The sequence below is a fragment of the Podarcis vaucheri genome (assembly GCF_965113315.1).
Source record: "Podarcis vaucheri genome assembly, chromosome: 1".
NCBI classification, from domain to species: domain Eukaryota; kingdom Metazoa; phylum Chordata; class Lepidosauria; order Squamata; family Lacertidae; genus Podarcis; species Podarcis vaucheri.
Genome location: NC_138759.1, coordinates 80,914,952 through 81,038,522, shown reverse-complemented (window position 1 = coordinate 81,038,522; position 123,571 = coordinate 80,914,952). Strand labels below are relative to the sequence as shown.

The window sequence follows — 123,571 nt, the reverse complement described above, 5'->3', positions numbered from 1 at the left end:
AGAGGGTTGTTTCATGAACCTTTCAGTATTTCTCTTTTTAGACTTTCTTTCAAGATTGTGTGCTCCCCTTCTCCAGTGACAGAACATACATCTCCCATTATTTACTTTTGTTTTGAAAGCTATCAGCTGACTATTTCTCCCTTTCTCCACTCAAAACAAACAAAACAAACAACCACTGGTGCTAGATTGGAGGAACAAAGTCTAGCAAAGCAGGAAAAATAAAATGTTTTATTTCGTCTGTAAATCCTGTGAGGGATTAGCTGTCTAAGATGAGCATTCCATCAATATGAGTTTGAAAAAGTGATATGATTTTTTTGGTGAAAAGTTTTGTTTTTTTAACTGAGATGCACGTCACCTTGGGTGTTTTTATGAGGCAAAAAGGTGATGAATAAACTTAATAATTCTGACTTACATGAATCAATGCACCTTGCTGCTTCCAAGACCCAAAGAGCAAAAGATCTAGAAAGCCACAGCCAAAATTATTCCTTTTCATGTTCAAGAGCCATCAAAGCACCTTTCTCTTGCGGCTGATTCAGGTATCAGAAAGGGGTAATGCATTAATTTGCAGCATTGGCACAAGTGGAAGGTTGGTGTTGCGGACGAGAGACTTCAGATGACCTTCCAACGCATGTTTTCATACAAAACATGGGTCTGACAGAAATATTCTTAAGGTGCAATCTTATCCCCTCCATGGGAGCTGCCTCTGACTAGACATGTAAAAGATTGTGCAAAAATTCTAAACTGTACAATTGTAGGCTTCCCACAGCAACTATTACACTTTGCCTGCCAACCTATTTTTAAACAGAGGTTGGCTGGCCATCTGTCAGGGATGCTTCAGCTGAGATTCCTGCATCATGGATGATTGGACTAAATGACATTCAAGGTGCCTTCCAACTCTACAATTCTATGATTCTACCTCTTCAGTAGTGGTACAAACTAGGCCCTCAGGGTGTGGGGCAAACACCTTCTCTGTGTTGCAGTGTAAATAAAGCAATATAAATTACAGGGGGTGGACACAGTTTAAAAACAAGAAACCCACATTTCAAGCTCTAGCCTCAGAAGAAGAAACTTACATTAAAGACACAGGCATCAAGTTATCAACAGAACATCTCTCAGAAGTGCAATCTATAAACTTAAACAATGACATTGACAAACCAGCGTTCTCGCTCTTGCCCTGTTTTAGTTGCATTGGGTGTCCTCATAGCTCCTTTGCTTAGGCAGCTTATGGATGAAAGCCTCAATTGCTGCCTTTTGCTCTTCTCATACCCAACCTTTATCCCTTGCACAATTTCATTTTCTTTTCTCTAGGGACCTTCTTTCAGTCCTGTTAACAAATGTTGTGTAGTGGAGACATCTAGTGGAGAAATATTTCTTAGGGCTCCACTTTTCATCCCTTTTCCCTTCATCTATAATTCCTCAAGTTGTAGGAGTTCTTTTTTTGCAGAGGTTTATCTATTTGTTTACATTGTAAAATAAACTGAAGAAGTATAGCATCAAGGCAACTAACTGCTTATGTAGTGCAGTCCCATACATGTTTAAAGCTAAAGATAAAGGGGCCCCTGACCATTAGGTCCAGTTATGACCGACTCTGGGGTTGCGGCGCTCATCTCGCTTTATTGGCCGAGGGAGCCGGTGTACAGCTTCCAGGTCATGTGGCCACCATGACTAAGCCGCTTCTGGCGAACCAGAGCAGCGCACGGAAACGTCGTTTACCTTTCCGCCAGAGCGGTACCTATTTATCTACTTGCACTTTGACATGCTTTCGAACTGCTAGCTTGGCAGGAGCTGGGACCAAGCAAGGGTCCACCTAGAGCAGGAGTAGATCTATTGCCGGCGGAGGGGAGCCATCTTGGAAAGCTCTTGGGCTCCAGCTTCTATAACTCCCAGCCAGCATGGCCAGTGGTCAAGGATGATATGGGTTGTGGTCCAGTGACATGTGGAGGGCCACAGGCTTCCCATTTCTGCCATAATGGGCCCATTGCCTTTCAACAGGGGTGGCTAACCTGTGGCCCTCCAGATGTGGCTGGTTTACAACTCCCATAATCCCTTCCAACCATGCTGGCTTGGGCTATTGGAAGCCTTGAGTCCAACAACATCTAGAGGGCTACATGTTTGCCAGCTTGCCCTACAGTAACATCAGAAATTAGCACCCAGGTCACAGTGCAGTGAAAACATGGCAAGGCATTTATGAAACACAGTTACGGCCTATACACATCCAAGTCTTCCAACCAGTTAGCCCCAGAATACAGCCTAAGGACGATATCAGAGAAAAAATCACTCTGGCCTCCAAGTGGTATGCTTTAGATCTGAGCAAGATAAAATTACTCTGGCAGACCTTTGTTGAATACCCCTGCCTAGTCTATTATCATAGTTTTTCTACTGCCTCACTTCAGATTGAAATTTCCTGCCAAGGGCCGCACGCTTGCCATTGCTGCTGCAGTTTCTACTCCACTTTCCAGCCCTGGTTACGATATTAAAAATACTACATTGCAATGTGAAACTACAATGGGCACTACAGCTAAGTTCAATAGGCTATCAAGGCCATGACACATGGCTCTGCACAGCCTTACATGGAAACAAGGATTAGGGATGTCATATGTGCCCCCCCCGTCCCCCCATTCCTGCAGATGATTTCCAACTGGCCTGGCTATCGTAAACAGCAGAGAAAACACAGTGTGTCAGCTACAACGGGGCAGGGTCCAAAGTCAAAACAGACAACAACCAAGAAAATCCAGGAACTTGGGAGAGAGGAGGAAAAATAATGTGGGGGAGGTGGAATTTGACAGTGGGGTGATGTTTGGAATAGGAAGGCAAGAATCTAAGGGAAATGGGGACTTTCTGATCCTCCAAAATGCCTAGGAGCCATTAAAAATAAAATAAAAGATGGGTCTGCATTAATCCACATCACAATCCAGGCTTGATTTTGAAACGGTAGCTAAGAGAGAATTAACACTGCTGTGCTGTAACTGTTGTTTTAAAAATTCTTTATTATGTTTCAGTATAAACAAAAATACAACACAAACTCATAGCTGAGGGGGAAAGGCAGAATATAGATACATATAAATAAGCTGTAGAAAACAGAGAACAAGGATAAGGAAAGGAAGTACAAGTTATTTGCAAATGTCATACATGACAGGTAATGCTACCATAAATCAACAGAATTATTTATTTTTGTCCCTCTTGAACCCTCACTAATATACATGTTTTTACAAGAGGTAGCTAGCCCAAGACCCCACCTACAGTTTCCAATCTTATTTAAGAGATGGCAAGCATTCCAAACGCTGGCTGCCCTGCCTGGAACAGTCTGGATAATAGTAACATCACTTATGTACAAAACAAAGCTTTGCCAGACACTTGAGAAATTATCTTTGCTTAATTTGTCCCCTACCCAACCACATTTCCCCATAATTAAGAGAACACACAACTGTCTACACCAGGCCCCTTTCAGATGTTTCCAGTTTCCCACTATAAACCTTCCTGCCACTGCAGTAAGCCTGTGCTGAATTAGACCTTTGTCTTGACAGTCCTCCTGGATTGTGAATGCTTCTGGTCTCTTTTCAAAGGCTTCCAAAGCTCCACCGGGTCTCTTGACACATTTGGGGAAAGGCTTTAGCTATTCTGGTGCCAGAGTGGGAAGCTGGAAGACACCTTTGAGAATCTTGCTGAAGAGGGAATTTCAGCAAGTGCAGCTTGTCAGAACAATTCCACGGGAGCCTATTTCCTTGTGCATCAGGCTAATTTAAGTGAGGCATAGGAATATCATTGCATCCTTTTGGAGGAGAGGATGCCCAGTAAAGCTTAAGGCAGCCCAAAAATGTCTCCAGAACACAAAGACTCAGCCCACATCTGCAGACAAAATCACCAATGTTCTGGAGATCTAATACATGCATGGCAAAGCCTAGGATCCCTTCCAAAATCCATTGAGGCATCTAGGCTAGAGTACAGATTTGATACTGGACTCTGAAATCCACTGCAGAGTTTCTGATGGGTTTTGGCAGAGAGACTGCACCCACCCACCCACCCACAAGATTTGTCAAAACTATCATTCCCATCCCTATTTTTAGCCCTCCTCCCTTTTTTGTTTGATAATTTTTGGGCAATTAAACACACAGCCATTTAAAGTCAGTGAAAGTTACTTCACGTTGCTTCTTAACGAAATATCTGCTTAGAGGACTGGGTAGTTTTATAGCATGAAATTATGTGCATTGCAGCACAGCACTTCAGTTGATATGACATGATGTTTAAGCAAAAATCAAATAGCCATATTCTAAAAATAAACAGAGCTTTTACTCTTTGCAGACAAGAGCCTGAGTTTATGCCAGCCCTCTGACTTCCACCAGCATAAATGGCACTTTATCTAAATGTGCAGCTGATCACGCTAATGTGCAAAATAAGCAAACATCTTAGTTCTGCTTCCCCAGTTTTCAGAGTATTTGCCTCATTAGGCCATGCGAAGAGACTGAGTGGAATGCACAACCCTTTTAAGTATCAGATGCTTGTTTTTGATATGCTGCTGTCTCACAGTAGGGAAGATTTTGTGCAGCTGTAAACAAATATGATACTGTACTAAGCTACATTCCAGTGCAATAGCATACTGGCACAAAGATTAGAGAAAAGCAGTACCGTATGCATCTCCGGCTAGAAGGATACCCTTATTAAGACAGAACTGGTCCACAGTTGCTCTGCTCCAGGATTCCTCAGCATGAAGTATCTCGCAAGAACCAAGTTAAGGGTGCGTGCTATGATTTAGGGACTATCCCTTTATCAAATTTGATTTCAAGCACTCCGGGCTGAATATTAAAATGATGCCCATTCTTCAGGCAATGGGTCTTCAGCTCAGAGCATTGTAATTGCATATTCGCTCAGTCCCCTGGGATTTGCCAGGGCTTTCATTGCCCCACAATTCATCCTTTAACAACTAGCCATAGTTTTGTCCTGCTACTCAGCCTCTGCACTTTTGGCTGCTTGCTCCAGTGAAGATTTTAAGAGTGATTTTCTCCTCATGTGTTCAACAGGGCATTCTCCTAGGTAAGTGTGCATCGGATGCAGTGCTTGCTGTTCTTTTTCATTCTTTTGTATATTTTGTATTATAATGGAATTATTGTTTTGATGTTATGGGTGTTTTGTGTTTTGTTTTCCTATGCTGTATCCCACCCTGGGACCTTCTGGTGAAGGGTAGGCAAGAAATGAAACAATGAGGTAATGATATATATTTTTTGCATTGTAAGTCATCTCAAGATGTTTTTGAACTAATCCTCTAGCGAATGAAATAAATACTCTAAGCCTCACACTTGCTTATTCAAAGTATGTCTCCTTGATCTTAATGGAATTTATTCTCTAGTGACTGAGGTTCGGTTTGCAGTCTTAGTCAGTGAGTTACTTAGTGCCAGAGATCTCGGTCTGTACCTGCCCTGTGGAACGCCCTTCCATCAGATGTCAAGCAGATAAACAACTATGTGATTTTAAATATATATTTGAAGGCCACCCTGTACAGGGAAGTTTTTGATGTTTGATGTTTTATTGTGTTTTTAATGTGGCTGAGGCAACCTAGTCAGATGAGTGGCTTCTCATTATTAATACTACTACTAGTAGTAGTACTAGTACTACCCTGTTTTGGGAAATGCAAATTTGGTTAACTTTGCCTTTAAATGCGAACCAAATTGAATTACTCTGCCATGCCTATTAATGCAAACTTGGTTCATATAAGGCACAGCCAGGTCTGCTGGGTGACACAGTTACCTCACATGAATGGAGAGTGTAGTCAAAACACACCACCACTATCCTGCTTATACATACAGTGGTACCTCAAGCTACAGACGCTTCAGGTTACAGACTCCGCTAACCCAGAAACAGTACCTCAGGTTAAGAACTTTGCTTCAGGTTGAGAACAGAAATCATGCAGCGGCAGCATGGCAGGAGCGGGAGGCCCCATTAGCTAAAGTGGTACCTCAGATTAAGAGCAGTTTCAGGTTAAGAACGGACCTCCAGAACGAATTAAGTTCTTACCCCGAGGTACCACTGTATTGTAGACAGCAAGCTCTAAGCTTTATTTAAGATAAGCAGGTCAATCATTACTGATCTCACCGTAATGAAGCTGATGCAAACTTCCAAGGAATCCCGGAACATAGTTTGGAAACTATCCATGGGTCACCTGGTAAAAAAGCTGAACCTCAAGTTTCTTACTGAATGTTAGGATCCAAAGTTATACATTAGCATCAAAGAGTGACAAATGCTAATCCTTAAACAGATATTTCAGATCAAATGAATAATTTAGAATGATTCATCTTTTTAAATGGATTTTCTGTATCACAAAAATAATTTTAGGGTCAATTGTTCCAGCTAGTTCAAGTTTCATTGAAGCCTTCATTCCAGTCCCAGCACACGACCTGTTTTCTTGGAGATAATTTTAGTAATACTGATAGCTTAAAAAAAAAAACCAAACCCCCACACACCTCAGATCAATGCTTCCATATCATCATGTGGCTGATGTACTAGTGTTGTTTCATCATCAATTTATCATTTATTTTCTTTGGGGCAGTGCACATGCCTGTGAAGTAAAAAGTTTAAAATATAATAATGGGAACAAGTACAAAATAAAGTGAAAAAGTATCTGTCAGATCACTGAGAATAGATTGTAAAGGATACATGTCCACTTCAACTCTGATAGCTCTTTTGAAAGTGGAAGTTGGTTTTTCTCTTGATATTTAAATCACTACATTTTCTTTACAATGTATTCAGGGCCATGACGCAGGCAACAAGTGACGGATTGGCTCATTTTCTCCACTGCCATGTTTACAGTATTTAAAAAAAACATTTTGGGAAATGTGGACATTTATCCAAAGTTCATCTGATTTCATTTAAAAGAAAAAAGCTAATGTGTACAAAGTGCACTGCAGTAAATTCTTTGTGTACGCACCTATAGATAATTTGCAAAACATGTTTACAGCCAGTGGTTACAAAACTATGTATTGGTTTTTGGATCTTTATCAGCGTCATGCTTTTCAGCTTTAATGCGTCAAAACTGCTCCTTCCACAAAACTGCAGGAGTCAGACACATTACACCAGGGGCAAACTTGATGCCACCAGTTCAGTTTCCGTTTGCATAAGGACAAAGTCCATTGAACACTTCACAACAGTTCACCTACTACAAAAATATATTTGAAAGCTGGCCCCTTTGACGGAATCTGAGGTCAGATTGCATGAAGTGTAGACAAGAAGCTTAACCTTCTGCAACTGTGTTTGGAACTGTGTAGGTTCTGAAAAATATGACAGTGTTTATATATTAGTCTCCCTAAATCTTCAACAAACTGGTTAAATGCAAGCAACAGTGTTTATTCCTGCTATGAACAGTCTACAATAATGCCTCCCTCCCCCTTTAAATGCCTTCTTTTACATAAAAATATTTCATTTTAGTCATGATAAAAAAACTAAACAACCAAAAAGATATTGTTTAAACATGAAAAATAGTATAATATTACCCTGGAAAATAATGCTATAGTTTCAATTTTAGTTTGTTGTTCAATACACTGATTAATTTTTCAGGTACTTTTGACCTGCCTTTCAAAAACAGAATTTCCTTGAAGGCATTTCACAATAAATGTAAAACAACTTTAGTTCCCAGGCTGTTAAAGTTGCAGAAAAGGGCCTTTTAATTCAAAATATATTCACCAAGCAGTTTTAAAGAAGAATCACACCTGGGAAGAAGATGCACTGCTACTGCTGCTTCAGTAGCCCAATGTCCACTAAATCCTACGTTTGGCCAGAGGTGGGTGGCTATAGCACAACAAAAGCAGGACAACCCCTCCCCACCTCTCCATGAACATTTGTGGTATGAAAAGTTATGAGGTTTCAGCAGGAACTTATTTCTCTTCCCAGGGTACCTTGTGGATTGTACCTCTATGAGGACAACTAACAACTAACCTATACAGATTTTCAAATGTCTATTTCAATATACGTACAGTGGTACCTCAGGTTAAGTAGTTAATTCTTTCTGGAGGTCTGTTCTTAACCTGAAACTGTTCTTAACCTGAAGCACCACTTTAGCTAATTGGGCCTCCTGCTGCTGCCATGCCGCCGGAGCACAATTTCTGTTCTTACCCTGAAGCAAAGTTCTTAACCCAAGGTACTGTTTCTGGGTTAGTGGAGTCTGTAACCTGAAGCGTATGTAACCTGAAGCGTATGTAACCTGAGGTACCACTGTATACAGTATTCCTTCCCACTGTGAAGTATGGGTTACCATCAAGCAATTTCATTATGATTCTGTCCACTAGATGGCACTAGAAACTACCTAACAACCTGCTGATATTTTTGTCCAAAAAATGTTTCATGTAGGTAGTAATAAGAAAAAGGTTTGGGTGGGGAGGCAGGATTGGCATATTATGGACATACATACTAACTTTCAAGGAAGGTACGTGTTTCAGCAAATATGCACCTGCCATTTTATAAGTATTATTGTTACATTTTAAAGTCTCACCATGATCAACTCCTGCCCAGAAACCTATGGTATGTCCCTACTATGGAAGGACATATGGATCCAGAATTGGCCTCCACAGTCACTTATGGACTCACTTTTGAAAACAGTGTTTATGGAAGACAATCTTACTCAGCTACGAGTGACCGCCAAAGAAGATTGTTACATTTATATTCCACCTTTTCTCCAAGATGCTTAAGACGGTGTACATAGTTCTCCTTTGCCTTAGTTTATCTTCACAACAACCCTGTGAGGTATGTGCTTTATGGCTGAGTGAAATTTAACCCTGGATCTCCCCAGTCCTGAGCATTACACCAAAGGAGCACTAATTGCAACTCATTAGGCTTGTGTGGCAAAGAGCTCCCATGTCTCCATATACTCACTGGTACAGAGAACTGTTACCTCTGTTTTCCTGCCCAGGGCAGCCATTTTGTGCTGGCACCCACCAGCCTTTTATCGAGAAGTGGGAACCAGCACCTCATTTACTTATTTTGCCAGAAAAGAAAGGCACTGCCTGGAAGTGACACCGGTCTTCTGATTTGGTCGTGTAGTTCAAAGTAATTCAGTGAGAATTTCACAGCAAATAAGAAGTTAACATTAAACAACTTTTGCCAGTGCACAATCAGAGCAACAAGGTTTGAAGATTCTGAAGTTCCACAGCACTCAGCAAGAGTTTCCGTGAGGTCTTTAGAGCAAAACAAGACATTACATTATCTCCCCACTGTCATGAGGGCAACCATGGATGTGGGATTTTCAGAAGTGTTTCAAAGAATTTGTGTGAGGGTAGCATAACATTACTGATGAGGTGACAGATTTCTACTTCCCCATCCCAGCTCGACTTTGCTGCTGGAGAAGCCTGGCAGCATTTCTCTATAATTTTGATTAGAATTATCCACTTCAGAAGAGGAATATCCGCTTCAGAAGAGGAAATTTGCTAAGGAAGGAAGATGGCGAGAAAAGGGTTAAGTTACTCCCACCCCCACTGGAGCAATCTGCATTTTTTTTAAAAAGAAAAAGAAACTAAAAACCCACCTGCATGTTAGATGCAAAGATGTACTGTATTTAATAGTCACATGTAGTTCAGCCCTTAGGCAACAACAAAAAGGATTTCCTCGGGCTATTTCACATATTTCATTCTGCAGACAGGGAACAGTTAGTCCTGTGTTTCCCATGCCATGTGAAATCAATTACTTGACAATCCAGAAGTGGAAGTACAACGGGTAGAAATGGAAAAGGATAGAAAGCAAATATGATCTTTGGGGTAAAGGACTTATATACCAGGAGCTCCTCGGTGCATATTGTGGCATCTGCTGGCACGCTTACAGTTCACTCTGCCAAATGTCCTCCACCCTATGAATGATTCCCTGAGTCACCACCAGCTCCCACCCTTCTGGCAATAGAGCTTCCAAGCGCTCTTCCAACTCCAGCTCCTCCTGTCTCATAATCTCCCTAGATACGGCTGAATAAACGAAATAGCCATCCTATGCTTTTTTTTTAAAAAAAAAAACAACAACAACCCAAAACCTAACATAGGCAAGCATGAGGACTTTCATCCACCTAAACAACCCTGTGAGTCCCAGTGGTGCTTTCCCGTTGCTAGTTGCAAGAGGGGAAGCTGTGAAGGCAGATAGGGATGAGAGCCCCACATATGTACACAGTAGAAATCAGGACACCTCTAGCTTTGCAGCAGGGTGTGTGTGTGTGTCCTGATATTGCTAGTTCATGTATTGTGGGATGCACAGCTACTTGACAGTGAAGCCACGTAAAATTAAGTAGGACTTACTTCTAGCAAGCATGTGCACGTAAGGACCAGGGTGCAAGAAGACTCTTGAAAGGTTCCCATTCTTTCACCCATGCTGCCTTATTTTTACCTCTTCCAAAGATATAATTGTTTAAAGGATTTGCTTCCTAAACTACATAAAAGGCTGGCAAGAATACAGTGGCTAATGGGATTTAGCTGCAACATCAGCTGCAGCTTTCATTATTAAATTGGAGTGGCGTTTCTTTTGTCATTACCTTGATCTAGGTTTTGGCTGCATTATAGTTCAGAAACAGCCCAGGCAGCCATTGCTTCCTGGCGAAACAGGTGGGGGATTCATTCTGCTTTCTTTGGAACTGTGATGACATTTGCCACAAGTACAGGTATTGATGGCAAACCAGCAGCTGTAGAAAGTAGTTTAAAGCAGTGTTACTGGCTGGCATTGTCCTTTTCTGTTTGCAAAGAAGAAGTCAAGAGTGAATTGCAGGCATTAATTCCATCCCTATGACTTTGTCACTTTGTTAAATGCCCGAAGGTATTTTAATGCTCTTACTAACCCTTTGCATTCTGCTTATATGGGAGACTAGTAGAAGTGGAGCCCTGTGATAATTGACAATGAATAAAATGAAACAGGGGGGGACATCTCCGTACCTCACTCTCCCCCGCCCCGCATGTCTGCAAGGGCTGAGTCCTACTCTTTAAAAGGCAACTTGTTCTGCAACCAACCATGTCTTGGGCTCTCCATCTCTCTTACCACCAACAAAAACTAATAAACAAATTGATGAGGAACCTATCCACATGACAATGACACAAAACCCTGACCACAAACTATGCAAAAGCAGGAAAAATCATTACCCCCCCTTTCTCCCCCTGCCCAACCTCACATAGCCTATGACAGCAATGTCTCATACGAAGTGTAACTGATCTGAGGGCAGGACTCTATGAACTAAAAACAGGGACATTATATGTGCCTTTATTATCCATGAAAATCTTTCCATAAAAACATTTTTTAAGGCAACTTGTTCTTTAATCTGCTTGAGTGAAAGCAGGCACTTTCCTTTGGGGAGGGCAGTGGGGGCAAAGTCAGGAATCAGTTGTTTCTCTCTCTCCACGCCCCCACAGTATTTTTGACAAGCATGCAGGCTAGGCTGCCTAAGACGGGCTCCCAAGCAGCATGCATGACTTTGCAGTTGCTTTTTCGTGATGATGATGCAGATACTGCTGTGGTGTGTGCATTGGTGTGTAACTCTTCAAGTGCAACCAACTCATCACTTTAGCTGGGGTGCTGATGCATGAAGAAAGCTCTCAAAAAGACACAGCACTTAGCAGTAATAGCAGATCAACAGCTGATTATATCTTCATGTGGTCTGCCTCAATCTTGTGCTTCCCAGGGGCTGTCTTCAGGTTGTGTGGGTACTCAGTCACCATGTTCCAGGTCGTAGGAGCAAATAATCGCCATGTTTCCAAAGCTCAGCAAAGACCAATAACAGAAGGATAAATAGGCAGGGGAGCAATGAGACATGGTAACCCACAGGGCTCTGGTTCACAACCAGATTATCCTAGATAAGCATCAAACTTGGCAACAGATTAATAGGAAATATAGGGTGTGTGTAGTCACTGCACTGGAGGTTGATCAAAGCCACAAGTGGAAGAGCTCCGGCTCTCCCATGTAGAACCAGGAACACGCCTTGCCTGAAACCCTGAAGAGCGGCTGCCAATCAGTGTAGACAATAATACTGAGCTAGATAGATCAGCAGCCAGGCTCAGTAGGAGGCATGTTCCTGCATTCCTATTTAAATCAGCTCTTTATTCAGAACCTCAAGAACTAGAATATTTAGTGGAAGGGCTGTAGCTGAGCGATATAGCACACCTTTTGCATGCAGAAGGTCCCAGGCTCAGTCCCCAATGGTATCTCCAAATAGGCCTGGGAATGTCCCCCGTCTGGAACCCTGGAGTGCTGCTGCCAGTCTGTATAGACAGTGGGCCAGTACTGTATAAGGCATCATCCTTTGTTCATGTATAATGGTGAGTTGACATTACAAGGCAGACATCTGTAGGTTAAGACCTCAAACGCAACAGAGCATTGGGGATGAGGTTGTGTGTGTTTTATGTCTTTGTTTAGTTTGCAATTATTATTTTGGCATGCTTAGAACATAAATCATATTAACCTACTGACAGTGTACACATATAACACAAGAAAAGCTTCTAGCAGATGTTGATCACACAATGTAGCTGGATTTTCCACGTGGCTATTTTGTCCCAAAGTGTGCAGGGATGGGGAACCTATGCTACTCCAGATGTTGATGGACTCCTTCTCCTATTAGCCCCAGCCAGCGTAGCCAATGCTTGTGGTCGGGAAAGATGGGAGTTGTAGTCAAAAAGCTCTGGGGAGTCATAGATTCCCCACATCTGCCATCCTGGGTGCACTGCCCCATTCTGCAGCAAAACCAAGAGCATCCCAAACATCAGCTAGGCCACATTCTACTAAGGCATAGAGAGGCATTGTCAAAATGTTATGGCCAGTGGCCTATACAAATACAAGACTTTCAACCTCTCAGGCCCAGAGTATGGCCTAAGGACAATGTCAGACAAGGCTCAATGGCCTCTGAGTGGTATGCATTAGATATAAGTGTGATAAGTCACTCTTACTATATTTGCCAGTGGCCACATTTTGCAGCTAACTGCAGCTAACTCACATTTTGCAATTCAAACTTTTAACTCTTTCGTCCATTGGAGAAGCTGTAATGTTGTTCTCTAGCAGTTTGCTGTAATTTCATGAAAGGGCGTCATGCAGTATTTGCATATTGACAGATTTATAGAAAAACCTATTAACCTAAGTAGCTGAGCAAGTACTAGAACAATTCCAGTACCTTTGACCTACATTCTTGAGCAAGCGCGACAGTTCAGTTAATGCCAATCTACTTTCCAAACAGGTCATTCATTACAAGGTACGTTGCTATGGTGACATCCTAATTCTGAACTGTAAATGCCTGTTGCAAATAGGAAAATGGGTTTAATAGATAAGAAATTATTGTGATGTTTATACTAGCTAGGCAAAATAAAAACTTACTTGCTCATAAGAGCTAATAAACTTGATTTCATTCTCTGGAAACATGTAAACTGTGAAGTCACCCAAGGTGAAATGTTTATCCATGGTACATTGCATTGATTCTTGTATTGTGGGCAATTAAACTAGTTCAAGGACAGAGAAGCCTAAGAGTTGGCTCTCAGCCATGGTGTTAATATGGGGTCCACTTCAGTCAGCTTTCTCACGCCATGCCCCCCCCCCCACCTGTGTGATTCTGGTTGTGGAATGTGGTGTTCTTCAGAAAACTAAAATTCCTCAAAATATTCTCAGCCACCTCAGAGCAAAAGACAGCTCTTAGAGCAGGACCAAAGAGCCCCAACCCCTCACATCGGAAGACGTCCCAACTATCTCCTCCAAACCATCAAACCACCTCTACAATCTAGAGTGTTGGTCCAGAATATGGGAGACGATGGTTCAAATGCCCCAATGTTTTGGATTACAACTCCCATCCATCCTAGTCAAGCCAGTCCAATGCTGACTGGGGCTGATAGGATATGCACTCCCAAAGATCTAGAAGAGCATTGTAGATCTCTTATCACACAACACAGATCTACCTTTTGCAGGGGCTGTGAATGGCCCATAGCTATGGTATTAATGTGGGGTTTGCTTCAGTCTGCTACCCCATTTCACTATTTTACTCAACCCACAAATGACAGGCAAACACTGTACTTTGAAGTTACAAATCCGCATTCCATGACAATAGTTTCTACTACACTTTTCAACAGAGGAATCAGAAGCATTTGTCTTCCTTCTGAGGACAATGGTTCACCCAACCTCTAATCCAGACTGTGTCACGCCCTCATTGTATTTGACGGTCACTGGCGATCACTAAACGGAGGTCCCTAAATGTAATTTAAGGATCGCATTTCAGGGCTCTTATTATTTAAAGTACAAAGAAGTTTTCATATACGGAGAGGATCCAGGTGGGTTCTCATTTCATCCATTCCATCCATCTGGCTACAATGCTTTAATCACTGCTCTTTTGCTGCAAGCTACAAAAATCGCAATAGTACTTTCTACACTGGGGGGGGGGGTAAGATTGCTTTGTGCATGTATTTTATCCTGCCTTGCCACAATTAAGCGTGGCATGTCTGAGCAGCAGTCGGGGAAAGCAGTTCTCCTCCTCAGCACCGCGAAAGGCTTCATTTTCGAGTGCCCAGCTTGGGCGGAGGCCCAGAGCCTTTCTCCCGTGTCAAGGCCGGCAGCTCGCTGCCTTTCCCCACCGAAGCCTCCTCGCCTCCCGCCCCGCCAGGCCCAGGAGCGCCACGCTTCCATTCCCGGGGCTTTGAGTAGGGACTGCGGGACTGTGCCGCTTCCTCCGCGGGGAGAGAACAGAGGCTTGGAAAAGAGGCTCTCTTCCCTTGGACTACCAGTAGCGCAGGCGCGCTCCGGTATGAGAAAGAGGGAGCCCTCCTCTCTCCTTCCAAGCCCAGAAGAGCCCCGCTTGCTTGCTTGCTTTCTTTGGGAGGCGCGCGCGAGGGCAGAGGCCGCCTCCCTCCTCCCTCTCAGCTCCTCCGAGCTCCGCCCCGCTGCTGCCTTCGCCCTGTCCGAACGCGCCCCTGCCGCGCCTCCTCCTCCGGCTTCGCACTTTGCGCCCGCTTGCTGCTGTTGCCTCTGCCTCCTCCTTCCCCGCCCAGTCAGCCCGGAGCGGCAATTCCCGTTTCTCGGCCTCGGCCCCGCCCTTCTCCTGGCAGCTCGGCCAATCCGGACCCAGCCGGTAGCAGCAGCGGCGGCGCTCCAGGGTGCTGCACTGTGCGCGGGCTTCCCTCGCGCACTCTTGCGCGCTCTCTCTCCGTCTCCTCACAGCCGCCTGCGAGGAGGCGCCCCTTTCCCTCCTCGCCGGATAGCCCGTAAGTTGAGTCTTTCGCCCCCCCCCCCCGCGGTTGGTGTCTTTCGGTTCTCGTTTAGGGAGGGTGGCCCCGCGCACATCTAGAGGAGCACGCGAGGCTCGGAGGGGGCGACGATACTGGGGCGGGGAGTGCCCGGGGGTTCCCGTGCCCCCGCTCGCCGTCTGAGGGACTGTCTAGGAGAGAGAGACGGCGTGCGCGAGAGAGTCCCTTCCCACGTGAGCGCCTTCCTCTTCCGCGGCTCCCTGGCGCTTAGCGGGAGGAAGGACATCCCAGGGTGGGGAGCAACTTGGCTCCTGTGTGTGCAAGAGGGGCCATTGGAGAATCGCGGCTTATAATCTTCCTTCCGTTAATGCAGCAAGCTGGGACAGGAGGAGGGTCTTCTGCTGCCTAACGGAGCACAACTCTTTGCTCCCCTTGAGCTCATCGAGTCCTGTCAAAGATTAGGAAACGGAAATTTAGACTGAAGTTTTGCGTGGTGTACCTTTAACGTGGATGCAAGCCCAGCTGAACACAGCAGGACTTCTGCTTGTGCTATTAAAATACTATTTTTCCTTCCATCTTTTACTTGAACTTAGCTGGTATTTTGCATTGGAGTGAAACCTTTTGCCACTAAGTAAGAACTACTGAGCAAACAGTGCTCCGTTGTAATCTCTTAAAGTCCAGGTTGCTCACAATATGGTCTTCTCTGAGGAGTGGCTGACAACATATAATAAACAAATGCTGTCTCACCTTGACAGGAAATTATACCCTTTGATATTATCAATGGCATACAGTGATGTACAAACTTTGGGGGGTTTTTTTGGGGGGGGGACTTCATTAGAAGTCAGGCAATCAAATTGTTTCTTTTTTTAAAAAACACACACTTTAAAATCACTGGATAGTTTACAGTTCATTCTCAAAAGTAAGCCCATAGGGTTCAAGAGCCTTACTCCCAGATAAGTAAGTGTAGAATTGCAGCTGTAGTTTTCATAATAAAGAATGTTTCCCTAGTACAGTTAAACCCTGTTTCCCTAGTGTGCATTTTGCAGAGGAAGGGCAGCGCTATACAATACAAATAGTGGAAAAAATGAACTGGTTGCACCTCTTGAGAACATTGCTTTCAGCGATGAGTTGACAGCAGTGGGGGTGTATTTTGGAATTGGGTAAATAATACATAATCTTTGGACATTGTGTACAGGTAAACCTATCCCTATAAACCACTAATGCTGTAATTCTGGAGCCTGCAGCTGTGCATATTGCCAAGAATCTGAGCCTTGGAGGAACTTGTAGACCTTCATTTAATACTGAGGAAACACAAGGCATTATGCAAACTTTGGTTTTAAGGAAGCTTTTGTTTTAATATGAATTTCTCATAATAATGGCTGAGCTTATATCTTGGCTACTGCTTAGAGAAGATTATGATGGCTTCTTGGTGGGCTGTTGTGCGGAATTTCTAAACATTTTCTTTTAAAATCATTTACTGCACCAACCCCCTGACCATGGCCCTATACATTTGGGATAAATTGCCGTGAGCAATGTGGTAGTTCTAGTATAACTGGAGTATCTGGGTGAGGTAGTATAAGCAGGATCCTGTTTCTCACACCTTTAAATGGAAAGTGTTTCCAATATTAGCTGCAAGCATGTAATCGATTCTTCACATAGCTGCAGATTAGGAATAGTCTAAGTACGGACAAAATAAAAAGAAGTTATTGTGGTATTAAGCCAAGTGCTCACTGCTTACTAATGCTTGAGATTTCTGTGACCTATCCACATCACCTCTGCAACAGAGGAGCCAATGACCATCTTAGCGTGGGGTTTTGAAAGTCCTGAAACACTTCATTCTAATATAGGGCAGGTGGAAGCTTACACATTGCATCTTCCCATTCTGTGCAAAAACCAAACTTGAAAACTGTGGAATACCTTGAAATGTCAACAGTGCTGAATTCAAGGCAGGGGAGATTTGAAGACGGCAGCAGCAGGAGCGGCCCATGCATGAGGCGAAGTGAAACCATTTGCCTCAGGCGGCAGATCCAACCCCCACCCTGCCCCCACGGATGCGCCACTGCCAGTCCCACTACAGCTTCCCACACCACTGGCACAGCACCATTGTCTGCTGTGCCCTTGCCACTGCATTGTGGAGGCAGTGTGGGCAAAGTCGCAGGTGAGAGTACAGTTGCAGTGGTGAGGATGGAGTGGGGATCCGGAGGTGGGGGGGCGGGCGTTGGGGTGCTGTCAGGATGCTTGCCTACGGTAGCAAAATATCTCAGGCTGGCACTGATCAGGGGTGGGGGGTGGGGGGGGGTTAGCCTTCCACGTATTCGGCTAGACATAAAGTATTTCACCAGACAATGCACACTTGGCATAGGGAGGCTGGGGGCCATAACAATGAAGCATTTGAAAAGCGGGGGCATCTCGTGAATGCATCGTGTTTTAAGAAGGGTAGGCAGCACTTTATGCTGTTCCCAAAGTTGAGTGGTGGACGCCCGAAGTGCATGATGCTGAGAGAGAAATAATAGTAAAAATAAGCCTAGATGTTACAAGAAACCTCACAGAAAAGGTTTTCATGCTTTTCTCTTCCATCCACAATGGGAGTCTCATTGAACTTTGTAGGTCTTTGAGTGAACGTGCATAGGATTGTGCTATACGAATTTTTAATCCTATGCAAAGTTATATGGATGTATGTCCTTTTGAAAGCCCTGGGACCTAGAATAGTATTTGGGTGCAGGACAGGGACATAATCAAGAAATGAGCAGCACAAGAGAGAGAAGTGTGTCCTGTTCTCTCACTCCCTGCACCCCATATTGTATATCCATGTTATACTTTTATAAATCTGAGGGTTGAATTTGCTGCCGGGTTAGCTTGTGTTTAAGAAAGCACTGTATTTTAGTCGTTCTGTGAATTTCCTTTTGTATGTGTGAATCATTCCAAGTGCTTTATAGTTTTCTTGGGGCATTGATGGTGCTTCCCATTTCTAAGAATTGGGATGTTGAAACAGAATCAAGGCTAGAGCGTGAAAGGCAAGCGGAGCTTTTGTAGTTTGGTGGTGTGTTGTGTGCATCAGCGTAACCTTTTGCCTACTTTTCTGAGTCCGTCATGTGATCTTTCTTTGCTGTGGAGGAAGGGCGGGGTTTCAAGGAGTACGCTGCTTTGCAGAAGTGCCTTTCAGATGACATATTGCATGACTCCATAAAATTAAATCACCAGGGCCTAATAAAACGGGGGGTGGGGATGAGAGGCCGGACTGAAGAAAAGGCACAAGAAGGCACTATTTTGGGAACTCGTTGTAGGTCAAGTATGTTTTCTTGCGTTGCTAGAAACGGAAATACTGTAGTAGACGCTGTCTTCCTGCTTGCAGTATTTGCTTCTGGAAAATACTCAGTTGTACAAAAGCAAAAGTAGCAGTGCGCCCTGTTGTTGTAGATAAGTCGTCTTCACTCCCAGCTCCAAGGATCTGGGGACATATTTCATGGAAGTCAGTTATTTTCCTTTTATATAACCTTTTTATAAAATTGGGTATTCTGATATTTGACAGTAAAGTTTAGTTCTAGACATCTTTCTATCTCCTGTTAGACTTCCACATGGGTTGCCATATTACTCTGTTGTAGCCGATACAAACAAGAGTTTGTGCTCCCTTAGAGATTAACCAATTATGTCATAATACATTTGTTAGACTTGAATGTGTTTTGTGCTTGTTAGATTTGTTCGTCCAGTAAATTAATCAGTGTGCCTGCCATCCTTGGCATGATACCCATGGTTTCTCGCCCTTTTTGTTCCTTTTGGTGTAACATAGTAATTATGTTGAGTACTTGGGAAACACAGTTCAATCTTTTACAAAATGAGGCTATTTAAATACAGAGAATAACTATTGATTTTTTTCTGTTTATTGGAGAATTCTGTAAACCAATGAAAGGAACTCATAAAAAGTTAAATAATCAAAGTGGTTTGGTGCGTGTTTCTTCAAATCTGTCATTCTTTCTGCTATCTCTTTCTTTGCATATCTGAAACTTGAGAAATATTTGCAGTGGTCTCTTAAGAATTATGTGCATACACCCAAAGTTGTAAAGCCAAAGTTCACTTCCTTTATTTTCAAGTGGAATATTTATAAGTGAAGGACAAGTCTGAGGAAAACTGCTTTGAAATGCAATTGAAATTACTACTGTGTATAATGAAGTTAAAAACAAACACAACTTACTTTTCAGCATGTCCTGCAGATGATAAGCCTCGTTTCTATTACAACAAGGAAGAGGTGGTCCCATTGTCTTATTCTGAAAATTATTAACCGCTTTTATGAGTAATCTAATGTGATAGCATTTTCATACTGGATCTTGTGTGTGCATTCTGACCTATAGCCAGTTCATACCTTAATGAAATGGGTGTTGCATTTACATGGCTGCTTCCCATGTTTTCGTGGTAATGTATGTAATGGGGAAACTGTACTCCCAAGTGGTTCTGACATTGGAGGCAACAATAGACACCTTCCGTGGGGTCTCACTGTTAACATATGGGGCAGCAACCACACTGAAGCAGTAATTATTAACTAGTGTCTGTTCTTTCTAAGGAACACATAGATAATTCTTTATGACCACTACTCTTACAGTAATTTGACAATGCTCAGGATCAGGAGTACACTTCTTATCTAGATTTTATGATTCACCCCATGGAGAAATACCAGTTCTAATCAAGGCAAGAAATTTGTAACCTCGAGGAGCGTTAAGAACCTTGCTGTTACCAGCATGCCTGTGGTGGGAGAGGCCAGATGACTTAAAGTGGGGAGCCTCTCTGCTTTCTCTAGTCATGTCCTGAACCCCTTAGTCTTAGCCACCTTCTCTGGGATGGGTATTACTAATACCAGCATATCACTTGTGAGTTGCAGACAGCATTCTGTACCAGTTTGGTGCAAAGGATCTTGGGGCATGCCACATTGATTATGTTGCCCCCTAGAAGTGAATGAGAAGCTTGCAGATTTCGGAAAAGAGAACAGCATCTCTGCATACCCATATGGCTTTGCATTAAAATATACCTGTTCTTTCATTAAAAGAAACAACCGGTTGTTCTAGGTTTGAGTAAAGCCTATTAATCTATTAACCTTTTAACATTTATTGCAGGTTATGATAAAAACAGGGTGCCTTCAAAGAGTTGCTTACCTTTAGACTATTGATGGGAAAGCGCAAGTGAACTTGCACAGCTGTCAGTGTCGTTGTCCTTGGCTGACCTGCTGTTTTGTACTACTTTGTTTTCCTTGCCACGTAGGGTTTCTGTTTGTCCGTTGGCTCATGGTGTGACTTGCAGATGCTGTGTAGCTACGTTGAGAATCTGAGTTTAGTTCTCTGACATTGGCATCTAATGTGCTTCATTCCAGAAAAGCACACACAATATTTCTAGAGTTCCAAGCCATAGATTAGTTTCCAGTAACTCTCTACTCATTTTCCTTCTCTAGCTTGTGTAAGCCTTTTCAGGTTGGCATTCTTCTCTACTGTGTTTTCTTTGTAGTCATGGTAGTACCTCTTTTGGGGGAAGCGTTGTGCTTTTTCTTGGGTATTTTGTCCACCTTTCGTCCCAACCCACTCAGCTCTCACCTGTGGCTTCTATAGGCTGTTAGCATGTGACAGTGGCCACACACCAGGAATGGGTTCAACTAGCCGGCTATTTCAGGTGAGGGTAGCTGATGGGTCTTAAACCCTTGATGAGTTAGAGCAGCGGTTCTCAACCTGTGGGTCCCCAGATGTTGTTGGACTACAACTCCCATCATCCCTGAGCTCTGGCCTTGCTAGCTAGGGGTGATGGGAGTTGTAGTTCAACAACATCTGGGGTCAACAGGTTGAGAAAGGCTGAGTTAGAGACTTCCCTTGCATTTGAAGACAGGCTCCAGTGGATTGAGCAGATGAGACCAATAGTGGGGCCAGTGGAAGAAGGTGGTCTTCACATTATGTAGAGGAAAGTGAGGGGCAGATGGGGCTTGTCCACCTGGGAAGATAGCCCATTTGGAGAAGAAAACACTAATTCAGAGTGGAGTCCCTAAGACAGTTGGATGGTACACCTTCTGGAATATCCTGCAGCCAGGCTGGTGCCAAATGTGTTGCTCTTTGGACCACATCAACGAGGCTGAGGGCAGGGGTCTTGTCGTCTGGGCAGCTGAGAACCTCCATACACACTGGCCAGGCTTGTGCCCCAGAGAGGTCACTTGGGTGCTGCTAACACAGTGGTTTGACTTCATTCTCAGAGGCGCACTCCGTTGTCTCTCGAGACAGGTGGATGCCAACCACATTGCTCCTTTTCCCATTTTATTTCTTTCTAGTTGAAGGCTTCTAGTTCTTAGAATGTGCCTTAGTAAATGTGATCACCTTCTTCATACTTGTGATCAGGCTACATCCATCTTTGATCTTATCCAATTATTTTTATTTTCCTTTTAGCTAGTTCACTTCATGCCACACTTGGCTGAGGAACACAGCCTTAACAAGTGACATGAAGGTGGGAAAACTTCTGGCAAAATTTACCAGAACTTCCCACCCTAGGATATTAGGATGTTGATACTATGTTCAACTTAAACGTTTAAACTATTTCTAGACTGGCAGTTATTTAACATTGTTTTAAAACAGTGTCAAAATATACAAAACCTATATAAACATAGCCATTGCGTTGCCACTAAACGAAACATGCTATTTCCCCATGAAAATACTAAAACATTTTCTACCATCTACTCTGCTTTTTTCTAAATGGTGCTTGTATTATTTTAGGGGCACTGAATGTCAGGCCTGGGGGTTAAATGCAGTCCTCCAGGCCTCTCTGTGCATCTCTTGGCAATCTCCCTAGACCAGGGTTCTGCAACCTTTAAGACAAAAAGAGCCACTTGGACCCGTTTCCGAAGAAAAAAAACCTGGGAGCCGCAAAACCATTGTGACATTTAAAACAAATATAACACTGCATATATTTTTTCTTACCTTAATGTCCGATCTGACAGCGGGCGGGAAGGTGACGTCGGGACGGTGCGTGACTAACACACGCACCGCCCCCATGCGACGTCACAGCCAGTACAGCGCCCACCACAGTGGGGAGTGTCGGGGCGCACAATTTGCCTCCTCCCCTCGCTAGTATCTGCCCCGGAGCCGCGGCAAAGGTGTAAAAGAGCCACATGTGGCTCCGGAGCCGCGGGTTGCAGACCCCTGCCCTAGACCATACTCCTCATTGCCCTGCTCAGCAACCTCCTCAAGTGTTTTTGCCTGGTTTGATTGTGTCTTTAAACTGTGACAATGCCTCTTTTTTGTTTTGCTGATGAGAGGCAGTGTATTTGTGCAGAAACACCCAACTTTCGTATGATTCAGCTGTTGCTCTGACCGCACCCACCACAGGTTTGCAACCTCTTGAAAGTTGCCCTTGAGCAGGCTTCCTCAAACTCTGCCCTCCAGATGTTTTTGGCCTACAACTCCCATGATCCCTAGCTAGCAGAACCAGTGGTCAGGGATGATGGGAATTGTAGTCTCAAAACAGCTGGAGGGCCGAGTTTGAGGAAGCCTATCCTTGAGGAAATGTGGCTCTCCACTTCTGCATTAGTTGAATGCATTATTGGTCTTTTCCTATTGTATGAGTCCTTGTTGCCCTGAATTTTGCAAACACTGCAGGCACTTAGATCAGCAGATTGTAATAACGAATCCAAAACTGCAGGGAATCTTCTGATTTTCCTAGCCCAAGTTCAGTGACTGGATACCTAAATCCACAGGGAGAAAGCAGTTCCTTGACAGTGGAGTGAAATGGCACAGTAATGGACTTCACCCTGTTGTCTAATGGAATACAGTGGTACCTCTGTTTGCAAACGGGATCTGTTCCGGAGGCCCGTTCGCAACATGAAAAGAGCGCAACCTGCAGCGGCGTGTTTGTGCATGCGCGGGTTGCAATTTGCCGCTTCTGCGCATGACGTCATTTTGCGCGCATGCGCGAGCGGTGAAACCCGGAAGTAACCCTTTCCGCTACTTCCGGGTCGCTGTGGGAAGTAACCTGAAAGAACGTAACATGAAGTGGACGTAACATGAGGTATGACTGTAGTTCTAGCTTTCTAGCTCTGACGCTATATAAAAGCTTCATTAAGCACAAAACTTTGGCATCAGTTTGGAGGGAAACCAAAATTCTGGGGTTATAAGTTAATGAAGCTGCTATAAAATACATAGCTTTCTAATGTCTCATGTACTAAAGTCTTCAGAAGGGCTAGATGTTCAGTATGGATCAGGGGCATGTTGGGTTAAAAGATAGCCATCATTGTTGGTAGCAGAATTGTAATCAATATACATATTTACATATATTAACAGAGATTGGACATTTTGCTTCTTACAGATATGAAATCTGTTCTGTTTCATATTCCTGACTGTGTGCTTTTTTTTTGCATGTTGTGTTTTGTTACAGGTAGGTAAAAAATAACTAATACTGCTATTAGCAGGAACTACTTTAAATCATTTTTACTTGATACTGCAACACATATTGAATTGCTCCTTTGATCAGTTGAGGCCGTGGAATAGTTACATCCATTCCTTCTGAGAACACATTGTGCTATTTCCCCCTGAAGCATATTGGTATGACTACAGAGGAAATCATTCAGATGTAGCACAGATGCTGTTGGCATTGAGAACTTGGGAGAACTATGCTAAGTGGAGAGATTGTCTCAAGCCGTGTGTGTGTGTGTGTGTGTGTGTGTGTGTGTGTGTAAATCTTTACTCTTCCTTTAGCAAAGCCTGGCCAAGGGTACTTTGCCAAATGACACGCCGGCAACCCAAATAAAAGCTTCCTCATTTTTTCGTTTGCGTAATTTTGTATAGCTTTTGCTTTCCCTGCAGTAGTGATCTGCATTCCCCCCCCCTACATAAACGCACATGCTCTGTAGTGCCGTGCCCTTTCACCCACTTTTCTGAGCAAACATGTGACTGCTTTAGAAATGTGGAGGCGGGGAAAAGTGCTGTACAGCAGACTATTTTAAAAATCTCATTTAGAAAGCAGGAGAATAATCTTAAAAGAGAAATGATAGTTCAGGGTTTCTTTAATACTCAGCTGTCTGCTTATAATACTAAATCATATTTTGTTATTTAAGGGAGGGAAACTAATTTTGCCACAAACTCATGTAAGTGAAGTGTTAGTGACACTGCTAGGGCTGAAGGCTTATCCATACTTACCTTTGCCCTGTACAGTACTTTCCAGGCATAAGTCTGTGCTTTAAAGCTATGTGTCTGAGCGGGTTCTTTTTTCCACCCTGGAGCTTCCCCTGCAAGAACCCACTCTTTAAAGCTGAAGCACAACAAACAACAATTTGGGTTTTGCACAGATTGCCATTTGCTCCGATTCAGTGGTAAAGAGTGGGTTTTCTCTAGGAAAGCTACAGAGCACAGTGTGGATAAGCCCACTGCCATATCCTTTAAGTTTCATATGTTTTAGGCTTCATCAGAGTAGCATTTTGACCTCTCATATTTGTCCATGAGTGCAGAACAGTGGTTCCCAATTTGCGAAGTACTGCGGATGCCCTGTTTTTCAAAAGCCAAGCTATGGACTCCCTACTTGTGAGAATTTTGATATCTCTGTAGTAGTTTTCGTTATGTAAATGGTGCAGTGGAACCCCTGGGTGGGTTACGTAAAATCCCTGGGGGTCCGTGGACCTTCAGTTGATAATAACTGGTGCAGAGAAATAATACAGTAGTACCTCGGGTTACATACGCTTCAGGTTACAGACTCCGCTAACCCAGAAATAGTACCTCGGGTTAAGAACTTTGCTTCAGGATGAGAACAGAAATCGTGCAGCGGCGGCGCAGCAGCAGCAGGAGGCCCCGTTAGCTAAAGTGGTGCTTCAGGTTAAGAACAGTTTCAGGTTAAGAACTTACCTCCGGAAAGAATTAAGTTCTTAACCCGAGGAACCACTGTATTGAGTGAGCATTTTCTTTGGGAATTCATGTGGTGGAAAGGAAAAAGCATTCAGTTTTAAAATTTAGAGGGGCGGGGGGAGAAAGCTAGTTTTCAACATCAGTGTCTGAGACCCTAGTTTTCTCTTTACGTGAAATACAGTTAACTCTAATTTTCATGCAACTATTCATATATCTTGCCTAGAATTTATTGCTGAAGAAGTTAGAAATGAGAATCAAACCAGCCACTAAGAACACAGGAAGCTGCTTCATAGCAGATCAGAATATTTGCCCATCTAGAGCAATTTTGCCTACTCAGGAAGCAGCTCTTGAAGATTTTGGACAGACGTTTTGCAATCAACTGCTACTGGATAATTTTAACTGGAGATCCTAGTTTTGCATGCAAAGCCACAAGCTCTGCTACAAAGCTTTGGGCACTCCTCCACCGGGGAAGGAAGCAGCTCTCATTCTGCCAGTGAACAGTAATGTTGTCACAGACCTTGTTAAGGGCCTGATGTAGAAATGGAAACTTCCATTTAAACTTGTATCATGCTTGACTACTGCAAAGAATGTTGAAGTTCTGTATTCATTATAAGAGCAGGTGTTTGCTCCCCAACTATTTTTCATTTGTTTCATTTGCCCAGTGGCATATACCTGCGCTTCCAGGGTTAACACTGACAGCAAATATGATAAAGTTGTCCTCTGCACGGTCATTTCATTCTTGTGTCTTCCTTTTAAACCCAATCTTCCCTTAATCCTCTGTCACTCTTTCCTGGCTATATACTAGTCCCATCCCCAATCTGTGACTTTGTCTGTGGCTAATGTTGCATCGCTACATGAAGATCAGCTTTATCTACGGACATTTGTTTTAAAGAAAGCTGTAGGTTAGTTGTGGGAAGCCTTTAGCACATGTTGTTGGACTACAACTCCCAATGTGCCTCACCACTGGCCATACTGAGTGGGTCTGTGATAGGGAGCTGGAAGTCCAAAATCATCTAGAGGCCTACAGGTTTCCTTACCCCTGCTGCTTTAGGTCATAGTGTACCAAAGAAGAGAATGAGATATAAATCAGGTAGCCCCTCCTCAGCCATGAATGTGCTTATGGATTTTGACAAGCAGCTATCTTTTCAGCAGCTTACAATATATCATCGAAACGTTTACGCTTTATTCTCCTATGTGAGGAACCCAGTTTCTTTCCACTATGCAAGATTTACCGGTACATAGCAATTCCAATGCTGATTCAGCCATCAGTCCTGCCCGAAGGGCTGTTGGCCTCATCAAAATATATTTTAAAGCATTGTATTCAATTAAATGTTCATTTATCTCTTTTTAAAAAAAGAGTATTCATTTTTATTGTGGCAAAACTTAATCCAGTTATGGTTTGGATGGATTGGGAAATGGGGAGAGAGGAGCTGGGCTGTTGTTGGGCAGTGAACCAAATTGCCAAATTTGCTCTAAAAGAACTCTGCTTGTTAATGGAAGTGGATGGAAGTGGATGTATTCGTTACACTGGAGTAGTAGGGTGCTAAATCTGTATATGAAAAACAGTTGCTTAAAAGCTTTACTTGAAATCTTTCCTGTGGGTTTATGACCATCAATAATATCTTGGTTCTGGCAAGCAATGTCTGGCTTCACTATAGCACTTGTTCTTAATGAGAGAACATGATTACTCCAGAGCACAGACTTGTTGTCAGTTGCCTTGTTGAAGTTATTGTGGGCTCTCATGTGTGATGAGGCATATCTAGGCTAAGATATGACTGAGTCTTTTGGCCACACACATAACCGAGCTGTGAAAGGTGGAAAATTTACCATTAACTATGGCTTACTATCTTGGTCTGCTCCAAATCTGTTAAATCAAAGTTTCCAAGTTCCAACAAAACTGGAAACTTTAGTTAATGGTAGACTAGCCAACATTTTTGCTTACATGTACAAGGGCTGTGTGCATGACCAAAAGGCTCACCCATAGTTTGGCTTACTGGTGGAGGTATAAATGACTGAATGCTGCCTAATGATGTGGACTGGAGTAGCACTCAAGCAGTATTTGATACCTTCAGTAAACAAAGATGATGATTACTCGCCTTTACAAATTTGCAGTAGATATCATATTCTTGGCTTCTAATTCTCTCATGCAAATTAAGTAGCTACTAATAAACATTTGTTTGTTCTTCTGTTTGCCAGGTAAATTCTAAAAATGGCGGAAGCCCACCAGGCAGTTGCTTTTCAGTTTACTGTAACCCCAGATGGAATTGATCTGCGTATGAGCCATGAAGCTCTCAGGCAGATCTATCTATCTGGTCTCTACTCATGGAAGAAGAAATTCATCAGATTCAAGGTAACTCATATTGCAGATCTGAAACTATACTTGGGACTGAGGCATATATTATGCAGCAAACAAGGGTTTCTGAATATCCAATTTTCCATTTTAGCACTAGTTTTGGCTGATGTGTGTATGTACACCACACCTGTCCATTTCCCCCCTCCTGGCTGTAATCCCTCCTGGCTACTTTTCTTTTGGGTTATATTTAAAGACCAAAACAAAGTCTGGCCAGAGCAGCATCAGAGTAGAGGTGTGGTTAAGCAACACTCTGCTGCTTGCCAAGTCTTCCTCCTCCTGGGTTAACTAGCAACCACATGTTTCAGAAATGTGGGAACCAGATAGTGTGAATCTTACTCTGAAATGTTGAAATAGATTTAGTGAAAACCCATGAAATGTTCCCCTCACTTTCTTTACTTTCACTTCATCTGAACTGCCTACTGCCATGGAAAAGTAGACCCTTAAGAAAGTGATGCATTGTATCGGGTGTTGATCTTGGACCAGGCAGACCTGGGTTCAAATCCCCGCTTAGATATAAAGCTCATTTGACTCATCTGGTATTTCTCACTAGTGCTATATGAGCAAGAGAAGGAAATGAAAGGGCTTTCCTGTATGCCATCTGATTGCCAGATACAGTTATCTGGCAATCCAGGAACTTTTCCCCTTTGTTAGGGCCTGCCTTTCTATGCTAGGAGATAGTCCAGGTGAGGAAAACATCCATCATAAGGGCCTATCATAGTTGTGGGCATGTATCGCCCTACCCCTTCCCGGTTTGGTGGGTGCAGTTTGGAGGGCTCTGTGCTGGTTTTTAGCTTCCCAAATATTGCCATCTTTACACTATTGCCATATTTACCAGTCTCTAATACATTTTAAAAAGAAGTTCATCCGCACGTCATTCTTGCTAATTATACCTAACAGTGTTCCATAAAGAACACTGAGTTAGTCTCCCTTGAGTTCGTCTGCATTCGCATGGCTATGTTCACTAAATATGTCTGGGAAGTGTTAAATGGGTGCATTGGAATCCAGAAAATTAAAGTATAATATTCTTGTGACTCAGTAGGGCTCTTTTTATGTTCTTGCCTTTCCAGAATGGCATCATCACAGGAGTCTATCCTGCTAGTCCATCCAGCTGGCTTATTGTAGTAGTAGGAGTTATGTCAACAATGTATGCCAAAATAGATCCTTCATTGGGACTAATAGCTAAAATCAACCAGACCCTTGATACGACGTAAGTAAACTCTCCCTTTGCATTGAATAGATTTTTCTGGTTAGTGTTAATGATGGGTAGTGCGTCACTTCTCAGCTTGGCTCAAGAGTACAGTGAGATAATAATGATAGAGTAGAATCCTATCTTGTCCCCCCCCCCCTTTATATGCTTACCTTGCAGTTGCTGCTCTATTAACAGTGTTGGGGAGTGAGAAGAGTTAAGTGTCTCTATATCCTTATGTAGAGACAAGTACACGGTGCACCAAGCTATTCTGGGTCTATGGACCACAATATAGCTCTCTCTATGTGTGCGTGTGCATTAAGAAATCACAAAGAGCTCTGAGAAATTTCATTTCTTGGCATGAGGAATGAGGAAGAAATTTGATCCAGTTCACATTTAATTTGTGCTTTCTTAGAAAAAAAAAATGCAAGAACTGAAACACAGCCATCCTTTAGATCTACAGCCATGAAACAGTGTACCTGCCCTGACATGTGTACCTCTTCTGAAACAGTGGCTGCAGGTGGGGGGTGGGGTTGAAACATGCTAATAAGGCATTTACCATGGTAGTATTGGCAGCTTCCTCTTCCCCCACTCTTACAATTTTAAAAAGGCTGCCACCAGCACTAGCCAAGGGTAATTGACCACCCCGCAAATACACTAGTCTCACATTCTAAGGGCATTAGGGGGACCATGATGGCTGGGGCTCTGTTATAGCCACCACTGCTATAAATGTTGTTTTTTAAACAGTAAAAGAAAAGGGGAGGCTGCCATAATAAGTATATTCCTCCTAATCATTTGTGTCATTTTGGGGGCCTAGCCTGAAAATAATCAAACACGCCACCCCCTCAAACATGCTGCCTTGGTGAATTTGGGGATCTATTTCAGCACAGTCCTAATGTTCAGAATGATCTCTTCTTACTAACAGTGGCTTACTTTGGTATGCTTCACTCTTTTACATTTGTCCAGAATTCTTGGAGTAACAGATGCTCTCTCTCTCCTTTTATTTTTTAACAGAGGCTATATGTCCAACCAAACACAAGGTATTGTCAGTGGGATTCTTTTTGGGACGGGGCTCTGGGTGGCCCTCATTTTCTCCATGCGCTACACGCTAAAGATGCTGCTTTCCTACCATGGGTGGATGTTTGCTGAACATGGCAAACTTTCCACAGGAACCAAGATATGGATGGTAAGAGATTTTTATCTCTCTATATTTTGGAATATGTAGTGGATGTGACACTTATTTGATTATATCTGCCATTAGTAAGTTAGTTTTCAGGGGCGCAGCTTCAATATTTTTCTTCCCAGTTCCTTCTTATTACTGCCCCTTAATGTTTTAATGGAAACCAAGGAATGCCACTGAGGTGCTGCTGCTTATTCTTCAAAGATTTCCCTTTGGTTACACTTTGTGAACTGGCAGAATAGCCCTCCACTTGGGTGAAGCTTGGCTACCCTTGACTGCAATATTTGAATAGCTAAATGTTCAACACAATTAGCCTTCCCAAAGGACCACAGTGTGACTAGTTTCTCTCGGTAGTGGAACACAAGCCTTGGTAAAAGGACCTCAAGCCAAATTCCACTTCTGTCAGGAACTTGCAGCTTCCTCAGTGTTACAGGGAGGTGGGTGGCGGCTTACCATTCTTCCCTTATTTTGAAGAAAGCATGAGGAGAATGTGTCGGGTGGTGTTGGGGAAGTAGCTGGGAGGAAATACTCCCCCCCCCCTTGTGTAGCCTTGCAGCATAAATAGTCTAATGTATCCTGTTGGTAAACAGGTCTTACCAACAATGTGGTCTTGTGGTCATTACATCCTGTCCCTTTTATATATTACTTGACTGTAAAAAGGAGTTCAGGGGAAATGATAGATTGTATGTTGAATACTTTTGTGGGAAATAGAAACTGGTTGCAAATTAAATGTCTGATAGTTTTCTTCAGATAGGATCCCAAGAGCTTTCTCATTTGAATACAGGTTCTATCTGAAGGGTAAGGCTTTAGAGTATTGTGTCAAGCCTGGCTTGGTGTTTTCATTGGCTGGAATTTTTGGCATGTTCTACAAATTCAATACTTAAAAGACCAGTTTTTCTTATAATGCTAAGCTTGGGCAGTGTGAATAGTTATGACTAATCTGTTTTGCTGTCTTGATTTTTACTCCTGGACAGTGGCAGGAAGCTGTTTATTATAACTAAAATGGCAAGTGTTCTAAGAAATATAACTAATATTGCTTCTCTTCTCCCAGGACTAAAATTCTCAGATATTTGGGATATTTTAACCTAACTGGCTTACTCACTAGGTTGTAGCATTCTATTTCACTACAACACCATTGACCAGTCTAGCTTTTTCCCCAAGTTTCTTTCCTTACTGTAACTTGTTTTCACATTTTTTCTTTATTTCCCTAATTAAAGAACCTTGGGAACAATGATTGATTGTGTCATTATTAATCTGTGCTCGTTGTGTGAACTTCTGTGTTCTGCAAAAGTTTAGAAAATGAAAGTTTAATCCAGCAGCGGTTGGTGCCCACTGGGACTTCTAAGGTGGAAGGCAGGGAGACCAATAGTAGGCAGAGCCAACGCCTGGTGGGGCCAGCTAATAATAGTTTTGTCCCTGTCCTCCTCCCTGCTGAGCAGTACTAAGGCAACGCTGAATCTAAGGAGGAAGTTGATAGCCTTTACCCCCCCCCTGGATTAAGTAAGAATGCATCTGGGTGGAGGCTAGCTGAGAGCAAAGAGAGATTGGTGGAGCAGTGCCTTGTTTGTCCTAATGAACAGTGGAGGTGAAGCGAAGCAGCAGAGCAGATAATTGAAACAGGCAACATAGAATACCAAAATAAGCAAAAAACAGAAAGCCAGATGAACAAAATGGTCTTACTCTAATAAAACACTGAAATAATCTAAAACGAACATAAATACTGCTCTTGACCGACAAATACCAAGCATTAAACACACACCAGCTTCAACTAGTTTCCAAATCCCCAAGCCATCCTCAAATGTATCCTGAGTGCACACTTATAAACACACTTGGACACACACAAAGGCACAGCCTCAGGCTGCAGTTCTGGAAGATATAGGCAGTCCAGTGGAAGGCAGTGGAAAGGACAACATGCTTCAGTGTTGTCTAGATGGTCTACATCTGGTGTACATGCCTCACCCCCTTCAAAAGCTTTAGCTCCCAGGGATGTGGTTGTCCTGTCCTGCACCATGAAACACTTGAGTGTTCTCACTGTTCATGTCCTCCGTCCTTGACAATTTTGCTACCGAAAATATTCCAGTAAAGCAGCCTTCCTCAATTTGGTGGTCTCCAGATGTCTTGGACTACAATTCCCATGAGGTTGGTGGGAGTTGAAGTCCAAAACATCGGAGGCCACCAGGTGGGGAAGGCTGTGATAAAGCAAGAGATGATTAATAGTTCAGTACTGTGCTGTCAAAGTACACAAACCTTACATGAGTTAGTCAGGTCCCTGACCGGAAGGAGATTACAAGGGTAAAGATGAGTTGGGAGGAAAGAATGCAGGGAAATGTTGCTAGGGTTAGCTTGGTATAGTAGGGGATCTGAATTAAGAGGATAAACCAAAAGCCATGTAAAAAAGAACTTCTGCAAGCTTTGAAAGCAGTAGGCTAGCAAGAAATCATGTGTTTTATGGTTACCTTGTACAAAGGAAGTCCAAAGGTTTAGAGTGCACGTTTAGGAAACAAAATATAAATACTTATTTCAACTGTTGCTTTTTTCTGTTTCATTTTCAGACACTAGTGAAGCTTTTCTCGGGTCGTAAACCAATGCTGTACAGTTTCCAGACATCTTTGCCACGTCTTCCTGTTCCTGCTATTAAAGATACCGTAAATAGGGTGTGTATTTTGAACCCACCCCCAAACTTTAATCCAGATGGAATGTTGCCCTTGTTTTCCTTGTCCAGAAACATGCATCAATAAAGATGTAACATGATTTCTAATTAGTTCGGTTCTAGGTTAAGGTATGTCTGTATCCATTCACAACAAACTCAAGAATACTCAAGGGCACACCTTTACTTTATCTTATACCCCTAACGGCAAGATAGTCAGTCTTTACATTTCCATGTCTTTTATCTTCTGTCTGCATTCTGTAATCTTTAAATGGCTTGGAGTCTTGTGATTGTTTTCTTCAGTGGACTTTGTCCTAAGAATTACATTATGAAAATCACCAGTACGTGATGATGAAAGGAGACCATGATAACAATTTTAAAAGTGCAATTTTTTTCCAAACGAAATAACCCCCCCCCCCAGCATATAGCATATTATATTCTTTCAAGAGTCTATCACATTTTGCTAGAATATGAGTGCAAATTTCAGCACACAAAATTTATTACATGGTGAAATGGGCCCAGTTGGAGAAAACATACTGAAACATCTCCGATAATATCTCTGGGAATTTGGTCACAAGTTATCTTTTATATATGGACAGTGTAAGGAATTACTATAAGATCTTGTTTAAATGTTGTCATTCTGAAAATGATAAGTAATACAAACATATTCAAATTTCTGGCAATATCATGAAGAGAGAGGTTTTTGTTTGTTTTAACCGTTTGTGGGAATTGTTCAGAGGTATATTCATGGATTCCTAAACTCCAGTTTAGTACATGGAGAAGGTGTATTGGGTCAAAACACTTCCTCCTTTCCCTTCTATTGTCTTCTTTCGTCAAGACACTATTCCTGGCTAGCTTAACTATAGTTCCCCTTTACAAGAGAAATGAGAAACTGATTTAATGTCAGTTTACTACCCAAGATCTTAAACAATTGTTTTAACATGGCTGGAACAGTTTCAGATATAACAACGAATGATAGTTTAAGCCCACCAGGATCAGCATGCTGATAGAGATGATGAGCTCAACACGCACTCCAGACTTGCATTAAAGAGTTTTGCAATGCAGGAATATACATTGAAACTGGGCTAGAGAACTGATCTCTTTCATTGCTGCTGGGAGAATGGTTCACGCTAAATTTTGGAGGCAAATGGAAGTGCTGATAACTAAAGAGTAACTGTGCAAGTTGTGGTGCTGTGCTTCTATAGTAAAATGAAATTTGTATGTGTGGAAGAACTAAAAAACTGAAAACATGTTTAATAGCTAGAGACCGGCTAATTTTCCATAAGCTTTAAAATGTGATTTGATAGCTTACAAGCTAGAGCTCAGTTAATGGGTTAGTTTCTCTCATTTCCTTTCCCATATATGTAATTCCTCTTCCACTCTTCCAGCTTTTTCTCACTTCTTCTTTTTCCTCTCCTCTCCTCTGTCAGCTGTGCTGCTATTTCCTCCTCTCCAGTCTGTTCCTGCTCTGTCTTCACTTCATTCCTTCCCCTATTGCCTCATTTGTTTCTTTATCTCCCCGCATACCCTGTTCTTTTTTCCTACTTTTGTCATGCCTCCTTCCCCTTCCCCCACTAAGCTTTCTCTGCTCTAGACTCTTCCATCTTGTGTCCTTGGCCGTCCGTTCACCTCCCCCACCCCCAGTTTTCCTTTTACCAGCACACACAGCCTCATGCCTGCACAATGGCTGTTGGGGCCCGCCACACGAACCTTGTTTCCACAGTTCTTTGTATGATGAGTCAGGTGCAATTTATGATTCATGTGCAGTTGTGTTAACCTTTGTCAGAGGTGAAGGTTTTCCTCCTTTCACCATAGGGTTTTTTTTGTACTTTTGCAAGCTTCATGTCTCCACAGCACCTGCTAACACTTCCCTCTTATGTGCGTTTGTGTGGTCCTGTTTTTGCTGCACAAACATTGGCACTCTCACCTGACCATCAGAATAGAGAGAATGACACCTTCTAATAAAGAGTCAATTCTTCTAAACAACAACATGATCTGCTTCAGAGATGGCTTACCTGTGGCACTCCAAATGTTGTGGGACTCAAACTCCCATCATCCTTTATCACCTGCCACACTCTCTGGGGCTGATGTGAGCTGGTGTTCCAAACAATGCATGCAAACAATGCCACGGCTTAGCAACTCCATTTGGAAGATCTAGTCAAAACAAAACAACCTACAAAATATTTCCAGATATTTTCTACAAGGTGACGGTAGATGCAAACCCTTTTTAATCGTAGTTTGAATGGAAATATAAGCAACAGATAGTTTGACATTCTTCGAGTCTCTCTTGCTCGCTTATTTTCTTACAGAGACTTGTTTCCATCTTCTTGATGTTGCTCTTGTTAGCTTGTTTCTCAGGTTCCCAGTGATGACTTGCAACAGCATCAACAAATCCTGTAACTAGGGTTTCTCTTGATCATCCCACTGTATCCCATTGGCAGTTGCTGCTGCTCTATTGTAAATTACTGACTTGGTTTTGGTACACCCTTCTGCATTGACACCAGTTCTTCTTATCAATTCCAGTATTTGGAATCAGTTCGACCACTTATGAACGATGAGGAATTTAAAAGGATGGAAGGCCTTGGCAAAGATTTTGCACATAATCTAGGACCAAAGCTACAATGGTACTTGAAACTGAAATCCTGGTGGGCTACAAACTATGTAAGTAAATGAATCGAATGCTTTCATGAAGTCATGCAGTTAAAAGCTTCTCAAATCTTCATTCCTGAATTTTCCAAGGTTCTTTCCTTAAAATAAAAGATAGTTTTAGTTCTAGAAATTCTATTTCTTGTGTTGACTGCAGAGACTGGAGATAGTCAAGACTTCTAAAAGGTTTTTATGGAATATATTTATAGTAATCCCACCATTTTCAGTGAATGGCATAGCACTGTGGCTGGTGCTTTTTTGTGCAAGCATCATTTGTATTCCTGCTGCTAGGAAGGCTGATAACTGTATTAACAGCCTACAGGTATATTGGGTCATAATAAATTACTAGTTTAATCTCATAATGAAGCTTAATTATCTTAAGTTGTTGAACCCTTATGTTAGCCGCCTTTTCCTGCATGGTGAAAATAAACTTGTAAGCCACATGCAAATGCTGAAACTCTTAGGTTCTCCATTTGACTCTAGGCAAAACTGCCTGTTTGTTCTTGCACATGTCTCAAATGTTGTTTCTACAGCTCAGGGCTGATGTGGCAAACCAGTTTGGCATTGCACAATGCTACTGATTCACAGATGCTTCTCTGGTTAATCAGATCCTTAACTCTGCCTTAGCCAGTTGCACCAAGCATCAGGTACCTAGAAGCTACTTGATATTGGGAGTAGGCTAGTTGAACAACTCAGTTAATTCTGGTGAGAATCAGAATCAGAAGAATCTTTATTTGCATCAGCCACTAGCCATAGCAATAAAATAAAATAAAATAAAATAAAATGTACTGAAGATAGAGGTTAAAAACTTAACTAGACAAAATACATTTTGGACGTTTACATCAATAATAAAATAGTACAGTGGTACCCCGCAAAACGAACGCCTCGCGAGACGAAAAACTCGCAAAACGGAAAACTCGCAAAACGAAAGGTTTTTTCGTTTTCGAGTTGCCTCGCAAGACGAATTTCCCTATGGGCTTGCTTCACAAAACGAAGCTTGCCCCGGGGACAGCGGGTCTTCTCTTTTGAAGCAAGGGGCTGCGGGGAGAAGCGATCTTCTCCCCGCAGCCCCCGGACCTCTTTTGAAGCAAGGGGCTGCGGGGAGATCGCTTCTCCCGGTGCTCCGAAGCCGGGCGGCGGGCAGGGAACACCTTCTGAAGGCAGGCGGGGGGCGAAAGTCTTTGCTCCCCCCTGCCTGCCTGTCCCGGAGGGCTTTTGAAGGCAGGCGGGGGGGAGCAAAGACTTTCGCCCCCCGCCCGCCTTCAGAAGAGGTCCAGGACCTCTTCTGAAGGCTGGCGGGGGGCAAAAGTCTTTGTCCCCCCTGCCTGCCTTCCCAGGGGCTTTTAAATCGCCCCGGACAGCGGAGAAGTCCTCCGCTGTCCCGGGGCGATTTTAAAATGCCGCCCGCCAGCATTTTAAGATCGCCCGGACAGCGGAGAAGTCCTCCGCTGTCCCGGGGTTTTTTAAAATGCTGGGCTGGGTGGGAAGAAAAGCCCCGGACCTGGTCTGAAGGCGGTTTCCCTAGGAACGCATTAATTGATTTTCAATGCATTCCTATGGGAAACCGTGCATCGCAAGACGAAAAACTCGCAAGACGAAGAGACTTGCGGAACGAATTAATTTTGTCTTGCGAGGCACCACTGTATATCTTATTCTAATTGCCCCCACTAAAAACCTTGCAGTTTTTGCTGTCACTTAATCATCTTGAGCTGCTAAAAGAAAGGAAACAGTAGCAATGCTTGAGTGACCTGGCATGGACAATAATAGAGGGGCAATCACCTCACTCCTCAAATCTTTATAAAGAGTGCAAGCCAGAGGCACATGAGCCACTGACTCAACACTGCCATCTCCACATGGACATAACCATTTTTCCAGTGGAATGTTTTGAAATCGACCTTCAATAATTTGTACCAACATTACTATTGAGATCTTTCTAAAGAAGAACTCCATTTCGTTATTGAATATCAGAGAAATTGCCCTTCAGATGCTCTTGATAATTTTTTGTTTCGCTCTCTAGCAAAAGTAGAAAATAATACTGAGAGAGCCAGTGTGGTGTAGTGGTTGAGAGCGGTAGTCTCGTAATCTGGGGAACTGGGTTCGCGTCTCTGCTCCTCCACATGCAGCTGCTGGGTGACCTTGGGCCAGTCACACTTCTCTGAAGTCTCTCAGCCCCATTCACCCCACAGAGTGTTTGTTGTGGGGGAGGAAGGGAAAGGAGAATGTTAGCCGCTTTGAGACTCCTTAAAGGGAGTGTAAGGCGGGATATCAAATCCAAACTCCTCCTCCTCTTCTTCTTCTTCTTCTTCTTCTTCTTCTTCTTCTATTCAGTTTTTATTTTCAGAATTAAAGTGTATCCAGGTGTTTAGAGTATTGATGTCCCAGTAACTGGGGCACTTTGTTTTACTTGGTGAATGTCACTGATTAATTCACTTTTCTTATAGGTTAGTGACTGGTGGGAAGAATACATTTACCTCCGAGGCCGTGGACCAATTATGGTGAACAGTAATTATTTTGCAATGGTGAGTAAATGGTACAGTTTTGAAGGCGTCATCATTTCTCCCACAGAGCCACTTCCTTTAGGGCTGAGATGGGAAACCTGATGCCCTCCAGTTGTTGCTGGACTACAACTCCCACCATCCCTGATTATTGTCATGGTGGGGCTGATGGGAGCTGTATTCCCAACAGCAACTGGAAGGCCGTAGGTTCTTCTCTGTGGGCATGTAATTTAGCTGGCATAACATCCTAAATTGTACACCAAGTCACATGCCAGTTGCCTGAACTGAAGCAACTCACGTTTGGGGTTGCTTCATTATCCATAATCTTCCCAGCATGTGCACTAAGATAGAACTTCTGTTGCAATGTAGCATTAGATTCTGGTATGACTAAGAGGCTGTTTTGGGGAGGGTATTTTTTTCTGCATGTCTGGGGAGTCCCCCTGCACAGGTCAAAAATCGCTTCCTCGTCTATGAGATGTAAGGTCATCAAGTTTGCTGTTAGAGAAAACGGTATGAAATGGTGCAATTTAGAGTCCTCCAGTTTAAGGTGCCAGCCATGCCCCCTTTCAGAATATGCCATTCCACTCCTTGATCCCAATTTTCCATTTCCCCAACCCCAGCCCACCAGATGCTTTGTTCTGTGACTACAAAGCACACTCAGCCGACAGTGAGCTCTTTTGGGATTCCGTCTCTTAGGATTTTTTCGTTTTCAGTTTTGCTAACCAAAGCGTTTTGCAAGCCATTCCACAATGGTCAATCAGTATTCCATGTCCATCCTCATTTGGCTTGGGTGTTTGTTTGTTTGTTTGTTTGTTTGTTTGTTTGTTTTGAAAGAGAGGGTTATCCTGTTAAGTTGTGTTTTTAATTATATGTCATCTGCTGATAGCTCCTTCTTGTTCATGTATGTTTTGACTACATAAATTCAGGAACTCTCCCTGAGGACTGGAAATAGAATACTAGATATTGCCCTGTTTGCATGTCACACTAAGCCAAACTGTGGTAAGAGTGAGCCCCAGGCATGGGGATCTCGACCTCTTCCCTCCTGCCTAGTCATTTCGCTGCTGTACCACATTGAACTAAGCCTTGGTTCAGCTTAACGTGTTAGGCTTGCAGTATGGCTTTCCTGGACAAACCATGGTTACAGCTTGTGTTTAGTCTGGATAGAGCAAAGCCATGAGCCCATCTTTGGACACCTATAGCTTAACTCCATGCATCTCAGCCGCAAAATTACCAGGGTGGAGTGAAGCAACTCCCATCTCATCTCTGGGAGCACACATGCTCACACATTCACACTAAGCCATGGTTTGCCTTAGCGTGATGTGCAAACCAAGTTGGTGTCTTGATTAATGAGGTGGAAGATGTTGTCTGAAGATGACTTTCAGTGAATGTCATACTGACCTGCAGCTCTACATGCACTTTGGTGCAACAGAAGTCAAGTAATATATTCTTTATTACATTTGAATAAGACAGTGACTACTAGCAAAGGCCTAACAAAAGTAGAAGCTTGTGTGCAGCTGGTGCTGTTGTGTTGTGTGAACTATATATAAATGAAAATAAATACATGTGAAGCTTTCCTTTCAACGGTGAGCAGTAGGGTTGTGTGCATTTGTGATAACATTTGTGTTCTTCAGTACATACGGCTCTGCTAACATTCATCCCTGTCCATTCTCTTTATCCTTTAGGATTTCCTCTATTTTACTCCTACCAGTATACAGGCAGCTAGAGCTGGCAATGCTATCCATTCCATACTGCTATACAGAAGAAAACTGGACAGACAACAAATCCAGCCAGTATGTACATTAAAAAAATAATAATAGTCACACGTTTGGGTCTGATGGATATAAGAAAAGCCTCATTACTTGCTTAAAAGTAACTCAGAGGAGGAATGAAGCCTCCTACTTTCAAATGTAAGACATGATTTGTCCACCACAGTTAAATGTGCATCCCATAGCAAGCAAGTGAAACCATGAGGTTGTTGAATTGCTGGGGAACAAATTGATGCAAATGAAAATTGGTTTAAAGGGCAAGCCAGTGGGGATCCCTTGGCTAGGGTCCCACTCTTCTTCTTTGGACTCAACACAGCTTCTAATGCTGCCTAGCTGATATCAATAGAATTCCCATCTAGGCCTCATGGGGGCATGGGTACAGAACTTTGGGAGGGGTTCTAATATGTTCATTCAATACTCCTATTCATTATTACAAGCCATAGGGCACCCTCCCCCTGTTCTCACAGCAGATATGGAGAATTCTGTCCTGTGCATGGAGCAGGGCCACTTGAAAAGTGGACTACTTTCAAGTTTCCATGAACAGTCTATATAAGGAAAGCTACTCTTCCTGTTCAGTTTCTATATTTCTTTGTAGGAGGCATTTTAGTGGCACCTCTTAGTGGCACCTGGGGCCAGGAAACTGAATCTTTACTGTATTACAGGTACAGATAAAGTCTATTAAAAGAGATTTGAAAATGATCTCAGATTTTGGAAATGATGACATTTAAAGGATTACAAAAAACCTTAGTGGCAGCCCTCATTTTGATTGATATGAACACAATGCAGCATAATGTTGGAGGGTGCAGAAAAGGGATAAATTTTGGAATGTATATGGCAGCTTAAGAGCAATTGGAAGAACTTCTGCAGACTCTACCATTGGCAGACGAGAGAGAGGTCTAGGGAGAAAATAATAATAAAAGGGATTTTGGAAGCTGGCATACTGAAAATGCACAAGCATAAAGCCTCCTGCAGGGAAATTGCATGTGTGTACATGCAGTGTACTGCCAACCTAGCAGTTCGAAAGCAGGTCAAAGTGCAAGTAGATAAATAGGTACCACTCTGGTGGGAAGGTAAACGGCGTTTCCGTGCGCTGCTCTGGTTCGCCAGAAGCGGCTTAGTCATGCTGGCCACATGACCCGGAAGCTGTATACAGGCTCTCTCAGCCAGTAAAGCGAGATGAGTGCTGCTACCCCAGAGTCGTCCGTGACTGGACCTAACGGTCAGGGGTCGCTTTACCTTTACATGCCGTGGAATATACATATTAATTGATGAAGGTTGGTGAGCCACAATTTCCTCTTGTGGAAATGAGATGTGAAGTGGCCCCAAGGATCCACAAATCTTCTGGCATTCTTTCTGATTCACACGTGTTTTTTTCTTCACGTGCTTAACTCCATTTGTGAAACGCAATCATAACACTCGTTTGCGGCATAGATTCTTCTGATGGGATCCACGGTTCCACTCTGCTCAGCACAATGGGAGAGGATGTTTAATACATCCCGTATTCCTGGAGAGGAAACAGGTAAGCTGAATCAGCTGAAGAAAAGGAACATCAAAGAATTGAAATACTTCCAGAATTTCTTCTTGAGTATACCATTCTAATAACAAACATTCATATTTGCAGTGTGTGCAGCCCAAGGAGAATGGAGTGACTTGTACACTTGAAATATGTGGCAGCCGTTGATAAAATCCTGATCCACATTTCAAATACCTTGCTGGTTCACCTTGTATGATTATGTGCTGTCCCTGTTCTTTCTCTTTAAAGAAATATAAATAAAGGTGCTCCCGGGAAATGATTTGCTACCCGGTATGGGTTCTTTGACTTTCCTTTTTTCCTTTCAGCTTATGATTTACAATGCCATCCCAATGTGCTCTTCTCAGTATGAACGTTTGTTCAACACTTGCCGTTTACCAGGCACAGAGACAGGTACAGTGTTAGTCCTGTCAATCCTGTCAATGTTTTTGCCTCCCCACTTTTGCATCCTAATCTTCTATGTATGTAGCAGATAACTTAAGCCTACAACATTTGCATATCTTGTGAGGCTGTGTGATTTTTCCATCAGAGAAATCACCATAATTTGCATTATAATATGCTAATAAGATCCAGTTCTTAAAAGTTATGAACCATTTCAGTGTTGTGCAAACGCACTACTAAGTACATTGAGGCGTATTATAATGAATGATGAAAGTTGGTACAGGAATCTGTTCCCATTTGCTGTCACTTCCTAGAACTGTTTGTGTGTGTGTGTTCCTGAACAGGTGTTGAATCATTTAAATGTATTTTTTGGTTTGTATATCACATTTCTATGCCTCTTCTGTGTTGCCAAAACTAAATTCAAAGTGGTATACTGTACTTCATAAATCATGATAAAAATGATGATATAAAAATACTTCTTAAAAAGCAATAAAAACCTCACAAATGCACTTTTAAAAATCTGGTCCTAAATATATTAGCATAATATCAATTCAAGAAACCTTCAGCTGTGACTAAAAAGCCCTCTTAAAGAGTCAGGCTTTAACCAGCCACCAAACAATGAGAGAAGTGGCTAGGTGAGCTTCTAATCAAAATACATCCTAGAGTGTAGGTACTACCACAGAGAAAGCCTTGGAACTCTATGCTCCATTTTTGTGAAAGGTGGACTAACACCTCTCCCCATAGATTTTAAGAGAGCAGATTTTCATGAAGCCGATGAATACCTTTCACATGGCGTGTTAAAATTGGCTTGCAGGAATGGGGTGAAGGGTCAGTATGTGAAGTCACCCCAAACAGGGAATGCATTCTTAAAATATTTTTTCTAATGAACTTGTTTTCTACTGATAAAATTGTGTTGGTCAAGAACAAAATAGTTCTTGATGCTGAGAGATTGGTGCCATTCCCCCCCCCCCAGTGCTGCACATGCTGGGTCACAATTAGGGAATAAGGATCACAAAGCAAAGAAGAAAGAAGGATCAACAGCAGAGGATCAACAGTAGAGTAATTCTATTGGTTTGTGCAGAGTAATTCTAATGAGAATATTTCACCATTAGAATTACTCTGCTTTTGTATCTGTTGGTCCTTCTTTCTTCTTTGCTTTGCATGTGGTGAGATCTTTTAGCTGAGCCTCATTACAATGGGAAGCAAATAATCTGAGCACCTCCTCTTTCCCACCCCTTTTATAGACATGCATAGCAGGGCTCCCCTTTATTTTCTGGAAATATTATTTCAGAGCTCTTCATCTGCACAGTTTATCTCAAATAGGGCAAAGGTGGGAGGTAGCCTGTCAAACCAGAGTAAGAAAAGTAGGTAAAGGTGTATTAATTTTAATTTTCTAATGTTAATAAGAAACTGGATCTGCCTTATGATAAATGTAATGTCTTCTAATGTGAAATAATTTAGCTGAGAAAAATGCAGCTTGTGCATAGAAACAGACTCAGATGGTTCATATACTTCCTTGAACTGGACCTTGCAAAAGTGCCATGAAACACTTCATAATGCAGTTATTAATTCAACTGGTAATAAGCCCAACATTTTGCTCATTTTGCCCCGTTTTTAAATAGAATCACAGAAAATAAGCAAACTTTTTTCGAATATGCTCTCAGTTACCTAAAATCACTACTAATGTTCTTGGTAATATTTCTAATTTCATTACTCATTTATCTTAAATCATTGCTCAGCATGCTGTTCTTTTGGTAATGACAAATAGTGATCAAAATTTGACAATGAAGTGCAAATTTCTGGCTTTATTTTGAATGTATTACTTCTACAAAGTAAGCTTTTTCTGTGTGATAGTTAATTCTCCGGTTACTATACTGCATCCTGGTTGAAGGTTTGATATCTGCATCTCTTTTTTTCCATAGCTTGAATTTTCTTGCATTTACATTCCTTGACTGTAAAAAAAACATAGGCTTGCATTCAGTGTACCACTAAGGAGATAGGTTTCATCCCCCTGTGGGAGGGAAATGCCATTGACGCTAGAACAGTGAGTTAGTTGAATACAGCCCATAGAATGTTAAATTATCTTAGGATATGTAGTTTTACCTCCAGTCGTAGTTGGACATATTATCAAGCTCCATATCAAAGTTTGTTAGAGAACACTTGAAAACTTCAGACAGAAAACTATACTGGCTTTGATATGGGGAACAGTTTCCCCATGTGGTCACTTCCATTTACTTTCCATGTAAAAAAGAAAGAAAAAAGAGTGGCAAAGTCACATGAGAGGACTCTCCTTAACCAGTGATTGTTGGAATCATTACTACTATTATTGGGGAATAGCAAGCAGGAATACAGATACAGCTTTGAGTAAAAGTATGGATACGTGTGTTTCTGAATATATATGTTTTCATTGTCAGAATGTCCATAGTACAGTCTACTCAGCTGTCCAAGTGTCCTGATCGGTGCTTGACTGGAATGCGCTGCTGCACCTAACTCCATTCAGCTGCTGAGGTTCCAAAATAGTTAGTTGGATACTATGAGCTATGCAAAAGAAAGCTGCCTGTGCATATAGGAGATTGCAGAGTTTAGAATGACAACTTGGTACAGCACAGTGCTTGTTTTAATATTGGGCATCTTCTTCATGAATATCATCATTCATGAACAAATAGTGTATAGCTGTAAGTCTACGGGCTGCATCCAATGAAGTCATCCCATTCGCACAAGGGCTTATGCTTTTGCAGTGGAGCTTCTCCCTCTCCCTTCATGTTTTCCCCAAATCTGTTCTGTTCCCCAGTCCTCTGGAGCAGATTTTGGGGTGAGCACATGGGGAGCATTGGGAGGCAAAGTGCCATTGCAAAACAGAAGTCCTTCTGTGAATGAGGCTACATCATTGGATGACATCCTAACTCCGTAAATGAATTTAAGATGTGAAATAATGAAATAATGTATGCAGTTTGGAGCTGAGCACTCCATAGATGTTAAGTTTAAACATTACGGAAATCTTTGCTCATTTCCAAACTTTGGGTTGCAATTCTAGACACTATCCAGCATATAAAAGACAGCAAGCACATTGTTGTGTACCATAAGGGATGCTATTACAAAGTATGGCTGTACTATGATGGCAGACTGCTGAAACCCCGGGAGATTGAACAGCAGATGCAGTGGATTCTAGATGACAAATCAGAGCCCCAGCCAGGGGAAGAGAAGTTAGCTGCTCTTACGGCAGGAGACAGGTATGAACTTAAGAGACACCCCAAAACAATTGCCATTCATTTCTCAAAACTGGAAAACAATTTGGGGCTACTTTCAGCTTTAAGAGTCTTTCTGCTTGTTATTGTTGTTGTTGTTATTTAGTCGTGCCCGACTCTTCGTGACCCCCTGGACCAGAGCACGCCAGGCACTCCTGTCTTCCACTGCCTCCCGCAGCTTGGTCAAACACATGTTCGTCTATAGCTGCCTAAATGTTTGCTGACTATCCCTGTTATTATTCTGTATAGTCTGTTCCATATAGTCTTCAAGTGCTTTTGTATTTATACTATTGTAAGATGGACTGACTGACATCTTAGCACAGTGTATCTGGGCTTCTCAAGCTGAGGAGGGTTACAAACAATTTATTAATAGTTGCACTGTAGAATTTGCTGGGTACACCCAGTGATATTTCTTGGGAGGGCAAGTATACAGTGTGTTTAGTGGTCTGGACAATTTTGTAACGTTTTGAGGACCCAGTACTTGCCATCGGTGGATCTCGGACTTGTAATGCATGGATAGGGAGATTCCACATTGAGCATGGGATCATTGTGATCAGATAGCATTCTGTGCATCTTTAGAGGAGCAGGGCTGGAGACTCAGAAGCCTGAGACATGTGCTTGGAACTTTCTGCACACAGAAGTTCTAGGGATAAAGGTCATCTGAACCTGCCCAGAGACACTATCATATTTTAAGCCACTGAATAGTGCGTCCATATAAACTTGAGAGAGCTTCCAATGTGCACCTTCCATTTTAGACTTCACTCTCTGTGGACATTGCATTTTTCACCTTCAGAGTGTGTTGGTTCTTCTTTTTCCCCTGCACTACTTTAAATCTGATTTAAAAAAGGGTGGTTGTAAGGTTAGTTGCATTCACTGACTTGGCATAATGTCTCTGCTTATATTTTTCTGGCAGAGTACCTTGGGCTAAGGCTCGCCAGACATATTTTGCCCGCGGAAAGAACAAGCAGTCTTTGGATGCTGTTGAAAAGGCAGCTTTCTTTGTGACTTTGGATGACACTGCTCAGGGTTACAGGGAAGAGGATCCAGTGATGTCAATGGACACCTATGCAAAGGCACTTCTACATGGCAAATGCTATGACAGGTATTTTGGGGTGTGGGAAGCAGACCATGATCTTTCGCTTTTCTATATATGTGTCCTGCTTGCCTTGTTCATACATTGTGGTAGCTTTATATTTTATCCTGGAACTTTGGTACAGTAAGCCCACAGCTTACACACATTTAACTTGTGCACAGTCAGCTTTACATACCTGACTAAATGAATGAATGAATGGGGGTGGAAAGTGGGTGGGGTTCTGGGGGAAATGACATTAGCAATCCCACTCGCCATTAAACCCAATGTGTTTTGAATGTACATGGTTTTGGCTTTAGGTGCAATCGCTGGAACATAACCCTCACGTAAATTGTGGGCTTAATGTATTATCTCTTACACTGAGAATCAAAATGGCACAAACAAAACAGTTTTTTTGTTCAGTGCCATGTGTATGAAAGGCATAACTTACTTTAATATAGTTTGTTACATATTTTACTTAAGGACCATTAAAATATTTAAATCAATAATTCTTTTCTTTTCTCTCTCTCTTTTTTAAGATGAGATGTGTTTGTGATATTTTTCTTAGCTCTAGATTTTCTTTTTTAAGCATTTGATGAATGTCGCATTTCTAACCTTTAGTGAAGTGCCCCTGGATATTTATTTACAAATATGTGTTTCATACATATAACTACATAGTTTCTCTCAGTGATTGCCAGGGATTGTACCTTCTTGGTGAGGGTACTAAGAATTCCCTAGCCCCTTCCACCGCAGAATACACTTCCTGGGAAGAGGGAATGAATGTGTTGTAGATTTGCCTGTTGTAAAACTTGGATAAAACAAACTATTTTGCTATGTTAACTAATCTTAACCTGCTTTTTATTTTTTGTAATATGTGATGCAGCTGCTCATTTCAGCTGCCCAGAGCCTACATGGCTTTCATATCATGTATGTTAAGTTGCACAAGTTCTTATTTCATACTGATCAACCTTGCATTCGTTACTCATTTCACTTTGAAGTTGCTGCTATAAATGTATGGTAAATCTAACTTTTCTTTTTAGGTGAATAGCAAGTCTTTATTTGCAAAGGTATAACTTTCATTAACACAATGTTGTGGGAACTTTCTGTCTCTTATAGGTGGTTTGACAAGTCATTCACTCTTGTAGTGTTTAAGAATGCTAAAATGGGCCTGAATACGGAACATTCTTGGGCAGATGCTCCTATTGTTGGCCATCTTTGGGAGGTGAGTGTGTGAATATTCAAAGTGGAGGCAAACCAAAATTAAACGTGGTACAGTACTTAAAAAGCTTAGCTCAGTGTAACATTATTGCAAGCAGTGGGCACGGAATCTAAAAGCGCTTTTCTTCTCTCTGTGTTCCAGAGAAGAGAAAAGTTACAGCACAAAAATACATTAGAAAAGCCTTCTTCTGTACAACTAAGACGAAGCTTAGATGAAGTCAAAAGAAGAAAATACCACTTATCTCTGTTCCCTAATGTCTGTGAAACATTTTGTTGCTCAGATTCCTTTATTCCCCCCAACCCCCAAGCAAACAACTAAAATTTCGTTCTGTATTGGCAAATGATAGGCCACAGGGTAAACATAGAAACAGTTTTCCATTGTTTTAGGCATTGACTTATCAGTGTGTCCTAAGCCTTATCAGTGTGTCAGCGTCTCAAGGAGGTCACTCAGAGCTACTAATAAACCTTGTATCTTCTTCAGCCTGGGGCATGGTTTCAACTTGACTAAAGCCTTTCTAAGCCTTCTGTTCCCATGCTCCAGCACAGACTGGTACATTTCTGCCCTTAAAGCAAACCTTTTGGCCTGCTTGAATGGTGAATCGGGAGTTCTCTCAACCAGTGTTTGCTTCCATTCCACGGTTTCTGGGGTGGTCACCTTTAACGTGCACACATATTCACCCCCAAAATTATCCGAGTAACAATCAGAAGAGATTTAAGTGCACTTAAATGCAGATAAGTATCAAATGCTGAAAGGCAAGGTTGGCAATTTTAAACAACTCAAGGTACAATAAGTTTTGTAAAATAGTAGCAATAACAAGGGTGCTGATCCTCTTTTCCCCTCTATATCCTTTTTTTTTTAATCTCAGAGGTTTTCTATAGTGATTTAAGCACGTTTCATGTTCTACAACAGTGTATTTATGGTGTATGTAATGATGTGCTTTCCTTGCTTCCCTCTTCCAACCCGGAACTCATTCCCAGAATGTGATGTCCTCCGACTGTCTTGAGCTGGGCTACACCGAAGATGGCCATTGCAAAGGAGAAGCTATTTCAGGCATTCCTATGCCTACCAGACTGCAGTGGGAAATCCCTGAAGAAGTAAGTGCAAAGCCACTTCTGGATCAATACTGCAACTTTCATCCTGCTGATTGAATTGCTCATCTGTCCATTTTTCAGTAAAGATAGCTATTGTCTAGCTAGGACTCAAATTAATCAAGAGATGTATTTTCATGAGATCTGCTAGGAAGAAAACCCAATAGTGTTGCACATTATAATTCTTGTTATTTTTTAATATGTTTTCAAATGCAGATCACAGAAATTATTGAATTAATTAATTAATATCCTGCCTTTCTCCCAGTGCAGGCAACTTACAACATGAATTAAAAAAAAACACGATTTAGCTAAAAAGCACACCAATCTCACACACACACACACACACACACACACACACACAAATGAAACAAGTTGCCATATTCAAAAAGCACTGAATCAAAAGAAAACCATTTAAAAACCAGTTAAAAGCTTCATTTAAACTGTGTTTGACAACATTTGTTGGCATAACTCAGTAACATTTTTCAAAATTGTACTTTTTAAGTAGTACAATTTGTTTGTACACTCATAAAATTTTTCAGAATTCATATAAAAATATATTTGAAATGCATTTGCTATTTAATATTTGGTTATCTTTTCGTACCACAAACTAATGGAACTGTCCAGCACTGGTAAATAGAATGGGGTTAGGAGTGAGGGGCAGGTGACTAGAAACATTTCTTTTATTTTAAGTGATGCTGGTTTTATATTCAGAACAATAGAGAATTAATAAATCTTTCCATGCTAGAATTTTTACTAGATTCATGGCAAAGTTCCATTTGTGTGAATCGCAGGAAACTGTTACTTTTGAAACTAAGCTCCAAATCAAAATTAAATTGCTAAACAAAAATAATAAATTTTCATCTTCTTAAACTGTTTTAAATGCTGCGTTTTAACCTGCCCTGGGACCTCAGGGTGAAGGGTGGGTAATTAATAATAAAAATGAAAATATAAAATGCATGGAACTATTTTTGTAATGTAACACTTGCTACTGTTTAGTGCCAAGAAGTGATTGAGAGGTCCCTGGCCGTGGCAAGGCCTCTAGCAGAGGATGTGGATTTCCATTCTTTTCCTTTTGACACCTTTGGGAAAGGATTGATGAAGAAAACAAAGACTAGCCCTGATGCATTTGTGCAACTTGCCCTGCAGCTTGCTCATTACCGGGTAAGTATGCTCAGCATGGTGTTCTGTATGAGATACTTGATAAAAGAAATATCTATCTGTGTGTTTGTGTGCACTTTAAATAATGGTTTCCTTTCATTTCTCTTTCATGAAAGAATGCATTATAAATGAGAAAATAATAATGCAAGGAAACTAGTAATTAAAGTGCTGCGACTGTCTCCTTCCCCAGGAACAGAAACTTAAGGAGCAGTTCGTCGCTTATCTGCGAGCAGTATCAAAAAGCAAGAAATAAAATGGGCTGAATCTGCAAACGGCAATCTTTTTCTGAAACACATTCAGGGTGCTTCACCTGCCTACACTGGACAGGCTGGGACTGCGGTTGCATTGTACTGTATTTAAAAAGTCACAAATAAGGTCGCAGAAACATGACATCACAGAAAATACTGGGATGCAGTGCTTTGACATTAACATCACCAGACTGCTCCATTAGAAGGTAGTTAACAAAGGATGGCTAATTCTGTGTGGGAAAGCTAATATGGAAATATCAGTAAAGAGATTTATGGATCCCTAGAATAATTTTGTAACTCACATTCCTTGCAAAATTATTAATAACCTATGCCTTTGTCAAATCCATGCTTATGTTTTCTCAAAAAAGCCAAGTCTTACTCATATAGCTCTCAATGAATCATAGGTTTGAAGAAGCATGTTTACATGAGTGATCTAATCAGCATTGCATACCTTGGTTTTCAAAATGTTTTTGAGAGAGTTCCTCCTTGAAGATCCTTAACATGGAATTCAGTTCTCAAAAAGCACATGGCAGATCTGGAAAGAATGCAGAAAAACACAACTGCAGGGACAATCCAGTGCAGATTTAAGCAAGCCCTGTTGAACTCAATAGGACTTACTTCTCAGTAGACAAACATCTGAGTAGTAATGGCTTTTCCTAATGAAGAAAAGCTAAGAAGCTAGGGAACTCTAGTTTAGAGGGCTGACAGTATACTCCTTTGTAAACTAAGCCCTACTGGATATACTCGTGTCTCAATAGAAACATAATATGGTGCTGAAAGTCTTCCTACATGCACATGCATGTTCTTTCTCTGTTTATGGAAACTGGTTCCATGCAGCCATGTAGAATATCACACTGACATGAGTGATGCAAGGTATTGCTTACTGGGTGCATAGTGGCATCTCACCAATATGTGGGATATGTGCTAATACACATACATGCGCCATATATTTTTCTGCACACATCCATGAAGCTGGTGTGCATGTATGAGAGATGGACACATACACAATGCACACATACTTTTCTGCAGGTACTCATTCAGCTAATGTGTCGCTTGCCAGTCTTCTAACAGAGATCATTGAGAACACAGAACTCGTTGAGGGAAATAATATTTCCATCAGATGCTCAGAACAAAGAGCAACACTATAAATTAGTCCTTGTCATTAATTTGGTGCATAATTTTTAGGTTGTGGATTCTTTATGTTAATTCAGCATATGTCGCATGTACCCAGTGTTTCTCAGGGCTTGAACTTGCTGCTTGCATCTAAATCTCTCTCTGAATTATTTTTAGGACATGGGGAAATTCTGTTTAACATATGAAGCATCAATGACCCGCCTATTCAGAGAAGGCAGAACAGAAACAGTTCGTTCATGTACTGTCCAGTCATGCAAATTTGTGCAAGCAATGGATGATCCAACTGAAAGTGTGAGTTTAATGTAGCAATCAATTATAGCTTTGCTTTTATTTTTATGTACAATTGCATGCAGCTTCTTGGGAAACTAATATTGTTTTTTTCTTATCCATCATAGCAGTTACAATGGCGCCATCAGGCCATATGGAGCCATTGTTAGGAGAAACTGTAAGGAATACAAGAAAATAATAAGAAATTCTGCTGCAGCAAAATCCAACTTTTACCTTTATCTGAAATATGCCTCGCCTCTTTTAGACAGAGCATATTAAATATTATAAGCATGCTATCTTATGCTGCGTGTGTTTTTTCCTTTCTGAAATAAAACATCTTGAAATAGACATTTGTAAGCTACTATAAGTGTGAAATCAAGGATGGGAAAACAAACATTTCTGATTTGCACCATCTGGTGGTCAGTGATGAAATGCTCTAGCTGAGAAAACTGGAAAGAAACACATGTTTCTATATTAGGACTCAATTGGAATTCAACGTCATGCCAATATAGTTGCTCTGTCAGTGCAAGTATTTCTGCTTCCCCTCTCCCCATAAGCTGTTCTGGAGAGTTCTCCCAACCTTCCCAGAGATGATGTGGGGCATGAGGGAAGGGGAACTCCCACTAGTACAGCTATTTTGTTAAATCAGACTCATGATCCCAAGCATTGACTCCTTCAAGATGTTTTTGTTTTCAATAGTAAAATTGGTTATGGAAATCATTTTCATTTCTAAAGCAGTTAAACAGTCATGTGTTAATAATGGGTGTCAAGCAACATTAAATCAATGCGTTCTTTTTATTGGTGTCTTATTCCAAATAGTAGGTGGAGAAAAAAAGTAGTATTCATTATGCCATGGGAGTGCAAAATATAAGCTATGAATTGATTTCAAACATTTTCTGTAATACAATGTTTTAAAAATTGGCATGTGCACTAAAATTCTGCCAATCATTCCAAGGTTATGGAATGTGACTGACTTCATAGAGGCCCTATGTGAAGCCCTAAAGTTTTTAGTAATATTGAATAGTAGTTGCATTTATAGAAAGATGTATCAATGTTTTACTGTATAATGACAAATCTGTAGTCACCAGGATAAAGTTCTGATAGATTAGGGTTGCCATACAAACAGTGTCTAGGCAGAATTCACTGAAAAGAAGCTCAACAAATTTGTGTCCGGATTTTCACTTTTAAAATATGGCAACCCTATAATAGCTGAATTATTTTGCATTGGTCTGTGTCCAATATACACAAGTACCCTAATTTCACATAAGAACTGTCCATATTCTCCAAACCAATCCAAAGTTTGAGAGACTGTCTTGAAATATCACAGTCATACTGACTGATGTGGACATTTTTTCAGACTTTTACTCTGAAATATGAAAGGATCCATTTATTTATGAAGAGATCCATTAATGTATTAAGTCAACATACTATTCATTTTGCTAGTTGACTTTGCAATCCAGAGAAGTACATAGATATCTGTATATGTACAACAGTACCCTTCCATGATTCCCTACTCCATGGTCCCTACTACTACCCTTTATTAGGAATTTCAACAGGGTTACCAAAACATCCCTGGAATTAAAAAAAAGCATTTGCACTGTGATAGGATACTGTAGCAGTAGGATACTGAAGGCGGAGAAAGCTAAAAGAGAGCTCTGCATGCCTCTGTGTGCCCATAATGTTCTGCCTTTAGGCTTTCAGGTACTCTAATGCTATTTTCAAATGAACATTTTGAATTTTCCCTCCCTTAATCCTCAGATTGAAAAGAAGCGTGCTCTATTCAAGGCTGCTGCTGATAATCATCAGCACTTGTATCGTCTTGCCATGACTGGTTCCGGCATTGATCGCCACCTTTTCTGCCTTTATGTGGTGTCCAAATACCTCGCAGTTGAATCTCCTTTCCTTAAGGAGGTGAGTAGTGATATAATGTGCTACTGATCACATAAGAAGTGGGAACTGTATTTTTTGGTTGACATACAAAGAATTGCCATGTTTCTGGGTGTTTTGAAGCATAGAAGGAAACTAGTTTTGTGGGTCTTAAATAAAGGTAATTTAGGCCTAATTTAAAACAACTGATTTACGTTTCATAATTATATGATCAATAAATAAATATATTTTCATAAACATTTAAAAGAAAAGACAGCAGTGGGCCATATGGACAAATAGTTTAACTCAATATAAAACAGCTTCCTAAATGTTTTTTAAAAATTTCCAAACAAGGATTACAAATATATCCAATATTGAGAGAGCTCTGTGAGCTGTTGTACCCTAAGTCTATCTTAGTATTGCTAGTTGGGAACAGGAATTTTTGGTGGTGCAATGGTTCATACACACATGCACATCAACCTAGCTGTATTCAATATCTTCCACAAAGCACCATTTTCACGAATGCTCCTGCTCAGTGGCAGAATTACATTCATGCTGGAGCACAGCATAGTTTTAATGGGCAGCATTCTCTGTTGCTCATCATGTGAAAATCTAAAGCACGCTTCTTTGTCAAAGAGCATTGACATGTCCTATAATATACCAGTCACACTGATGTGTAATCAGAAGACATTTTGGCATGAAAGTGGCATATGAAGTAATAAAATTAATGATCTCCATTCATTCTGGTGCACATTGGAATATTGTGACAGTACAATTGCTTGCTGACATGCTTCCACTAGGAAACTGTAGACCCAGTGCTTCAAAAGAAGAAAATATTTGTAGAAGAAGGAATGGGTTGTTTGGTAGAACTACATCCCTTGCTAACTGTGCTGTTCTGCTTATTTTCTCAGGTTTTGGCAGAACCCTGGAGACTTTCAACCAGTCAGACACCCCAACAGCATATTGATCTGAATAAGAACCCTGAAATGGAATCCAGCGGTGGAGGGTTTGGACCTGTAAGTTGAATGGTCTCTGTCTTTAAGAGAGGCAAGCACCAGTGCCCTAAGTACACTTCTGCCAGTTATACCTACCTGGTATAGCAAAAACACTTTCAGTGTAACTTATTATCCTCAAACTAGCATGGCACACAGCATCCCAAGCATTCCATGAGCTGACACAGCAAGTTATAGGACCATGACGTTGTAAACCTTGAGCTCTCATCTCTATGAGGAAAAGAGCTAGTGTAATGGCAAAGCAAATGAACTGTTAGCCGCGGAGTCCACAATTTCCGTTTTAGCTTATGAACTTACTGTATGGTCTTAGGTAAATTGTCATTCTATTAAACCAAATGCCCCCACAGCCCAGTAATAGTACAGTGGCACCTCAGGTTACAGACGCTTCAGGTTACAGACTCCACTAACCCAGAAATAGTACCTCTGGTTAAGAACTTTGCTTCAGGATAACAGAAATTGTGCTCCGGTGGCGCGGCAGCAGTGGGAGGCCCCATTAGCTAAAGTGGTGCTTCAGGTTAAGAATGGTTTCAGGTTAAGAACGGACCTCCAGAACGAATTAAGTTCTTAACCCGAGGTACCACTGTATTAACAGAAATTTCTGATAATGTATGTAAAACATATATTCAGGGCTTTTCTGTGGTGGCTCCGTGCTTGTGGAATGCTCTCTCTAAGGAGGCTCACTTGGTGCCTTTGTTGCATATCTTTATGCACCAGACAAAAACATTCCTCTTCTCCTAGGCCTTTGGCTAATTAAACAATCTATGGCCTTTTAAACTGGGCAGGAATGTGATTGTGTTTGTTTGTTACTATGGTATATATTTTTGTGTTTTTATATTGTAAACTGCCCTGTGATCTTCAGATGATGGGCAATATAGGGCAAGTAAATAAATAAATAAAACACATAAGGAAATGCTAAATGTTTGATTATATAAACAGAGCCCCAGAAAACACTTAGCAAACAAACTCTTCCCTTCATGCTGCCATGTGGGTCAAGGCCTTTCTCCCTAGATGCATTAAGTATTGTGGTCATAGGAAATATACCTGGGGTGAGAAAGCAATGTTTATACCGATTTGAGATTGTTTAGAAACTTAGTTGATAATTCTTCTGAGTTTGGGCCATGAACTCTTGCATAAATAATTCATTAAAACATAGAAGCTTGACATTTGCCACTTGAATTTTGTTTTTTTTAAATGGGCATAGTGTCTTCATAATATATTTGGTGGTAATACAGAATATGTCTTGACTATGCTACCACTCAGTGGATTTGTAACTGGCTGACTGACCGAACCCCAAGGGTGCTCATCAATGGTTCCTCTTCATACTGGAGAAGAGTGACTAGTGGGGTGCCACAGATTCTGTCTTGGGCCCGGTCTTATTCAACATCTTTATCAACGACTTGGATGATGGACTCAAGGGCATCCTGATCAAATTTGCAGATGACACCAAACTGGGAGAGGTGGCTAACACCCCAGAGGACAGGATCACACTTCAAAATGACCTTGACAGATTAGAGAACTGGGCCAAAACAAACAAGATGAACTTTAACAGGGAGAAATGTAAAGTATTGCACTTGGGCAAAAAAAATGAGAGGCACAAATACAAGATGGGTGACACCTGGCTTGAGAGCAGTACATGTGAAAAGGATCTAGGAGTCTTGGTTGACCACAAACTTGACATGAGCCAGCAGTGTGACGCGGCAGCTAAAAAAGCCAATGCAATTCTGGGCTGCATCAATAGGAGTATAGCATCTAGATCAAGGGAAGTAATAGTGCCACTGTATTCTGCTCTGGTCAGACCTCACCTGGAGTACTGTGTCCAGTTCTGGGCACCACAGTTCAAGAAGGACACTGACAAACTGGAACGTGTCCAGAGGAGGGCAACCAAAATGGTCAAAGGCCTGGAAACGATGCCTTATGAGGAACGGCTAAGGGAGCTGGGCATGTTTAGCCTGTAAAAAAGGAGATTAAGGGGTGATATGATAGCCATGTTCAAATATATAAAAGGATGTCACATAGAGGAGGGAGAAAGGTTGTTTTCTGCTGCTCCAGAGAAGCGGACACGGAGCAATGGATCCAAACTACAAGAAAGAAGATTCCACCTAAACATTAGGAAGAACTTCCTGACAGTAAGAGCTGTTTGACAGTGGAATTTGCTGCCAAGGAGTGTGGTGGAGTCTCCTACTTTGGAGGTCTTTAAGCAGAGGCTTGACAACCATATGTCAGGAGTGCTCTGATGGTGTTTCCTGCTTGGCAGGGGGTAGGACTCAATGGCCCTTGTGGTCTATTCCAACTCTATGATTCTATGTGCCCAGGGTGTTCTAGAACCATCTTATCATGATGGGAAAGTACTCAGGTGAGTTTTGGGTTGGGACACTCCCCCCTCCCCTCTTTTCTGGCACAGTCAAGGAAGATCAGACGTGTTTAGCATCTCTTCTGAACCCAGACAAACTGCAACTATTCTTTCCTATGGATTACCAAATCAAGCTAAGTTCAAAGCTTGATGAAATTGGCTTATTTTAATAAACCGTGGTTCATATTAACCACTATTTATGGTGCACATAACATGCTAAACTGTGGTTAATTGGACACAGAAGGGAAAGCTTCACATCTGTTTGTGGCTGTGCCACAAGGGAGGAGGGGAGAGCATGCAAGTCTAAGGCTCAACTAGGCTCATTCCTGTAACAATAAATCATAGCTGATCATTACATCTGAACAAAGTCTATTCTACTATGGGCCATTTCTTAAGAGGATTTTAAAAGATAAATCATTAGAGGCTTTTACATGAATGTATAGTAACACACTCCAAATGCTTCTTCCACAGGTTGCTGATGATGGTTATGGTGTCTCATATATAATTGTGGGTGATAATCTTATCAATTTCCATGTATCCAGCAAATTTTCTTGCCCTGAAACAGTAAGTGTCTGAAGTCCAGAGCGTTCTGTACACTCGGTTAATAGGCCTAGTGTTCTGTTAGAGAGAATCGTGTTTGGGATATTTTTCAATATTTGTCTAGCAGAAGATTGAATCTAAAAGTTAAAAAAAATAACCCAACAGATTTTTCAAAATATAAGCTACATGTTTTCTAGACTATATCTGTTATGGATACTATGGTTTTCTGTTCCTGATAAATATGCAAATATTTTGCTTGTACCGAGCAGTCATCATTCATAGTTCAAGCAGTATTGTACAATTTGCTGTCCTTTGTGATGTTATATTATTTTGTTATATTTCCTCCGAAGCTTCAGAACTGGTCTGTCTTAGGAGACAGAATGTCTCAGGTTAGAAGATCCTGGAGTATGTCACAGGCTCACATACCATGAGACTTGTTCCATCTCTCCAAACTATTGTCCAGATTGATCCAATCAATGCTATTACAAATCTTTTTCCTTTGTTCATATATCCTCACATTATCCAAAATGTCCTTGACCTGTCTCCTTATTTGCACAGTTTCTTGCTCAACCATGTTGTTGGCTTGTCCCAGCTATCCTGGTGCAGAATGGATGCTGCTACTAACTGTAATCAGTTACATTTACTAGAACTTCTGCATAGATTATAATGCTTCATATGTTTAGTTAGAGAAGCCTTTTCTCTGACAGTTGAATTGATGTTATCTCTTTAAACCTGATGCTGTTTTTTAAAATATGCTGTGTTCCTTATGTTGCCTTGTATACAGTATCACAGGTAATTTGGATTCGCTGCTGTTGGTCAAGACACATTAATTTTCATTAGGCCTTCTTGACTTTATGGAGTTTGTGGGGACTAGAGGTCCTTTAACTTTCTGCACAAATGCAGTCCCATCCTTCCACAAATCAAACTATGCAACCTAGTCACAGTATGTTGCAAACAAAGAAAAGAATCAGATACAAGAAACATTTTAATCTTCTTTGTTCTTGACCACATATCAATGAGACTTCTGTCTAAGGAGCAACAAAAATTCTTCTAAGCTACTGTGGTGTTTCAGCTCTGAGCAGACTGATATTGTAAAACAAATACAGCAAAGAAGTAATAGCAAACAGTTAATATCTCCCCCTCCTTCTCCTCCCCAAATATGTATCAAGAGAAGTAAATCATTCACTTGAAAACCTGCACATATAAACCCCTCCTGTGTTTGTATGGTGTGAATTACTCGATATATTTACCTGTAGACTTTGTATTGTTATCGGCAGGTTCTCATTTATAAGAAAAGAATGATTCCTACTATGTATTGCATCATATCTCCATAGTCCAATATTACTGTTAAGGTGAAACCAGTTTCTGGCATTTTTTTTTCACCAGTAGGAAATTACATATTTATCTAAGAAATTGTTTTTTAAAACTCATAGATGGTGGAATCCAGTGGACGTCACTTTGCTGAAAGGATCCATCAGCAGAACAGGGAGGGAGGCAATTTTTGGCAATTCCCCAACTCCCTCCAAGTCTGTTCTGGAGGGTTGGGGAGCATCTGGAGCAGATTTTTGGAATAAACAGAAAGCTGCTGGGGGCATAGCTGCCAACCTTCCCCCTTTTTTAAGGGAAATTCACTTATTCCGAATAGGATTCCTCACAAGAAAAGGGAAAAGTTGACAGAATATAAATATGAATTATCATATTTGTTTGTATCTATGTTATGTATCTACACACTATGAACTATATAATAATGAGAGTTCCATGTAACTAAATATGGATTTCTTACTCTGTTTATTGTTTAGAATTCCCATCGTTTTGGAAAGAACATCAAACAAGCATTGTGTGACATCCTTAACTTGTTCAGTCTTGGCAAAAATTCAACCAAGTGATTCCCTAACAGCAAGTCAACTAAACATCCTGTGTTGGCAGTGAGAACTCTTCTGATCAGTGGCTGAAAACAAGGCAGCTATGCAGCAATCCATTCAGAGTTATATAAATAAGTATTATTGGGAGAAGTTCCAACATCCATTACTACAGTTGATCAGAAGAGTTTTCTTCTCCCCAAGATATGACTTTTGGTATTCTCTGTGTTATTAGAAGAGCTGCAAACTGGCCACAAGTTAAGATGTCTAGACCTGTCCTAATTTGGTGTACATTTGATCATTTCTTACTTTAAAATCTCTCTACCTGTATTCTACAAATGAAGAGATGAAAATAGTGCATTCCAATCTCATGTCAACAAAAAACCTGACTTGAAAAGTACCTGTAGCAAACCATCAATTAATGTATCTGCTGGGGGTTTTTTTAATCAGTAAGTGACAACTTCGGGCATTCATTTTAAATAAAAGCATTTCATTAAGCTGAACATAAAATAATATTCTGGCAAACCTAATGTAATGCGCTAAGTGAAAAAAATGTTTTGTTGCTTGGAACTAAGCTTATATTGCCATAGGTCACTGATGAAATATTTGCTCTACCCGCAACTGCGACAATTGAACATACCCTAGTATTTTTCTGCGTTCTCACTTACGTTGTGAATGGTCCTGCTTTACCTGTATTCCAGTACATCAAAAACAGAGGTTCTAAATGCAGGACATTATTACACTGTGGGGTGTTTTGTATTAACTTGTAAATTGTCTGCTAGATATGGAAAGTAGAGCTGCTGAACTTGGAAATAGAGTTGCTAATTCACAATAACTTATCTAGGTATATTTGGGTAAAAGTCAGCACATTTCTGAATGGTGTTGCATTTGAATAGTCCAACATGAAATTTCCTTTGGTTTTAACCTAATGAAAGCCCTTTCCTTTGAGACAAGAGTAATTTCTATGCTAGTTTTTTTAAAAAAAAGTTTCAATAGAACTTTTTTGTTTCAAATGGGAGATCACTATCAGTGAAAGCTGCCACATTTCATAACATTTCCCTATATTTCAGGAAAGTTAGCCATCAGATGCAAAATTTGTGGGACAATTCACAGTGCAAGCTAGTCTCAGCCTAGGTGGCACATTGTCATTTGCCTTAAGCAACTCCTGCCTTATGTGCAATCATGAAAAATTATAATGGAGAAACCTTCAATATACTTAGGTCATGGTTAAAATATGTGGTCCCAAACTCAATGTCTTAAAAATAGAAGGCATGGCAAATCATGAATAATATTACCAGAGAATTTGTAATGAGAATTACAAGGAAAATGCTATGGGGGCTCATGGCTGGCACAAAGTACACTAAAAAGCCTAAAAATATTAACATTACAAAAATATAACAGCAAAGTCCTCTTGGCAATCTTTAAATAAAACTAAGAGTTTAGTGCAGCAATTACATCTGCTTATATGAATTAGGCTATAAAAAAGATCATGCAACATGTTCAGAGATTTTAATATTCAATCTTGATGTTCCAGAACATTTAACATTTAAAACAAATTGAGGGTGTGAGAAGAAGGTCTCTTCTGTCCTGAGATGAAGAATATTAATAATATTCTTGGTTGTTCAACATGTCGGCTTGGGTATAAAATGAAGGTCAGATGGCAATGCTCTGTAAATAAATATTAGAGTACAGAGCCCCCCACAGGAATGGGTGGAACATGTTACGTTTGATTAACTACAGTAAATAAACAAAATTTGGGGTGGGTGGTAATGAATCCTAAAATGCAGCATGATGTCTAATCAATGTACAGCAGCAAGTTAAGAGTCAGTGTTTCGGAGCTTTGTTCATATGCTTTATATTGTCCACTGACTAATATATTAATTTTAAGGTAAATAATCTTTTTTATTAAGAGCTTACTTAGGTTTGACTCAGGTTTTAGATATTTCCAATGTAATCATAGTTAATGCATTATCAATGCAATTTTTGCATTCTTTAAGGGAATGTAATTGGCGGAGGACAACCTTTTTTTATTGCAAGTGTTTGGAGGTTAAGCTGTCGTGCATTTTTTATTTGACACCAAACAATTTCTAAAAAGACTTGGGTTGTATCCTCTCAGAATGTCAGCTGCATGTAAATAATGTTCCATTGGTTGTAAATCTTTAAACGCACAGTAAGCATAGGTTATCCTTAATAAAGAAATTAATATTCTGATGTTTGTGATTTTATTTCATAGATGTGGGAACACATTCATTTCTATCATAGTCTTATAAATTCCAAAGAACATTCATTTCAAAAGAATTGTCAAGGATTATATATGCTAGAAAAAAGAGTCTACTTAGATTGATCTTATACTGATTTTTAAAAGGGCTTTTGATAATGAAAAATGCAACAATATGCATGGATAGTAATGAGTAATTAATTATCTTTTTATTTATGTATTTATGTATAACCAGAAGCTTTAAGACACTGAACCTATTTCCATTTCTAATTGGAATGTGAAAACTGGCATTGGTTAGTATGCACATTTTTATTTAATATTTGTTCTCTCAGGCTTTCTATTCCATACTAACTGCATTCAGAAGTGGTACATTCCAGACTTTAAAAGCACAGTGAAAAGCACTTCACCCCCTCCGTTCTTTTTCCAATGCATGGATTTAGGTATATGCTATTTAATCACAAAAGTTGGAATATTTGGAACTGAACTCATTTTCTGTGGAAGTGTTTTTTATCTTATATTTTGGAAATGTAGACCTTTTTCCCCTTAAATTTTTTTTGGGCCCCCCAAGAGAGTGGGGCCCTAAACTCTAGCTTTTACTGTATAGGTAAATCCGGCACTGATATTATCTGCGCATCTTCGGCAGGGAATGTTCCTTATTCTGGAACTTCCCTCATGCCATTCTGTGCTTTATATTTTCACTGATCCTCAGGCGTTTTTAAGCGAACGTCCCCTTATTAAAAGAAGAGCGAAAACCAGCAAAGCCCCTAGATTCTCAGCCGCTGCCTCAAGAAAAACAGGCGCCGGCTGGGAAAGGGAAGAGGCGTTTTAACAACTGCAAATAAGTTGCCTCGTTTGCTGATTAAAGGCGGCTGTGTGATTCTTGCCCTAATATCGAAAGGGGTTGAGATTGGGAAAGAAGAGGCGGGAAGGCTGTGTTCTTTTCCCTTCAGCGCCCAGCGTGAATCCGCTCCGCTCAAAGATGCGAGCGGGCCGTGTGGCTTTTGCAGGCGCGCGGGGAAGCGCTGAGGGGAAACTGCCCGGAGGGAGATCCGCCCCCCTCGGCGGGGCTGCTTAGCGGGAAGCGGCTTTTCCCGCGCGCTGGCCCTCGCGGGCGCTTCTGCGCTTAAAACTCCCCGGCCAACGGCTCCTTGGCACCCCTTCGGCGAGCGCTGCTCATAATGCAGTGCTGATGATGGAGGGGAAAAGGCGGGAATCTGCGGAGGGGGAAGGTGAGGTGGCGGGGTGGCTGGCCCGCTTCAGCCACCACGGTTTAAAAGAATGCCCGCCGCCCGCTCGAGATGGCTGCGTGAGGGCTGCTTCTTCACCTTATGTTGCTGCCATCAAGTTCGTCCCAAGCCTGGGACACTGGTGTTTACAATAAGCAGACATGCCAAGGATGAACAACAAGTTGTGTACCACAGACCTGCAAAGTGTGAAGCACCCCATATTCCACCATCTCTACATGGAAGCCACCCTTGGCCAGTGTTCTCAGATGTGTCAGGGCTGCTAATAATAATAATTATTATTATTATTATTATTATTATTATTTGCCACCCATCTGACTGGGTTGCCCCAGCCACTCTGGGCAGGCAGGCTTTTCACCCACTCCTGGTGAAAAGGAGACACCATGAAGCTTGGAGCATCTTCATGCCGGGCCAATAAAGTGTGTGTGTGTGTATCAGTACAGGGGAACCTGTGGTCCTCCATTTGTTGTTGGGTAACAACTGTCACCAGCCCCAGACAGCAAAGTTTAAGAGCCGGGGATGAGGTGAATTCTAATCCAACGAGACCTGGAAGGCTCCAGGTTAGCCACCCCGATAGGCACCATACACAATATAGAGGTGCATCCAAAGCAGCAACACAGATCTATATTGCACTGTCGCTTGAGGCGAAGCAGAGGTGTGCGATTGCTTCAGATACAAGTAAATACACCCTTAATCTGTAATGTGTGAGGTAACCACCACAACACATACTTAAAAAAACCTCCTTTGTTTCAGGTAGGCAAATGGGAGATCATAGGACAGGGTTATCCAGATGCAAACATACTATTTCGAAGTGGCACAGTTGTAAAAGCTTGATCTGAAATTTTTAGAAGGTCCGTATAATAGTTTACAATAACAAAAACAAAAAAACACATTTATGCCCCTCAGCTGTACTTTTTGCTATCTCTTTATAATGTATATTAGCATCTTGCATCTAGTCTGCCAACAGTACCTATTTGGTTTGCACAATAGGGTCTGTTTCTGATTTGGAACTGTATCTCAAAACTTTATATGTTTGAGTACTGAATGTAGAAATATTAAAAGGTACATTTATTATGAGTATAGTAATAGTAATGGGAAATCATTTCCCAAACTACATATGGTGATGTTTAAAAGACAAGTTCATACTAGTGTAAAAATATGTACTTTCTCATAATACATAGAAGTTTCTGTCACAAACAATGGAAAAGTTTCAGGTATAGCTAAGGCAAATAGATAATTCATGTTCAAGTAACAGTGGTCTAATAAAAAACCATTTAAGCACTTCAAATGCATAGAAAAAGTTGCAACTCTATATTGATTGCTGTTGATAGTGTTTATATGTTTGAAGATCAGACATGCACAGCAGTAGTACTGAAAAAAATCTAATTAAGATCGATTAAGGAAATTGGCATTTGAATTTAACCAGTACCCCCCTAGAAGGTGGTTAAAAGTGAAAACACAAGTGGATGATTCTCCATTATGCCATTGAAAGTTTACATTTCAATTGGGAATTCTAATCCATGTTAGTTACTATCTTTAAAACCAAAGGTGAGTTTGTAGTGTGGATTTGCAGAGTGCAAGAGTGAGATCTTGTGTATACACCATCCAGTATGTAAGTGATCAGTGAGCATATGCTTAGGATTGGAGTCTTATGTTGGATATGATTTGTTGCTTATTTTTGTTTGTTTATTTTGAAGCTGAAACAGCTACCAAGATGAAAATTGGCCCAGGACAAATAGATGTCTCTACAGAGATCAAATACTACCAATCTGAAAGTTTAACTGTACCTATGGAAAGTCATATAACTTTTAGTAGAATTTCAAGAATAGATAATGGACTTGTGAAGACCTTTAATTCCGAAATTCTTAGTCCAAAGAATGATTTAATTAATAAACCAGTTGAAGAAGAATTCTATTCCAGTCAAGACACCCATTTAAGTTCTAAGACTGAAGCTGCACTGAATTGCGGGAAACATACTCTGAATAGAGAAAATGAACATGCAATGTTTGAAGTTAAAATGCAGCCATGTACACAAGAGTTTTGTGATGAAGTCCTTGGAAAATATCAGAAATTACCAGAAGCGACTCTTTCAGAAGTGACAACATGTGCATATTTACCACAATTGCAACTGTGCTCACAGAATATCAATTTTCCATCTTCCATAATGACAGAACATAGAGGTTCCATGCTATCTCTTGGCACCAGTACTGCTGATGGAGCAGTCAATACAAATGTAGAAATGATACCAGTAAGACTGCTTTTTTAAAAATACCTGAATCATAATATATGTGCTTTGAATTAATCATTACATTTTAGTTGCTTTAGATAAAAATTCAGCGTCATTTAATGAAAATGTAGGGCAGCTTAGAAATATTGCATTATAATACATGGGGAATATATCATGAATGCATTTTAGTCCTAATTAGGTACATTTCTAGCTCTTCATGTCCTGAGAATGGGAACAATACTGCTGTCCCACTAACAGTGATCCCACCCCAAGGAGCAAGGTCCATCCCAAGAAGGAGAACTGGACAAGACAATATTTTGGGATTTAAAATTGGCCACATACTCTGCATAGGCATTGGGTGTGTATCCCTCTCAGCCTCCTGATGGAAGACTGAGGCATGATAGGATCAATCATGGGATATAGATGATTTGTTATAGTACTATTACAGTGTATATAATTTAACATTTTAAAATATTTATTATTATTACAGCACAAATAGTTTTGTATATTAAGTTCGGACAGTATGTTTGCTTTCCTAGGTATTGAGAACAATAACTTCAACTGCAGATGCAAAGAACTGTGTTTCTTGTGACCAAATCAAAGGAATTATGAATAGTTCTACTGTGTCACAAGCCATACCAGAGTGTTCTGGTGGTGAGTGTTTTTGAAATATCCTTTCATGTTTGCATCTTTTGTTTCGTGCAGGTGGGTTTCCACTTAATATGTTTTCTGGATTGCTTATTATTATTAAAGATAAATCTTTTTTACCTTTAGCTCTTTTACTAATTTAAAGGAATCAGAAATGGAGGTCTTTTGTTTACCAATTATTACATTAAAGGAAACTGTGTAACTTTTTGCCCTATATTTGCTGTTTATTGATTACAGTTGGAAACTTCACACTTGGCATCCAAGTTGTTTCAGTTGCAACTTGTTTTCTAAAGCTTCCAGGAATGGAAGGCACTTGCAGTGAATGTAGTGCTGTTTCAGAAATGGAAATGTTCTTTGTTCTTTTAACAGCTATGTGATGGATAGAGATCCATGTTAAACCTATTCTACTATGGAAATACAATTCTGGGGAAACTTGCACCTGTTGGCATTCAGTATGTCCCCTTATTTGCATGGAGTCCCTGATTTATCTTTGCCCCCCCCCCCACTCCACCTGCAAAACAGGACACAATTTGCACAGGATACAAACCATATTCAAATATTATATGTGTGTGCCCTCATGAAAATCCTATTGGCATCCTAACCATCATTTACTGAAAAGTTAACAGCCATTCACTTTAAGCCTTCTTTTTTCAGTACATTACAAAGTATAATGGGGTACCTTCATTTTTTCCTTAGGATGTTTTTTTTGTTTCATTTTCAAATACTTCATATTTTCATTTGAATTTATATTCATTTGAAACTTACATTTCAAATATATTTTAAAATAATTGAGATTTTTTGTCATATAAAAATTTACTATAAAGAAATTACCCCAGTGAAATTCCTTTGAATGGATTTGAAATACAGTCGTACCTTGAATCCCAAATGCCTTGCAAGTCGAACGTTTTGGCTCCCAAATGCCAGAAACCTGGAAGTGAGTGTTCCATTTTGCAAACATTTTTTGGAATACAAATGTCCAATGTGGCTTCTGTAGCTTACAATTGGCTGCAGGAGCTTCTTGCAGCCAATCTGAAGCCGTGCATTGGTTTCCAAACGTTTTGGAAGTTGAACAGACTTCTGAAACACATTCCATTTTACTTCCGAGGTACCACTGTAAGGGGAAATGTGTTTGAATTGTACCTAGGAAGGTTGCCGTTTCTACTTGCTCTTCTTATTCTACACTCAATTGCTTATACTCAACTTCAAATGTTGTTGGTTTTATGAGTTATATTGTAACAGTCGTGGGATATAAACAATAATATTCTGATGAGATTGAATATTTAACATTGTCCACATAATTTTCTCTTCAACTCCATTTTGTGTTGTAGAATCATGCAACGGTATCACTGTTTCATCTCAGGATACTGCTGCTGTTTGTGATGAGATTGTAAGTATATACTATGTTTTACTACTTGTTAGGATAATGTGAGTTGGATCCACAGTGAGTTGCATAGGCAGATGTCCCCCAAATGTTTGTCTGTCCCCCCTCCCCCGCAACCTCTGCTTTGATGGTTTTGAATGGGTCAGCATAGCCAGACCCGACTTCTCTAGAAATGGATGAAGCCATTGTATGAATGAAAGTTGGGCAAAGACACTCCTCGGTGTCCAGCTACCTCCAGCTACCTCCTGAACATCCAGTTATTATGGGAAACAGGATGCCAGAGAAAAAGTACCATGGATGCATTTAGGACACAGACACAGAATTAATATCTGTATTGAATCCTTAGCATCCAATAAAATTGATTAATTGATACAACTTCTGTAATTTATTCATACTATTATTTAAATGACTCAAAGCAATGTGGAATGTAATTACCGGTATTTATTTCAGGTTATTTTCCCCCATCCTTTCTTAGTCCTTTAGATGTAAGTTGGGCTTTTAAAGATAGTGGTAATAATGACAATTTTAATTGACTATTCTATGCATCAAATTAATCATAATGTTTCCGATCAATTTAAGCAACTTCAATTATTTTTTTCAACAATAGCTTTTTAACAGTGCAACATACTGTAAGCATATCCTTTAAAATATGAAATTGATTATATTTCAGGCTGAGGTCAGAGAAGCAGTTGTTAGCATTACAGCTAATAATTCAGATGAAGCAGTTGTTCAAAATTCAAATGGTGAAGAAATCAGCCATAACCTAGCAGCTTCACAAAATGCAATGGAGGAACCTACCTGTTCACAGAGAAATTATGCCAGTCCTCAAGTGGTAACTGCTGTGTTTTTACAATATAATAACTTGCACAGGAAAACTTTGCCAATAGTTTTTTGTTGTCTATGTTTTTATTAGAATGAAACTGCAGGCAGTGGCGTAGCGTGGGGGGTGCAGGGGGGCCAGCCGCACCAGGCGCAACATCTGGGGGTTAGGGTTAGGGGGCGCAAATCCACGGGTTAGGGGGCGCAAATTACTTGCCTTGCCCCAGGTGCTGACAACCCACGCTACGCCACTGACTGCAGGGCTCTTAGTAGAGTAGCTTCCTCTTAGTGGTGCCATGTAGGCAGCAAGAAAACAATGACCATTTTATAGTTCTGTTTATAGTCTTGACTATATGTGTATGATTAGATGCTTAATCAGAGCAGCATGGACGCGGGTGGCACTGTGGGTTAAACCACAGAGCCTAGGGCTTGCTGATCAGGTCAGCGGTTCGAATCCCTGTGATGGGGTGAGGTCCCATTGCTCATTCCCAGCTCCTGCCAACCTAGCAGTTTGAAAGCATGTCAAAGTGCAAGTAGATAAATAATTACCACTCGGGCGGGAAGGTAAACAGTGTTTCCATGCGCTGTACGCCGGCTCCCTCAGCCAATAAAGTGAGATGAGCGCCACAACACCAGAGTCGGTCACGACTGGACCTAATGATCAGGGGTCCCTTTACCCATATGTGTATGATTAGTTGCTTCTTCAGAGCAGCATTATGGACTGTCATCTACTTTACCTAATCTATCCTTCCCACCCAATATATTTCCTTGGCTTTGTTCCAAGTTCTTTTTCTTATCAACTGTTTCTGCTATATTACATTTTTAATTATTTAATGCACAATCCTAAGCAAGCTTACTCAGAAGCAAGATCCTCTAAGTTCAGTAATAGTTCAACTGTCTTAGGCATTGGTTACTTAGGTCCTTTCAAATCTGGCTTCCAGGCAAGGTTTGGAATGGAGAACACTTCCCTGGATGACATGCCAGGGAATACTTCAGTACCATTGGCATTTGTATCCTTCTAAAGCAAATCACTAGGGTAGGACTTAGAGGCACAGTATGTTGTGTTTCTGCTCCATTCTGGGATAATGGATTCAGAATGCACTGCTGGGGGGGGGGGGACTTCTATTCTACCCTTTGGCTGCTGGCTTCAACTTCTATCTTGTCTGTATGATTGTTAGCATTAGTTTAAAACTACTGGGATAAGCCATCTGACGGTTTAGACTTCAGTGTAATCAGTATGCTAATGGCATTAGTATGCTGATGACACACAGCTCTACCTCTATTTTCCTTAACTTAATCGCAGGGAGGTAGTGGCAGTTATGAATGTGAAGGTTATTTTTGGGATTATGAAGGCAAAGAACCTGATGAAGTGCAGGGGTGCCAACTTGAATAAAATATTGGGCAGGTAAGCCCCACCCCGCATAATCTATCACATGACTTGATGCCATTTGAATGGCAATACCCCTCAACTTTGGGGGGCCTACCCCCTTAAATATTTTATGGGGGACGAAGCCCCCTCGGTCCCTTGGGTTGGCTTCTATTATAAAGTGGAAGTCCTGTTGGCTGAGAAATCTGCTCAGCTGGGTGCTGTGCAGCTGGTTTTGGGTGGGGGATGCACTCCCCCAAAGCAGGAGTGGATAACTTTGTTCAGCCCAAGTGTCACATTCCCTAGTGAACAACCATCAAAGGGCCAAATGCCAGTGGTGGGTGGGGCAATGGATGTTAACCTTATCTTTGTACAAACTAGAGGCTTGCCACACAAATGACAGAGCTTTATCTCCATCCAGACAAGCAAGAGGCATTGTTACAGTTCAATGACATATTCAAGGTGGGGGTGGGGACAGAAACCTGGAGGATGGAATGAAGCAAGACCTGTGAGGTGTGTGGTCTGGGGAAGAGCCATGGCCAGAGGTTCCCAAGGGCTATAAAGTGAAGTATAGGGGCCGCATTTGGCCCCCAGCCTGAGGTTCTCCAGCCTAGCCCAGCCCTGACAATTATGATATAAATGCATTTGTGGAATGCCCTCCTGCAGGAAGTATATATGGATCCTGCACTGCTGATTTTTAAGAAAAATCTTAATATTTTTAATTTCATACTTTTATGTTGTATATTGATTAAGTTTTGATGCTCATTTTAAGGAGTGTAATATGGGTTTTAATCTGATTATTTTTGTTGTTGATTATGCAATTCAGATCATCTGCCAGTTGAAGGGTGGTACTCACATACTTTGTATAAACAATACAGACACAAGAGAATTAAAAGCAGTTCATTTGGTCCCCCAGTATCAAGACCAGCCTAAGTATCCTCAGACAGGTATTGAAATTTTGGAAAATATGAACAACATATATAATTAATGAAAATAACAGAACAAAATGCATTGTATTAGGGAAATCTGATTGTGAACATTCCCTTCACTAACTTCACCAAGGGATGTGCAGAATATGCTGAATAATCTTGAAATTTTGGAAAATATGAACAACATATATAATTAATGAAAATAACAGAACAAAATGTATTGTATTAGGGAAATCTGATTGTGAACATTCCCTTCACTAACTTCACCAAGGGATGTGCAGAATATGCTGAATAATCTTGCCACCCAACCATGGAATGCTCAGGTGCCTTGTCTCATTGTTTTATTTATTGCCAATATAGATCCTGTCTATATACTTTCAGCAAGTTTCATCATAGGCAATATCCAGATGACATCTGTAAAACTCAAATATTCATAATCCATAGGGCAATTTTCTGGGGAAAGCACCACGTTTTCTAAGTTATAAAATATAATGCTCTCAACATTGGGGAAATGCAGTATTCCCATAACAGAAACATGCAGTTAGGGGAGATGTCTAGACTGGGCTCAACAGTTCAGGAACAAAATAAGGACTTGGGCTACCATGGAATCTTAAGCATAGAAAGGCTCCTAGTAAATTGTGTATGCTTGCAAGGGGGAGTTCTGTCTGCATTTACCCAAACCATCCACATGATGTCACTGTTCAATCAACTATAAAGGAATCTGATACTGTAATTTTAATAGATCAATATAGTAATGATAATATTTCAATAAGCATTATTTTCACATATTGTTATGTAGCAATCACTGTCTCTGAATGATGACAAAGATAAAATCTGAGAAGAAGGAGTCTTTCTTAGGTTTCTTCTCAAAATCTTGATTGTAAAAAATTTAATAATTGTACATATTTAAATTGCACTCAGACAATTTCTCCTCAAACCAACTGCAATTGTAGTAATACAGTACATTTTAAAAATTTGGGCCTGAGACCAACAGTGCAATCTTATGCATGTCTACTCAGAAGTAAGACCCATCGAATAGTAGTTCACTGTGCATTCAGACCAGAATTTTTTTTCCATACAAGTTGTTATTAACACACAAGGAGGAAGTGCAGTCCACATCATAAGACTTACAACCCTTTTCTATCTGTTTAAAGTACAAAGAAGCAAAAGCTTTTCTAAGACTAGACTTGCATTGCCAAATAGAAACATTTTCAGTTATTGTTGCACCCATTTTTCATTATTGGAATATTTTTTATTTTGACCTTTAAAATTTTGGCAATTACTGTTGCACCCATACACATGGACACCTTTAGCTTTTTAGAAGAAGAAGCTACCATATTTTTCGCTCTATAAGATGCATCAGACCACAAGACGCACCTAGTTTTTGGAGGAGGAAAACAAGAAAAAAAATATTCTGAATCTCAGAAGCCAGAACAGCAAGAGGGATCGCTGCGCAGTGAAAGCAGCAATCCCTCTTGCTGTTCTGGCTTCTGTGATAGCTGCACAGCCTGCATTCGCTGCATAAGACGCACACGCATTTCCCCTTACTTTTTAGGAGGGAAAAAGTGAGTCTTATAGAGCAAAAAATACAGTAAGCCCAGCCCTTTCATTATTCTCCAAACCACTATTTCAAAATAAACTCACTCTTTGCAGGACCCAAATCTTAGCATAGGGCACATATTTTTTGAGCTGGGGGAAGAGGATTAGATTTGCACAAAATTATATAAATGTATAAAACAAAGCCTGATAGTCATGAACATGGAAGTGCATGCGAAAGTGAATTGTGCAAAGATATGTGTTGGGACAGCTAGGTGGAGATGCTTTAGAAACAACCCCATAAGGTTGGCCTCCCAACTGCTGCTGTTCCTACTTAGTGAACATAAGCTGCTTTATGCCATCAAGCCACTGGTTCATATATCTCAATATATTGCAGCAGCAATCCTGCCTTTCAGGCAGTCTCTCCAATTTGTATTTGGAAACATCAGGAGTTGAACATGTATATTTTGCATGCAAAACATGGCTTTACAACTAAACTACCACCATCCTGGGCTTCTGGAGCGTCTTGTGTGTGTTTTTGCCCTCTGTAGGATCCTTTCTTTTTATAGTTGCGTGAAATACCAGTAAATGCAGTTTGGTTTGGAAGGATAAATATATGGAAAATGTCAAACTTCTTTAGCATAGTTAAAAACTTAATTATTTCCAAGTTTTATTTATGCTAAAGAAGTAACTGTTTACATCTATTAGTTCCTCTGAAATGTACATCATTTATCCAAATATGTATTTGTTTAAATCTATACATTGCACTAACCTAAATGAATTTTTTTTTATTAGATGCAAGTAATTCTGTAACATCTGTACTGGGACAGTTTTTACCAGTTGGAGGTAAACTGAATGTCTGTGCACAAGAGGTAAGTGTTACTTTTGCCCTCAGATAAGAGTTTTTAATTTGACATTCTCAAACTGCATATCATGCGTCTTTCTCTGTCTACCAAGGGATATGCAGATTGTGTATATGTTTTAGTACCCAACCATTGCCTGCTTTGATGCCTTGTCTCATGTTTCTGCTTTGTTGCTACAGGCAGGCCTTGTTAAAATGGGCCATATTCAACAAACCTGTTGTGCTTGTGGAAGCTGTTGCAAGGATTCCTGATAGCGCAGCAGGAATTCTGCCCCTCTCTTCCCTCTGTGCTCCCCAAATCTCCTCTGGAGGGTTGGGGGGGTGTTATGAGGCATGCATCTGAACCCACATGCCTTACCACCACACGCATGGCCTCAATGTACAGCTCAGGGGATTGGAACCTTTTGCATGGAAGGAGTGCATGTGTCCATTAAAAATGGGTGTATAGCTTTAACCCTTATACCTAATAAATAACTAATCATACCAGGAAGTAGAGAAAGATTGGTCTATTTCACAAAAATGAAGAGACGGAGTTAGGGTTGCCATACATCCGGAATTTCCCAGAGACACCTGGAATACTGTGGTTGAAAAAACAACAACTTTTGTGTCCAGATTTTCACTTTTTGAAATATGGCAACCCTAATATAGATGCTGCTTCAGACAGCACAGTTATACACAAGCATTTAATACATTCATAAGGTATACACAAACCTTAGATCTAAAGAATAAAAGTCTGTTACTAATCGAAAGCCTGCAGGGTATGTGTAACAATGTGCCACAGACCCACAATAAAAAGAAGGCTATATGGGAGAGAGAAAGATACCTGATCTGGAAACAAGCAGATTGCAAAATCAAGGATGGAGATCTGTGTCTCCTGTGAGAATTATTAGGAGCAACAAGGTAGCCTTTTTTCTTGTACTAGTGTTCCAAAATTTGGAGCTGGTCCCAGTCAGCAACATGAAAATAGTGTCAACACTTAAGAGTATAAGTTAAAGGCAAATATCAATCCTAAAATACCATTTTTCCTAAAGTATATTTCACTTTTCCATGACTTGTTCTAACATTGATGAAGGTGATTTATAAATATTTTATCTTGATTATTTAATCTATTTTTATAATATTTTTGTTTTTTAAATGTATATAAAAAGTTGACAACTAAATGCAAATGGAATATCTGGTTTGTATTTTGAACAGCTTGATAATGGATCCATATATACATGCCATTCAGATAAAAATCTTCAAGAGCCAACAAAACTGACCTTAGTTGGGTAAGACAGTAATAGATATATATATATTTGTTAATATCTTTAATAATAAGACATGGTATTTATACAAATCCCTACAATACTGAAAAGCTCTATACCCTAGTCAGGCTAGCTTTGTCTGTTACCTCCAGATTTCAGATCTAATTGGTAACTGTTAAATATTATTTGTCTTTGTAAAACTACTCACACTCCACTAATGGTGTTACTATTTAAAATATTCAAATCTGTTGATTGTGTGGAGTAGGTGTACTTAATTGGTGTTATCCAAATGATGAGATTTGACCCTAAATTTATAAATAAAATATAACAAGTATATAGTGATTAGTTTGATAAAGTGATAATAAATAATCTTGATTTTAATCAAATTAGTCCACAGTTGGGGATGAAGCAAGGCTATCAACATTCTCCTCTTTTGTTTGTTTTGGCCATTGAACCCTTGGCACAACATATTCAGCATAATCCTGAGGTGGTGGTGGTGGGAAATGGTCCTTCTGTTGACTTATATCCAGGTCCTACCTAGGTTGATTTCCTGCTCCTTCAGAAGCCTCCCATCCCATCCTACTTTGTTAGGAGGGGCTCCAGCCCACCAGAGCCATTGGGAGCTGCAGTGGGGGAGGAAGGATAAGTTCAGTTTATTTTAGGACCCGATGCATTATGTTTCCCTCTGTATAACAGAAGATTGAATGAGGATTTGTTCAAGAGATTCATTACCCTTACAGCAAGTGATGTGGAGGACTTGAGGTAGCAAAACAAGGTTCTGTGAATGGAGTCATAGTTAGGAGTCCCATTTTTCACGCTTTTTCACTAGTAAATGGGTGTAATCTCTAATAATCTTCCCAAGACATTCAATATATAATTTTTAATTATATAGCTAATAATGTGCTTCTTTTAAAAAAAAATTGCAACGCCTAGGTTACCTTGCAGCTCCTGGGATACAAAGTCAAAAAAGCCATGCAACTGCACTAAATCACAGTGTCTCAAATTGTAAGTAAATGAAATATTGAAGTATCTATTCTTAGTGTAAAAAAACTCCAAATGTAATTAATTTATTCCTGCCATATGTATTAAACTGAAGCCATGGCAGTAAACAGGAGTTTGATATAGAACAGAATATGTTATGTAGTGTAGTTTCACCCTGGGCCAACAGGGGGATATTGTATATAGTTTTCACTCAGGTCTGTAGATAGTTTTCACTCAGGTCCGCGGCAGTTATTTTAGGCAGGAACTCTGGGCTGTTGTGGTTACAATGTTGACAGCCGGCTGCCTATAAATACAGGCCGGCTGAGCTGTTCGCAGTTAGTTCTATTCCAGCTTACCTTAATAAAGAGCTATTTGAAGGAATCGCTGTGCCGGCTGCTATGTCAACCCACAACTTAATACTGGCGACGAAGGTGGGATAGATGGACATCAGAGCACAGCCAGATGCGGCCAGCCTCTGAACTAAGCTGAATCACAGAGCGAAATCACTGAGCGAAATCACTGAGCGAAATCACTGGGCAGAACCAATTCAGAGCTGACTATTCTGGCTAGAGCACTGTGTTCCATCCATCGCCCTTCACGCCGGCATCGGAATCATGGCTTCACTTGTGCCTCTACCGCCGTTTGCGCCAGCCTCTGAATCATGGGACTCCTACCTCGCTCGGTTCGACTGCTACCTCCAAGCCAACGAGCTGACAGCAGTATCAACGGATCGGAAGCGGGGCCTATTCCTCAGCCTCTGTGGGCCTGAGGTGTTTGAGACGGCCCGAGCATTGGTTGCGCCTGAAGCAGTCCAGGCAACACCATGGGACACGATCCAAGAGAAGCTCCGCAACCACTACGCACCGAAGCCGTCCAAGATTGCTGCCCGCCATGCGTTCTACCACCGGAACCAGGCAGAGGGGGAGTCAATCAACAACTACACCACCGCCCTGCGACAGGCTGCAATGCACTGTGAGTTCCGAGACTTAGACGATGCCCTGATGGATCGAATCGTCTGCGGGGTCCGGGACATCCATCTGCAACGGCGTCTCCTAGCCAAGCCAGACCTCACGCTACAGAAAGCCATTGAGGAGGCTGTGGCCTCAGAAGCTGCTGAACGCAGGAGATCCGCAAGTCCAGCAGCCCGCGTCTTGCTAGGGAGCCAGTTCCGGTGCATCATGAAGAGGCCAGCAGTGATGAGGCATCCTCCAGTGAAGACGATGACGTGCACCAGACAAAGCGGGAGTGCAGGAAGTTCCAACAGAAGTCCAAGGGCCAACCGGAATGTGCTGGCTGCGGAGGCAACCATTCCCGTGCCAAGTGTCGATTCAGAGACGCCATCTGTAGGAAGTGTTCCAGAAGGGGCCACATCGCTAAGGTCTGCCGATCGGCTCCGTCTGACACCCCCCCTTCATCGACTCGCAAGTTCAAGTCTTCACTCCAGTCTGCCAAGGAAAGTTGTTTCGCTCTCACCAACTGCCGCTGCCCGTCTGGAACCACGATTGGCCAAACCAACTCGCCTACGCGACGCAAGCTGAACGTCACGGTGCTCATTGTGAAGGAGCTCCATGTGACATGGAGATCGACACCGGGTCTGCCCTGTCCATCGTGTCATGGAGCACCATCAAAAGACTGGTACCCAGAGTGTCCAAAAGGCTACTCGACTCTCACCGCGTACACCTGAGAGACTACCAGGGAAACGACGTTCCCGTGGTAGGCGTTGGCCGGTTCCGGATCGCCTTCAAGGATTTTTCGGGCCTGCTCCGGTTGGTGGTGGTCGAAGGTCAGCGGCCAAGCCTCCTAGGGCTAGACTGGTTTGATGCCCTCTGCCTGGAAGTCACCGGCATCAACTGCATCTCTAACGCAGAGACTGAGGGTCTGGTCAAAGACTTTGCCGAGGTTTTTGACGGCACCTTGGGACAATATACAGGTACGCCCATCTCCTTTAGCCTTGATCCACAAGTCGCCCCCATCAAGCTAAAGCTACGCCGGGTTCCCTTTGCGCTCAAGGCTAAGGTGGACGAACAACTGGACAAACTGATCGCCCAAGGAGTTTTGGAGCCGGTTGACCACGCAAAGTGGGAAACCCCCATCGTCACGCCTGTCAAGCCAGATGGGTCGGTGAGAATCTGCGCTGACTACAAGTGCACGATCAACAAGGCACTTCCGCAGCACGCTTATCCGGTTCCTGTTGTCCAACACCTGCTGCATTCCCTGGGTGAGGGTAAGGTCTTCGCTAAGCTGGACCTTGCCCAAGCCTATCAACAACTGCCAGTCGATGATGCCACTGCTGAAGCCCAGACGATCGTCACCCACCGGGGGGCATTCCGTTGCCGCCGGTTGCAGTTCGGGGTGAGTGTGGCTCCTGGCATCTTCCAAAGCCTTATGGAGCGTCTCCTGCAAGGGCTTCCTGGCGTGGTACCATATTTTGATGACGTCTTGGTGTCTGCAGACTCACACCAGCAGCTGTTCGAGCGCCTCCATGCCGTGCTGACCAGGTTCCAGGAGGCCGGGCTCAAGGTAAAGAGGGAGAAGTGCCAGATTGCCGTTCCACAGGTAGAGTTCCTGGGCTATCTTATCGATGCCTCCGGCCTTCATCCAACCACATCCAAGATCCGCGCTATCCAGCAGGCCCCCACCCCAAAGAACAAAACGGAATTGCAGGCATTCCTGGGGCTGCTGAACTTTTATAACATGTTCCTGCCCCACAAAGCCACAGTGGCTGAGCCTCTTCACCGACTCCTTAGCACTAAGACGCCTTGGGCCTGGGGTCATCGAGAGACGGCGGCCTTCAACGCGGTCAAGGCCCTCCTTTCTTCAGACAGTGTGCTGGTACAGTACAGTGAATCCAGGCCGCTGGTCCTTGCCTGCGACGCCTCACCTTTTGGCATCGGTGCTGTCCTTAGTCACCGTTTTCCAGATGGAAGAGAAGCACCGCTCGCCTACTTTCCAGGACACTATCTCCGACGGAACGGAATTACAGCCAGCTCGACAAGGAGGCATTGGCACTTGTGGCTGGAGTGAAGAGGTTCCATGAATACCTCTATGGCAGGACCTTTGACCTCATCACTGACCACAAGCCACTCCTGGGCCTCCTCGCCGGTGATCGTCCAACTCCACCGGTCCTCTCACCACGCATGCTGCGATGGACTGTTTTCCTGGCTGCCTACCACTACCGGCTCATCCATCGCCCGGGGAAATCGATGGGCCATGCCGACGCCCTCAGCCGTTGCCCTCTTCCAGCATTTGTGGAAGACCCGGCTCCAGCTTCATCGCTCCTTCTGATTGAGGATCTTCCGGCAGCGCCTGTATCGGCTGCCACTGTGGCCTCCGCGTCTGCCCAGGATCGCACCATCAGCCGGGTGCTCAACTGGGTGTGGAGGGGGTGGCCACAAGGGCCTTTTGCATCGGAGTTCCAGCCCTTCGCAACCAGACAACATGAACTCTCAGCTCATCGCGGCTGTCTGCTGTGGGGAGACCGCGTCGTAATTCCCCAGGGACTCCGTCAGCGCGTCCTGGAGGCTCTGCACGTTGGCCACCCGGGAATTGTCAAAATGAAGGCGTTGGCTCGGTGTTACGTCTGGTGGCCTAATATGGACGATGCCATCACTGCCTGGGTGTCCGCCTGTCAAGCGTGCCAAGAGTCGAGGCCTGCACCACCGGCAGCTAAGGGACACACCTGGGAGACGCCAAAGACACCCTGGTCGAGGGTGCACATCGATCTGGCTGGCCCCTTTCACGGCCGGACCTTTATGGTAGTGGTGGACGCCTATTCCAAATGGCTGGAGGTCGCCCTGATGCTCTCCACCACTACCGAAGCTGTCATCCGGGTGCTGCGAGGCCTGTTTGCAACGCATGGGTGTCATAGAATATTAATTTACCACATCTGAAGCTGCATTTTTCTCTTCTTTTTATGCACAGTGCATAGCCTGATGCATACAAAGTAATGCCTGGAAGATACACTTCTGGAAGCATGTTGAAAAATAAGGCAGCACAAAAAAATAGATACCATGACAGAATGAGTGTATTTCTAGTAGTACTATATAAAGATAATATAGAAAATAGAGGTTCTGAGCCATTATGTTCCTTGCTTTCTTCTAACATTGTAATAGTAAAAAAAGAAATTAAAATTGCTTTTATATACCAAATGCATGTTGAAAATGTATCAGCCTTTTTTATCTTATATTCATTCATTTTCCTCTGCCACTCTTTAGTAGGTATCTTGAGTAAAGGTTCATGTAAATGTTTACATACGGAATGGGAAGATTACTTAATAACTTGCATTAAATAAGACATAAATAATACTGCTTTAGAATAAAAAGGAGACAGAAAATATCTAGAAGGGAAACTATAGAGAATGGGATCAGCAATCTCCCATTGAAAGCACTTGCATGAAATGTTGGTTGCTGGATTGGATGCAATCTTCAGAATGCCAAAAAATTGGGGACAGAGAAAAACAAAATCATAGAATGCACAGATAACCACATGACTACATGAACCATCCTTGAAAATGATGAACTATAAAATGTATTTCATCTGCTGCCTTTGTTAAACACAGATACTGTGATTGCTTTGCCAATGGTGATTTCTGCAGTAACTGCAACTGCAATAATTGTTATAACAATCCACAACATGAACTAGAGAGGATTAAGGCAATTAAGGTAATGCAAGTATTATTATCTACTTTTTATTATATCTCCTGTGTTAATTACTGTCCTGTTTCCTAACAAGAGACGAAGGAGAAATCTCCTCAGCAAGGGCTAAAAAGCTGGCAGTCCTCCTAGAGCAGGGGTCAGCAAACCTTTTCAGGAGGGGGCCAGTCCACTGTTCCTCAGACCTTGTGGGGGGGGGGCGGACTATATTTTGAAAAAAATAATGAATGAATTCCTATGACCCACAAATAACCCAGAGATGCATTTTAAATAAAAGTACACATTCTGCTCATGTAAAAACACACTGATTCCCAGACCATCCGCAGGCCAGATTTAGAAGGCGATTGGGCCAGATCCGGCCCCTGGGCCTTAGTTTGCCTACCCATGTCCTAGAGATACATGGAAGGGACCTCTTTACCATAGCCATACTTTTAGATTAGGGTTGGCTGAGCAATGCACAGAGCTGATGGGCCAAAGACTAGAAGATTGATGGAAATGTCCCCACAAGCCTCTGAGTTCATTTAAGTATCTAATGTGTACATGATGGGAAAGAGTGTGTGGTTTTGAGATTTGCTTGACATTTTTATTGGAAGGACTGTACCCTAGTAGCTCTAGCGGAATAGCCTCCACAGATGACAACATACAGTGCTGTGAGTACATCTTGTCTCATGTTAACGGGTGGACCATATAAACAAGAACTTCCTTGATTGCTACCACTTGTAAAAAATAATTAATATGCCTTCAGAAAAGCATAGTTTAGAAATAAAGTAAGCTATAAAAAGGTAAAAAAATGATTTTTTTTTTCAATTTGAATGTCTTCTATATAAATAAAAAAATATTTCTTTTAGGCTTGTCTTGACAGAAATCCAGAAGCTTTCCTGCCAAAGATTGGAAAAGGGAAACTAGGAGATATCAAGCCCAGACATAATAAAGGATGTAATTGTAAGCGGTCAGGGTGCCTAAAAAATTACTGTGAATGCTTTGAGGTTTGTTCAATGAAATTTTCTAATTCTGCTTTATAAAAATGTGTAACAGTGGTGGGATTCATCCAGTAAAATTAGAAACTTTATCTGAGAGGAAACTCCCAGAGAGTGTGCTCCACATGGAAAACTGCAGGCTCTAGCATCAGGTGCAAAGTTTAAAAGCAGCTAGACTATTCGGTGGCCACCTGCAAAAAAATACAGGGCTTTTGTATCTTTACAGCAGGTGAAACTTTTCTTCTACATCTACACAATTATTAAAGGTACAAGAGCCCTGTCTTTTGCATCTGCACTAGAAGAAAGGTAAATGGAAATATGCTGTCAAAATGAAGAAAGCATTTCCTATTCCACCATGCAAGTATGATATATTTTACAAAGCAGTATGTGAGGGTTGTACAAGAAACCAAAGATGCTTCTTTCATGGTTGAAGTGATGAGTACCAGTAAATCTTATTTATTTTTTAGTTATTCAACAAAATCTGTATCCCTCTTAACTGTAAATACAACTCAACAGTTTACAAAGAATACAAAATGCACATTCAATTTGTCAATGAAATCAACTTTAGGAGAACCCAGAAAAAGGTCCTTTCTTATGGCACCTGAAGATAAATGTGATACATATGAGTATTAAAGGTAGGAGCAGCAAATCCAAGACAGATATTAAGAGCAGGTCAAACCCAGTGCTTCAAATTGTTTCTGGAAACAAGTTTGATACTTGAATTGTGCCTATGGAAATAATTGAGCTTCTTTTTTTTTAATGCTAGCCAGTGTCAGTCACTCTGGGTCCATATTCTAAACTAACTGACATTTCTTAGTATCCTTCAAAGAGAACTCCACATACAACTAGGAGTAGTGAAATATAGTTTATCACCCTATAATATTCTTTGTAGCAATTACCAATGATCTTGGAAGCATACTTCCAGGGAATCATACACAGGTGGAATCTACACACATAAAAACCGTTCTGAAAATGTTTTTTTAAAAAATCATTTTAAAAAAACAAAACACATAGAATTTTCCATAACTCACCATTGCCATCTAGTGTCACATTGCATATTGCACTTAAAACGTTTTATTTGTTTCTGTATGGCTGAGTCCTTGTATTGTAGCACAGCCAGATCTTATATTATTTAATAGTATTGAGTGATTTATGAATTAGAACATTTTGCATCTTCTAGGCTAAAATCATGTGTTCATCTATCTGCAAGTGTGTTGGTTGCAAAAATTATGAAGAAAGCCCAGATCGAAAAACACTAATGAATATACCAAACTATATGGAAATTAAAAGTTATGAGGGAAATGACTCTGTATCATTTTCTAATTTTGAAATATTATCAAAAAGCAGAAAAGACAGGTAAATATTAAGGATTACCTATGTGATGTCCCCCTTTTATCTAAGATATGTATCTTAAAATAGCAAACTTTTTAATATGCCATAGCACTGATTTTAAACATATATGTAACAGCCTAGTTGTCTGTCCCTCTCAACCTTTGCTTTCTCCTTTCTAGATGCTCCATCTTACGTATGATTATTCTGTCAGAGCTTAGTAACTTGTTTCAGCTACACAGGTTACTGCTGAGGTGAAGGTTGTAGCACTGACTCTTTGGTACCAATATATGTTTGGTGTGTTTGTTTTTGAAGCGGGTGGCGCTGTGGGTTAAACCACAGTGCCTAGGACTTGCCGATCAGAAGGTCGGCGGTTCGAATCCCTGCAACGGGGTGAGCTCCCGTTGCTCGGTCTCTGCTCCTGCCAACCTAGCAGTTTGAAAGCACGTCAAAGTGCAAGTAGATAAATAGGTAAATAGGCGGGAAGGTAAATAGCGTTTCCGTGCACTGCTTTGGTTCGCCAGAAGCAGCTTAGTCATGCTGGCCACATGACCCGGAAGCTGTACGCCGGCTCCCTCAGCCAATAAAGCGAGATGAGTGCTGCAACCCCAGAGTTGGTCACGACTGGACCTAATGGTCAGGGGTCCCTTTACCTTTTAAGCAACATATGCTTTAATTTCAGGCAGTCAAATGTGTGTAGCTGGCAAGTTGGCAGCTTTGCTAAAATTGTGGTAGCAGGCTTGTAGACAAGCCTTCAAAAACTTCAGTGTACAGCAGATTTTTATTTACCAATGACGTGCACCAGCGAGGGAAGCACTGCAGAAGGGCTTTTTAAAAACCTATTGAAATGGACAGAGTAGTTTATTTGGGAATGAAAGTGTCATGCTTGGTATACAGTATAAGGAATATTTTTTTAACAGCTCATTTACTGTTTATGTATGTTGCCTGTCTAAAGGCTGACCTACACATTTGGCAGCAACCTAGCTCTGCTGCTGGCACCACCAGCACTGGCACCCATTGCTATGCTTCATGAGCTCTTGTGAGATTTTGGTGCGGAATCACTGGAAATTAGCGGTGCAAGTGGTGGGGTGGGTGGGGTACACGTCGTGGCACCACCTCAGGGGGTTCTGCCTGAGGCGGCTGCTTTATCCTGCAATTGGGATGGGAGAGGCCGGTAGCTTTGTGAATCTAGGTTGTTTCCAGAGAGTTGAAAAGTAGCCTGAGTAGGGCATGATTCGCAGTGAAGAAATGGGAGGTGAGGATGAGTGCTTAATCTTTCGCCTGCCTTTTGCTTCTACCCTGCACCTCAACCCTCTGGTTGCTTTTCCTTCCAGAATTCCAACCAGAGAAAAGTGGCTGGAACGAGGAAGTTGTATGGGGAAAATGAAGCACTGTTAAATAGACAATAATTGAACAGATTAAGACTTTTGTAATGAGGAAATAAAATTTTGGGGAAAACTTCACCTGCTGACATTGAGACATTATTAGTTGTAGGTAGCCCTTTATTTATTTCAGTCTCTCCACACACTTGCAAAAGAAAAAATAAGAATGCATATGTGACAAAGCATATGCAATTTTTGCTCTTTCCTATATTTGAAGGCCAAATACAAAAAAGTGTACCTGGCACAGAAAATCCTGTTTGAAGACCCTGAAAAGTTCAGCCATGAGTAAATTGGTAACTTGGCTTTTTCATTAATTTACTAATTTTAAAAGTATATATTGGTTTTTTTGTTCCAATAGGCAGTCTAGTACATGTATATCATGGGAAGTGGTTGAGGCAACATGTGCCTGTCTTCTTGCTCAAGCTGAAGAGGCAGAAAAAGAAGCTTACTCTATTTGCCTAGCAGAACAAATGATCTTAGAAGAATTTGGAAGATGCTTATCACAGATCCTGCACTCTGAATTTAAATCCAAAGGGCTGAAAGTTGAATAATCTGCTTTGGATACAAATGCACAATGAACTGCAGTAATGCTTGAAATAGCCTTTGATGTTGATAATATTGATAAAAAATAACTTACCATTCTTATTCTCATATCATTGCTATTTTTTATTTCCATATAATGCTAGTTTACACAGTAGTGGCCAGGATGGAGCTGCATTGCTTACCTGGCTTTCCAAGCCAAAGGCCATTGTAAGTAACCAAGAGGGAGAGTAGGGTGGCAGTAGGGAGGCCAACATGGTGTAGGTTAATATTCCAGATTAACAGTATAATTAAAAGCATGTAAACTAAATTATTTTGGTTTATAAATTAAAATTTCTCATCTTTCTGCTACTATAGGCTCAAATAGATTAACAAACACAGATTTAGATGTTTTCCAGATAACTGGCTTGTGGAACACACATTATATAATTTCTAAATTACTCTGAATTAAATTTGATTAGATGCAAACTCAATACGTGAAAATAATTCCTAGTTAAAATATTTTTGTTTGAGTCAAGGACACTCACTCAAAACTTCCCTCCAAGTTTAATCATTTCACAGATTTAAATGAAAATTAGCCTGATTAATGGTGCCGTAAAAATGGGAGTGCCTCAGATGTAATTTGGTTTCTATTTATCTTAGTGTTGAATTGTTTTAAAAGATTGTTTTCAATTTACTGTACTTTACTAGTTTTGTAATGATGAAAACTGATAGAAATTTTAGCTAATGCAACCCTTTATTAAGAATTTTTTCTTGTGCTAAAAGAGGAACATGCAGTAGATATGAAAGTAAAACATTGAATTCATGACATTTGAGTCACAATCCGAATGATTTGCACCTCTGCATAGCAAAACTTGCATTAAAGTTGGTGTTTAGTTAATATACACCCTTTAAAGAGTTTTTAACATTTTTGTTTTCAATGAACAATTCAGAAACTACTTAATACTGGTACAGCCGCATAAAGGACAATCCTACTGTACTATGCACCACTGGTAATAGTTCATTTCAGTTAGTTTACATGCAGTGCAATCCTATGCCTGTCTGTTCAGGCAAGTAAGGGTGTGTAATACTGCAGCTTTAACCATATGATATTGCTACAGAGCACAGCAATTTGTTCACAATAGTTATGAAATCCTTAGCTGAACTCTATTTTAATTGCTTATTCATTGCTTTTCATTTTATATGAGCCTTTTGAAAATTTCTCCCAATACCTGCTTGGATTGAATAGTGCATGGCATCACAAAGTTTATTTTATAGCCTGTAGAGGTTTAAGGAAACCCAGATAGATGAGGAAAGTAATGTCTTATTTTACAAGTGCGGATGAGACAAGATTTCTCACTTTCTAATCATTTCCTTAGGCTTCTGTGCTTCTTACTATTTATATTAATAGTACTTTTTAAGCTTGTGCTAAATGAATGAACACCTTCACATCCCAGAAACTATCACAGAGGCAAGTAAGTAATTTAACTGTGAGTTTGCAGTTAATTGGTGTAATCAGTTCTCCAACTGATTGCAAACAGCACTTACTGCTGAGGATTGCAATATTGAAGATCAGCATGGAATATAAATATATGTAGTTTGTGAACAATTTTTCATGCTTGAATATCTAAACTACTCTAGCCTTGTAAACTATTCAAGTAAATAACATATAACTATCACTCATACTTGTTACTCCATTATAACATATTTCATCACCATCCATGTGCTCTGTGTTGTCAGCATCATTTACATTTTGCATGATACAGTGTAAAAACGGCCACAATTAACCCTGTCCAGCAATTAACCCTGCCCAGTACAAAGTACAAACACGTATTCAACCTACTAAATCCTGCCTCAGTGTCTCATGAGTCAATGGAGGTGATGTTGAATTTATGTAAGATAAGAAACAAAACAATTTTTCTCGGAAGTCATTATCCTCCCTTTGTTTCTCTTAGTTACCAACTTCCTCTTTATAAGTATGTGGTTCAACTTACCTCATTTCCTGATGTCATTATCTTGTCCAGTATTGGCCTGCTGGTGCCTGGTGAATGATGGGGAAATGTTCCAAACCTGTTCCATGGGAGTCATTCAGTTTTGAACTTTGCTGTGGTGCGAGCCAAGCAAGCAAGGTCTCACTGGGGGACCAGGGCATAGATTCCAACCAGACAGATACCGACAGCTTTTTCCCATGAGCCCATCACACAGAGAAGATACTGGGCAAAACCTTGCCCAATATTTTGCTGCAATCTATGGGCACCGCCGGGCAAAGGCACCCCATGCTTATTGGACACGGAAAGGGGCATCTGAGAGTGACACTTATAACGCTGTTCGAAAGATGTTGGTCTTTGTGACTCTATTGGCCTTACTCTTTTTTTACTGAAGTTTTGCTGTCTGTAAAATGGACATATTTGGTTGCTTAAATTTCATAAAGATGATTGATTGTACAATGCTATCATATGAGACCTTGATTTTAAGAGACCCCACTGTAATGCAAACAAAACACTATTCTTTTAGGGTGATAAAAGACATGTGGATTAGTCCTGAAAAGCCAAACACTACCCTGAGAGCACATATCAAAATAATGCTTTTCATGAATCTTAATTACGGGATAGCAAAAATCTACATTATATTATCCACTTCAGAGACAAATGTGACTCACTATTCAATTACTACAATCAGTACTCATTTAGGAGCAACTCTAACACACTGTCTCTTTGTGAACCATTTTTGTCAGAGTAATTACATTAGTAATAGCTGATTACACAGCAGTCTTATGTTCCTATGAAATTAACGTAATTACAGCAGCTACAAACACATCTGTCTATATTACACTCTAATAAGAAAACTAGTCAGAAGGCGTGCTATGTTTTCAATGTATTTAAAACTAAAGATCACTGTGGTAAAATTATATTGTTAAGGGAAAGTTTTGGAGAGCTAGGAAGCCCTTGCATTGGGTGATATATGTATTCCACAGAACAAATGGATTTTAAACAAAAAACTCTTATCTCTCACTGAATGGGGCCAAAAAAAAAAGTGTATTAACTTTTTTAAAAATTACAAAATGCTTCCCATGTACTTTTATTACCAATATTTTTGATAATGGTATTCTGCAGTATATAAATTACTAGAATATGTAGACTGTCCAGGGGATCCTGTGTGGGTCAAAGACTTTTGCAGGAAGTCCAGAAGTTGTCTGGTTCCCTGTTAACATGAATGAAATGTCAATTACACTGTTGAAGTGGGTAGAACGGTCAGGAGACGCCACCGACTGTCAGAAGACAGTGTCAGCAGGAGCTTCTGCAGCACTACCCAGATTTTCTGAGACCCCAAATGCCAGGACACTGAGTGGGGAAGATGATTAGTGGGAGATGGATATTCCAAAATCAGACTGGCATTCATAGGCTTTGTATGCACCATATGTTTAAAGTACATCATGTTCCCCAAAGGATCCGGATAACGGTAGTTTATGAAATGTGGTGTGAATTGTAGTTCTGTGAATTGTAGCTCCTTGGGCTTTGTTAGAGGTGGAAAGGAGCAGCTTTGAAGACTGGTGCTGGGAGGGAGAAGCGGTTTCCGTTGACTAGTAACCACTTCTGCCTTCTTGAGCAAGGTGTGTGGAGTGTGACTTGCTCCAGGAAAGGAACAATTTGGAGCCAAGGTTAAGCTCTTGACTGTTCCTTTGAAGACACACCTTAATCAACACTGCCCCTGATGTCACACATTGCATTAGTTGTAGCGTGGGTGGATAAGGCTTCCCTAAAATGTCCTTGTGTGCCAAAAGGGGATGTCATGTCAGGTTTGACCCATGGGGTGGAGTTTACCCACCCTTGGCTTAAGGGGCTAATCTCCTGCTCTGCAGGCCATTGAGATTGGAACTGCTCATTATTAACAACTGATTGCCTATCATAGGTTTACATTTTGTTGTTTTAGTTCAAACATGGTTGCTTTGTGAGACGGCAGGCTGTTCTGATAGAGGGTCAAAAATTCAGCCCAGGGATTTGATACTTAAGGAGGAAATGAAACCAAAAGATCTAAAGAAGAAGAAACTTAACATATTATAATAAAGAGAAATTGAAGTAGAGTTGTGCTGCCCTTCTGATTGGCTATGATATTGCAAGTTGGAGTTGAAATATTATATATAAATCAAATGGGCAAATAAACTTAAGTTACAGTTTGAGCACTTTTGGAGAAAGAAGGAGCTGAAATCGAAAGACAAGCCAAGATGGAAGGGGCTGCAGTGGACCAGAACTCCAGAATTTGAAAGGAAAGGGCTGGAAATGGCTTTAACTGCTAAGTTTTAACATCTGTAATATAGATTCTATAAGAAGCTGTTGAGAGCAAGGGATTTGGAGTACAGTGTCACTGTTGTACTCAGCACTATTTCTAATGCCACCCAGCACTATTTCTCTGTTACAAATGAGTCAGGTGTGGTTATGCAGGTCCAGTGCCTGAATGTAGTGGTGGACTAGATGATAGGTGAATATGTCGATTTTGGTTTTTCTCAGCTTCTCATTTTTCCAGTGTGAAGTTCAGTTTTTCCACAGTTTTTCACATTTCTTTCTGGTGTTATTTTTTAGTCCTCATGAAACTTCATCAACATTTCACTGCTAATTTATATACATTTTAAATGGCTTTTCTTTAATATATCGGTATACATTTTTGCAAAGCAATTTTTATAATATAATATAATTTTAACTAAGATGCGAAAATAATTTTTATGCACACTTTACCTTAGTACGTACATTTTTGTAAACATTTCTTGGCTTGAGAACAGCATTGCAGAATTCAGAGAAGCCTGAATTTTGAAGTGTGACTGCTTGGATTCTTATATTGTTTTGGAAACTGAATTAGGTAAGTTCACCTTTAAATATGAAATGAACTGAATCTCTTCCCTTGGGGATGAGAGCCTATTAGCTAAAGCTGAATCCTAATTTGGAGGTATTGTAGATGGGTGGCTCCCAGGTCCCGGAATTAGGCAGACTGCCTGTTCTTAACGGGGTTGCACTCTGACTAAAGGAACAAAATGATCCATTATTGCCACTGGAAGCTCAAGTGATCACAGTGGTGAGGAGTGTTTTCTATCAACTTAGGCCTTTTTTGACCCAATGTACATCATTTACTTGCTTACGTTGAACCACATGTTGTTGGTTATGGTTGGTTTTGGTTGAGTAAAGAAGAATTCACTGAGTCCCTAGATCCAAACATGGGTCAGAATACTCTCTGGTAAGAGAGAGCCACAGCAGAGGTTTTAAAACATGAAACATGCAGCAAAGTAAAGTGTAGGAATATGAGCTGTTACATCTTTTTAATGTCTCATTTTAAGTAGCTTACAGTGCCTCCTTTCTACTCCCTTGGCATAGAATGCACCACACAATTTGGCAAATTAAAATTGGCTTACTTACAAACTCATGTGCTTTCCCATACAGCAGCCAAAAAACACAGGTAGAAATCTTGGGTTACAAAATACAGTGGTACCTCGGGTTAAGTACTTAATTCGTTCCGGAGGTCCGTTCTTAACCTGAAACTGTTCTTAACCTGAAGCACCACGTTAGCTAATGGGGCCTCCTGCTGCTGCCGCACCGCCGGAGCATGATTTCTGTTCTTATCCTGGAGCAAAGTTCTTAACCTGAAGCACTATTCCTGGGTTAGTGGAGTCTGTAATCTGAAGCGTATGTAACCCGAGGTACCACTGTATAGTAACAAGTTTCTGAACACGTGATCTGAGCTTGGAACGATTGAGCTTAGACATCCTATCTGGTCGGGTTCACATGTTGGAAGAGAATGAACAATAGAAATTGACTTTCTTCCTTATTTTCTAAAAACTTAAAAGCCATACAATGAAAAATATTGCTATGCTTCAGAACACATGCAGTTTTTGCCTTAATAAACACATCATCTATTAGTCACAGTGTATGTGTCACATTCACATCTATAAAATGGAGAAATACCTTTCCTCCTCCACAGAATGTGACATTTATTAATGGCTCTGGGTCATTCAGTACTACAGTGATGTGATTCACATAAATATTGCTTATATATGTCAAGAGTTGAATGTTGACTGTATATTGTCTGAGTCAAAATACCTTCTACAGCTAACATTCAGGGCAACTAATGTTGCTATTAGTGGATGTGTACTTGGGTTTACTTAATCTGTCAAACAATGTATCATTATTATCATAATGTATCATTATTTTCATAATGAAAATTAATGGCACCTAGTCCTCCATAATAAACAAATGCTCAGCTCACTCCTGACGAAGTCAAAACAACCCAAATAGATGTACTTTGGATTATTTGTATTATTATTATTTATAAAGGCAGCTTTATAAAAATGCTGATAATAGTAATGTTGGATTAAACACCTTTGCTAAGGAATGGCATTACAGTGATTAGAAGATCACACTATCATTTATAGGAGAAAGGTATCCCCATTTTTATGTAAAAATCTAGAGACCTGTCAAAATGCGTAGACTACTTTAGCCAAAGCATATTTTACAACATTAGGATTTCAGTCTCATCCACATCAATGAGCTCTTAATTACACATTCATTTCCCTTTACAGTTTATGTGGAAGCATATTAGAAGTGTGAAAATAAAAGCAGTAGCAAGTGGTTGTCATCCAAGAATGCAAATTCACTGAATAGGAAAGGAGAAAATGAAGATGGGGTGTGAGTTTCAAGTAATTTGAAAGCTTTCAATGATCTTTCAGAAATAATTGTTATATGAGTAGTTTAAAATCATGGTCTTTTTTAAAAAAAAGATTGCAAGGAATACAAAATAGCCTCTGTGAGCTAAAAATATGACATTCTTTTCAGAGTTCTGGATAAAGTTTAAGAAGTGCTTGTGAGGAAAATGAAAATAATAAGTTCATAAAAATAAGGGGAAATGGAACGTGATCAATTAAACCTCTAAATTGCGAACCTGTATACATTTAAGTTCTGACTAAAGGATGCACTGGGAGTTTAACTTACTGAAAGGGGGAAGTAGGAGACACCTATTAACATTTGGAGGAAGGTGTCCCATGGTCAAAATGACATGTATCTTTTCCGCAGAGCAGTAGGTATGTTGGCCTTCAAATGCAAACTGAATTGAATTCCTCCCACCCCATCCTTAATCACTACATCTTTTGGTGGCAAATTCCATAGTTAACTATGTGCTGTACAAATAAATGGTTCCATTTAGAGGTCCTGAACCTTCCATTTTCAGCATCATTGGAAGACTGGGTTGTAGTGTTATATGTACCCACTTCTTCTACACTGCACATTTTGTGGGCCTTGGGATGCTGGGCTGTAGGCTGTAAAGAGAAGAAATAAGGCAACTGGCAACAAACACTTGTGGGAACTTTTTCTTTTGTATTGCTTTTGTGTGATCTGTTACTACCAGGAATTCTTATTACATGCAAAAGTTTCAAATGTAAGCTGAATAGGTTGAAACAATGCTCATTAAAAGAATGGCAAAATAATCACATCTAATAGAGTTTTTCACGCAGTGTAAAGATTATTCATAAATATATTAATGGAACACTTTAAAAATTGTTTACAGTGTTTCGAATTCAAAGGGCAAGTAAGTGGTCAATGTACATATTTTGAGATGTTCATTTTCTTCTGATGTTCAGGAATTTCTGTGGTGCTGAATGTTTGTAACCTATAAAAAAAGGGAGACATATTCAAAATGTTACATTTCTCACTGTGAATTTGCACCATTCTCACTTCAAAATTGTACTGGCTCCCTGGCATTTCCCTGCATATGCCTCAAAATCCCAATCTGAACATTCACATGTCCCTACTTTTCCTATATACTGGGGCAGGAGAGGGGACTGCTCTTGTGAAGTTAAGAGTTTATTGATACAAGCTACTTTCATTCATTTATTTTACATAAAGACTACCTTTGCAAATTGAAATTCAAATGCCAGCCTCCATGGGGTAAAATGGGAAAAGAGGGCGAGAAAGAGAATGGGAAGAGGGGTAAATTTTTATAAATGTGACAGTCTCGATTTGGCATCCAGAGCTTGAAACGTCCAACCCTCACAGCCTTTCATAGTTTGGTAAAGTCCCTCTTCTTTAGATTGGTTTTCCGTTTAGATTAACCCATGCTCCTCCTGATTCACTCTCCCAACCTCCTTACAAAGGTCTTTACAGAGACTGTATGCTAGAGAAGCAAGTCTGCCCTCTTCATTTATTTCCCCAGAACACTGAAAGGTCCTGACTCAGGATGGGTTCAGTCCTTGAGACAGAAAGAAGGGACAAATGCCTTTGCAGACAGCTGTTCTCCTGATCTGCTTATCAGTAGAGAGGGTGCCTTTGAACAAAAGTAGCCAAATCCATACAACTGCCTGAGTGCCAGACTTGATGACCCATGGGATCCTTTCCAAATCTATAATCGTATAATTCTTACAGGCAGACTTCATTCAAAATTCACAGCAAATGAAAATGACTAATGGTTTTGATTTTGCAAAGTACTGAGCACCTTTTCCCTTTAAGGACACCATTTCTAAAATAGCCTTAATCCAATGCATGTGAGTAGTGCAGCTGATTTCAAAGAAAAAGTGCTTTCATGTACTAAAATGATTCAATCTGCGTAAGAAATGCTTAGCAGGTTGTTGAACTTAGAAGTATGGGTGTACATTTCACATGACAGCTTTAACATGCAAGCATGCAGTTTACTATGAAGGTCAGTAACAGGCTATATAGATACTGTGCTCTGAAACATGTTACCCATTCATTTCATGCGAAAGGGCTTGGAAATGAGTTCTTGCCTCTCTATATAATATAAAGCTGAGAAGATGGAGCACATGCAGAAGGTACCAGTTTAAATCCCTGGCATATCCAGGTATGTCTGGAGCCTTTTCTGAAACCCTGGAGAGGCACTGCCACTCAGTATAGACAGTACTGAGCAGCACGCCACAGACCAACTCAGTCTAACACAGCTTCCTCTGCTCCTCATGTTCCTAAAGTTAACTCCAGATTTAGAGTTCTCTAGTTTATTTTATACTGAAGTAGCTGAACCGTTATACCTCCTACATAAATTATGTACCATTTCTTTAAAAAACGAACAACAAAAAGTTTGGGTTTGCAAAGAGGATTCATAAAAAGATGCACAAAGGATGAATGTAATTACAAATAAATACTTTTCATAACTGCAGTCAAATCATCCAAGTCAAGCTTGTAATACTGTTCTTCACTATCAGACGAAGCATATCTTCTACCATCTGTAAAAGAAAAAAGCAAGCCAAATTACCTTGAGTTCTATATATGGCTGCTTATGATCTTTGAGGTTGAATGCACATGTTCACATCTGACCAGCCATCTGATAAATAGGTTTTCACACAGATAATATAGCTTACAAATCTCAATACTTGGGCTTGAGTGGATGATGGAAATGACCAAAAAGAGATGAATTGGAAAGTCCCGTATTTTTCGCTCTATAACACGCACCCGACCATAACACGGACGTAGTTTTTAGAGGAGGAAAATCCGTAAGCATGCCACTCGTAGGCATTCCCTCCATAACACGCACAGACATTTCCCCTTACTTTTTAGGAGGAAAAAAGTGAGTGTTATGGTGCAAAAAATACTGTATTTTCCAGCCTGCTCAAATGTTTTAATAACCTTGAATGTAAAAGCCCTTCTACAAATACAAACGGAGCAATTAAAGTTGAATGAGGGAAAGTGAGATGAAAACAGCTGGAATTCTTGCCAATTCATTCACCATAAAAGACTTAAGGAGTCTCAGAAATCCATACAAGCATTGATCTATATAACTGCTCAGCCTGCATTTCTTGTGGGGATCTGAAGAGTTTACAACAGTCTGCAATATTAGTATATTCACTGGAGATTTCCTCAATAACTTTGGTACAGAATTCATTAAACATTGAACTAATTTTGAAGGCTTCAGGTACACACACAGTTCTGACTCTAGTTTTTTTTGCTTAGCTTTTATGGTGATCATCCAGCCGCTCTGAACAAAATAAAATGGGGCAAAAGAAAGCCATAGGATTTCAGACAGCTCCAGGTTTCCTTGATCCTGGACATGGGCATAGCCAGGATTTAAATGGGGGGGCCTTTATGTTAGGGGGGCAGAACTGAGTTATTTGTGACGTAATCAGTAAGTATTTTTATTTATTTTTGAAATCAAACCTTTATTAGGCATTATGCAAATAAAAACCATAAGAAGGAAAATAACATGTAAAAGCCTTGAAATATATATAAAAAGGCAGCAGTTGGCTACAGTCATATATATATATATATATACATATAAAATCAGTGGTTTTCCTTGTTAACCTGCTCCTTGGAGGACTGCAGCCAAAAACTCGGCTACCCCCGCCGTCACCCTTCGGTCAACGTCGGATAGGCAGAATCCCGCACATTCACCTTGCTGGGGTTCCAGACCACCCAAAAGAGGGGACAGCACGCGTTGACGGAGCGTACTGTACAATGGGCAATGAAAGAGAATATGCTCTACAGTGTCCGGGACATTCATAGAGCATCTGCAGAATCTCTTGTTTCTAGGGATGTTTTGATATCTTCCCCAGACAAATGCTGAGGGAAAGACATTCAACCGGGCCAGCATAAAAGCCCTACGTTGGGCTGGGATTATTAATTTAGTGACGTAATTGACTCTGCTATCTAAGATATTTAAATCATAGAATATGGGGGAGCAAATTTTGTTTACAGCTGCCATAATATTTTGTCTCTCCACCTCCTTTAGTCTAGCTAGGATATTATGGAAAATATATTGCTCATTAGAATTATACAGGGGCTCCAGCTCGATGCCTAAAGATTCAATCTTTTTTTCGAGGTACTGATACCATCTTGATTTATAGGAGTCTTTGAGCAGATCAGCGAGCAGGCTTGATGGAGAGCAGCGAAAATGGCAGCGTAACCAGTACTTTATTGAGGTGGACCAGGCCCAGTATTCCATTGTGTGTATGCCTATTTCTGCACACATTGTTTCATATTTGATCGCAGCTGGGAGTCCTAGAATACGTCTCAGAAAGCTGGAGTGAATCTTATTTAAATCACTGTTATATGCTTGAATCCATAGCGGGATTCCATAGAATATCTGGGCTTGCACTTTTGTTTGAAAAATCTGATTGACCGCAGGAATAAATTGATTACCTTTCTGATAATAAAAACGGGCAACTGCTGATGAGGTGCACTTTGCCTGTTTTATGGCATTTGTGCGATGACTTGCCCACCCTGGATTGCTCTGGAATAAGATTCCCAGATACCTATAGATTTTTACTTGTTGGATTTCTTGCCCTCTTATTTTCCATTTCTCTAGTTTCCAACCATTTGAGAAGACCAAAATTTTTGTCTTCTCGTAATTTATAGAGAGTTTATTACATTCGCAGTAAAGGGTCAGAGAAGATATAAGACGTTTCAGACCCAAGCTCGTTAATGATAGTAGGACTGCATCGTCTGCGTATAATAAGAGAGGAACTGGTTTCTGATTAAGTTTAGGGGCATGTGATTCTATTTTTTGAAGGTGATCTGGCAAGTCTGATAAGAATAAGTTAAATAGAAAGGGGGCAAGAATACATCCTTGTTTTACCCCTTTCGAGATTGGGATGTCTGATGAAAGATGACCTATGGTGTTAAGTTTGACTTGACAGACATTGGAAGAGTATAGATTTTGTATTAGAATCAATAAGCGCTGATCAATTTTTAGTTCTGCGAGTTTCCTCCACAGCTTTGGGCGGTCAATTGAGTCGAATGCACCACGAAAATCTACAAAAGCAGCATATATCTTAGATTGCCTTTGGGATCTATATTTTTCAACCAAATGCATAAGTATAAGGCAGTGGTCTAATGTAGAGCAACCTTTATTTATTTACTTTATGGGGGGCAGTGCCCCCCTGCAACCCTCTGGCTATTCCCATGATCCTGGACCAGTTTGTGCTGAGTTTCTCTCTTCCACTTCAGCCAAAGAGGTGCTGCTCTGTATCATTATAGTAGATACTTGATGCTGAGGTGGATCCAATCAAGGTCTATGCTGCTGACCATTATTTTCCTACCTGCAGTGAAACTTGATACCTCTGGTCACTTGCAAGCAGGACAGAGAAGGTAACAGCCTTCTCCTGTTTAATTTTCCTGGTATTGATCCTCTTTGCTAACTTGTGATTTACATGACACATTATTATTATTATTATTATTATTATTATTATTATTATTATTATTATTTATACCCCGCTGATCTGGCAAGGTTTCCCCAGCCACTCTAGGCAGCTTACAGCACATATAAAAACAGTAAAATGTCAGCATAAAAAACTTCCCGATACATACAGGGCTGCCTTCAGATGTCTTCTCATGCCACAGCCTGTTCTAATACTGCCTCTTCCACCCCTTTATTCTGAGATTTCTCAGATTATTTTTACAAGCCCGCTCACACGCATTGGTGGGTGGTGTTGGGGCCACGCCCCGGACCCACAAGTGATCTGTCAAATATTCTTCCTTATTGTGTTCTTCCCCTGTGGATATCAAAGTGAACCAGCACCTGCTATTATTACTTTTTCCAGTGGTCGTTACTTTGATTCTGCATATTTATTTTTAACCTCCACATTTGTCCTCAATTTGAAAGCCCTTTAACCAAACCCAAACCAGGTCCTCACTAAGCAAAAAGGCAAAAACAGCTGGTGGGAAGGACATTTGGGGTATTGCTGTGGGTGGGGGGGGGGGAGAGATTCTCCACATTAATCTTTTGGTGGGGCACCATTACTTTTTTTCCCTTTCCCATGCAGGTTAAAGGGAGAATGAGCTGGAATACCCTGGACCCTCAAAAATGGGGGAAGGTGAAGACCCATTTTAAGTTTTGATTAGTTTTACTACGGGCAATATATAGTGGAATGCCTCTGTGAAACAGCTGAAGAAAAACAACACACAAGCAAATCATGCTACTCAGAGAATTCTTCAGAAAGGATAGCTCTGAGAAAAATGGCCGGAGTAAAATAATCACATTACATTTAGCCACATCTTTCTCTCTGAGCCACATTGCTTTCACAGTACTCCACAGAAAGTCCTCAAAGTATAAAGTATCATGTTATGCACAGATCCTGCAAATACATATTAAGGAGATTGTGGAAATGTAGTTCCTACTTCAGTGTAACATCTTCATCTCGAAAAGCTCATACCTCCTCTATGACATCCTTCTATTAGCAAGTTTAGTTTTCAGATTGTTTGCAACGTCCTTGTTACATAACTATAGTTAAACAATTTTACAAAATTAGTTTTCAGGTTGCTTGTATGTCTCCATATTAATTCATTACATTTAAGCAAGTGCTAATTTTACATAGCCCCACTGGGAACCAGGTTATTGTTGCTTTAAAAAAAAACAATCAGGAAGCTACTTAGAGCCTTTTAACTGGAATAAATCATTAATTTTGTGGTGGTTGTGGTAGGCAATTTTCCTCCTAAGTATTTCAAACTAATGCCCAACTAAACTTTTTTTTATTTGAGAATTCACCCTGTAACAAACATTTTGAAATTCAATGTAGTATTAAAAACAGCCATTACGTGGTTTTTTAACTGAACCAAGCATTTTTATTTTCATTTTTTTGAAAATGAGACACCAAACTTACATCTTCCTTTGAGATACAGCATTGATTGTGGACCCCAGTTTCTTGCTATTGGATAACCCTGAAAAGAGAAAGTAGCCACAATTCACTGGAAACTTGCCATGTACTGCTGCAGAGTTTGGAGGATATTTTAGCTAAAACCTTTACCTTTGGGGTGTGGGATGATTCAACTACGAAAAAGACCATCATGATGACAAAAGCACAAGCTAATGCTGTTTTAACTTTCTGCAAGAAAAACAGTATATATTTTTCTTTGATTATTCAGAATAAAATCCACTGTAACAAATATTTAAATGCATAAAAGAGACATAGTAAGTTGCTTACCATGCTGGCAGGTGTTTTGTCACTCGCTTCTGTCACCGAAATGTGATCAAAGGTTTGGTTTCGCATTCTTACTTTTAAATAGCTGATGATGATAAAATACGCAAGTTCAGCTGATCATAGATGTTTTGCTTGGGGTTGTTTTTCTCCCGCCCCTAAAAAAAAGCCTTTGTTTTCCAGGGAAGGGTTTACGCCAAGTTTGATATGTGGAAATTAGATATATAGTAATTTACCTTCCCCCAGAAGCAAAGCAGCAAATTAGTGTCAGAGACTCCTTGACAAAAGGGTAGCTAATGATAGTTGTTCCCTTGAGATCCGGAAACAATCTGTACACACAGGGAACAAAATGCAAGACAAAAGGTGACTAAATGTCAAGCATTTCTACTTGGTACGTCACACATTTTCTCAGGCCTTCATTCATTTTTCTGCAATAATTAACATATGGTCGGAGGAAAGCTACTTTTTTAATGGGCTTCTTAGTGAACTCTTCTTAGGCTCTCTATTCAGCAGTTGAAGATTATCCTTAAATCATCAGTTTAGGAACATTTTGCTGTATTATATGTTTCTCTTATAAATAAGAGCTGTCCTGAGGCCATCAGCTCTTAGGAGCCCGGAATGATCCATGGCACTGAAAAGCTGCTGAAACATAATCTAAATATGTTCATCAATATGATTACACTAACACTGGCATGCATATAAATATTGTTTGGTAGTGGAATGTTATTGTTTATATTCTATTGGTAGTCTAAGCCTTCTTTGGCTGAAACTCCAGATTTCACAATGCCTTGGTGCCTCCACGACTTAAATATCAGCGTATCTCCCTAATGCAGCAACTGAGAGAGTTATTGCTATGGTGGCTCACAACCAGACCTTGAGGCGGGGCAATTTACTGGCTGCTGGCCTGTTTCCAAGCACAATTCAAGTTGTTTGCCCTTGAAACTTTTGGACTGAGGTAGCTGAAGGACTAACTTCTTGCTGTGTACTTCCTTTGTCAATGGAAGCCCTTCTCCAGCTATCTCCATCTGCAGAAGTTAGGTGGATGATGACAGGCAAGAGAGCCTTCTCAGCTGCATTGCCCCTTCTGTGCAGTGATGGCGACACCTTGTTTCCTTTGTGCAGAACCACTCTGCTTGTTCAGAGCCTTGGTACCAGTCTGAACATGCAGAGAGGTCCTCTGAGTGGTCCAGCACTGTGAACACTGTGAACACTTACTTGGAAAGTAAGCTTGGAAAGTCTAAGCCCTCCATGGGAGAGGACGTCTATGAGAGTCCACATTCAGGTGTGTAGGAGGAGGGGCAATTCTGAAGCAGCAGTGAAAAATAAAATACATCGCATTCACAAAGAAACCCCTTGAGGTCACCCATCATTAGAGCATTGTCTGAGTTACGGTATTACAGATAACCATGGGTGACTGAATTACTCAGTAGCCTTACTTTGTAAAAATGCTCACCATGCACCACAATAAGTAGCATTGATGTTGCAAATCTTGTAATGCAATCTGTGCAGTTGCTGTACACGGTTTCTCACGTATGTGCCTAGATTTAAATAGTCAGTTACTGTCTTATTATAATGGCTTTTCTCCGCTTCTAGTTTAGTTTTATTTTATCAAATATCCCCCTTGTCATCAGGATCATGAAAAATGCAGACACACACAGCTAAAGCCAACACACATTCTGATAAGGATCTCCTATGCTGTGATTGTAAAACCTTGTTCTGTCTACCTTTCCAATTGTATTGGTTATTTGTTTAGGGTTCTTCTTGAATTGAAAATAAACCTGCCAATATCATAATGGTATTATACAAATCTATAGTGTGGCCACATTTGGAGTACTGTGTACAGTTCTGGTTGCCTCATCTCAAAAAGGATATTGTAGACTTGGAAAAGGTTCAGAAAAGGACAACCAAAATGATCAAGGAGGTGGAGTGACTCTTCCTAAGAAATAAAGGTTGCAGCGTTTAGGACTTTTGTTATTACATTATTGTCATTGCGCTGTATCAATAAAGCCTACTTTATCAATGTTGCCCATAAAGGTAAAGGTAAAGGGACCCCTGACCATTAGATCCAGTCATGACCGACTCTGGGGTTGTGGCGCTCATCTCGCTTTATTGGCCGAGGGAGCCGGTGTTTGACCGCAGACTGCTTCTGGGTCATGTGGCCAGCATGACTAAGCTGCTTCCAGCGAACCAGAGCAGCGCGTGGAAACGCCATTTACCTTCCCGCCAGAGTGGTACCTATTTATCTACTTGCACTTTGATGTGCTTTTGAACTGCTAGGTTGGCAGGAGCAGGGACCAAGTGACGGGAGCTCACCCCGTCATGGGGGTTCGAACCGCCGACCTTCTGATCGGCAGGTCCTAGGCTCTGTGGTTTAACCCACAGCGCCACCCGCGTCCCAATGTGTCCCATTTTTTAAAAAAAATATTAATACATTATATAATAACATTACAGAATGGGAGTTGGCATAAGCCAATGTTGCCCATACTTCCCTGAGGTGGAAGAATACATATGATGAATACATTCAAAATTGGTTTCCTCTGCATTCTTTTCCTACTTTTAAAAATCTGTCAGTGTTATTTGTTGTTGCCTAATAAGCTCATATCAAAACAACCACTGTTCAAGGCATTAATTTGTGAGTCTAAGTCCATCTGTTCCGTTGAAATAATGTTGATGCTGTTTGTCTTTTTTGTTTCTTCCAATAATTACGTAAATTGTAGTCCTAGCTTGTTGGCTTTGTTCTTAACCAAATGGCTTGTTTTATTCTGCATGTTCAATTTCATTTTGAGAGAGTTATTATCCAGAGCTCAGTAATTAAGATGCTAATCACTGCACAAATCAGTAATAATGCATTAAATCATTGAGTGAAAAATGGGCAAAATTTTACAACCAGTCATCCCTCATGTACGCTTATAAAGAGATGTCTGTTCAACAGGTTGTCACCTTACCTTTTAGGCATTGGACAGTTGACGTGTATTCCGACTTAGAATATTTGACTTAAGATTTTTTCACCTAAAACTTTTCAGTTTGAGTCTACTTTTTATTTAGGAAGCAAGATTTAAATCTGGCAGAGCAATTCTATTGAGGAGCTAGGCAGCACAGAGTGACTAGGACAGAAAACGGTCAGTTTTGTTGTAGTTTGTTGTTGTTGCACAGCTGAGGGGTCCAAGAATTGGGTCCCTGGAAGATGCTGCAGGGCTCTAGCTCCAGTGGATACAAAGCCCCTGATACCCCAAGCATCCCATTTGGCGACTTTCTGCTAGCTAGCGCTAGTGCCAGCGGGAGAGCTCCCAGTGGTAACTTCCTACCCTCCAGGGCGAAGCTCAGGACTTCCATTGTGGCAAAGGCTAGTAGGGAACTCTTCTGTATGACTCCATGTCATCTAAGACATTCTTCACTACCAACCTTACTGTATGCTTGTGAAACGCAGACCACTTATCTAAGACCACACCACTATCAACATCAGGGGGGAGTTAGGATCTTACCCTTAGTTGATCAATCAATGAATCAATTTTGTGAGAGCAAATCGTGATCAGTGGGACTGAGAGTTAAGACTTAGCATGCCTATTTATTCTTTGAAGTTATTTTAGTTGTAATCAGGGCTTTTTTTCCAGCCAGGACTCACTAGAACTCAGTTCAGGTGGGAGCCATTGTCATTATAAGAGAACAAGCAAGATGTGCACGGTGAGTTCTGGCACCTCTTTATCTAGAAAAATAGCACTGGCTTGTGAAAAGATGGTGGTTTTTCTATCTATAGCTTTGTTTAGTTGTAAGTTATTTTACACTTCTATGCAGTGGTACCTCGGGTTACAAACACTTCAGGTTACAAACACTTCAGGTTACAGACTCTGCTAACCCGGAAGTAGTACCTTGGGTTAAGAACTTTACCTCAGGATAAGAACAGAAATTGCGAGCCAGTGGCACAGCGGCAGCGGAAGGCCCCATTACCTAAAGTGGTACCTCAGGTTAAAAACAGTTTCAGGTTAAGGACAGACTTCCAGAACAAATTAAGTATGTAACCAGAGGTACCACTGTATCTTAAATAGGTATCTGTATTTCCTGGTTTGAATATATATGTGTGTGTTTCCTATTTTCTGGTAAGTAACTGTGAACTGCCTGTGGCAAAAAAGCGACTAATAAATATAACAACAACAATAATCTATATGAGATTTGGTAACATGTAAAATTAATCATTGATTAATTCATCAGTGCATAAACCCATTAGAAACCAACAGGATATTTCAGCACCTTGCCCTTGGTTACCATTTAACAGATCTCTCTCTCTAGTACTACTGGTAATAAAAAAGAAGATTTTCGAATGGCTTTTTAAATGTTCAGCTATTAAATTAAAAGAGGGGAAATGATGCAAGTGCGTTGGGAAGCAGATGTCTCTGTGTTGTAAACTGGTATATCCATTACGCCAAGACAGAAACAGCTGTGAGATGACTTGCATAAATTGAGTGTGAATTAGCTGGATAAAACCTCTCTCATCCAGCAAGGCGCTTTAACTCTTTCTTGCTTACAATTTTCACCTACATACTGAGCTTAATGGACAAGGCTGGGAGGGGAGCTCTGCTGAGTTTATTGGAAAAGTGGAGACAATGTGAATTAATGAATAAGCAGACTAATGAGGTAGATTCTAATCCATTGTTGTTGTTGTTGTATGTATATCCTTCTATATTGTTATAGATTTGGGAAGGACTCCCCCAAACCCTATAAATTAATAAATGATAGGATTTTGATGATTTGGGGTGTGAAGGAAGAAATACAAACTGCAGAGGAATTCCTGGACTAGCCTAATGTAAAATGGACAGATGATATGGAAGATATCATCAATCCTGTTGTGAAGTCCATTCTCTGCTACACCACTGCTGATCAGTTGATAAGAAGGCATTCTTTGTTAATAATAATAATAATAATAATAATAATAATAATAATAATAATAAATTTGTTATTTATACCCTGCCCATCTGGCTGGGTTTTCCCCAACCACACTGGGCGGCTTGCAGCAAAATATAAAAACAATCCATGTTTGCTCATTTCATATTTACCTTCTCGTCTGCAGAAAAATAATACCCCCAACTCACATAGGAGGTAAAACCAGTAGCCTGTGTTCATGTGTTCTCCTCAAATATATCTTCTCCAGGGACTGTACAGCACACTCACCAACTTATCACTTTCTCTTGGGTTAAAGTGATGAATTCCTTCTTCCCCTAAACACTCAGAAGTTAGCAATTCTGTTTCTGATCACAGAAGACGGCTCCAATTTAGCTTCAAAAACTGTACATTTATTGCACTTAGATTGTAGTCATTTCATTTTCAGCTCCTTTTCACACTCAACTGTTTGTGGGGAGACCAGAATTTTATTGAGAGATTGTGCTGTCACTGCTGTAAGAAGATGGAACAATTTGTCAAGCCTCATTTTCAAATATTAATCTTTTGGGGAAATTTGTTGCTGTTTCAATGAAACATTCCACCCTTTGGGATTGCATAGTTTTCAATGATTAGAATGGGATTTGAACAGTGAACCCCCGGCCATTCAGTCAGTCAATGACCTTTGAAGACCTTTCAACATACAGGGTGTGACCGGAGGGTATGCCTTCCTCTATTTTAAGGCAGTTATGTGTGCATAGCCTTACAATGTCTTTAAGAATGTGAGAGGAGCCTTGCTGCATCAGACCAAAGGCCCATCCAGGCCTGCATTCTGTTTCTACAGTGGCCAATCAGATGTCTATGGGAAGCTCACAAGCGACAACATGGTGGCAACAGTCCTCTGCTCCATTCCTCCTGTTCCCTAGCCATTGGTGCTCTGTCTCTGCAGTGGAGGTGGCGCTGGGTACCCTTATCCACCATGAATTTACCCAATCCCTTTATAAAGCCACCTTTCTATTGTTTGCTTCGTCTGCAAGTACAGTTGTACCTTGGATCTCAGGCGCCATGGCTCCCAAACAAATTGGCTCCTGAACAATCGAAACCCGAAAGTGAGTGTTCCGGTTTTCAAACAGTTTTGAGAAGCTTCCTGCAGCTAGTCAGAATCCGCACTTTGGTTTTCAAATGTTTTGGAAGTCGGACTTCTGGAATGGATTCTGTTCAACTTCCAAGACTGTATACAAGAAGAAGATAAGGCGGTTTGTTGTGCAAGCTTTGGCCCTGCTCATTTCAACAAGGATGCTTCAGCAAGGCAAATGCACTGGAAAGTGTGGAGAAACCCTTGCTTGAGGCATCATTTAACTTCCCTACAAACAAATCAGAACGAGTGCTTATTTAATAGCCAATGTTGCTGAATCTCCCCACAAGCAAATCAGGGTCTGGAAGCACCCATGGTTGTCTCCCGCCCCCTGCCCAGATATAGCCCCTTGTTGCATTGAACACTATTTAAGGGAGTTTCCAACTCCCAGTAATAATTTAAAGGACCAAAGTGGGAGCAACCAAGCCACAGTGGAGCACCAAATATGACATTGCACCTTTGTGACTCTTTTAAGATGAAAATATATCTTGCCATTTCCCCTTGTATACCTATTTGTAAAGTACTTTATAAACTACAACATCTAAAATATGCCCTTTGTATTTACATCTGAAGTAGAGCTAGCTCACACAGATCTAGCTGACCCAGAGTAGTTTGCTTCCCGCAGGACAGCCTGACTCTTTTAAAAGACTATTTGCAAATGTCTCCAGCATTTTCAGCGCAGTCTCATTTCTAAAGTGTGGTACTTTAGTCCTCAGTGACTGTCAAATTATCCTGCGATGATAAGTGGAAACACTGTGGTAAATCTAGATAAATGCAAGTTATTTTGCAAGGTAGCAACTTTCAAATACCTGGGAATAACTTTTCAGGAAAGGGCCTCGTGGCATCAACAGATGAAAAACACCATTGCCAATGCAGAAAGGGCCAATAAAGCCCTTACAATATTTTTTCACGGGGAAGGGGGTAAATACGTTCCGGCAGCCTCCCAGGTTTTTGCTGCAAAAATACTCCCACAACTTACTTATGGATCCCAGGTCTGCAGTTTTAAAAATTTTGCGCCTATGGAGGCATTTCAAACAAAATTCTATCGGTGTTTATTGGGGATCCCCCCCCCCCTGTGTATCTAATATAGCTGTCCGCTTAGAAGTTGGACAACCACCCGTTAACGCGCGGTTGTGGATTCTAAAGATACACTACTGGTTAAAACTTATTTTTTCCCCGGTCGGTTTGGCTCCTTTAACACTCTTAGACACCTTTCACTCCACCTGGAAAGCTTCCCTGTTTGAAAAGATAAGAAGCTTGGGATTCTCCCCGCAGATCTTGATAGCGGCAGGATATGAGAGAGCCAGAAGTCAAGTGCTTCAACGCATTAGGGACATAGAGCTGCAATGTCATATGGGCAAAATGGATAAACTTGCCACAATTAGAGACTTTGGAAGAAGGTTCTCACCCGCAAATTATCTGGCTGATTTACAAATATCCAAGTACAGACAGTCCTTTACCCTGGCCAGATTTAACGTTCTGCCCTCTGCCCTGTTGCTAGGCAGATATGAGGGCAAACCATATGCGTCACGCGTTTGCCCATGTGGCTCATCAGAAGTGGAAACAAGTCTGCATGTATTGCTGCACTGTAGTTACTATGAGGATCTACGCCAGACCTTTATTGCCCCAGTTCTACAAAAGCGTAAAAATGAACCAGAACTCCAACGTCTGAGAGCCTTGATAGAAGATAAGGTTCCTGAAATTACGACCAATGTGGCCAAATTTTGTGTAGCCGCTATTAGGCGCAGGAAACAAGAGCTTTTCAATGTCAATATGCAGGCGAAGGCAAATACTTAATTTTATGTATGTTGTCTAATTTTAAATTGCTGTTATGGCCTAATTTGTATTGAAATTGTCCTTTGTTTTTTCTGGTGTTATGCTTTGCTGACTAGCTGTATGAGTCAATCTGGTCTGTGACTGTTTAATAAAATTTGATTTGAAACACTACCTAATAGGCAGACCTAATATATGCATTTTTATACTCACTTTTCCTTAGTATGTGCATTTGTGCACCTTGCCAAGTTAGAGAACGGCATTGCAAAATTTGGAGACGTGCAAATTTCAAAGGAGGGCTGTGTTTCAGTTTTCACAATGTTTCAGATACTGAGAGTTGGGCAAGTTTGCCTTTCCATCATCTCTCTCCCCCTTTCTTAAATGAGCTGCACCTACAGGCAGGATTCAGTGCAGCCTCTTTGCTTTTCCCCCCAACAGGATGAGCTTAGCTTTTCCCTGCCTTCAACAGACATCTTTGCCTCCGCTTCATAGTCATCAGTGCTGGCCTTTCCTGTGTGCTTCAGGTGGGCTACCTGCCTTTTTAAAAAATTGCTTGAAGGGCTGTGTAAACCTTTATGCAATTACACGTTCATTTAGTGCCTTAGAATCATAAAATCATAGAGTCGGGACCCCAAGGGTCTTCTAATTCAACCTTCCTGAATCTCAACATGCAGTTCCCCCATCCAGTTTGAAACCATACTGGATCCTGCTTAGCTTTGCAAATGTGCTAGCGGTTTTATTGCTGTACCACTTGTGTTGCTGTATTCTTAATTTAATCGATTTGTCTCCAGTCACAAAAATGTTTTGTACGGTGTATAGAAAAGAAGGAAAAGGGCTAGTGCACAGTGGGCTCTGCATGCAAATGGCCCTTGGTTAAGTCCCCAACATCTCCAGTTAGAGCTAGCAAAGGCTGCTGACTGAGACCCTGAAGAACCACAGCCAGTCAGTGGTACTGAGCAAGGCGGACCAGGGGTCCGACTCAATAGAAGGCAGCTTCCTACCTCAGCCAATCAGCACCAGGCACAGCCAGTTCTATTTCCTGACTGCAGAAGCAGGCTTCCTCAAGCTCTGCCTTGGAGAGGAATAGGAGCTGTGTTTGATCTCCATAAAGTGAATGCACTTCCAGAGAACAAGCACTCATATTTTTGGGCATGTATATACCCACCCAACTTATTTGTCCATTCCCATTAAAAAATGCAGGCAATACACCCTGAGACTTGAGGCTTGCCATTCAATTTTTCTTAAGCACTGGATTTCGAAGGAACTGATTGCAACTCCTCCGTGTAGTATATTAGTCTACTTCCAGTTTGTTCTATTTTAATTCCATTTCTCCTTGCTCTTTCATTAGGAAATGGGATAAAGAAGAATTACTCTCCCTGTCAATATGCTGTAATTTATTTTGTAATGCATTAATCCTAGCTCCTAGTATCTTGTAATACATTTTCTGATATGACTGGGAGTACATTTGTGCATAAGTGCTTTGTTATCTCTAACAAACAAAAGGAAGATGCAAGTCCCCCCCTTCCTATCCGTCTATTAAAATTGAAAACTGAATTACGTGCGTACCGTATTATTACTTTCTTTGAAAAATTAAAAGCCAAGTTCACCAGATGCTCCAAACCCCCTTCCTTTCTTCTGAAGCTGACAGTTGCGATGTGCCCTTTCCTTTAATAGGCCTGTGGGACAATGTTATCAGTCATCTGTTTAATGACTTTCCATCAGAGGTGGATACACCGGAACTGAGGAGTATTGTTTCTCATTGGATTGATGTACATTCAAATTGGCATCAGGATAACTACCACTGCTTCTTGGAGCATTATCTTCAAAGCTGCTTAGGTGTGATCAGATCATGTGCCCTTCTGAAGATGTTACCCTCATCTTGAAGGTGACATATGGCTTGGCCAGTGAATGAAAAAACAAAGAGAAGGTACTTTCTCAGAGGTACACAGGATTATGTTTGTTAAGACTCAGCTGTGTGTTATGAATCCAACTACACTTCCTCAGAGCCAGTGTGATGCATAGGCGCCGACTCCATGGGGCCTGAGGGGGCCCGAGCCCCCTCAAAAATTCGTTTGGAGGGGCTCCGCCCCCCCAATAATCTCGGGCACCCCTCCAGCAGAGCGCCACCGCCGCCCCTCCCCCAGCCCAAAATGCACAGGGTCAGGCTGCATGCCTCCTTCCCTCCCTCCCGAGCAAAAGCTCCACCCAATTTCCGCTCCGGAGCTGATTAATAGGCGCAGCACGCTCTCCCCTATTCGCTCAAGAGGAGGCGGCGCCACTTTATCTGCATATTCATGAGCTTATTTATTATTCATGAGCTTTCGCGGGCTCCCCCAATATTTTTTATAAGTCGGCGCCCCTGGTGTGATGGCACTGCTAGAGTAGTGGACCAGGACGTGGGAGACTATGTTGAAAATTCCCACTCAGCCACGAAGTTCACTGGGTGACCTTAGACCACTCACTCACTCTCAGCCTTACCCACCTCCCAGGATTGTTGAGGGGGATTAATGAGGAGGGAGAGAACCATGTATGCCTCCTTGTGTTCCTTGTAGAAAAAAGGTGGGGTATAAATGTTATAAATAATAAATAAATAAAAGTAGAAATGCATATATATTATCCATTTAAAATATAATATAAAATCATCATCATCATTTTATTATTTGTATGCCGTCCATCTAACTGGGTTGCCCCAGCCACTCTGGGCAGTTCCCAATATTGTAAATGTAGTTATGACTTTAAAACCTTGAATTTTCCATTCAAAACCAACATGTCACCCATAATAACTGCTGTTGGTTTTGCTGCTTGCTTTGTTCTTAGGTCGGATTTTGTCTGGTTTTCAGCTTGAACTTTTACCTTAGTTTGTACTGTGTCAATTCTGCGCAAGACAGAATAAAAATATGCAGAGTTGGATCCAGTGCTGCCATTACACTTATGCAGAAGAATTCTTATTGTGCAGCAGAACTTTCCTCTTCCTTCTTCTCTGCTGCAGCCCACCATGCAACCTCAAAATCTCCAGAGGGTTGAGGAACCCTGTTGAGCGGATTTTGGGTGCTTGCAGGAGAGGTGAAGAAGGGAATGTCCCTTGGCACAAGTGGAACCCTCCATTTGCACTGTACAGTGGTACCTCGAGTTACAGACGCTTCAGGTTACAGACACTTCAGGTTACAGACTTCGCTAATGCAGAAATAGTACCTCAGGTTAAGAACTTTGCTTCAGGATGAGAACAGAAATCACGCGGCGGCAGCGGGAGGCCCCATTAGCTAAAGTGGTGCTTCAGGTTAAGAACAGTTTCAGGTTAAGAACCAGAACAAATTAAGTTCTTGACCCGAGGTACCACTTTATTGCACACAAACCATAAGTAATAGTAGTAAATAATAACTCATTCAACAGAGTAATGTGACAAACTCTATAGTAATGGATAAACTATGAAATGCTGTCCAGTCTCCGCCAGACCTTGAGGTTGGCTGTGGGGAGGCTCTTCTGGCGGCGCCACCACTGACCAAGATTGCAGTCATATGGCCATACTGACTGCAATATTTAACAGAGGGGTTAGTGATTGTGATTTTAAAATTGTATTTTGTTTTCCGTGCTGACTGATCATTGTATTTTAAATTGCTCTGACCCACCCCAATCACCAGTCATGAGGGATGGGGTATAAAACCTATAAAATCAAATAAAAATAAATAAAAGTAAGAACAGTAGAACACTGATGGATCAGACTAAAGGCCTTCTTGTTGGCTATTTGCAGTATGGTAGTGCTGCAGAGAGCTTGCTGGGGATACCATGCATTAAAAAGGGACTCAAAAAGTACTTAAACAAGGTTTTAATTACAAAAACAAAAACTCCTTATACACTAAATACATCAACAACAAACCAGACCCAACCACCAACCCATCCCCCAGCGTAATGGGAGAGCTAGGTGCTGATCCTTATATACTACACCCAATTGCTGACACAGCTTAATCACAGATAGGTAGCCGTGTTGGTCTGCCCTAGTCAAAATAAAAAAATTCCTTCCAGTAGCACCTTAAAGACCAACTAATTTAGTTCTTGGTATGAGCTTTCGTGTGCATGCACACTTCTTCAGATACACTGAAACAGAAGTTGCCAGATCCTTCTATATAGTGAGAAGGTGGGGAGGGGTATTACTCAGAAGGGTGGTGGGAATGGGAGATTGGCAGATAGCTGAGATGAGCCTGTTGACGACTCTTAACGACTGCAATAGGTCTTACAGGAAAAGGCAAGGGGTGAGAAGGTGAAAAATGGCTTAGTCATGTATAATGAGATAAGAATCCAATATACATAAATCTGACATCAAGAATCACAAAACAGAGAAACCAGTAGGAGAACACTTCAATCTCCCAGGACATTCTATACAAGATCTCAAAGTAGCTGTTTTACTACAAAGGAATTTCAGAAATAGACTGGAAAGAGAAGCTGCTGAATTGCAACTCATTACCAAACTTAAAACCATGGAGAGACCTGGTCTGAACAAAGACATTGGATTCTTATCTCATTATACATGACTAAGCCATTTTTCACCTTCTCACCCCTTGCCTTTTCCTGTAAGACCTATTGCAGTCGTTAAGAGTCGTCAACAGGCTTATCTTAGCTATCTGCCAATCTCCCATTCCCACCACCCTTCTGAGTAATACCCCTCCCCACCTTCTCACTATATAGAAGGATCTGGCAACTTCTGTTTCAGTGTATCACAGCTTAATCAGTACAACTCAGCAGCACCTGCTATGTTTCACAGCTGTAAAGCTGGGTCTTGTTATTTTGCTCTGGCCCTTGCTCTGGCCCCTTAAAGACATACACATCGGGTGGAACAATGATGAACCTTTACATTTAAAGAAACCATTCAACACTTCTGAGTCCAGCAGACCACTTTCCTCTTGCTTTTATCCAGTCGCTGTTTACCATTCTGCTCCCAACCATATTTGCATGGTTAGAGCAGTCAACTGGATGCGCAGAATACTGGCATGGCTATGCCTGTTACTCCAGGAGCCTGGTTATCCCTTTACTGTACTTCCATCCCTTCTGCCCCAGCATTGTAACTATAAGTGCAACTTTGAAAACATTTTTAGTACAAGACTACCCTCTGCTGTCACTAAGTGAGAAAGCATCCGTGGGAAAGCGTCACGCAGTTAAGCTAAACTAAACGCACGGGAGCCCACGTTAATGCTATTGTTATTTATTTTGTCTGCTTCTCTCCCCCACAGTTGCTTCCTCTAAGTCCAGTGGAAACAGACCTGGCTGGGGGTGGTTTCTGTGTCACTGCACAAGTTTAACTAAGCCCATTTTATGGGATATGCCTTTTCCTTTTATGCTGTGGTTCCCTGGTTGAATTTATTGATTTGTGCCTTTACCGGCACAGCCTCCTGTCCTCTGTTAAATATCCAGGTCTCTCTCTCTCTCTCTCTCTCTCTCTCTCTCTCTCTCTGGCATCCTTCCTAAAGGGAAGATGTTCAATGACTTTCATCAACCTCATCAATGGTGGTGGCTGAAGGAAGAAGGAAGGAAGGTGGGGGGGGGCAGTGGTACATGGAGCCAAAGCCAATAATGGGTGGAGCCAGAGACAGACAGGGCCAACTAATTCTAGCTTTGCCCCATTTTCTTCTCTCTTCTGAGTCCTGCAAGGGAGGAGGAAGCTGGCAGCCCAGTCCACTCCCTGGGCTGGTTGCAAGTAAGAAGGCAGGCAGGTGGGAGCTACCTGAGGGCAGACTGATGTCAGTGGGGCAGTGCCCTATTCACCCAAATGGACCATCCTCCACTGCTTATAAAGAAGGGGCTTGGAAAGGGAACCCACAGATACAGGTTGTCTTTCAGTGGAGGATTTCAATCATTCCGTTGCAAACTTGCCTTTTCCACAGGATCCCGTGTGGAGCATCCTAAAACACCTTAATCGCTTATCTTTTTCTAGCTCAAGTCCCATTGACTTGGATCCTTAGGGAATCCATTGACTTGATAACTAGGGAAAGGAAGTTCCCCGTTCCCTCCTGAAATGATAAGCCATAATATCACTAGGATGTTTGTCAGAAAGGTTCTTAAGGTGTCTTGTCACATTTTAAGGTAAAGGTACCCCTGACCATTAGGTCCAGTCGTGACCGACTCTGGGGTTGCGGTGCTCATCTCGCTCTATGGGCTGAGGGAGCCGGTGTACAGCTTCTGGGTCATGTGGCCAGCATGACATTTTAGGCCCTTACTATTGCTAAGGATCACTGCAGATGGTGACAGCAATCACGAAATTAAAAGACGCCTGCTTCTTGGGAGAAAAGCAATGACAAACCTAGACAGCATCTTAAAAAGCAGAGACATCACCTTGCCAACAAAGGTCCATAGTTAAAGCGATGGTTTTCCCAGTAGTGATGTATGGAAATGAGAGCTGGACCATAAAGAAGGCTGATCGCTGAAGAATTAATGCTTTTGAACTAAGGTGCTGGAGGAGACTCTTGAGAGTCCCATGCACTGCAAGAAGATCAAACCCATCCATTCTGAAGGAAATCAGCCCTGAACGCTCACTGGAAGGACAGATCGTGAAGCTGAGGCCCCAATACTTTGGCCACCTCATGAGAAGAGAAGACTCCCTGGAAAAGACCCTGATGTTGGGAAAGATGGAGGGCACAAGGAGAAGGGGACGACAGAGGACGAGATGGTTGGACAGTGTTCTCAAGGCTACCAGCATGAGTTTGGCCAAACTGCAGGAGGCAGTGGAAGACAATAGTGCTTGCGTGCTCTGGTCCATGGGGTCACAAAGAGTCAGACACAACTAAACAACTAAACGACAACAACAACATTGCTAAGGAGGTGGTGGTGTGGAAGCATATTGCACTCCCAGTTCAATTCCTAGCCTTAAGGGGCTGGAATAAAATCTATTTATCTCCCACCTGTCTCTTTGATGCAGACTCCTACAGATGAAGTTGGTTGTATCTCATGCCAGCCCCTAACTCTTCTAACCGCAGAGCTATATTGTCCTCCAGTTCAGTGAAGCACATCATCTGCCACCGGGGTAGACAATGCAGTCCCCTCCAGGTGTTGTTAGACCCTGGTTCCCATCAGCTCCAGCCAGCATGGGCAATGGTCAAGGATGGTGGGAAGTGTAGTCTAAAAACTTCTGAATCACACCATGTGGGGACCCCTCAGTCTACAATCATAGTCATATTTACAAATGCATTTGGATTTGGATTTGAGCTTCCCACTGTGGCTGAGCTCCACGTGGATCCAACGGCCCCTCAATAATTGCCAAAGAACTTGTTGAATTTGTTCTATCTTCGGGAAAAATTCGAGCAGCTTGCATATGTGAAGGAGCTTAACTTGTGTGTGAATTTTATGACAAGTGAGAAAACCTGTGTTCATTCGACGTTTGCAAAACCAACAGCAGGGTCCAAGAATAGAGTGAAGGGTTGTACACCGAAACTTCTGTATGCTTGCCTAACAGCACAAACTAGCATGTGTTTACTTATGACCGGAATAAGTCCTGTTTATTTATTGGGATTCTGTCCATAGGATAACAGCCTAGGATTCTAAAGTGCTTCTTTGCCTCAGATTCAGGGAAAGCTCACACAATATACAGTGAACAAGACTCAGATTGCTATCCTTAGGCTCCAACTCCATATTAATGCAGGGAGGGGAAACATGTGGCCCTCCCCACCACTGCATTATCCAAACAGCCCTTTTCAGATCGCAAAAGCCACTTCAGTGTGTCTAATTGAGATGAGTGAAGTGGAAGTACTTGATCCTTTCCCCACCAGCTGTTTCAGTTTTCCACAACTCCCCACCCCCACCGTTGGAATTCTCCCACTCCTGCAAGGTTTTAAATGTGTCCCCTCCCCACTGCTTTCTATTATGGAGAGGTCCCTCTGTTCATATGACTCTGGGCTCTGCACTGATATGTGACAGACTTTCTACCCCTTGTATTTCATGGTTTGGGGACTCACTATTTACAAATGACGTGTGAGTGTGTGGGGGGGGGGTGCTGGTATAGGTGCATGGTAGATACATACAGCACTGGAAAATAACAGTTCACACATCCAGTGAGTGGTGAGCTACTAAATGAAAACTCATGAAGGTGTTTTTCCGCCCTGCTGCTGCTCTTGTTGCTACAACAGACTAGCACACCTGCTGCCCCCGTGCAGTGTTATATTAAGCCACGTTGCCAATTATCAGCCTTAGCTAATGGAAGGAGGAAGAAACCAGCTGTAATTAAATTAAGCACAAAAATAGATGTTGCTGCACACAACACATTAAGCACAACCAGTGCTATTTTTATAGAAAAAAAGGGTGATGGAACTCACCATGAACACCTCCCTTGTTCTCTTAGAATGGCAATGGCGCCCACTTGAATGGTGCTGAAACTGAGTTCCAGTGAGTTCCAGCTGAAAAAAAGCCTTGAGCACAACATATAACAACCCTTGGTGCAGCATCTTCTCGTACCTTTGCAAAGGATGCACAGGAGTTACAACAGAGCAGCTCGTAGGCATCTATCTGTTGCAATGAATTATGGCTTTATGAGTGGGAACAATTTCCATCCACTGGCCTACTGCATGAGGGTCTTGGGAAGTGATCTAGAGAGGACCAGCCTTGTTTGAAATCGTTGTTTTTGCTGCTTTTGCTGTGTACACCCCCCCTTTACAATAAAAGAGATTTTTGGGGGGGTCACACTGAGTGAGTTCCCCTATCGCCACCTTTGAAAGGAAACAGATCTCTAACCAGGACTGAAGCCCCCTTGATTATAACCTTATGCAGAAGCATCAAAGTATTCTAGGACAAGTGAAACAAGCAACAGCTGCTATTTTTTTATTATGTCATTTATCGAAAGTAATTTTTTATCAGTGATTTTTATTTTTTTTACAATGTAACATCACCAAAGAAAGAAAAGACAAAAAGAAGTTGACAATGAGGAAGAACGTACAAGATGAATACAATGCCATATTTTGTTCAAAGTTCTGATTAGATGTTGGGAATTTATAACACAGAGTATAAATACGTTCTCTTTCAAGACTGATTTGTTTCTTCTGAAGAAAGTGTTGCAGGTATGTCATCAAGAACCCCAGCTTCTGAAAAATAAATAAAAATTAGAAGTATATGCTTGTGAAAGACAGGAAACAATAAGTGCTCGGAGACAAATCTATAAAACTACAGTTCACTTCCAAAGCAATTATTATACAAGTCAAGGCACTCGAACTCACTTAACACCTCCAAAAAGAAATAAAAACAATACGTCATTCCTTTCTTATGGTTTTCATTCAACTGTTTGTAATTATGTATGGATGTAATTTTGATATAGGCATGTGTTGGGGTTCAAATCAGTGATGGGAAACCTATGTTCTAACATAGAGGCAGCTAACCTTTGGTTTTCAAAGTGTTGCTTCCATCATATTGACCTAGGTGGCTGGAACTGAGCGGAGTTGCAGTCTAACAACACCTAGAGGACCACAGCTTCCCTTGCTTAAATACATGGCAAATTCTAAATATGCTTCTCTTCTTGCACTGTTGCATGAGGCTGGTCATCCATGAACATTTTCACCTGTCAATGAATATACTTTTCTTCCCTTATTGAGAAAGCATTGTGTGGCTTTGACTCAAAGGTCCCTTCATTGACAGAAGCACTACCATCCGATTTGCAATTACAGTGCCTGCCTTTCATCTTGCTGTTATTATTCTCTCCTTGTACGAATAATTTTCTACCTATATGGCTCCCTTTGTGGGGAAAAAAAATCACACTGCCTAAAAGCCGAAAGAAATTCTGGAAAGATGCAAAACCCCATTTAGTTCACCTGCAATTTTCCTGTAATAATTAAGAAGCCATTCAGCACTGAGAAAGTGTGTGTAAGAAACAACAGCTTTGTTTGTTCCAGAGTTAGAATGCTCCAAAAAGAAGGCCTTGTTCCACGTCCAACCAAACCAGGAAGATCAATGGGATGGAGTAACTGCCCCATGAGGAAAGGTTACAACATTTGGGCCTTTTCTGGTTTAGAGAAACAGCTAGAAAGGGGGCACATGACTGAGATGTATAAGATTAGGCATGATGTGGAGAAACAAGGCAGGGAGAAGTTTTTCTCCCTCATAATACTAGCACTCAGGGACATGTAATGAAGCTGAAAGTTGGAAGAGATAGGATAGACAGTAGATACTACAGTGGTACCTCGGTTCTTGAACGTCTCCCTTGACGAACGTTTTGGAACCTGAACGCCAAAAACCTGGAAGTGGATGCTTCCGTTTCCTAATGCGCCTCGGAAGTCGAACGGCTTCCTCCACTGCGTGTTTTTCAGTTTTCTCAACTGAATCTGCAGACAGCCCTTTGCGCCTTGGTTTTCAAATGTTTCGGAACTCGAACGGTCTTCCGGAATGGATTACATTCGAGAACTGAGGTACCACTGTACCTCTTCACACAGTGCATAGTTGAGCTGCAAAATTTTCTCTCACCAGGTGAAGTGAGAGAAACTTGGATGGCTTTAAAAGAGGAATAGACAATTCGTGGAGGATAAAGCTGTCCGTGGGCTATTGGCTATGTCCTACCTCCACCGTCAGAAGCAGCACGCCTCTGGATATGAATTGCTCTGAATCAGGAGAGGGAGACTCAGGCCCTGCTTGCAGGCTTCCCAGAGGTATCTGGGAAGAGGATGAGGCTTTGGCCTGATCATGCTGGGCTCTACTCATGCTCTCACCTCTGCCAGTGGACAGGTTCAAATGTCCATGCAAAGCTATGTGGGTAATAACCAGCAGTAGCCAGATCTGCTTTTTCCAGGAAAGGATGCAGTTGGTACACCAACCAAACTTAAGCAAGGGAATTCCCGGCCATAATGACTGCCTGAACATCCAAAAGCCAGCCAGGTGTGCCTCTTCCAGGTTACTCCGTCCCCCTCTCCCAGTGTTCTGTTTACACCCAGTTCCTCATTGGTCAGTTTTGGGAGCTTTTTTCCCCCTTTGGTTTTGCCCCTAAATATTTTCTTTACGTTTTTCTGCAAATATTTTCTGCAAATTCTTGGGGGGGGGGGCTTTGGAGCAGATCTGGAGTGCACACAAGGAAAGGGGGGTGGGAATCCTGTTGCTTGAGTGGAATGCTGCTCATGGAATATGGGTTACAATCCTCTGTAAGGATTATGTTAATTTTCATATTACAAAACGGTTTGAAGTGAAAACAGGTTTACTAACCTTTAAGGTGTAAGTATGTCAAAAAATCAATTACCATACGCAAAACATTGTCATCAGTCAGTGGTCTTCCCAAAATACCTAGAAAATATTAGTTAGGTATTATTAAATTTGCTGTTCATTTAAAATAATTAAGGTGAGGAAGGGGATACATAATGGCAGTAATATAATATACATTAGGATATAAAGGGTTTGTTTTTTTCTCTCAGGCTGATGAGGCAATGTTGGTTATAGGTCTACTTATGTTAACCAGCCTCTGTAATCAGTGGCCTCAGTTTCCAGTGGAAAGAAGCTTTTCCTCAAGTTTAAAGTATCTTTTAAAAAGAATATTTCATTTTCAAATGCACTAAGAATAAAAAGGGGTGATGCAATCCATACACCAGTTGATTGACTGGCCTTGCTGAAACCTCTAGACTCCTGAAATCCTGCCCAGACCCCCCCTGTAAAAGTTTGGAATAAAGGCTCTCTTTAGAATCTAGAAATGTGCCAAAGGATGTTTGGTGGGCAGCTGTTCAGATATCACTGGGATATAAACTCCTCAGTAAGTACGAGAAGGGGGTCATTTCATTACCTGCTTTTGTATTTCCTTCAAGCTGTATGTCACGTTTACCAGCTAGACCAGGCTGGGTATTAAAAACTTTGTCAATTGCACCTGTTAACAAACGAGAGAGGTTTCATTCATTCTGTAATGCTTACTAGAGTAGCCTGAGATTCATAGACGTCACCACACCAGGTAAAAAGATTTCAGCTTTGAACAAGAACGTGAAAGACATTTCGTGATGGGATGGTGAACAGCAAATGAATGGAAAGAAGCATTTCACTTAAACAGACACACCAGCTGTAAACCAATGCATCACTGGCAAACAACTGCACCACCACAGTGTCATAGATGATGATGTGGTGGTGGTACAGCTATTGGTATAACACGTCCCAATGACTTTATGTGTCCCTTCAGCCAAATGTGGAACTGAGCCATTAGCAAGGAATTCGAAAGGCGTCTCCTGAACCATCTCTGATTCAAAGCCCTTGTTTATCTTTTCCTGAAAAGCCATGACTAAAAGAGTTGAGCATATCTGGGTGCAGTCTTAGGTTCATTGTGTCCAATTTAGAAAATGTAGTTGTACTGTAAAGACTTAATTGAACAAAAAACACTCTGGTGGTTATCACCAATTGAAGCTTCGTTACTCAAACCACTTGGCAAAAAGGGGAGGTGGCCTGCATATAGAGATTTACTGAGGGACCAAGAAGGAAAGTGGAAATTCAAAGACTATGAGGAAATTAAAGAACATTTTCAGAGTTGGTTACATTACAGACAATTACGTGAGATGTATAAGGAAGATAGCAAGAAAGGGTTTAGTTATACAACTTCTAGATTTCAAAAGGAAGTTATAGAAGAAGAAGTGAAGCTGTTGAAGAAAGCATATAGTATTTTGCTAGAATGGGAGACAAAAGATTAGGAGGTTAAATCAGTTATGATTAAATGGGCACAGGATATAGGACATAACATACAATTTGAGGGCTGGGAAAAATTGTGGAAAGTAAATTTGAAATTTACAGATTGTTCTCTTTTGAAAGAAAATTATATGAAAATGATGTACAGAAGGTATATTACACCAGTACAAATAGCAAAAATGTACAAAACCGGATCAAACATATGTTGGAAATGTAAAGAAAAAGAAGGTACTTTTTACCATATGTGGTGGGAATGTAGAGAGGTTAATTTTGGGGGGGAAATGATAAATAATTAATTGGAAAAAATGTTTAAAATGACATTTGTAAAAAAGCCAGGCGCATTTTTGTTGGGGATTGTAGGACAAGACCTGCCAAGAAAAACAAAGAACTTATTTATGTACGCTACAACAGCGGCAAGAGCCTTGTTAGCACAAGGATGGAATAATGAAGAAACCCCAATGAAAGAACAGTGGCAAGAAAAACGGATGAACTATGCGGAATTGGCTAAATTGACATATAAATTACATGAGAAGGACAACTTTGACTTCAGAGAAGAGTGGGAACTTTTTACAAATTACTTAAAACAACAACAAAAGGAATTGGACTCCTTTGCAGGTTTTGAATAAACATCCACAAATTTAGTAGATGAATATATGATAGATTAAGTAACGATACGTACATTCTTTAACATGCAGAGAATAACATAGGTATACAAATCAGAGAGAGGAGCTGAGGGAAGTCTCTGGAGGGGAAGGGAGGGAGGGAGGAATAGGGAGGGGAATAAGGAAAAAATGGGGGGACAATGTAATTGATTATTTGTTTTGAAATTTGTGGAAATTGTTCAATAAATTTTATTAAAAAAAAGAAAAGAAAATGTAGTTGTACTGTTGCTTCCTTTGGTTTTAAGTAGCGAGTTGTCAGTTAGTTTGCTTTGACAGTAAACTGCAGTTAGTTTACACGAATAACCTCCAAAAGCCATCTTACGTTCCCCAGGTGGCTCTTCTGTCCCCTTTGCACGGGACATTTTCTTGAGGATCTGAGCAACACGACCTGAAACAGATTATGGCTATTACCCAACCTTAGAAAAAACGGAACTTTGATCAGTAGATCTCCTTTCTATGGAATGGAGATTTGGCTGTCTGCACAGCCTCTTCAGTCACTGTTTATCTGAAGCCAACACAAACAAATAAAACATTCTTAGTAGAGGTATTTAGGCACTGTTTTTAAAACTCTTGTATTATGCTTTACCCCTTGTAAGTAAAGACACCCCTCTTGTGTCCTTGAAAGTAATTTCTACAACATACGGACGGATAGCTATAATCTAACATATTGGGCAATTATGAAAAGGTGTATTGAACACACCCAATAAGCAGCAAAGGTGTGAAGCTTGCATTCTGAAAATGTCACTTAGTTAAATACAGCTCCGTTATGAGTGAAGCAGCTGGAGGTTACTAACAGATGTGTAGAAAGGGAACCTTGGGCTGTATTCAGTTAAGCTTTACTTAGAGTTGACCCACTGAATTTAATGAGCACAGTTAGGTTAGGTCTATTAATTTCAGTTGATCTGTTCCAGGGATGTCCAACAGGTCGATCGTGATCTACTGGTAGTGTTAGGAGTCATTCTGCAAAGAAACAGAAAGGATGACTGTAACTTTAAGAACCTTTTCTGTGAGTTCTGGGAGTGGTTTTCTAGGCTGATAGGTACAGCTGGTGATGACTACAAAAGGAGGAGAAGTTGCAGTTTGAAGTTGCCTGCAGAGAGAGAGAACACCTGCATGCTTTTTGTTTGTTGTTTTGTATAGCTGTAATAAAACCTTTGTTTGAGTGTTTTACACAAGTTTCGTGGTTCTGTCGTCTGCCACCAGAAGAAAAAAAAACCTCTAACAGGAATAGAGCCTTGCATGATGAGTGCCAGCATTTGTGGAATGGTCATTTGGGGCATGCCAATTTCCGCAGTATTGCAAAAATGCCAGAATTAAGTAAGGGAATTAAAATGAAAAAAATGTTCAGGTTTTCTGGACTGCAATACCTGCAAGGTCTAAAAGTAAGTGGGGATCTTACCCTGAAAGTAATAGAATTAGCAAGAAGCCATTTGCTTTATTACATCCAGACCTTTGTGGGCCATTTGCAGAATCGGAAGGAGGAGCAATGTTTTTTCTGGTTCTTGTGGATGATTACAGCCGATATACTTGTTAAAACACAAAAGTGAAACTGGTCAACTGACTAAAAATTGAGTCAACTATATAGAAAGGCAGTTTCCCTACAAAGTTACCCAACTGCAGAGTGACCGCGGAGGCGAGTTCATGTCTGAAGCCCTCCATATATGGTTGAAAAAAATGTGGTATTAGTCACCATAAATTGTGTCCTTTTTCACCCGAAGAAAATTCAGTTGCAGAACGCAAGATAAGGTCTTTACAAACAATGCTAGATTCTATGTTATGTGATTCTGGCTTATCCAGGAAGTTTTGGGGGGAAGCAATTCTCTGTGCTAATTACATACAGAACAGATTGTTTCATTCTACCATAAACAATACCCCTCATTTTTTTGCTTTATGGAAAAAAAACCTTTTTTGGACCATGTTAAAACTTTTGGTTGTTGGGCTTGGATTCACATCCCAAAAGGACAGAGAAGGAAAAGAGTTCCCAAGGCAAAGAGACTTAGATTTGTTGGTTATCAAAGTTGGTCAAAAGTGTATCGTTTTGCACTAGGGCTTGGCCGAGTTGTAATATCAAGACATGCAGAGTTTTATGAGTAAGATGGTTGGGCTCATTTACATGGAAATTCAGAAGTTAATTTATTTTCAGATGATACAGATAATTTTGTGAAATCTGAGGAAGAAAAGCCACAAATTAAAGAAAGTTCTGAAAGTGATAGTGATGAGGAATCAGGGGATGAGGGTCCCAGTACACAATCTCCTAAAGCTGAACCAATTTCTCCTGAGCAAGATGAAAGTGTTCAAGTTTGAAGATCACAAAGAAGCAATAAGGGGGTACCTCCAGAAAGGTTTACTATACAAGAAGTTAAAACTGTTGATGTGAAGAAAGAACCTCATGATTATAAGGAGGTTTTAAAGTTACCACACCAGGAAATAGTAATGTGGGAAAATGCAATGAGAGCAGAAATGAAATCTTTGGCAGAACATAATGTGTTTACTATTGAGCCATTGCCAGAAGGAAAAAAGACAGTGGACTGTAGATGGGTGTATAAAATAAAACACTTGGCAGATGGTAGTGTTAAGTACAAAGCTAGGCTGGTAGCACAAGGCTTTACGCAAAGAAAAGGTGAAAGTTTTGATGAAACTTTTTCTCCTACTGCAAGGAGTGAAAGTGTATGTTTATTGCTAGCTATTGCAGCACAACATGGGTTGATAGTGAAACAGCTTATCTTGAAACAGCTTAAATCTGCACGAAAAATTTTTTATGAATCAAGCACCAAGATTTGAGGCAGGCAAACAGAATTCTGTATATAGGTTACACAAAGCAAACTATGGGCTCAAACAATCAGCTAGAATTTGGAATGAGTGTCTTGATAATGCTTTAAAAAATATTGGCTTTAAAAGAAGCTTAGCTGATAATTGCTTGTACACTAAAGGAAAGGGTGATAAACAAAAATAACTACAAACAAGAGCCTCCCCGAACTTGAAGCATGGGAAGTCTCAACAAAAAAAATATAATTTAGGCAAAAAATATATAATTTAGGCAGAATATTTGGACTATTTGATATGTATTTGTATAATCTGGAACATTCAATGTGATTTGATTGGATTGTTAAAATGGGGAACTTAATAAAAATGATTTTTTTAAAAATCACTACTTTAAAACTTCATGATGGGAGGAAAGAGAGATGCCATCATTTGGAAGAAGGCTGCCTGGATTCTCAGGAATGAGTGAGCAAACTGAATCAATACTGGAGGAAAATGCAACCATGGGAACACTCTTTCTCTTGCATTTATCCAAGTAAAAGACTTTTGAACCTTACTGTGAATTTTGTCCCCTGGCACCTAACCACTTCAATCGCTTTACCCTCTTCTCTACCAAAATTACCTGTTCATGGATAACAAAATTATTTCCCCAAGCTGAAGTATAGTATCTACATAAAGCACTTATCATGGGCACAATCTAGGTAAAGTCCTATTCGAGTACACTCAGTGGGATTCAGGAACATAGGGAGCCGCTTAATATTGAGTCTGATTATTAGCCCCTCTTGCTCAGTATAGTCTACAATAGCTAGCTGCAACTTATCAGGAGATCAGGCAGGGCTCTCTCCCAGTCCTAGCTGGCGACTGAACCCAGAACCTTCAGCATGCAAAGCAGATGCCCTTTCATTAACTTTGCTGGACTGGGCCTCAGTTGTTTGTAGACAGTCCAAAATACATCATCTTCTCAACAACAGTAAGCAAAGGAAAGTAAAAAGATGTGGACTCCAAAGCAGAAGATACAGTTTTCCAGCATAGTATTAGTTTGGCATATTTATTCCAGGAAAGTTGATAACCACATTCAGAGATACTAGTGTGTATATTTAATATTATCTGTAAATGGCATGGCTTCGGAACTGAAAGATGAGCTTTCAGATAAAATTGGTTTACTCTCATGATTCAAGCACAGTGATAAGAGTCATAATTCCTGCAAAGCACTCCACTGTAAATAGGTTACAATAAACACCAGAGAGCACTAACTGAGTGATTTAGTGCTGTCACCCGCCACAAGCTGGGAATGAGAGTTAGTATGGGATATTGCATGTATGCTCATGTATTGTATGCGGTGAGCTTTAGAAACCTTGGGATGTTACTTTTCTGTTATTTCAGATTGTCTTCAAGTAATATAAAACATTTGGACTTACTTGGACCAAGCAGATAACCAGCACTATTCACAGTCCATCCCCTTTTCTCTTTAGCCTTACAGAAGGAAAAATTGTGAGATTATTATTTTTTCACTTATTACTGCCACACAGTTTTTCTTTTAAAATACAGAAATACCAGCCAAGGAAATCACACATTGATCATGTTTCATAATATATATTTAAACCTGTTTTCTTGAATGTAAGTGTAATCTATTATATATAACTATATAATATTTATAGTGTTGTTTGAATAGTAAAATTGAATTTTAAGGATAAATTACTATATAGCTAAAATAAAATAAAAAATAAGTAAAGTAAATGATTTGTTACAGGGTTTCATCCCTCATACTTTGTACTCTCAGGTTACTCTGGAGTTGGCTTCATCAATTTCAAAAGAATTTCCTTCCAGAAAAGTAAACTTGGGACTGCACCCAGCTTGACATTAATGTCTCAGTAAGAAGCAACTCACATTCTCCTTGCTGTTAAACTGTTTCAAAAGATTTACACCACTTTCTCTGGGATTCCTGTGCTCTTCAACAAATCACTTGCTTCTCTCCAGCTGGAAAAGATCAACTCTTGGAAAATACAATTGTTATTCCCCCACTTTCCTTCCTGCCCCTGAAATGGGGAGGGAGATTTGTTCCACCACTGTAGGAAAACCATTGCAGAGAGATGGCATTTTAGAACTGGCAACTGTGGAGAAGTGACCAAGAAATGCAGAGGGGCTTTACTACAATCCCAAAGCACACCTTCATGCCAGACAACAGAATTCCACCAATCCATCATACCTGAAAGGACTGCACTATATAATTGTGATGGAAACTCCAAAAAATCACTACACACCACCATCACTCAAAAACCTCAGGATGACACTGGGGAGAAAACAGGGATGCCATCCTTTGTAAGAAGGCTGTTTGGATACGCCGGAATAAATGAGTGGCTATACTGCATCAATACTGGAGGAAAAAACGACCGTGTGAACACACTTTCTCTTGCACTGATCCAAGAGCAGGCTTCTGAAATTTACCGTGAAATTTGTCCCCCACCCACCCTTCCCTTCACCACTTACACATGATTATTGTAGACTGAGAGTAGTGTAGAAAGCAGAAAGTGACAATACTCACGGATAACACCAGCCCGAAAGTCTCTGAGACTGCAGCGCAGAAGATCAAGGAGGCAAACAGGAGACAGGTACACCTCTGCATCTGAAAGGAGACCAAAACGCACTGAACCCCTCTGTCTGCCTGCCCCTGTCAGCTGGGGGGTTTCAGACACCCGCTTCCCTTCTTACCACCCCATAATGCCAGGAGGAAGAAAGTAAAGGGGAACGAGCGATGTTCTATCTACAGATTTTATATAAACAGGCGCGCGCACGGCGGGTAGGAGAACTCAAAGACGCGCGTCAAAAGTTGTAGCCAAAGATGGGGAAGGCGCATGAGGTCACGAACGCAGCGCGACAGTAACTTGACAGTACCTTGCCGTGCAAAGTGGTGTCCGATGTGTGTCGAGGTGGATCCTGGCGAGCGGTAGGACGGTGGTCCCCGACCCCAAGGGCTGCTGGCTGATCTCCTGTGGGAATCTTCCTCACTCAGTCCCTGCGTAGATCCCGCAAGCGAGGAGGAGGAGGAGCTTGCGGAAGAAGCGCTGGGGAGGCGGGGTGGTGGTCCGAGTGGTACCCAAGCCTGCCCGATCCGCGCTATTTATGAGCCTCGCCGGAGCTGCTTGCCTCTTTCCCCCCGGGGAGCCTGGAGAGCCGCCCACCCCCCGGCCATTTCCCCTCGCCGAGGCAGTGCATTAGGAAGGGCAAAAAATTACATCAATTCAATTAGAGGCATTTGGAGGCAAGATGTAGGCTGCAGATGGATAACAGCCCGGCCAATTACCTCTCATTACGCTCGGCTTCGCCAC

The 123,571-nt window shown here is 41.2% G+C and overlaps 4 protein-coding genes across 12 annotated transcripts; 2 read left to right on the top strand and 2 right to left on the bottom strand.

Moving 5' to 3' along the window:
* The first annotated feature begins 14,969 nt into the window (after positions 1-14,969).
* Positions 14,970-60,449, top strand: CPT1A (carnitine palmitoyltransferase 1A). 2 transcript variants are annotated; one of them, XM_082191354.1, is made up of 19 exons: positions 14,970-15,167; positions 27,194-27,347; positions 28,418-28,557; positions 29,551-29,722; positions 32,269-32,370; positions 34,887-35,024; positions 37,451-37,528; positions 39,187-39,294; positions 40,702-40,789; positions 44,217-44,412; positions 45,341-45,529; positions 46,613-46,718; positions 47,693-47,809; positions 48,800-48,964; positions 50,500-50,634; positions 52,369-52,521; positions 53,388-53,492; positions 56,311-56,403; positions 58,179-60,449. In XM_082191354.1, exons 2-19 carry the CDS (start codon positions 27,207-27,209, stop codon positions 58,263-58,265), a joined length of 2,313 nt encoding a protein of 770 aa, XP_082047480.1. In that variant the 5' UTR covers positions 14,970-15,167; positions 27,194-27,206; the 3' UTR covers positions 58,266-60,449. The 2 variants fall into 2 exon arrangements, with proteins under 2 accessions (XP_082047480.1, XP_082047481.1); XM_082191355.1 differs by lacking the exon at positions 40,702-40,789 and adding an exon at positions 41,110-41,194 and having other exon boundaries at positions 14,972-15,167.
* Positions 60,450-60,647: 198 nt separating this feature from the next.
* Positions 60,648-83,457, top strand: TESMIN (testis expressed metallothionein like protein). Of its 6 annotated transcripts, none has more exons than XM_082191408.1 (13): positions 60,648-61,685; positions 63,398-63,948; positions 64,467-64,581; positions 65,904-65,962; positions 66,627-66,788; positions 68,968-69,088; positions 71,402-71,478; positions 72,663-72,736; positions 73,646-73,717; positions 78,252-78,354; positions 79,194-79,331; positions 80,503-80,678; positions 82,392-83,457. In XM_082191408.1, exons 1-13 carry the CDS (start codon positions 61,646-61,648, stop codon positions 82,582-82,584), a joined length of 1,881 nt encoding a protein of 626 aa, XP_082047534.1. In that variant the 5' UTR covers positions 60,648-61,645; the 3' UTR covers positions 82,585-83,457. The 6 variants fall into 6 exon arrangements, with proteins under 6 accessions (XP_082047534.1, XP_082047538.1, XP_082047533.1 ...); XM_082191407.1 differs by lacking the exon at positions 60,648-61,685 and adding an exon at positions 62,069-62,378; XM_082191412.1 differs by lacking the exon at positions 63,398-63,948 and having other exon boundaries at positions 60,661-61,685.
* A 5,969-nt stretch (positions 83,458-89,426) lies between these two features.
* Positions 89,427-96,642, bottom strand: LOC309527673 (spexin prohormone 2-like). Of its 2 annotated transcripts, none has more exons than XM_082214533.1 (5): positions 96,450-96,642; positions 96,273-96,350; positions 96,129-96,186; positions 91,670-91,760; positions 89,427-90,196 (listed from the first exon to the last, which is right to left on the bottom strand). In XM_082214533.1, the coding sequence occupies exons 1-5, from the start codon at positions 96,513-96,515 to the stop codon at positions 90,124-90,126; spliced, it is 366 nt and encodes a 121-aa protein (XP_082070659.1). In that variant the 5' UTR covers positions 96,516-96,642; the 3' UTR covers positions 89,427-90,123. The 2 variants fall into 2 exon arrangements, with proteins under 2 accessions (XP_082070659.1, XP_082070660.1); XM_082214534.1 differs by having other exon boundaries at positions 91,680-91,760; positions 96,450-96,635.
* A 16,354-nt stretch (positions 96,643-112,996) lies between these two features.
* GAL (galanin and GMAP prepropeptide) lies at positions 112,997-123,565 on the bottom strand. 2 transcript variants are annotated; one of them, XM_082228619.1, is made up of 7 exons: positions 123,138-123,565; positions 122,788-122,868; positions 121,664-121,718; positions 117,808-117,873; positions 115,943-116,023; positions 115,375-115,452; positions 112,997-113,276 (listed from the first exon to the last, which is right to left on the bottom strand). In XM_082228619.1, exons 2-7 carry the CDS (start codon positions 122,866-122,868, stop codon positions 113,215-113,217), a joined length of 423 nt encoding a protein of 140 aa, XP_082084745.1. In that variant the 5' UTR covers positions 123,138-123,565; the 3' UTR covers positions 112,997-113,214. The 2 variants fall into 2 exon arrangements, with proteins under 2 accessions (XP_082084745.1, XP_082084746.1); XM_082228620.1 differs by lacking the exon at positions 117,808-117,873 and having other exon boundaries at positions 113,003-113,276.
* Between the last annotated feature and the right edge of the window lie 6 nt (positions 123,566-123,571).

Coding starts and splice junctions, on each gene's coding strand:
- GAL (XM_082228619.1), bottom strand. CDS start 122,868: ATGCAGAGGTGTACCTGTCTCCTGTTTGCCTCCTTGATCTTCTGCGCT. Junction 121,719..122,787: donor CTTTCGGGCTGGTGTTATCC/GTGAGTATTGTC, acceptor TCCTTCTGTAAG/GCTAAAGAGAAAAGGGGATG. Junction 116,024..117,807: donor AGAAGAGCCACCTGGGGAAC/GTAAGATGGCTT, acceptor GTTTGTTAACAG/GTGCAATTGACAAAGTTTTT.
- CPT1A (XM_082191354.1), top strand. CDS start 27,207: ATGGCGGAAGCCCACCAGGCAGTTGCTTTTCAGTTTACTGTAACCCCA. Junction 29,723..32,268: donor CAGGAACCAAGATATGGATG/GTAAGAGATTTT, acceptor TTTCATTTTCAG/ACACTAGTGAAGCTTTTCTC. Junction 48,965..50,499: donor TGCAGCTTGCTCATTACCGG/GTAAGTATGCTC, acceptor AATTATTTTTAG/GACATGGGGAAATTCTGTTT.
- LOC309527673 (XM_082214533.1), bottom strand. CDS start 96,515: ATGCGAAACCAAACCTTTGATCACATTTCGGTGACAGAAGCGAGTGAC. Junction 96,351..96,449: donor ACAAAACACCTGCCAGCATG/GTAAGCAACTTA, acceptor TTTTTCTTGCAG/AAAGTTAAAACAGCATTAGC. Junction 91,761..96,128: donor GCTGTATCTCAAAGGAAGAT/GTAAGTTTGGTG, acceptor TTTCTTTTACAG/ATGGTAGAAGATATGCTTCG.
- TESMIN (XM_082191407.1), top strand. CDS start 62,084: ATGAAGCTTGGAGCATCTTCATGCCGGGCCAATAAAGTGTGTGTGTGT. Junction 62,379..63,397: donor TGCGATTGCTTCAGATACAA/GTAAATACACCC, acceptor TTTATTTTGAAG/CTGAAACAGCTACCAAGATG. Junction 72,737..73,645: donor ACAAAACTGACCTTAGTTGG/GTAAGACAGTAA, acceptor TGCAACGCCTAG/GTTACCTTGCAGCTCCTGGG.